Below are 144179 nucleotides of genomic sequence, written 5' to 3'. Positions count from 1 at the left end.
ATATGAACTTAGTGCAATTATGACAGCATGCACAACACCTGTGCAAGCTCAAGCCAGACATAGTCTCAGTATGGAGAGGGAAGGTGGTCAGGAACTCCCACCCTAGCTAAAGAGCTATTGACATTTGGTAGCTACTAGCAGAGAGGGGAGTAAATTTTCTTGAATGATGTGACACTCTGGTACATCAACAATATTCTAGGGCAGTCCCCCAAGAGCAATTGAGGAACAAATTGGACTCAATTGGGGGTTTAAAAAAGAATAAATGAAAAAGATGGATGTATAGAGAGATGAGGGTGGAGAGAGTACATTTAAGGAGGAGTTGGGGAAGATGATCACAACCCATTGTATAAAATTTCTCCAAGAATTAATGAAAATATTATTAAAGCAAACAAAAAACTTAAAATATTTACACTGTACAGAGAACAAAGTGAAATAAGTTCAATCAAAGCCACCTGAAGAATTTCAGTTCTCTTCTTGAGATGATGGCTAGGCAACGCAAACTACAACATCCTTTAATCTCTTTGTATTAAATTATATGATGTATTATGATAAAATGGAAGTCAGAAAGGCGATCCATACTATTTTGCACAGATAGCACAAGGTCTTTTATTTTGCTCTATTTAGGATTTTTATTGTTGTGGCGTTTTGCAATTTCACAGTATTTTTCTAGTTGTGTGAAAAATCTCATTAGATGCAGAGAAAACATTTAACAAACTTTAACACAACAGTGATCATATAGCAATAGGCCACAACCTGTACCATACTCAGTGGTGGACTGTTGAAGGCCTTTGTTATGAAATAAAGGAAAAGAGAAGACTTGGAGATGTGACAATAGGATGAAAATGCAGATAGGAAGAATAAGTCAGTATGTCTGTTGTATAAGATAGGAGTTAAGAACAATGTATTGTAAACTTCAGAACTGCCAAGAGAACAGATTTGCAGCATTCTTAGCACAAAATAACAAAATATAGTAGGCAGTATATTAATTAGATTGATTTAGCCTTTCATAAGCTATACATGTATTAATCCAGCATTCTGTTGATTATAAACATACAAATTTAAATTTTTGATTTAGAAACAAACAAAAATTCTGTTTTATATAATGTAGCATAAAATTAACCAATTAACCATTTCAGTGTATGCAGTTTGGTGGCATTTAATATATTCACATTGTTATCCAAAGATCATTTACATCTAATATTAAATATTTTCTTAATTCCAAAAGGAGACCTTGAACATATTAACTAGACTTCCGGTTTCTCCTTTTGCCCTAATTATTCTCAATTACTAATTTGTTTTTGATTTGTATGAATTTCTCTTCCATGGCTATTTCACACTAAATAGAGGCAAATAATAAGTGACTTTTTGTGTATGGCTTATTTAACTTAGTATAATGCATCTAATAGTCATTTAAATTGTAGTATGTATCACTACCAAATTTCTATTTGTTGAACAATATTCTATTGGATGGATATAGTATACTATATTTAACTGTTCATCAAGGGATGGACAGTTGGGTGGGCATTTTAAATAGTATTGCTATAGCAACAAATCTTTTTATGCTTTACATCTGTTTGAATATTTGTTTTTAATCACCTATAAAAAATTCTACATGTAAAAAGTGAATTTCTACAGTGTATTATAACTTCATATTTAATCTCTATAAGCAAATGCAAAACTGCTTTTTACGAGATGTACACCATTCTATATTTCCACTAAGAAATACATGTTACCAATTTCTCAACATCTTCACTAACACAAAATTTTATGGTTTATAAATTATTATAATCATGCTGGTGAAAGTTAAATGTATTAATTTTGCATTTCCCTACTGACTGGTGATATTGTCTATCTTTTCTTTTTTGTATTTTAAAAGGCTTTATTCTTGCAGATTTAGAAACTTCAGGTTTTTTTTAATAACCACAAAAGAAATTCTTCCACACCTAATGATTATTAACAGAATGTAGTAGTGTATTATCTAAACAGAAATTGTGTTGATGTGCCATAATAAACTATTAGTAAAAAATACACTTTAGGGCCCAGTATTGTATCACAAATTTTACAGAAGGGATACTTTGCAAGAATTTAATCAAACTAGAGTAACAGTATCTTTTAAAGGCAGCACTGAAAAATTTAACAACTCTGTGCATTCTTTTTCTAAAACAATGACCTTGTATGTGTAGAAATGCTGCTTTATTGCTGTAGAGGTCAATTAACATATCACTACAGACATCTAACCAGCAGGAATGCCTTACCCTCACACTACTAAGTTTTTGAGTTTTGTGCATATCTATACACTGTATTATGAAAAGATTGAGTAAATTGTGGATGTGATGGTTTCAGAAATGTGTAATCACCCGGAAAATATAATGGTGTGACTTAAAATCTTTTTTTGTTTTGACAAGGGGGTGAGGTGGTCTTCTGTTCTCTGGGCTGTGCATCTGAAATGTTGATGTTTTCAGGATGCATGCACATAAAGTGTGCATACCACTTTCGTTCTTGATTTGCAAATTAACTTTTATAAATTCTACATTTTTATACATAAACAGAACCAAGTTTCTAAGGCTACCTTTGTAATCTCTCCTGTAGCTCTTGAGTTGGCTATCTTTTCAACTGTTTATCGTGTACATAGTCCATATTCAGGAAAATACATATAAAATGAGTTAAAAGTGTTTTCAACTATTTTTTAAAGAGCTTACAAAGCATGATTGCACCTCTTTTCTTTCTTTCATATAGGATCTGCATATATAACACAATGTGGATTGGAACTTGGTAAGTAGCACTGGTTGGCCTAGAACTTATGGTCCTCCTGCCTCCTTCTCTCAAGTGCTATGATTATAGGGATACACCACTGCTCTATGCTCTTTAAATGTTTAGTGGAATTCATAGTGATCCACACAGTCTTGGTATTTGTTGGGATTTTTGCCTATGAAATTAATATTTTCATTTGTCATAGTTATGTTCCAGATTTTTATTTTTCTTCAGATAGTTGTAGTACATTTGGATTCTAGGAAATTGTGCATGTCATCTAGGTTATCAAACTTCCCAGCTTATTATATTCTACTACAATAACTTTTATAGAAGTAAGACTGACTTATATATTCTCCTTTATTTAGAAACGTCATCCTTCATTCTCAAAAGACAAAATTAAACATAAATTTGTGTAATCTCTAAACAGAAAGATTTCAATGTATTTCTGAAAAAGATGCTAAACCTTAATGATCCTAATAAAATGTAGTCAATCATAATTATCCCAAAATGCTATATGCAATTGAAATAGCTGTATTTTTCTGCCGATTGCTAAATTTTCTGCAAAAATTTTACTTGTATAGAAATATAGAAGTCCTCTGTCATCCACTTTTTATACTTCTCTAAAGAATATGTAAAATTGTGGATGATACTCCTTGGAAGTACTTATTTTCTTTTAAAACAAAGTCAGGTAATTTAATTTGAATGGACTTTTAAAAGACTCAGCAGCATTAAATTTCTCTCTGATCATTACTTTTACTTAACATTTTTATTTTTATACATTTCAGAGTGTTTCATTATTTTCCTATATTTTCTTCTTTCATTACCATCCCCCCTCCAATCTGGCTGATGGAGTGATTTATTTCTCTCTTGGTATTGTTTTATCATTCTAAAAAAATCTCAAATCCTTAATAATTATGCTACCAACATTCAAATATATTTCTCAGATTATAAATATAAACTATCAATTTTCTACAGCAAACATGTATAACTCTAATTAGATAAAAATAATCATTTGATACATAAGAAAAAGCCAAACCAAAATAACATAAGGATTAAATATTGAAGATTTCTTCAAAATTCACGGTGCTTTAAATACTTACTAGGCACTCATTAGGCCTGTTCTTCACATACATTATTTCAACTGAGTTCATTTAGTAATTTAGCAACTTTATATTAGACATCTGTTGCCAATGCTGCAGTCGCAATAAACTGTCCTTTTTACAGGCAAGGAAATAGTAAATAAACTGTCCTTTTTACAGGCAAGGAAATAGTAAATATAAACTTGGAAATCACACAACTAGTAAAAGAAAGCCCACATTGTCAGGGTTCTTTCCATGTACTGCCAATGTAAAGTTTCTGTGGTTGGTCTGACAGTGGTCACCAGTCTGCTTTGACTATTCTATGTTTTATTATCAATATGTTATTTAACTTCCATATATTTGATTTCCTTGGTTTTCATCATGTTATTTAAATTATAAGTTCCGTTTTCATATTTTCAAACTTCCCTGATTTTTTCCTATGATTTCCAAGTTCTTTTCCTTATTGGTTAACCTGGGGATTATAACTATGATCTTAATTTATAAAGAACAAATTTGATTTAATACTAATGAATTGGTAGAATGTACATGCCATGATATCTATATTTTTGTATGTTTCAAAATCACAAATTTATAATTATTGTTTTATCATTTGTCTTTTTAGTAATGTGGGGCTATAAAGGAACTACCAATCAAATTCACAACAGTACTAGTCTTTTTATTTATTTGTATAGCTACATTTATTGTTGCTCTTCATTTATTCATCTGACTTTAAGATATTAATAATTTCATTTCATCCTGTAGGAAGCATTTTAAAACTTCTTGTAAAGCAAGTCTACGTGTCACAAATGCTAACATTTTATATTGACATAATAAATAAGAGGTATCAATCCAAATGAAAGCAGAAACAAGAATTATACCAAAAGGGTAATCCAGTAATTCAATGATATACAAAAATAAAAAATTACTGAACTCCATACTAGACAATAAAGAAATAAAGATATCTCTCTAATCTCTATTCATCATTGGATCATTGGGTAATCACTATGTTGGTATTGGTCAAATTTATTGATATAAATTACAAGAAGTAAATTAAATTCATTAAAGCAATATGTTTGATTAGTTGTTTTTTTTTTTTTTTTTTCTGGAGCTGAGGACCGAACCCAGGGCCTTGCGCTTGCTAGGCAAGCATTCTACCACTGAGCTAAATCCCCAACCCTGATTAGTTCTTACAGATGTATAGACTCATGAAACCAGCAGTCATAATCAAGATAGAGGTCATTTACTTGCTATATATCCTCTTCCCAGGACCTTAACAAACACTGATCTGACAGAACTGCAGAAAAATACATGGGCTCATACAGTATACAGTTTCGCATGCTGATATTTTCTCTTAGTGTAGCTTTTATTCATTCATGTAGTGGTGGTATATTCCCTTTATACTGGTGAGTGGTAGGTAGCTTATCACATGGATATACCAAATGTTGCTTGTTTAAAGTTGCTGAGAGACATTTGGATTTTTTCCAATTTGTTCCAATTGATGATTATTGCAAATATTGCAGTTATAAATAGTTGTACAAATGTCTATGTGAACATATGTTGACAATTTTCTGGGGAGTAAATACTTAAGGGGGAAAAGCTAGACATATGGCAAGAGAATATTTTTGAAGAAATTAATGAAGTAGCTTCCAATGTTGTTGCAATATTTCACCCTTCTAAGAGGAGTTAATGAAATTTCCACTTGATCTAGACTTTTGTCAACATTTAGTATTCTCATCATAATTTCAACCATTCCAGATGAAATTATTTATTACCAGTGTTGCAAAAGACTATAAACTAAATGAGCTTTAAAAAATGGTGTGTTAAAGAGACATTTAACAGAAACTAGTAAAAAGAAATAACATTATCAGGAGATAATCATCTTTAGTTCAAATCTCTACTACATTCTAAAGTTACTAAAGCCTAGTTATATTGCAATTATTGATAGGAGCAAATATCATTTTTGGTCCTTTTACTAATATACCATGTAGCACCCTGAAATTTGCCTGAAAACAATTGATTGGTCACTGCCCTGGTCATTTGTGAGAAAACAATTTCAAAACTAGACTGAAAGGATCAAATTGTTTTCAAGTGACTTAACTATGTCTTTAAACACTGTGAGTAATATTTATCAACTTTCAAAATATCCAGTAATCAACTGGGATAAATAGTGTTTGGCATCTAAAGAAAGGTTATATACCTCTGAAAATAAAATAATTCTAATAATGAGGATGAAAATCAGTTGTTATAAATAAATCCAGAGTTGAAAGACACATGTTTTATTTGTCTTATAATATTAAAATAAGCATTATAAGTATATTCTATAAGTTAATCAAGTTAAGATGTGTAAAATAATTTTAAAGTTCAGATAAGACTTTAAGAAATTAATGTCTGAGGTTTTTTTGTTTTTGTTTTTGTTTTTTTTTTTTTTTTTGAGACAGGGTTTCTCTGTGTAACTTTACGCCTTTCCTGGAACTCACTCTGTAGACCAGGCTGGCCTCGAACTCACAAAGATCCGCCTGCCTCTGCCTCCCGAGTGCTGGGATTAAAGGCGTGCGCCACCAACACCCGGCAAATGTCTGAAATTTAAAAAATATAAATATTTTTATGTTAAATTCTACTAAAGAAAAAAACTAGTGAACTTGTAAATGTAGCAAAATAAACTATTCAAGATGAACATTCTAAGCAATTTCATACTGATAAAAAGAAAAAAGTTCTAAGCAAAAAAATTGAAGGATGTATAAGTGAAAACTTGAAAATACAGGAAAAAAATTAAAGATTTAAAAATGTAAAGACACATTATAATCACGGATTGTAACAGTGAAGTGTAGCTAAAATGCATATGCTCCCCAAAATGACCTATGAATTCAATTACACCGCTATCAAAATTCTACCTGAATTTTTACACGAATAGGAAAATTTATTCTAAAATTCATATGAATTCTCAATGAACCTGAATAATTAAAAATTAAGTTGAAGAAATTATTTCCTGATTTTGAAACTTATTACCGATGTACAGGAATAAAACACTATACTACTGGACTATGAAGAGAATAGACTGCTCCAATAGAAAAGAAAGCTGACATAATTATTAATTAGACACATGGTCAATCAGTAACTGGAAATGGTGCTCAGACCACTAAATAGGGAAAGGACAGTGTTTGAACTCATGGAATTAGGAAAAGTAAATAATCACATGCAAGAGAACGAAACTGGACTCATCTTACATAATCTTAAAATGTCAATTCAAAAAGAATTAAAGACCCAAAAATGACTTGCAAATCTGTCAATTCTCAGAAGACAACTTAGGGCTAATCTACTTGATACTGAACTTCATTGATTTGGGGGTTGGTGGTTATGATGCTAAAGACAACAAATTGACAGATGTGTTCACATCAACGTTAGAAGTTTTTCTTTATCAAATGACATCAAAATTATGTAAAGAAACTTATTGAAATAATATATTTGAAAAACATAAATGTAATATTATATTAATATAATAAACTAACTCAACTGAACAAAAAATCAAATCAGTAAATTAAAACCTGAGTATAGATTTGAACAGGCATTTTTTCCAAAGATGATATAAAAACCATTAATAAACACACACACACACACACACGCACACACACACACACACACACACACACACACACACACACACACAAATTAATAAGGCAACAGAGTTAACGAGGATGTGAATAAACTGGGACCCTACTGCTGTGAATGTAAACTAGTGCTGCTGCTAGGCAAGCAGTATGGAAGTTCTGCAAATAATTAGAAGTAGTCTCCAGTGACTCTAGATTGTGTCAAGTAGACAAAATTAGCCAGCACAATATTTATACATATATATGATGTGTTTGTGTGTATATGTTGACATATATATTATATGTAATTTTTGGAAGATAAATAATGTTGAATGACTCTTTCAGACATCCTTACAGTTAGTTTACTCTGATCCCCATTTCTGTATTTATTTATTTCCCTCTTCCTCCCTAATTAAAGCTCTTCCCCATTTCCCCCTTTAAATCACTTATAACTTGCTATTCTCCTCAAGATTGCTTCCTGCCCACACACCTTGCTCTCCTTGTACTTTCCTGGCTTCTGTAGTCACTCCAGGATATGTTTTCACACCAGAAGACTTGGATATAGAAACCATAGATGAGAGAGAATACGTGATGTTTGTTTCTCTAGTTTTGGATTTACTTCACCCTGTAGAATCTTTTCTATCTCATCCCTTTTAGCTGCTAATTTTACTTTTCTTAACATCTGAATAGTATTCTATAGTGTATAAGCACTGAATTTTCTTTTTTAAATAATTTTTTATTTAAATAATTTTCTTTCCTTTTACATACCAACCTGTTCACCCTCCCTCCTCTTCTCCCTCTTCCTCCTGCATCCTACCCCTTTCCCTCCTCATAGTGGGTAAGGCATCTCTTGGGGAGTCAACATAGGCTGGCATACTAAGGTGGGGCTGGACTTAGCCCCCCCCCCCGCATCAAGGCTGAGTAAGGCCCATAGGAAATGGGCTCTAAAAAACCAGTTGGAAGCACTGCATTTTCATTATCCAAACATCAGCTGAAGGATACTTAGGTTGTTTTTAGTTTCTAGCTTTTATGAATAGAGTGTTGGTGAACATGGCTGAGTGAGTATCTATGGACTAGGATGTTGAGGCCTTTAAACATATGTTGAAGAATAGTATAGCTGGGTTATAGTATATTCATTTTTAGCTTTTCAATGGCTCTTGATAATGGTTTTCAGAGTGTCTGAACCAGTTTGAAGTCCCATCAACAGTGAATGAGGTTTCTCTTTCCCATACCCTTTCCAGCATTTGTTGTGATTATTTTCATCTTTCCTATTCAGACTGGAATAATATGAAACCTCACAGCTGTTTGGATTTGCATTTTCCATAATAGCTAGGAAGTAACCATAAACAATTTTTGATTTATTTCTTAGCCATTGTGGTGGTTTGAATGAGAATGGCTCCCCTAGACCAATATGCTGGAATACTTGTTACCCAGTGTTGGTGGAACTATTTGGGAAGAACGAAGAGGTGTGTCCTTATTGGAGGAGGTATGTCACTATCTCTGTTTCTGCTTGTAGGTTGGATGTAAACTGTCAGATACTACTCCAGCACCATGTCTGTCTGCCTGCTGCCATGCTTCCCACCATGATGATCATGGATTTACCCTCTGGAACTGTAAGCCCAATAAAATCTTTCTTCTGTAAGTTATCCTGGTCATGGTGTCACAGTACAGTAATGGACACATAACCAAGACAGACATCTTTATATTTCTTCTCTGGGGGATGCTCTGGTCAGAGCTCAAATCCATTTTTTGAATGGGTCACTATTTTTATTTTAACCTTCTGTTTTTGAGTTCTTTATATATTCTGGATATTAATCCTCTGTCATATGTATAACTGGAAAAGATTCTCTTCCATTCTGCTGGCTTTCTCTTTACTTGTATGATTGTTTCTTTAGTTGTGTAGAAGCTTTTTAGTTTCATGAGGTCCCATTTGTCAATTATTGTCCTCAATTCCTGGGCAAATGTGATCCTATTCATGAAGTTCCTTCCTATATTGTATCCTATAAGGTACTGCCTATTATTTCCTCTAGCAGTTTCAGTATCTTAGGTTTCACATTTAGGTCTTTGATCCATTTGGAGTTAGTTTATGAACAAGGTGATATATACGAGTCTAATTTCATTCTTCTATATGTGGACATCCAGTTTTCCCACTATCATTTGTTGAAAATGCTGCCTTATCTCCAGTGAAAGTTTTTGGCATCTTTGTCAAATATTAGTTTTAGTTAGGCATACTCATGTTTGGATCTTGGATTTTGTTGCACCTCTCTACTTTTCTGTTTTTGTACCAGCACCACATTGTTTTAATTATTGGCTTAAGACCCCCAAGACCAAGTTCTCAGCACAAAGGAGATTTGCACAGTGGGTACAAAGTGCAGGGAATAAGAGACAAAGACAGGAGATAGAGGATGAGGAAGAAGAGGGAAAGGAACAGGGAAGAGGGAGAAGGGACATTTGTTCTGGGGGAACAAAGGACTGCCTCTGGATAGAAAGAAAACAAACATGGCTTATAGGAAAATGGCCGTTTATAAAGGTAAAAGAGGAAACCCTGTATTAGAATGAGGTGTTTAATTTTAATTGGGCATGTTAATTAGGTAAGCCAAAGGAGGGGATTTTGGTTGCTGAACTTCAATACTTTGATAGGTGTACCTTAGTAGTCAGCCTCAGGAGGAAGAAGTAGCCAAGTAGCCAAATAAGAGAGTGTACCTTGGTGGCTAGCTTTAGAATGTAATCTTTTATTTTTTTTTTTAGTAAAGCAGAGTGAATAGATGAGAAGGATAAGGCCGGCCAGAGCCATGTTTGCCATGCTCAGTCTGGCAAAAGTCCCTTCAATTACTATGGCTCTATAAAATGTTTTGAGGTCCAGAATGGTAATCCTTCTAGCATTGGTGTTTTTGCTCTGGATTGTTTTGGCTATCCAGTGACTTTTCAGATTCTACATGAATTTGAGTACAGTTGTTTCTATTTCTATGAAGAATGAGATGGGAATTTTGATTGGGTTTGCATTGAATGTGTGCATGGCTTTTTGGCAGATATTCATCTTTACAATATTAATCCTACCAATCCAAGAGCATAATATGCCTTTCCATTTTCTAGTATCTTGATCTCTTCAGAGATTTAAAGTTTTCATTGTATTACTCCTTTAACTCCTTGCTAGTTATTGTGTATGGGAGTGTGTTTAAGAACTTGTATGTTTGTTATTGGTTAATAGAAAGGCTACTTGATTTTTGTTGGCACTGTATCCTGCCACATTGCTCAAAATGTTACTCATTTCTACAAGTTTTCTGGTAGGATTTTGGGGGAATAAATGGCCATTTTTCTAATCTTATGAAATGATGGTTTGGAAATTGGAAAGAGGTAATGACTTCCATCCTGTTACACACCCATGAGTCACTATTAGAATTTGATGTTATATAATTCCATGCAAATGAGGGTTAATTCAATGACTAATCACAACAATAATAACTGCCAAAATTATCTTTTCATAGTATCTTACTGATGAATACCACATAACAGAAAAATCAGGCAGTGTCAATTGAATTTGAAGAAAAAATAAAAGTGTAGTGTAAAAGGGGAAAAATTGTGGAGGATGTAAACAAAACATTGTTTTGTTTTATCTCAAGGGATTAAATAAGACAAAACTCCATTATAAATGTAAAGAAGCCACTTGTCAGAAATTCAAATTCATCCAAGGAATGTGAATGAAAGTATGTTCTTAATGTTGTGCTCTCTGCTAAAAATTACACTCTGCTTATCAACTTCATGCCTTTAAACTAGGCAATTGCATAAGAATGCGTGGCTGAATTCTGAGCACTCAGAGTGCAATACAGGGCCTCTTTGCATTAGGAATACAAACTCAGTGGGAGTCCACTGTGTGTGCTTGCCTGCTTTCTTGCTTTGGCATGACTACACACCCTTCTTCAGAAGAAAATCTTTTTACCTTCTTGAAATACTTAGGCCTCTGTGGTCATTTATTTTTGAACTCAGACATATTTCTTACAAACTGTAGCTTAGTGGCAGATTGTTTTGCCTAGCACATGGCAGGCCCTAGGTTAAATACCAAGAAACCGAAAAATAGTCTTCAATTCATTATATTCACAGTATTGTGCAATCATTGCTATATTTTCTGGAAGTCTCATCATTCTAATAATAAATTCTACATATGTTAAACAACATTTTCCCATTTCCCACATCCTAGCACTTGATAAACCTCTAATCTACTTCTCATCTTTATGAATGCATGTACAGTAGGTATTACTTACAAAATAAATCAGATGCAATAATGTCATTTTACATTTAGCTGTGCTTTTCAAGTCTTCCATATTATGGTGTATTCCAGAACTTCATTCCTTTACAGCTGAATAATAGTCTAATTTTGAAGTTGCATAAATTCTGTTTATCCATCCATGTACTGGTACATACTTCTTTTGTTTTGTTTTGTTTTGATCTTTTGGCTATGGTGGATAACAATACTATGAGTACTATAATGCAACTGTCTGTTTTATTTCATGTTTACAATTATTTAGATGCATATGTGTGAGACTTTTTGGTTAATGTGTAACTCTTTTTAACTTTTTTGAGGGACAACCAAACTTACCCATAGCAGCAGCACCATTTTATATTTCTTCCAACAATTAACAGCACTTCAAAGGTACACTCTTATGTACATACTTGCCAATGCTTACTATTTTCCATGTTTCTAAAAAGATACTGGAAGGTATGCTGCATGCTACTAGAGGAAAAAGGTAAACACCAATCCAGCTACAAACCCCATGATCTACAATGGTGACCTGCCTGCATGATATGCTGGTGCAATAGAGGCACAAAAGTTGTGTGAGTAATGAACCATTATATGATTGGAATTAAGGCCCACTCTGTGAAATGGAACCCATGACTAGGGTGGCCAAGAACTTGAGACTAAACAGACCACTAACCTAGGGGGAAACCAAATACAATTGTTCTGCTCAGGAACATAGCAATAAAATGATTCCTACTGTCATTCTGCTACACTCATAGATCAGTGTCTTCCTTAGCCATCAGCAGAGATGCAGAGATGCTTCTTCTTCTTTTTTTTTTTTTTTTTTTCCGAGACAGGGTTTCTCTGTAGCTTCCAGCCTTTCCTGGAACTCGCTTTGAGTGCTGGGAATACAGGTGTGCGCCACCACCTGGCAGCGATGATTCTTCCTGTAGTAGATGGGAACAAATACAGAGACGCCCTAGCTAGAGAATGTGCAGAGAGTGACCTTGGAACACTCAGTCCTAAAAGGGACGTCTCCATTAAATCCCTGCCCTTGGGGCTCAAGGAACTCTGCAGAAGAGGTGGTGGAAAGATTGTAAGAGCCGGTGGGAATGGAAGACACCAAGGAAACAAGGCCTAGACACAACAGGAGTGATACAGCATGAATTCACAGAGACTGTGGCAGCATACACAGGGTCTGCACAGTTCTAAGCCAGATTGGGTCCCCACACTGAAAGGGGAAGTGGACACAAGCCCCCTCCCTAACCCAGAAGCTATTTCCTACTGATAAGTACTCACAAAGAAAAACTGGTTTTCTCCAACATACTCTCACTGGGCATAAAAACAGACATAAGGGTAAGGGTCAAGCCCAGCAGTATATGGCCAACACAAAACAAACCCACTGGAATTTTTGGAGTGTTTTTGTTGTTTTGTTTTGGTCTATTTTTTTGTCTCATAATTCTTTATTTGGGCCTGTCTTCCTTCCTTCCTTCCTTCCTTCCTTCCTTCCTTCCTTCCTTCCTCCCTCCCTTCCTTCCTTCTTATCCTACTGTTCCTTTGCTTATATATTATGGTTTCAGACTTTTTTGTCTTAATGGTATCTTTCTGTGTCTGAATGTATGTATCTATGCATTTATATGTACATCTTGTGCTTCTTATTTGGCTATTGTTTCCTGTTCATTTGTTTATTTCATCCTATTAGGTTTATTTGTTTTTTATTTTATCTTATTTTCATTTTATTTTAGATGCCTGTTTATTTTTCTAATGAGAAATAACAAGAAAGTGTAGATTTGGGTGGGCAAAGAGGTGGGGAGGATCTGGAAGGAGTTAGGGGAAGGGAAAGTCAGAATATGTCGTATGAAAAAAATCTATCTTTTTTCTTTTCTTTCTTTCTTTCTTTCTTTCTTTCTTTCTTTCTTTCTTTCTTTTTGGTTTTTTGAGACAGGGTTTCTCTGTGTAGCTTTGTGCCTTTCCTGGACTAGCTCTGTAGCCTAGGCTGGCCTCGAACTCACAGAGATCCACCTGCCTCTGCCTCCCGAGTGCTGGGATTACAGGTGTGCGCCACCACCGCCCAGCTTTTAAAAAAAAAATCTATTTTCAATTAAAAAAGGCTATTTTAGTAAGTGTGGGATGCTATTTCATTGTAATTTGATTCAAATTTCCATTATTATTATTAGTCTATAATTCACTGACTTTAATTAATTCTGCCCATATATAGATGAGTATGAATCCATCTACTGGAGTATGATCAACCTGCCAGGTATCACATTCCAAAAGAAAATTGATTTCTCTTCCTCCAGAAGCACTCAACTGTCAATAATTTCTCAGTCATGACTGAGAGCTTATGTGCATTTCTCATCATATACACCAGAATCGTGTACACATATTGTGCAGATGACCATGGCTATCAGTTCATAAATGCAAAGGTATTGTTATGCCCAGAAAACGTTGTTTTGCTTTGGTCCTCACAAGCTTCTGGCTCTTAGAACCTTTCTGACATTATTTTCAAAATGTTCTCTGAGCCTTGGGGATGGTAGTTGTGTGGAACAGTTGTTCTATTCATGGCTGAGCATTCCACAGACACTTGATCTCTGCAGTTTGATCAGCTGAATATCTATATGAACTGTCATCCACTGCATGAAGACACTTCTCTGATGAGAGCTGAGAGTTGCACTAATCGATGTGCTTAGAGGTACATATTTAGAAAGCTGTTTGATACTATGCCTATTTAGCAAAAAAACAAAGTAGGTTCACCCCTGTGTCCTATGAGATCTCCAGTCAAGGTTCTGCATCAGATTGACAACAGCCAGCATGATTTGCCTCCTGTGGAGTATGCTTTAAAATCCAATGTAAATAGAATGGTTACCCCCATAACATTTAAAACACTCTTACAGTCATGGTCATATCTTGTCAGTTCAATGATTACTTTAGCTCATAGGGCTCATAGCTGAGTAAGAGTGCCAAGGACTTACTTTCTCCCAGCAGTCTACACAGTACATTCCAGTATTGTGAAAGCTATTATCCAGTTGGGAGGAAGCTTTGATATTAGTACTAGCTTTGTTTCTCCAAGTCATGTGGGCCAATTGTTTTATTTCTTCAACAACAAGTTCTTACCATCAAGTTCTAGTGGATATCCGAGAGCAATGGCAATATCCTCCATGGTTTTGATTGTTTCTGATATTCTCCCGACCAACAACTTATGGTGAGATATGTCACCCCTATGACTGGACTTTTTATTTGGTCACCTATGACTTTTGGGGTAAGCATTATTCCGTGTGTAGGACAACTCTATTTAAATTCCTTTATATGTATATACATATATTATATGTGTGTATACATGTATATATATATAGGAGTTCATAAAATGCATATACATATATACAGAAGTCCATAAAATAACAGATTTCCATAATGATTTTCCAAGAATCCTTAGCATTTTTGAGGCATATCCATACTAATTTTCACAGTACCTCTACAAGTTCACAAGCCCACCATCATTGTATAAATATTATTTTTATACACGTCCTTGATATCCTTTACCTTAAAACATTTTTCTGTCTGTTTTCTTGTTGATACTATTCTAAATGGGGTGGGGTGTAATCACAGTGCTATTTCAATTTTGATTTCCTTAATGAATAAAGAAATGATGTTGGCAGGTGTTTGAAGGATCTGGTCACATTGCACTGGAAATCAGTATGCATGAATATTGATGCTCAGCCCATTTTCTCCTATTATTTAGTCTAGGACACCAGTACATGGGATGTTGGCATCTACATTCCATATGGGTTTTCCCTCTTCAGTTAAACATCACTGGATATTCCTTCACAGACACACCAAAGATGTGTTTCTACAGTGATTATAAATCTAACATATTTGACAATGAAGACTAACAAAAACAGGTTCTTAATGTTTTTGTTACAGAGTTGTTTTTCACTTCCTCAGGTTTATTCACAGTCACTTTAATTTTAGAAGCTATTGTGACTAGGATATTTTTCCTGGTTTCTATTGTACCAAGTTTACTTTCTGTATATAAAAGGGTATTCATTCCTTTTGCATGTTGATTTTTGTATGCTGCTACTTTGCTGAAACTGCTAAGCAGATCGCAGAATTCTGTAGTAGAGTATATAAGCTCTTCTTAGTATAAGGCTAGGATACATCATTTGCAAATAAAAATAACATGACTCTTTTCTTTCTCTCTGCGTCTTGTGTTTGTTTCATTTTCTTGTCTTAGTGATCTAGATAAGACTTGAAGTGTACTGGCTAGTTTTATGTCAACTTGACACAAGCTGGAGTCAACTGAGAGGAGCCTCAGTTGAAGGAATGCCTCCTCGAGACCCAGCTATAAGGAATTTTCTCAATTAGTGCTCAATGGGGGAGGGCCCGGCCCATTGTTGGTGGACCATTCCCGGGCAGTTAGTTGTGGGTTCTATAAGAAAGCAGACTTAGCAAGCCACGAGAAGCAAGCCAGTATGCAGCACTCCTCCATGGCCTCTGCATCAGGTCCTGCCTCCAGGATCCTGCCTTGTTTGAGTTTCTGTCCTGACTTCCTGTAGTGATGAATATAAACGTGGAAGTATAAGCCAAATAAACCCTTTCCTCTTCAAATTGATTTTGGTCATGGTGTTTCGTTGCAGCAACAGAAAACCTAACTAAGATTATCAAGCATTATATTAAATAATAGTTGTGAGTGGGCATCCTTGTCACAGTCTTGATTTTTATCAATAACACTCTCATATTCATTTGATGTCTGAGTCACTGTTCTTTTGCTATGAAGAGACACCATGACCATGGCAACTCTTATAAAAGAAAGCACTTAATCATGGGTTTGCTTACAGTTTTATAAGGTTAGTTCATCATCATCATCATGGTATGTGGTATTGTGCAGGCTAATAAACTTATCTGGGGTCAGAGAACAGGATGGTCACAATATTAAACATGAGGATAGGTAGTGGTAGCACACGCCTTTTATCCTAGCATTCCAAAGACAGAAATCCTTCTGGATCTCTGAGTTCAAGGCCACAATAGAAAGAGCCATGCAGGGTGACACACGCCTTTAATCTCAGAAATCCAGCCTTTAATCCCAGGGAGTGAAGGCAGAAAGTAGAAAGATATATAAGGCGTGAAGACCAGAAACTAGAAGCATTTGGCTGGTTAAGCATTTGGCTGGTTAAGCATTTGGCTGGTTAAGCATTTGGCTGGTTAAGCTTTTAGGCTTTGGAGCAACACAGTTCAGCTGAGATTCATTTGGATGGGGACTGAGAAGCTTGCAGTCTGAGGAAACAAGACCAGCTGAGGAACTGGTGAGGTGAAGAATCTGTGGCTTGTTCTGTTTCTCTGATCTTCCAGTATTCATCCCAATAACTGGCCTCAGGTTTGTTCTTATTAATAAGACCTGTTAAGATTCCTGCTACAATGGTAGAAAGCACACGGGCATGATGCTGAAGTAGTAGCTGAGAGCTTAGCATTTTGATCCACAGGCAGCAAGTAGAAAGAGAGAGAGAGAGAGTGAGAGAGAGAGACAGAGACAGAGACAGAGACAGAGAGAGAAAGGGACTCTGGGCCTGGGCCTGGTATAGGCTTTTAAAACTTATAGCCCACCCACAGTGACACACCTCCTTCATCAAGGCTACATGTATTCCAACAAGGCCACAGTTAGTAATCCTTCCTAAACAATTCACCAACTGGGGACTAAACATGCAAATATATGACCCTATGGTGGCCATTTTCATTGAAACCACCACAGTTGGTTATAGGTTTATTACACACAGCCTTTAGTGTGTTCAAGATCAGGTTCTGTTCCTAGTTTCTATAGGGTTTTAATCATGAAGCAATGTTAAACTTTTTCTTTTACTTATTGAAAATAGTTTTTTTCATATAATATATTCTGATTATGATATCCCCTCACCCAATTTCTGGTAGATCCTTGCCACCCACCCAAATCCACACTCTTTCTTTCTCTCACTCATCAGAATATAAACAAGCATCTAAAAATAATGATAAAATAATATAAGATAATATAAAAACAAACAAACCAAAATAGGACAAAACTAACTAACAGGAAAAAGAAGAACAACAAAAAAAAGCACAAGTAACAAATATAGATGCAAAGACACACACAGAAATCCCATAAAAACACACCAGAAACTATAATATATATGCAAAAGACATGAAGAGAAAAAGAAAAGAGAAGAATCTCCAGATAAAGCATTATGAAACAGGCACCTCCAAAAATGTCATTGAGTTCATTGTGTTGGCCATCTACTGCTGGGCATGGGCTGTGTCTTTAAGAGTGCATTGTTTCACAAAGATCATTACTGTATTTATTGAAGTGATCAGGTTATTTCTGTCCTTAACTCTCTATTTGTGCAGTATAAACAATGACTTGAATATTGTCTTAATTGTTTTCCTTGTTGTTGTGATGAAGTTCCAGGTAAAAGATGATGTGCCCCCCTCCCCAAGGTATCACCAGTCCTGTGCCCTCTTAGTTGCCTTGCCCAGCCTCTATGACAAACCACACAGACTGGGAGAATCCCAAGATACACAGACCAGAAGACCAGAAAGAAAATAGAAACCAAGAAACAAACAACCACCCACCCAACAAAGACAAACTCAGAAATTTGTACCTAGGCCTTTAATTACCCCAAACTCAGATGTCTAGAGGCCTGCATAAGAACACAAGAAACAACAGCCATGGCAATATGTCACTACCAGAACCCAGCTATCCTACTACAGCAAACTGACTATTCCAACACAACAGAAGCACAAAAAGACCTTAACACCAACTTTATGCAGATTATTGAGGTCCTAAAGGAGGAAATGAATAAATCCCTTAAGGAAATTCAGGAAAATACAAAGAAATAATTGGAGGAAACTAATAAGTCTCTTAAAGAAAACCAAGGGAAAAAAAATCAAACAGTTGAAGGAAGTGAATAAAACTGTTTAAGACCTGAAAATAGAAATAGAAGCCATAAAGAAAACACAAAATTGGGCTGGAGAGATGGCTCAGGGGTTAAGAGCACTGGCTGCTCTTCCAGAGGTCCTGAGTTGTATTCCCAGCACCCACATGGTGGCTCACAACCATCTATAATGAGATCTGACACCCTCTTCTGGTGTACAGGCATACTATATACATGGTAAATAAATAAATCTTTAAAAAAAACACAAAGTCAGGGAATTTAGGAAATAAAAAAATCTAGGTATGCGAACAGGAACCATGGGCACAACCATCACTAACAGAATACAAGAGACAGAAGACAGAATCATGGGCACTGAAGAATACAATGGAAGATATAGATACATCAATCAAAGAAAATGTTAAAATCTAAAAAGTTCCACAAAACATCCTAAGAAGAATACAAATGAATAAAGAAGAAGATTCTCAGCTCAAAGGCCCATAGAAGATGCTATAAAAGTACAAGAAGCTCACAGAACACTAAATGGATGGGAGCAGAAAAAGAAGTCCCCTCACCACACAACGTAACAATCAAAAAACTAAATATTCAGAATAAAGAAAGAATACTAAAAGGTGCAAGAGAAAATGAGCAAGTAACATATAAAGACAGACCTATTAGAACTACATTTCACTTCTCAATGGAGACTCTAAAATCCAGAAGAGCCTGGACAGATGTCCTGCAGACTCTAAGAGACACAGATTCCAGCCCAGACAACTGTGCCCAGTACAACTTCCAGCCATCATAGGAGAAAACAAGATGTTCCATGACAAATCCAAATTTAAACAATATCTATCCACAAATTCAGCCCTAGAGAAGTTACTAAAAGGAAAAAAGGAAAACTCCACCAAAGGAGATTAACTATACCCACAAAAACACAGGCAATAAATAATCTCAAACGACCAAAACCAAAAGAAAGGAAGCATACACCACACCACACACACACACACACACACACACACACACACACACACACACACACACATATCCAACCACCACCACCACCACCACCACTAAAACAGCAGGAATTAACAAGCATTGGTCATTGATTGTGGTGATATTTTATTTGTATGTTAATAAATAAAGCTTGCTTGGAGATCAGGGGGAAAAGGCCAGCCATCTTAAGTAGCCAAGAGGTCAGGCAGCACACGCCCTTAATCCCTTAGCAGGTAGGATCTCTGTGTGTTCAAGGCCACACTATGGAACAGAGCTAAGAGTGGTGACACACGCCTTTAATTCCAATACCAACCATAGAGACCTGGAGGTCTGTATAGACAGAAAGTGACAGAGCTGCATTGGAAGAGGAAGTAAGGTAGCTGGGTTAAGAGAACCAATGAGAGGGCAGAAAAGCAAGGCATATAAAACCTAGGTAGACAGGAAGTCGGCACATTTTTGGAAGCTGCAGAGTTGGTGAGGTAAGGTTGGCTGGTGGCTTTGCCTATTTCCCTGATCTAAGGTTTCACCCCTATATTTGGCTCCATGTTTTTAAAATATTTTTATTTTATAATTAATTTAATTTTACATATCAGCCACAGATTCCCCTGTCCTCCCTCCTCCCATCCCCCAACCTTCCCCCCAATTCCATCCTCCATTCCTACTTCCTCCAAGGCAAGGTATCCCCTGGGGAGTCAGCCCAGCCTGGTACATTCAGTTGAGGCAGGTCCAGTCCCCTCCTCCCTACACCAAGGCTGGGCAAAGTGTCTCAGCATAGGCCCTATGTTCCAAAAAGCCAGCTCATGCACCATGAACAGGTCCCGGTTCCACTGCCTGGGGGTCTCCTAAACAGTTCAAGCTAATCAACTATCTCACTTATCCAGAGGGCCTGGTCCATTTCCATAGGGGCTCCTCAGCTATTGGTTCATAGTTCATGTGTTTCCACTAGTTTGGCTATTTGTCCCTGTGCTTTTTCCAATCATGGTCTCAATATCTCTTGCTCATAGAATCCCTCCTCTCTCTGGCCGATTGGACTCCTAGAGCTCCACCTGGGGCTTGGCCATGGATCTCTGCATCTGCTTCTATCAGTCACTGGATGAGAGTTCTATCATGACAGGGTATTTGGCCATCCGATCACCAGAGTAGATCAGCTCAGGCACTCTCTCGACCATTACCAGTAGTCTATAGTGAAGGTATCTTTGTGGATTTCTGGGAACCTCTCTAGCACTCTGCTTCTACCTATTCCCCTGGGGTCTTCATTTATCATGTCATCTCTTTCCTTGTTCCCCCACTCTGTTCCTGATCCAGCTGGGACTTCCCACTGGAGGGATAGCTCAGACATTAAAGGCTAGGCTCATAACCAAAAATATAAGAGTTCAGCTCTGTGTTTTACATTTAATAAGACCATTTAGAAATTTGTCTACAATTGATATCTCTCAATATCAACAGACTCAACTCCCCAGTAAAAAGACAGAGGCTAACATAATGGACATGAAACAGGATCTATCCTCTGTTGCATAAAAGAAACCCACCTTAACATCTAAGATAGATCTTACCTCAGAGTAAAGGGCTGGGAAAAGGTTTTCCAAGCAAATGGACCCAGGAAGCAAGCTGGAGTAGCCATCCTAATATCAAACAAAACAGACTTCAAACCAAAATTAGTCAAAAAAGTTGGGGAAGGACACTTCATAATCATCAAAGGAAGAATTCACCAAGATGATGTCTCAATTCTGAACATCCATGCTTCAAATGCAAGGACACCTACATTGTAAAAGAGACATTAAAGCTTAAATAACACATTGAACCCATATATTAATAGTGGGAGACTTCAATACCACACTCTGACCATTGGACAGGCCATCGAAATAATAACTAAACAGAGAAATAATGGAGCTATCAGATGTTATGACTCAAATGGATCTAACAAATATCTATAGAACATTTCAACCAAACGCAAAAGTTCTTCACAGCACTGTAACATGAATCTTAAAGAGTCTTATTAATAAAACTCAAACCTGAGGCCAGTTATTGGGGTGAATGCTGGAAGATCAGAGAAGCAGAACAAGCCACAGCTTTCTCACCTTGCTAGTTCCTCAGGTAATCTTGTTTCCTCAGGCTGGAAGCTTCTGAGTCCTCCTCCACATGAATCTCAGCTGAACTGTGTTGCTCCAAAGCTTAAACTAACTATATGCTTTTTCCTCTTTAGTTCCTGGTCCTCATGCCTTCCTTATATACCTTTTCCTTTCTGCCCCCACTCCCTGGGATTAAAGGCGTGGGTCACCCTGCTTAGCTGTTTCTAAAGTGGCCTTGAACTCAGAGATCTGGCTAGCTCTGTCTCCCAAGTGCTGGGATTAAAGGTGTGTACCACCACTGCCCAACTTCTGCTATGGCTTGCTCTTCCCATTTTCTAGCCACCATTTCTGGCTCTGTTCTAGTGGCTGTCTGTTCTCTGACCCCAGATATGTTTATTTCGGGGAACACACAATATTTCAGGGAACACAATACCCACCACACAGCACCTCATGGAATTTTCTTCAAAACTGACCACAAGAAGTCTAAACAGATAGAAGAAAATTGAAATAACCCCCTGCATCCTATCAAACCAGAATAGACTAAAGCTGGATTCCAAAAACAACAGAAAGTATGCAAACTCATGGAAACTGAACAACTCTCTACTGAAGGACTACTGGGTCAAGGCAGAAATAAAGAAATGGAAAACTTCCTAGAATTCAGTGAAAATGAAGGCAAAACATACCCAAACTTATGGGGCACAATGAAAGTGGTGTTAAGAGGAAAGTTCATATCACTAAGTGCCTTCATAAAGAAATTAGAGAGGTCTCACACTAGCAACTTAATAGCACACATGAAAGCTCTAGAACAAAAGGAAGCAAATATACACAAGAGAAGTAGACAGCAAGAAATAATAAAATTAAGGTCTGAAATGAACAAAATAGAAACAAAGAGAACAATAGAAAGAATCAAGGAAACAAAGAGTTGGTTCTTTGAAAAAATTAAGATAGACAAACCCTTATCCAAAATAACTAAAAAACAGAATATTCAAATCAACAAAATCAGAAATGAAAAGAAGAATATAACAACAAACACCAAGGAAATCCAAAGATTCATTGGGTCATACTTCAAAAACCTGTACTCTACAAAATTGCAAAACCTAAAAGAAATTGACAATTTTCTTGATAGAATCTACTTACCAAAGTTAAATCAAGTTCAGATAAAAAAATTTAATAGACCTATAACCACCAAGAAAATAGAAACAGTCATTAAATGTCTCCCAACCAAAAAAAGCCCAGGGTCAGATGGCTGTAATACAGAATTCTCCCAACTTTCAAAGAAGAACTAATAACAACACTCCTCAAATTATTCCACAAAATAGAAAAAGAAGGAACATTGCTAAATTGACTTGATGAGGCCACAGTCACCCTGATACCCAAACCACACAAAGACTCAACAAAGAAGGAGATTTACAGACCAATTTCCTTCATGAACATTGATGCAAAAATACACAATAAGACACTGGCAAACTGAATTCAAGAGTATATCCAAAAAAATCATCCACCATGATCAAGTGGGCTTCATCCTAGAGATGCACAGCTTGTTCAATATACAAAAATCTGTCAATGTAATCCACCATATAAAAAACTAAAAAAAGCCACATGATCATTTCATTAGGTGCTGAAAAAGCTTTTGACAAAATCCAGTGCTCCTTCATGACCAAAGTCTTAGAAAGATAAGGTATACAAGGGACATACCTAAATATAATAAAAGCAAGATACAGCAAGACAAAAGTGAACATCAAATTAAATGGAGAGAAATTCAAAGCGATTCCACTAAAATCAGGAACAAGACAAGGCAATAAAAGAACTTCCTGGAGTATCATCATCCCTGATTTCAAGCTCTACTACAGAGCTATAGTAATAAAAATCCACATGATATTGGCATAAAAACAGACAGGTTGATCAATGGAATTGAATTGAGGACCTAAACATAAATCCACATACCTGTGGACACCCGATTTTTTGGTAAAAAAAAAAAAAAAAAGCCAGAATTACACAATGGACAAAAGAGAGCAGCTTCAACAAACAGTGCTGGTCTAACTGGATGCCAGCATGTAGAAGAATGCAAATAGACTCTTATCTATCACCCTGCACAAAACTCGAGTCCAAATAGATCAAAAACCTCAACATAAAACTAGATACACTGAACCTGATAGAAAAAAAAAAAGTAGGGAAGAGCCTTGAGCACATTGACTTAAGGGATAACTTCCCAAACAAACACCAGTAGGCAGGCATTAATATAAACAATTAACAAATAGGAGCTCATGAAACTGAAAATCTGTAAGGCAGAAGACGCTGTCAATAGGACAAAGCAGCAGTCTACAGAATGAGAAAATATTTTCATGAACTCTACATCTGACAGAAGGCTAATTTCCAAAATATATAGAGAACTCTGTATGGGACCAACCTAGGTTCTCTACATATGTGTGACAGTTGTGTAGTTTAGTCTGTTTGTGGGACTCCTAGCAGTGGGATCAGGGCCTGTTTCTAATGATAGAGCTGGCTTTTGGAACCTATTCCTTGTACTGGGTTGCCTAGCTCAGCATTAATACAGAGAGGAACTTAGTCTTAACTTGACATTACATGCTTTGTTGACACCCATGGAAGGCCTACTACTTTCTGGACAGAGTCAAAGCAGGAAGAGGGGACAGGAGAAGAGGAGGGAGGGGAAACTGTGGTTGGGATGTAAAATAAATGAAAAAAAATTTAGTAAAAGGAGATCCCAGCTGGATCAAGAACAGAAAGGGAGAACAAGGAATAACAGACCATGATAAATGAAGACCACATGAGAACAGGAAGAAGCAAAGTGCTAGAGAGGTCCCCAAAAATCCACAATGATACATCCACTGTAGACTACTGGCAATGGTCGAGAGAAAGCCTGATCTGACCTAGTCTGGTGATTGGATGGCCAAACACCCTAACTGTCGTGCTGGAACTCTCATCCAATAACTGATGGAAGTGGATGCAAAGATCTTCAGCCAGGCCCCAGGTGGAGCTCCAGGAGTCCAATTGTCGAGAAAGAGGAGGGACTGTAAGAGTGTGAATTGTTGAGACCAAGATTGGAAAAAGCACAGGGACAAATAGCCAAACTAATGGAAACACATGAATTATGAACCCAAAGCTGTGGAGCCCCCAGCTGGAGCAGGCCCTCTGGATAAGTGAGACAATTGAATAGCTTGAACTGTTTGGGAAGCACCCAGGCAGTGGGACATGGACCTGTCCTTAGTGCATGAGCTGGCTGTTTGGAACCTTGGGCTTACACAGGGACACTTTGCTCAGCCTGGAAGGAGGGGACTGGACCTGCCTGTACTGAATCTACCAGGTTGAATTGAATCCCCCGGGGAGTCTTGGCCCTGGAGGAGATGGGAATAGAGGGGAGGGGAGGGGGGGAAGGTGGGGGCAGAGGCAGGAGGAGGAGGACAGGAGAACCCATGGCTGATGTGTAAAATTAAAACACAAATATAATAAATTTAAAAAAGGAGAAAAAAAAAGAAAATAGAGAATGTTTTGGAAGTTTTTATTCTCCCAAACTGAATGACCTAAAATAAATAAATAAATATCTAAACACATGTCACTTATTGGAAAAAAATCATTCAAGGGGACATAAATAATTTAAACTTATTTTAGCAATTAGTGAGATTGGAGTAGCAATGTAAATTTTTCCCATAGAGAAGCAGAATCCTATTAGTGGCTGTTGATAATGTAAATCTGTCCAGCTACCATGGTAATCAGTATAAATGATTCAAAAAAGAAAAAAATATTAAGGATTAAACTAGTATATATTACTCAGATATACCTCTCTTTGGTAGGACTGAAGGACTTTAAGTTAACTTATCACATAGATACTTAATGTTTTCAATGTATTATTCACAATATACAGGAAATGGAACTAACCCAGATGTCTACTGACAGATGAATGGATAAAGAGAATATGGTACAACCCCCCCCCCCCAAAAAAAAAAACCACTTGATGACAAGTTTGTCTATCCTTCTACTTCTTTGGGATCTAACACAGTCTGATGATCCGTTGAGACATTCTGTCTCCTGAACTGATCAGAGCCTGTGAGCCGTTCTAGCAAGTCCCCTCATAATGCATACATTCACTCATCTTACCAGATCTCTTTCTCTAAAAATTTCCACTAGCACTTTCCATTCATTTTTAATCATGAATTTTTAAATTTCTTATTACCTAATGATTTTGTATTTGATTTCATCCTGCTTTTCTAAGATCTTGTGGGGGGGTGCACCTTGAAGTGCATTTGCTTGAGTTCCCTCTAGCTTCTTTAACATATACACTCACAGATATAAACTTTTCTCAGAAATACCTAAGCAGATTCCCAAAGTTTCTGGTAAATTGTGCTTCAATATTTGTTGGAGTATTGGAATCTTTGAACTTCTTCCTTTATTTCTTCAATGATATTCAACTGTCTTTCAATTGTGTATTGTTTATTTTCCAAGTATTTGTATATTTCCTGTAATCTTGATATCATAGTTTAATTATACTATGATAAGATACAAATATTGTTCTAAATCTGTATTTGTTACTGAGAGAAATGTATATTCTGCATTTGTTGGATGTAATATTCTGCATCCAGCTGTTAAATATGTGAAATCAGTTTGATACATTGTATAATTTAATTCTTAAATTTATTTTCTGGTTTTTAGTTTATACAACCCAATTCAAGCCATCACAGACGGTATTTGATCATTTGAAATCCAGTTAGTGACACTGTCTGTGGAGGTTTAGGCGGTGTGACCTTGCTGGAGGAAGCTTAATACTGGGTTTGTGGGTTTTTAGTTATATAACCTTTACCCAGTTCTAGTTCTCTCTCTCTCTCTCTCTCTCTCTCTCTCTCTCTCTCTCTCTCTCTCTCTCTCTCTCTCTCTCTGTTTTGTGCTTGTGGACATGATTTCTCAGATCCCTGCTCCTGCTGCCATGCTTTGCTTGCTCCTAGGCCTCCCATTTTTCACAGTGGAATGATACGCCCCAAATAACCCTTCCATAAGTTACTTTTGATCATAACATTTTATCACATCAACAGAAAAGTTAACTACTTGTCTCAGTTAGAGTTACTATTGCTGCGATGAAACACCAGGACCAAAAGCAAAAGCAAAACTTTGGCCAGCTCTGGAATACAGCATCTGTGTGCTGACTGAGGAAACACTTCCCAGAAGACTTCACCTCAACGATGCTGGTCTCTTGTTAATCACAGCTGATTCTTCAGCCTCAGCTGACCAACATCCATTGTCCCAACAAAGCAAAGGTTTTACTTTAGTGGTTCTGATTCATTGTTAATCACAGACAATTCTTCAGTTCCAGCTAATGAAATACCACAGATTTTTCACACAAAATGCCCAGCAGAGTCTTCTCTTTCTTCTGACATTTTACAAGCCAGGCCTCCATCATCTGCTCTGCTCTCAACATTCTTATCTTCCAAATTCCTACAAAAGAGCCCACTGAGTTCTCAACACTCAAATGAGTTTTCTAGCCCAAGGTTCCAAAGTTGTTCTACAATCTTCCCCTAAATAACATGGTCAGGTCTGTTACAGCAATGCCCCACTACCCTGGAACCAACTTCCATCTTAGTTAGGGTTTCTATTGCTGCAATGAAACACCATGACCAAAAAGAAAGTGGGGGTAAGGGGGTTTATTTGGCTTAAACGTCTACATTGTAGTCTATCATTGAAGGAATCCAGTATAGGAACTCAAAAAGGGCAGGAACCTGGAAGCAAGAGGTGATGCAGAGGCCATGGAAGAGTGCGGCTTACTGACTTGGCTTGCTTAGCTTGCTTGCTTAGAGAACCTAGGAACATATCAATCACAAATTAAGAAAATGCCCTACAGGTTTTCCTACAGCCTAATCTTATGGAGGCATTTCCCCAATTGAGGCTCCCTCCTCTGATGACTTTAGCTTGTGTCAAATTGATATGAAAGTGGCCATCACACAGGGAAACAATTTCTAGATTAGATACCACATGCTAGCAAGTAAAAACCCAGTACCAGGAATGAATTACTTCTTTTTGAGTTGTTGGCCAATGGGGTTCAAAAGAGGCAGTGCAAATATAATAGCACTCCATAGACTCTTATTCTCTGTACACTGACTAACTGTGGGTCTTTTAAATTGCCATATCCTACTAGAAGAAGCTTCTCTTATGAAAGTTGAGAGATGCACTAGTCTATGGATATAGCAATAAATCATTAATCATTTTAATGCTATACTCAGTTAGCAGGATAATACTAGCTGGTTCTTCCCATAAAAGCTATGAACTATCTACTCACAGGTTCTTGGTTACAATAATGATGCAAGGTAAGGTTTGCACCTTGTGTAGCAGGTCTTAAATCCAAACACAAAGTAGTTGTTTATTTTCACAACATAGTACTATTGCATCAGTGGGCATATATTGCCATTACATTCATTGTAGGTTTTCAAATAGATAAATTTGATGATTCCTTTTCTTCTCCAGTAGCATACATAGCACTTTCTAGCACAATGAAAGATAGCCAGTAGGGATGAAACTTCTCAGTACGAGCTCCATTTCTTCAGATACTATGGCTCAAGTATGTGGGGTATTCAGCAACAGGGCCTGATTGTTAACTTTTAGATGGTAATCAAGAGCAATCGCTGAAAACTCTATCCTGCAAAGAATGTAGCAAGAACTCCAAGATATCTTCCACAACATAAATAAATATTTATCTAAATCATATTTAAATATATTTCACATATCAAAGAGAAATATGTATTTCTGTATAATATACATGCCGACAGAATGGAGACTTCATTGGGACAAAGATTTTGCTCTGCTCATTGCTCTGTTCCTACTTTTTTGTGCTTGCATGGTAAGCACTGAATAAACACCTGGTATAGTAACGTTTTCCTCTGTGCTAACAATCCTACCCATTGACCATCCTTCTTGTCCTTATTTCAGAAGTTACAAAGTAGTATGAAATATTCAAATATTTTAGTTTCAATAATGTTTGTGGAGTTACAATGTTAGAAACAAGCTAGTTGACTGTCATTGAGGAATTTAATAAATAAAATATGTGTCAATACATTATTCTAAAAATATCCATTATATTCTAAGAGACTACAACTTTTGCTGGACAGCCAGAGTCAGTAATAAAACTTGAGGTCACATCAGATTTAACATTGCTCTTCTACTGCCCACTTACCCTGTTTGTTTAACCTTCATTTAAGGGAGCAAGTGGAACAACCAATTTTACTTGCCTTGATTTCTCATTCACTGAACTTTTACAACATAAGCTGTGATCTGAAGATACGTACTTTTCCATGCCCTTGACTCAGAAAGCAATGCAAGTGTCCATATGTGTGTTATGATAAATATAGGTTGAAAGCAATCTTACAAAATGAATATCTGCCATAAACACTGAAGACAACATTCAGTATTGTTTGATAAATAATGATGTTTTCAATTTGATTTGTGAATTGGGTGCATTGGTGTCAGTGGCTTCCTTCCTCGGAAAACAAGATTTCTGTAAAGTATCAGTTTCTTCCTCTAGGTAATGTTTTCTGTGATGCTCAATAAACAAGAGTGCAAAGTCCTTTGCTAGGGATACAAACAAAAAGACATATAGACACAGTGACAGATTCCAAAGACAGCATTCAAACTGACACAGATTCAGACTCATACAACAGGAAAGAGAAGATGAGAATTCAAATCTGGGCTTGCTTTTAGTTAAATTACTCCACGGGAAAGTGCTTTTTTAAACATGTTTTTAACGGAAATAGACTTACACGACTTTCCCTCTTCCCTTTCCTCCAGCCCCTCCCAGCTACCCTCCATGAAACCCTTCCAGTGGACCCCCACTCTTAAGTTTATGGGATGATAGCCTCTTTTTCTTTCATTCTAATTATTGTCTATTGATATTGCCATTGTTCCAGTCTTGTTTATGTGGCCATTTCTAGAAGAGACTGTTTCACAGCAGACATTTGGTACTCAGGCTCTTACAATTTTTCTGCCTCCTCTTCTGTGATGTTCCCTGAGTAACAGATACAGGAGCTGGGGTGTAGATGCATCCATTAGGGCTGGGTTCCACACAGTCTGTTGATCTCTTCCATTTTGTCTAGTTGTGCTTTTCTACAATGGTCTTCATTTGCTGGAAAGAGAGGGTTCATTGATGAGGGGTAGTAGCTACGCTTACTTGTGGATATAAGGATAAGATTTAGAAAGTAGTGACACGTTATGCCGCTCTAGCAATGTGGCAGTAGTAGATTCTTTCCTAAGACCCATGACCTCACTAGTCCTAGGAGGCTGTTGATTGCTACTGACATGATTGCCACTTCCTGCACCTTTATGCCTATCATGCCAGGTTTGTGATTGTCATGGTTCACAGGTGTTGCTGCTGGGTAGGACTGTTTCATTTCTTCTCTGCCTTTACAGATTGCATAATACTTTCTGGAACCATGGAAGCTAGATCTTGGGAAAGAGGCTTTTATGTCAGATCTAGCTCAAGAATCTAAGTCCCGTGTCCTAAGTGTATGGTGTCTTCAGCAATATACCCCTAAACTCCTTACAAACAACAATGGGCTACATCAGGAGTCTCTGTTGTTTTGGGAGTCACTTGGACTATCCTGTCCAACCATTTGAAAAGAGGTTTCTGGTGCCTGATACTAGGGTCTTTGCCAGCTATACAGCTGATAGAGGGTTAATATCCAAAATATGCAAAGAATTCAAAAGCAAAGAATCAAGAAAACAAATGATCCAACTAAAAAGTGGCCTAGGGATTTAAAATGAGAGCTCTCAATAGAAGACATGAAAGTGGTTAAGAATACTTTAAAAAGTGTTCATCACCTTCAGCAATTAAGGAAATGAAAATTAAACAACTTTGTGATTTCATATCAGCCCAGCCAGATTAGCTAAGATTAATAAAACTACCAACAACAAATGCTGGAGAGGTTGTATTTTAAGAGGAATGTTTATTCCTTATTGGTAAGAATGCAAATTAGTGCCGTCACTCTGGAAATCAGTATGGAGAATTCTCAAAAGCTAAAAATAAATCTAACATATGAGCCAGCTATACCACTCCTTGGCATATGCTCAAAACACTTCACATCCTACTCAACAGGTAACTTGCTCAGTAATGTTCACAACTGCTATATTTACAATAGCCAGGAAATTAAAGCAACCTAAATGTCCTTCAACAGAAAATGGATAATGGAAATGTGGTACATATACAAAATGGAGTAGTACTCAGCTGTAAAGAACAATGAAAACATGAAATTCATAGTTAACTGGATAAACTTGAAAAGGATTATATTGAATGAGGGAACCCAGGCCGAGAGAGAGAGAGAGAGAGAGAGAGAGAGAGAGAGAGAGAGAGAGAGAGGGAGGGAGGGAGGGAGGGAGGGAGGGAGGGAGGGAGGGAGGAAGGAAGGAAGGAAGGAAGGAAGGAAGGAAGGAAAAAGAAAGAAAGACTCCAACATGGAACAGAAACCAAGAAAGTATAAAGTATAAAGAAACCATATTAGGAGGTGGGGTGGGAGGAGAATAACAGGATACAGATTATATGAAGTGGGAGATGAGATAGGAAGATTGATATGTAAGGAAAGGATGGGATGAGGGAAAAATAACACCAGAGTTGTTTGATAAAGACTCAAAGAATCATATATTACCTAAAATAATACAATTACACACAAGGTGTGTGTGTGTGTGTGTGTGTGTGTGTGTGTGTGTGTGTGTGTCCAAGCCACTTGGATTGACAATACTCCTAGTAAGAAATACAGAGTAACAAAATCCCCAGTACCAGACTTGGCAAGTTCTCTTAATTTTGTTTTCTTAATGCAATACCAACACACTATTTGGTATTCTGGGTTCATTACTAATGCATTCAAACGGATGCAAAAAGTACAGGAGACATATTTTATGGGCTGCACTAGTGCCCTTTCCCCTTTTATTCATAAAGGACATGTTCCAACCTCTCCAATGGCTTGCTAAAGCTATAGATAATATCTACTTTAAGGACTAAATATGCACAGTGACCATGACTTCTGCTATTTGAGGTTCAACAGCAAAACTAACGTGGATTTACTTTTCCTTCTTTATAATTTCATGAATGGAAGATTTATACTTTGTGAATTCAGGAACTCTTATCTTTTCATTTATAGGAAGCATTTTTAGCACATCTGAATTACAGCATCATTAATCTCGTGTTTTGGAGATAGTAAGACAATTAAGGGCTATTTAAATGCAAGCACTGCAAATCTGTGACAGTCTTTGATTTTATGGTCTATACAGCTACTACGTGGACAACACAAGACCATTGTATTCAGCAAATATACATTACACAAAAGGGTTATTCAGGACTGAGTGGGACAGAATAGAATGTCATAATATTTCACCAGGTTGCTCACAATAGTAATAGTGGCCTGCAATTTAAAGCTTAAAATTGTTTGTTTATGTAATTTCTCATTTAATGTTTTCAGCTGTGGCTGACAGTGGGCGGAAAGTAAAATCAAGTATTAGGGATAACTAATTTACTTAGTATCAAGATAAAAAATGAACTACATATAGTCCAAGAGACATGGATAGATATTATAAGACATAATGAACAAATAAAAAGAATAATTATTCTACTATGTTATTTATTATTAATTAAAATGTACACACAGGAAAAATAAAGTTATAATCATTTATACTTAGGGAGGGAGAGATGGCGCAGCAATTAAGGGCACTCATTACTATTCTATATGACCCTGGTTTAATACCCAGCACTCACATGGCAGCTCACAACCATCTGTAACTCCAGTCTCAGGGGATCCAACGCCTGCTTCTGGCCTCCTTAGGGACTGCATGCACATGGTAGATAGACATACATTCAGGGAAAACACATACACACTTATAAATAATAAATAAATAAATTTTAAAAAGTTATACTTAAATGAGAATTTAAAGATTTCAATCAGGGTTGGGTAAGAAAGAATGGATATAAAGGCAAATAAATAATAAAAAAGTGATGGATCATACAGAGACCAATGATGGAAATGTATCATGAATTAATTATGAATAAGTATGGCTGGACTATGCTGTTATTTATTAAACTATAAAATATTTATAGATTAATATTTTCCAGCCACCATGCTACATGTTAAAGCTATAAAACAGACATAGCCAATATTACCATAGAACTTATAATTTAACTGCGAAAAAGACATTAATGAAATGATGCTAGAAATAATTATACATGTGTAATTACAAGCTTTAATACTAATGGTTTTAAGTTTTTGTACTAATTGGTGTTGGAGATTCAGCTCTGTAATGTATTAGCTATGTGTCTTTGAGCAATTCTCTTAACCTTTATGGCTTAGTTTATCTATCTTTAAGATGGGACTAGTACCACAAGTTCCGGTGGTTTGAGAATTAAATATGGTGGAGTATATAAAACATCTAGCAAAATTCCTGTAACATAGTAACTGCACAATAAAGGGAAACCATTATTATTATTGCTACTAGTATCCATAATGATGTTCTTAAACCTCTCATTTAAACTTACTAACTTTTAATCAACAACTCAACATTTTTTTGGTTTCATCTTTTCCTTGCAAGTAGTAGATGTAATGAGATGAAGTAGAAGCAGGTAGAATGCAAGCACAGCTATGAAAGGAAAGAGACACCTGAAAAGGTGGGTAATGCATGTGAATAATGAAAATCCCATTGAAGAAAAGAATCAAAACATATTCGGTATATTCTGAGTTTAAGAATCTATATGAATTCATCAAAAACTATTAAAACTCCATTTCCTAGAATACATAACTGCATGGAATTTTTCTCCAATAAGGCTAAAAGATAATTATCGGTGTAGTTTTTAAAACTGAAAGATGAATAGTGATGTGTTGTGGAATATTAGTTTAAGATGTGTTGCATTCATTTATGCTGTGCATTATCTGCATAATGATGCAAATATGTATTGCATTCTTTTATGTTTTATTCAGTCACAATGAAGAACAAGATTAAGTCATTTTAAGGAAAATGATGAAACTAGAGACCATGTTAAGCACAAATATATAGTTTCATAAAACCAAATATTACATGTTTTCTCTCATATGTGAAATTTACTGTGGGGGATATGAACATAAAGGAGTATATGAAAGAAGAAAGAGAAGTGGGAGGATAAGAAAAGATAACGGGAATGAAAATAAGCAGGTAGGGAATGTCATAATGAAATCCATTGCTTTATAAAATTAATATATACTAATAACAAAAGAAGAAGTGTCCCTTTATCAATAAGATTAATTACTTCAAATGTGATCTTGATTCTATGCCTTTAAAATTGTTTTTTTACAATAATTTATTCCCTCTATGATCTTTCAGTTTTCTTCCTCAAGTGGCTTTCCCCCACTCACCTTATCATTCCCACTAAAAAATGTATTAAGATTGGATACAGGTGGATCAAGATGGAGAAATAAGAACTGCTTCAGTTGTTTTCCCACAAAAATTTCAAGTTCACCATTCATCCATGCATTAAAATACATTAATAGAGGCCAAGTAAGAGAGAGATCATTGTGGTTTCTTTTAGCATCATAAGTAACAAAGCTCCCAGTGGGTAAGAAGGACATAATCGCACTGCCCATGTGCTACTCCCTGAATTCCACACAGAAGGGTATAGGCACCCCACTCACTTGGGTACAGGAGAGGGAAGTAATTGTAGACCTTTGACTTGAATCTCAGTACCAGGTATATCATGGTTAAACCCATTACTGAGGAAGAAATTCCACAGATTGAACCTCTAGATCTATGATCTAGAAATCTATTTTCATGATGGAAAATAATGTGTTGCAGTTCATAATATGGTGAAATATGGTGTGGCCCTATGATGTAACTTAGTACTATAGTGGTCTCACAGCTTCAGTGTGACCAGGCTTTGCCTTAATCTTGGGATTCTCTCTCCATTCCTCCTCTAACTCTGGGCATGGACACTATCTTCTTGGAGAAAGGAGAAGAAAGTAAGCGTAGGAATTTGCTTTGCAACAATCAGATACAGTCTGAATAAGTTTATCCCAACACATACTGTAATAATGTAGTTATAAAAATGAAAGAAAAAAGGTTGGGAAACCAGCAAGAAAAAAAGGAACGTTTATAGCAACATAGTTGCAACCCAAAGGGGAAATCCTTCCGGCATACTTGAATACTATATTTAATAATCTTTTCCATTCATATCCATGTTTCTTGAAAGACTAATAGTTTCTATTTTCTTAACTTTTATTCATGTTTCAAATGAATGCGTTCTGGCTTTGCTTTCCATAATATATGTAACAACAACCTTGCAAAAATCAATAATGGTCTCCTAATTTCCACATGTGATAATCACTATTAGAGAGCCTCTTACTTGTCTTCTTTCATGGACACCTCTTTATAGCAACACTCTACTTCTGACTCACCTTTAAGGATTCTTCTTTTTCCACCCATGTTTTAAATCTTACTTTTATTTATTTATTTATGTATTTATTTATGTATTTACTTACTTATTTTTTATCTATCTATCTATCTATCTATCTATCTGCATGTGAATGCATACATCTGTATATATTTGTGAGGGTATGTAAAATTATGTATGTATGTATGGGTGCATGTGCCTGTGTGCACATGGATGCCATAAGGAGGCATCATATTCTTTGAAGCTGGATTTTACAAAAACAATAATAATAATATTCACAAATTCATATATATGTATGACTTGCACACTGATAACTCTCATTTCTCACTTCCCTACCACCTCTGTCCAACCTCTTCTGCACTCCTCACAAATCTTTCATGCTCATGTTTATTCATTTTGTTTTTTGTAATCCACAAGATTTCCCAGGGCTAACTGTGAAGCCATGTGTTTGGATCTATCAAGTGGCACCCTGAAGGCTCAGCAGACAGAGGGCTAATATTTTATAGAATTCCTCTCTGAGTTTTGTTCTTCCATGCTAGAACTATCTTGGTCCCTCCAGCTCTAATCTCTATTATCAGAAGCCATAATTCACCCCTATAGCTTCCAATCTTACTTCTAGGCTACCAGGTCTCAATTATATATAACATCTAAGTATTCTATGAAACTTATATTAATATATCAAATTTATGTAAAATACCTAAGAAAGATTGGATGGAAGCTAAGTTTTTATAGTCCAAATCCCCGCAAATCTTGTTAGTAAATATTTGTAACATAACTACAAAACTGATCTTTTTACCAACCTTAATGTATTTTGTTAGACTTATTTCCCTATGTTTCATAATGCTCTTTCTCCCTAGACTACTTTGCCACTTCCTAGATAAGTGCTTCTTAACTTTAATGTGCATTATAATCAAATGGATATTTTGGTAAAATATACCCTTGGTAATTGTAGGGTTGAGTCTAAGAATGTACTTTTCTCCCTTTCTTTTTCTGGTCCTGGGCATTAAATGTAGGTGCTGGTAGCTATTTATTTATATATTTTATTTGACAAAGGGCCTCCAAAAATTGCCCAAGATAGCCTTGGATGTGCTTCCGGTATGGCTTTTTCTCATTGACTTTCTAATGACTACACTTGTGGTTCTCTAGGTTGCTATTTTCTTTCTGTGATTTTTTAGTTCCAAAATAATTGTTAAAGGTTATATCAAGGAAAAATGAGCAAGCGATAAAAGCAATTCAGAAGGGATACTATAAATGTATATTCAGTATTTGAAATACATTCATTTTTTAGAAATCATATATATATATATATCATATATATGAAGGTAAATTCCTGGTACTTTTGAAAAGCAATTAAACAAAAGATATAACAGACATAAGACCATTCCTGTGAAACTACTCTTAAAAGTTCAAAATTCAAAGATTAATGCCAAAACCAAATGTTTGACTGTATATTTTTAAACAGAGTCTGACTATGCAGATCTGGCTGGCCTGAAACTTGCTATGTGGACCAGGCTGGCCTCAAAGTTGCAGAGATCCATAGGCCTCTGTCTTATAGTGCAGAAATTATAGTCATGTGCCACCATGCCCAGCTAATGTCAAAGTTCTGTCAAAGTTTTATTAATAATAGCAAATAAACAATTAGTGACCTGCATGTTTAAAAAATTGAATAGTATAGCCATAATTTCCCATAAAACCCACTAAGCTGGCTATTTTGAAGGCATCAAAAATATTTTAAAATTCAATAAGATGATAAGTTTCAAGCCAAACATTTAATGAAAAACATAATTTTATTAGTATAAGCAATTAATATAGAGCAATTACTGAAAGGAAATTTCACAAAAATGATAATGGCCTTATCAGGCATTAAGAAGCTGGTGCTGATGACTTACTATTTTCTTCTTATTATAATTTTTAAAGTATTTATGCAATGAGTGTTTTACTTTTATAAAATCAGAATAGGTATTTGTTTTAAAAAGTTCATTTTCTCTATATTTTATATGTTTTTTGGCAAATTTTCCTCATATTCTTCCCAAACTAAAATGTATGGAGCCGGGGGAGCTACATATGAAAAATTTTGGTATGGGAGTCTTGCTCCTGATTCCTAGAAATCTGCCTAATCCTGTGATAGAATACTCTTCAAACATACATTTGTCAGACAACTTTCTGTCACTATGAAAAAATCCTGACAGAATTAACTTAAAAGTAGGAAACAGGGGGCTAGGGAAATGGCTTAGTCAGCCTCCTGTGCAAGCATAAGGACTTCAGTTAGGATCCCAAACATCCACATGAAAGCTGGCATGAAAGTTAGTATGTATCTATAATCCTAGCATAAGTGAATCCCAGGAGTCCATTTGGCCAGCCTAGTTGAAATAGTGAGCTTCAGGTTTAGTGAGAGACCAGTCTCCAAAACTAGAGAGTGATTGAGGAAACACCCAAAACCATTTTCTAGATTGCACACATACACACAGGCACAGTCAAGTATATAAGATACTTATGCACAAAGGTGGAAACATTTTTTTTTTTTTGGATCATAGTTTCACCAAGTTTCTCACAGTTAATGGGCATGTAGTAATAAGACAGGCCTGATTTTGGCCTGTATCAATAAGACAGAACTTCATGAAGTTGTCCCTACAACCAGAGCCAGTGAAAGAAATACACCCTGGCCCTAAAACTAGAACCAAAAAGCTAAAAAGGATCAGTGAGAGAAACACAGTTTGGCCCTGAAACCAGAGCCAACTCTGCCCCTGACCAATGAAACCAACCAATCCTTGAGCAAGAACACTAACCAACCCCTGAGCAGAAAATCTTCTCCTTGGAGAAACTCCGCCCCTAAGAAGGCATCTATAAGTCCCTCTGTTCAGTTATCAGCTATACTTTCCCACTCTGGCAGAGGCAGCCGTTCTCATAGACTCGTTCCCAAATAAATCTCCTTCTTAAAAGAGTCTTGGGTGAAGATCTTCATTTGCCAGCACAGAACAGAAGGACCTTGCTAAGACATTCCCTTGGGGGACTGAATAGAAAAAAACCTTGCTGAAATGTTCCCTTGGGGGCGCTGAGCAAGGCTTAGCACAACAGAAGAATCTTGCTGAGAGATGTCCCTTAAGGGACTGAGCAGAAAAAAAAAAAAAACAAAAAAACTTGCTGAGACATTCTCTTAGGAGGGCTGAGCAAGGCTGAGCAGAAAAAGTAACAACTTTTCTCTAGAGCCAGAGGAGGGGTTTCTCCTTTAGCAGACTGAAGCAGAAGAAGCAATATCTTGGGCCAGAGAGAAGAAGAAGCAGAGCTCTGCTGGGAAACCCCCTTAAAGGGCGGGGGTGTTGCAGAGCAAAGCTCAGCTGTAATAGCTCTCTAGGAGAGGAGCATGATTGCTCTATCCTGTGGGGAGACCATCCCACACTGCACCCCAGCTTCAGGTATCGTCTGACTCCCCAACAAATCAGGATACCTTTCCCTCCAGAGCTGAGCTGTCCTATGCAGCTCCAAGTATAGCCTGACTTCCTGACAGGTCAGGATACCTTTCGCTCCAGAGCTGTAACACCAACTGCACCATTCATAAAGTAAAGGAATAATACACCGACTAAATACAAAATGCAGGTATTTTTCAAATGTTGAAGAAATAAAGCATCTCTGTTTTTGTGCACTATCTAAAAATAGCTAATGTAATACTAGGTACAGAGTATCTGAATATTAGTTTTCAAGTTTGGGTGGGAGACTTTAACAAAAAGCTCTGCATGACCTTTTCCACTCAATGGCAACTCTCATTACTAGTATAAAATTTAATTAACTATAAAGGTGAAGAAAAGCGCTTTTAATTTTGACTTAATGATACATATTACTTAGAAGCAAATACTTCAGTTACATGAAATTTTATGTTACTCATCTAAATAACAGCTTCAAGTGCAAGACTTATAAAAGACACACTATTTAAATTATAACTATGTAATTTATGCAGGGTATTAGAAGAATAATCTTCCAAATGGTTATAAAATGACAGTATAGTACATCAGAATTTTAAATCTTTAATAAATATTTTTGATGTTTGGCAGGAAAATCCAGTATGGGGAAACATTTATAATCTAGCAACCATGGGAAAGCCAGAGTCCAACTGACAAAGCCTTCGCCTTAGCACTTTGGAAGTGTGCCTTACAAACTGAGGTAGGTCTAAGGAAAAGACAACTGGAGATTCAGTGAGTCTATGATTAGAAAAAAAAGTTAAAAAAAAAAAAAAGAAACCTGGTCATCATATCAGGCTGCCTATTGACTACACCAGTTTCAGGGATGTGCAGTTGTTGTTTTTTTTCTGTTGATTCAGTACAATTCCTCAATTCTTGGTTTTGTTTTTTGAGCTTTTGGAATCTTTTAAAGAATATTCTTGTCTATGCCTATGTATTCAACAGTTTGCCACTCATACTTTCATCATCTACTTGTGGATGGCCAGTGTCCCAGTGCCATTTGTTCTTTTCATCAGGATGTGTTCAAAGTCATGGAGCTGCAGATAAATGGATTTATATTTGGGTCATCCATCCCGTTCCATGCAGATTTTGTTACTATGGCTCTGTCGTATAGAAAGGAGATCCCTCCAACACTGCTGGTTTTTCTCAGAATTGCTCTGGCTATTGTGGATATTTTATGCTTTCATGTCAATTTTAGAATTATTTTTTCTAGTTGTGTGAGGAATGTCATTGGAAGCTTGAGAGGGAATGTATTCAACCTGTAGATTGATTTTAATAATTCTTACAAACCTTTCCACCTTCTCTTTCATAATGTTCCCTAAGTCATATGGGAAAGGGGTGGGATTAACTTCATAGTCAATCACTCTCCACACTCATGTCATTTTTAAAATGTTCTTTACTTCTGTTTACAAGAATCTACTTGAGAAGTTTTTCAATCCATATATCAATTGAAGAAATCAGTATACACTTTTTTATTTATCAGTGTAATATTGTTTAATATTGTAAATGTCTTGTAGTATATATTTTCTTTCTATTTTATGAAATCATTTTAGGATCTTTTATGTCAATTCTCTATTAAAAATCTAGTAAAAATTGGCAATTGCTTTAAATGTGCCTGAGCTTTTATATATATATATGTGTGTGTATATATATATATATGTATGCATATGTGTGTATGTATATATATATGTATGTATATGTGTGTATGTATATATATATGTGTGTATATATATCCTTTAATATTACTTCTGTTGTTGATCTGTTTGTTTAAATCCTCTTGGTTTAATTGTGGTAGATAATAAGAATTTGTAAATTTACTGTTTTTTAGGCTTTCCAATTTATATGTTTTCAATGTATGTCCTAATGACCCTCTGAATTTCACTGATTTCTGTTGCACTGTCTCTTATTGCTACCTTTATTGACCCTTTCTTTTGATTAGTTTGACTAAGCATTTATCAGTGATATTTATCTTTTCAAAGAATTAACTCATTGCTCACTCAATACACAGGAGTTTGTATATTGTCTGTAGTTTCTCATTTTTTGTAAATTTCTTAAAACAATAGATTTTTAAAATATATTATTTTTAAATGAATTTCATACAATGAATTTTGAACACATTCACCCCCTCAACTCGTCCCCTTACCACCCTCTCAACCCTTCCATCTCTTCTCAACGAACTTTGAGATTACTTTTTCCTCCTCCTTCTCCCCTTATCAACTCAAATTTGTGCTGCTCCATCGTCTTGTGATTGGGGCCTGTTTTCATGTAGAGTCAGCCTACCATGGGCGACTCTCCCTCTTCCAGCACTCAAGAAATGATAATAGCTTCTCAGCTAGTAGTGGGATTACAAAGCCAGCTTCCTGCCCTCTATGCTGGGATTTTGTCTAGCTGGAGTTGGTGCAGGTCTTGTTCATGGTCCTCCAATTATTGTGAGTTCATATATGCATTTGTTTTGTAGTGCCTGGAAAACACTGTTTTCTTTACATTAGCCACTACTTCTGGCTCTAACATTCTTTCCCACCTCTCTTCTACAAAAATCCTTAAGCCTTGGGGTGAGATATGAATGTCTGAATTTGGTCAAGAACCGCACAGCATTTTGTTCTCAGCACATTAACTAGTTGGGAGTCTCTGTGATAACTGTCATCTACTTCAAGGAAAAGGTTCTTTTATGAGACTTGAGAGATGCTCTAATCTCTAGGCATAAGATTTAGGAGTCATTTTAATACATGTTCATTTCTCTTGGTAATACTATTGAGTTCTCTAACTCCTATGACCTATCTGTATGAGCTTCATCTCATGGAATGGGCCTTTGATACAATCAGAAAGTGGTTGATTATTCCTATAATATTAATACCACTATTGCACCAGTGGTCTTATTTTGTCAGGCCAATCATTGTTTACAGCTTGCAGACTTTATGGCTGGGTGAGATTGAGGCTTATTTCTACTGTTTTCTAATGTTATCCCATTGTGAATGGATAGTTTATAAGAAATTATTTTGATCCTTCTGTATTTGCTATAAATTGTGTTTTATCCTGAAATGTACTCTGTTTTATAAATAGTTCCAGCCAGGCAGTGGTAGTGCATGCCTTTAATCCCAGCACTGGGGATGCAGAGGCAGGTGAATCTCTTTCCAGGCCAGCCTAGTCTACAGAGTGAGTTTCAGGACAGACAGGGCTACACAGAGAAACCGTGTTTCAAAAAGCCAAAAAAAAAAAAAAAAAAAAAAGCCCAAATAGTTCTATAGGTTACTGAGAATGACATCTATTCCAGCCTGTAAGATCAATTTTATCTATAATATTGAAGTCTGATGCTTCTTTTTTGATAATTTTGTCTGGATGGCCTGTCTGTTGGTGAGGGTTAGGGGTGTTGAAATCAACTTTTATTCTGAGTTGAAGTCAACACATGCCTTTATATACAGTAGTATTTATTTTGTGAAATTGGGTTTCACCAATGTTCAGTATACATGTTTAGTGGCTATAAATTCCTTTAATTTGTGTTCATCATGGAAAGTTTTCCTTTCTCCAATTGTGAAAGATGGTGTTTCTGGATATAGTAATATGATTTGGCAGTTAATGTCTTTCAGAGAACTTGGAGTACAGTTTTCACACCCTCTCAGCTTTTAGAATTTCTTGTGAGAAACCTGCTGTTATTCAAATGTGTTTAACTATATGTGGCTTGTTGGTTCTCTTTTGCAGCTTTCAATATTTTTTTTATGTTGTATATGCTTAATGTTTAACTATAATCTATTCTAAGGAGGTTTTTTTCTGATCTTGTCTGCTTAATGTTCAAAGGGCCCCCAATGTATCTGGATGGCCATCTCTTTCATTAGATTCAGGAATTTTCTGCTGTGAACCTATTGAATATATTATCCAAGCCTTTAGCTTGAAATCCTTCTGTTCTTCATGCTTAAGGAAGTTGTTGTTTCAATGGTATCTCATACATCTTCTGTTCTGTGTGCAGGTACTTATTGTTTTATCATTGCTGTTGTGTAGATGTTCTCCTTCATCTTCCTTGGCTTCAAGACTCAATATTATTGTACCTTATCCATTCTATTGATGAGGATCTCTACTGAGAATCTTATTTTCTTACTGAGCTTTTCATTTATAAAATTTCAATTTGTTTTACAAGCATCCTCTCTTTGTTGAATTCCTCTTTAAAATATCCAGTTCTGGAAACTGGGGCCAAGTTGGGCAGGTCCTCCCAGGATGGTGCCCAAGGGTGGGACCCAGGGGCGGTTGCCTCTCTGACTATAATCCCAGGCACTCACCTCTGGTCCAGCCTCACTGGAATTGATTCCTGTGAAATTAGCAATTTTCAGGGTATTTGCATTACGTGTGTGTGTGTGTGTGTGTGTGTGTGTGTGTGTGTGTGTGTGTGTTTCCACATAGGTAACTATATACCTGGGATTATTTCTCTGGCCAGAATTTTTTAAATATATGGCTCTATTAATAAACATTACGGGTAATTATTTGCAACATTAAAACTGGACGAGCCTATATTATGATTGAAGCATTGGATCGTCCCTCTAAACTGGGGGGTGTAGCTCAATAGCTAGACCCTCGACCCACCTGTTCATAGTAAGTTATAATATCTATTACCACCCTGAGAACATAATAGTAACTGCAGAAGCAACAATAATTGATAGATAGGTACACTATGTTAGTACAGTAATAATCAATATAGCTATCCTTTCAACTTCAATTGCTAGAGCTTGTTCAACTCCAACTGTTGTTAGAGAATCTTGTTAGAGCAACAGAAAAAAAGTGAGGCAAAATTAAATAAAAAGAAGTTGGGATATTGGTAAGGTAAACACAGTTTAAAGATACCTAAAGGGTAGCAACAAAGAGAAAATGAGGTATAAATTTGAGGGAATTCATATAGTTTGCAGATAATTGCACCAATAAAGGGAATAGGAGAATATGTATAAAAACAGATGGAATAAAATAAAACCTAACAAAGCAAAAGAAAACCTGAACAAAACAAATAAGAAATATTTATGTAGTAGTGAAGAGATGAGGAAATAAAAGCCAAAGTGACATGAGTAAAATGTAATACCAGTCAATTTAGCATCTGTCAGTATCTCTTCCTAGCCAGGATGAGTGCTAGATCCCTCCTGTTCCTTAAATATCACCAAACTATGTTGATGGTAGATTTCAACACTCCATAAAATGCTGGAACAGGAAGAGGAGTTGGCCTAAACACATCTCCAAACCCAAAGCCCACCACCCATCCACTAAGAACACAAGAACCAGAAAATCACAGAACCACAGCACATGTAATGCCAGCTGACCTGGACTGGAACTCAGGGAAGCAAATTTACTTAAAGTAAGACGGCAGACACTGACAAATAGGGAAACAATGTACTGGTAAAATGAACAAATCCTGCTGGGGCCTCATATATTAAAATCCACACAAGGGAAGCATGACCATCAACTCCTTATGGAAAACTGTATAGGAGAGTACTCTGGAGCAGTACTCCATATTGAGGTCAGGAAAACTCCTATAGGAAGCTGACCTTATCAATAATTGGACAGATACCTAACCCAGTTAGACTGTTTGAAGTCTATTGAGATGTCACACATGGAGCAATCTGATCTAAAATGTTAAAATTACAGAAAGGAAGAGCAGAATACCCATCAGCACGGTTTCATCAAACATGCTAAGTATGGCTTAAAGTAAAAAGAGAACAATGGTCATGACTTGACAACATTACTAGATTATACTACTTTTATAACATTATCTACTCTCTAGTAAACAGAAATGTAATGCTCCTTACAATTCTGTGATATATTCAAGAGTTCATCCATCCAAGAGATTACATGGTTTTTGATACATGATAAACATCCAACAAGTGCTTACAGAAATAAATGGAATTATCTATATGTTTTTTTCAATTTTCTATTTTCCAGAATCATTAGAAAAATAAAAGGGGCTTATGGTAATAATGTTAATTAGCTTTTAATCTATCTTCAATGTATACACATATGAAGACATCACATTATTCAGACATGGAGCATACCTATAAGCTCAGCACTTTGGAGGTTGAAGGAGAAGGACAATAAATTTGAGGCCAGCCTAGGCTACAAAGTGAGAGCTTTTTTTCCTCAGAGAAAATTATATTATAAAATATTAACACACAAAATTTTATTTGTCAATTAGAAATATTTTATTTAAAGGGGGATTATATGTTTATCTTTAGAAGAAGCCTAAGAAGTGGGTACAGAAGATTTTGCGTACTCAATATGTAACCATATTTATGGAGAATAAGGAAAGAATAAATATTGACTAGTTACATTACAAGAGGAAAGCAAACAAAATACCATAAACAAAAGAAAGGAAAGTGATACAAATGGCCTTGGGATCTCAAGATTGAAAGGCCTGGATATTTTATTAATTGCTTCTTATCCATATCCATCTAACAAAACTGAACTCCTTAGCCTTTATCTCAGCAAATTTGAAAGATCAAAAGAATATTTATTTGAAAAACTATTTACAGCCCTAAATATGTAACATCTATATGGCTTTGTGAAGAAATCTAGTTAAATTTTTTTTGTCTCTTCTGAGACACTGAGATGATTCAATGGGTAAAGGCATTTGTGCAGTTTGGATTACATAAATTCAACCACTGGCATGGTGGAAGGAGAAAACCAACTCTACAGTCATTCTCTGACTTCCATATGTATGCTGTGTACATGTGCCCAAACACACATCCTGAACTACCTAAACATTATCATCATCACGACAACAATAGTAATAAGGGCAATTTATAAAAAAAAAGATTTCTGTCACCTTTATTTTTAGGAAGAATAGCCTAAGGAAGTAGTAATGGTGGAATATTGTAAAAATGTGGCAATAGGAAGGGAAAGTGAAAACATGGATGAAAGAGAATAATTCAATTTTTCAACAAAATAAAAACATGCTATTGTAGATCAAAATGAAGAATATGCTTACAGATAATTAAGCTTTTGGTGAAAACACTTTTAATAAATTCAAGGTGTTTAAGTAATTAATATATAAATTTCTGATTTTCTCTTAACTTTTACTAGGAAAATGTTTGACAAGTATCTTTCTTCTTAATATCCAAAAGTTATTAAATAGGGGTAGTTACTAAAGATGCCTGTCACAAGGTCTCACATTTTCCAAGTGTGCTTTTATCCAGAAGGAATGTTAAATAAACAACAGCCATGCAGTTTATCATCATTACAAACTGGAGAGCTACACAAATATGACTTATGTTTTGTAATGGACTTTTAAAAAGGCATTATCTCCCATTAAACATTGTGGGATTTTAGATTGTGCAATCAACTGGGAATTCTTTAGGTGACTGAGGGTGTGTCCTCAGAGTCAATGATAAGATCCCGCTCTCCCAGTAGCATTCTGCTTCTTCGTTTCTGATGGAGTGGGATGTTCATATTCATCCCACCATTGTTACCTGTTGCCCTTAGAAGTCTCATAAAGCTATATATCTGCCAGTCTTGGACTGGAGCATCCTGAACTGTGAGATAAATTAAACCTCTATCTTTATAAGTAAATTATTACAAGCATTTTGTTAGTTAGGCAAAGGTAATTCATATGAACAGAACAGTCAAGCAACTCGAGTTAACAAATTCTTCAAAGACAAAAGCCAGGTAACCATGCATCAAAGCTGTTATTCAGTGTACTTTTTGATGGGTGATGGTGCTCTGCATGCTGTGAATGTGTTGCTTCCACAGGTTGATAAATAAAATGCTGATTGGTCAGTAGCCAGGCAGGAAGTATAGGCAGGATAAACAGACAAGGAGAATTCTGGGAAGAGGATGGCTGAGTCAGGAGTCGCCAGCCAGACACAGAGGAAGCAAGATGTGAAGGCAGAACTGAGAAAAGGTACCATGCCACATTGCTAAACATAAATAAGAATTATGGGTTAATTTAAGTGTAAGAGCTAGTCAATAATAAGCCTAAGCTAATGGCCGAGCAGTTTTAATTAATATAAGCTTCTGAGTGATTATTTTATAAGCAGCTGCAGGGTCTGTGGGGCTGGACAGGACCAGAGAAAACTTAAACTACAACTTTTTTCTCTCACAAGTTTGTAGGTCATATGGGATTAGCAGATTGCATGTAAATGCCTCATTGTGAACAGATGGATGAATTTCTCAAGATTTAGGCTATGGAGACTTTGGAAACATGTAGGATCTGAGACAAACATGAATGATGGGAAACAAGAGAGCAATAAGAGTGGGAAAACTGTCAAATTCATGAAAGTTAGACAATATGGTTCTAAATAACCACTGAGTCAAAAAAGAAATTAAAATGGGAATAAACACTATCCTAATACAAATGAAAATGGAAAAAGAAAGCATATGGGATACAGCAAAAGACAGTGCCAGAAACACAACATAAAAAAACAAACAAAACAAATGAAAAAATAAGAAAACAAAATGTGGATTGGGACCTTGGAATGATAAAGCATATACCATCATGTAGGAATCCTGTGGTTTAATCCCCAGAACCAGAAAAGAAAAAAAATCACATCCAGAATTATACCTCAAGGAGCTAGAAAAAGAATATCAAAAAGACACCAAAGACAGTACAAACAATTAATAAAGATCAGAGTAGAAATAAATGGAGAAGACACTAGAAAACAACTGAAAAGATCAATACATGAATTCTTTTGGATGATTTTGAAAGAATAAAAAAGTAGGTAAACCTTTAAGTAGACTAAGAATAATAAAGAGAAAGTTTCCTCTGAATAGTTGTGCATACGGATAATCTCAATACTTCAGAGGCTAAGGCAAGACAATTGTAAGTTCCAGCCCAGCCTGAGCTGTATAGTAAGTTCTAGGTTAGCCTAGGCTACATAATGAGACCCTCTCTGAAATTTTTTTAAAGATACAAAACAAAAGAATAAAGCCTCAAGCAAAATCAGAAATAAAAAAGAGGCATTAAAATTGATCATTCCTTTTTGAAAATTGAGGGGACAAGAAGTGTTTTTGACATTATTGTCTTCATATTTTGGGATATTTCTAGATGCATGATGAAATGCTTTTACAGCTAGGACTCAAATCTAGACATGAGTTTCATTTGTTTTACATATACTTTGTACACATAACCTAAACATAATTCTATACACTACTTTTAGTTCACCCACATTTTAACTGTAACCCATCATATGAGGTCAAGAGTGAAGTTTTTCACTTGTAGCATCATGCTGGCACTCAAAGAGATCTGTATTTGGAAGTTTCAAATTTCAGATTTGCAAGTTAAGGATGCTCAACCTGTAATAAGGAAAAAAGATTATAAGACACTACTAAAAATAATTATATGCCAACAAATTGGAATCACTAGAAGAATCAAATACATACCCAGGCATGTATAAATTAATCATCAATTTAAAATGTTGAACTAGTGGCTTTACATCTCAATTATACCAATCCCTTTTTAAAAATGCAGCAAAGCAGGGCGGTGGTGGCACACGCCTTTAATCCCAGCACTTTGGAGGCAGAGCCAGGCGGATCTCTGTGAGTTCGAGGCCAGCCTGGTCTACAGAGTGAGATCCAGGAAAAAGGCGCAAAGCTACAAAGAAACTCTGTCATGAAACACCCCCCCCAAAAAAAGAAGCAGCATCTACACCTTTCTAACTCTTTTGAAAAAAAAAATCAGAAGAATGAGGCTTTCAAATCCACTACTGCTCAAAAACCCAAACCAGACCGGGACACTGAAAGAACAAAAACCTGAAGGTTAATATTCATGACATACACACACATGTAAAAATCCTCAACAAAATAGTAGCAAACATAATTCAATAGCAAATTAAAAGGGTCATTTATCATGAACAAGAGGGATTAATTCTAGGAATAAGTGTTTAGTTCAACATATAAAAATCTGTAATTGTGAAATATCACACTAGTAGAACAAAAGACAGAGCTCAATGGTTATATCATCACACACAGGTAAAGCAGTTAGTCATTAGACAGGATAGTGTCATTAGTATCCTCTCATGACAAAAAACAAGTATGAAAAATAGATGTAGAAGAATGCATTTAAACACAACAAACCTATAGCTCATATACTCACCACTGAAAAGCTAAAGGATTTCTCTTTAAGAATAAAAATAAGACAAGGGTACCCACTCTTCCTGCTTCTCATCAACAGTCCCAGTCAGGACAATTAAGCAAGGAAATGAAATAAAAGGAAGAAGTCAAAATATCCTAACATATATATATAACAGATGTGTATGTGTGTGTATCTGCTGTGGGATAATGCTTTTGTACACTGGTTCAACAAAACGCTGATTGGTCAGTAGCCAGACAGAAAGTATAGGTGGGATAAGAGACAAGGAGAATTCAGGGAAGAGGAAAGCTGAGTCAGGAGATGCCAGCCCATCATCCAGGGAACAGCATGTAATGGCACACAGGTAAATCCACGGAACACGTTGCAACATATAGATTAACAGAAATTGGCTGAGTTTAAATGTAAGAGCTATTCAGTAGTAAGCCTTAACTAATATTAGCTTCTGTTTGTTTACTTGGGTCTGAGTAGCTGTGGGACCTGTGGGTGAGAGAGACTTGTCCTGACTGAAGGACAGGCAGCACACAGGAAAACTTTCAGCTACATACATCTGACACAGGACTTGTGTCTACAATATATAAAGAACTCAAAAACTAAATATCATGAAAACAAAGAGCCTAATGATAAAATGGGTTGTGGAATGTAAGAAAAAGTTCACAAAACAGGAAATACAGGTCGCTAGTTGGGGATGAATCTGGAAAGAGTTAGGGGAAAAGGATGAATGAGTTCAAAACACATTACATGAAACTCTCAAAGAAGTATTAAAAAAATACCGTTCAACATTCTTAGCCATCAGGCAAATTGAGATTAAAGCTACTTTAAAATTCAGAGGCCAGGAGTTTGGGAGGATGGGCAGGGTCATAGGATGAGTTGGAGGAAGGAAAGGAAGTAGAGGGAAATTACATAATTATATTTTAATTAAAATGTTAATTTAAAATAAGATGCTTATGCTTTAAAATGTTTAGCAAAGAACAAATCAGAAGTGTGGTAAGTTATGGCCAAGAATATTGATAGAAAAATTCTATAGCCTGAGGAGGATAGATGCAAAGAATGGGAAGCCACTGAAGCTCTATGAAGAGATGAGAAAGCCAAAAACATATTCATTCTTCAACAAAACTTTCTTGAATGTCTTTGATACGGTAGATAACTAATAGAGCTACTACATGTAACATGTTCTTGATAGATGGCTTTGAATGAATTCAATAATGTAACATGATATTAATCATTTGACTCAGGGTGAATGTTCCAAACTAGGATTTAAATAATGAAAAATCTCCCATAATAGCTTCAGGTAGGATTATATAATAAAAAAGAAGTGTATTTAGATTCATACAGATTTGATTTCTTGGATCTATTTTCTGATATATGTATGATGTAGCACAGTCATTGGCATCATTATATTAGCATTCAATGACTGATGGGTTGCATCTTTCAGTTTAAAAATCAGTAATGCCTTAAAAGTAAAAAGAAGATAGTATTTCTTTTTGTTTTTATTGAGTTTCTTTCTTAGCATAATCCAACAACACAAAAGGGTGTGTCTGTAAATTGTTTTCTATGTACAGTAATAATGACAAATTAGGCAACGTTTTCATGTTGTAAAACATGAATGTAAAACAGAAACACTTAATATTCACTATTTGTGCCAAGAACCCTTTTTAAAAAGCCTGTGTCTTTCAGACCTAGAAATGTGAGTCCTTCATCCTCATTCAAATATCCTTCAGTCAATTAGTTCACAGTCCTCTGTCCCTTGATATAATGAAGGCTTCTTGAGAGTAGGAAATGATTTCTTTCAAATTATGTTCATAACATAATGAAGAAATACCCTCTGCTGGGGTCTCATCTGTACCTTCTCCTATTTCAGTTTGATAGGAGCATAAATGGAGGGAAGGAAAGTTAAAATAGATCGAAAGTTCTGGTAAGTTAAGATAGATGTTTAAAGGCCTTAAATAACATGTTAAATAACTGATACTGTGTTAGGAATGTAAAGAGAAATATGATGTGTTTAATACATGAAAAGCCTCAGTCTTTACAATAAACAGATTTGTTTGTGCTAGTTAATTATGTGTCAATTTGACTAGGCTAAGTGAGTCCCAGGTAGCTGGGAAATCCTTGTTTCTGAATGTGTTGGTAATGACATTTCTGAAGGAAATTAGCAGTGAAGATCTGTTCTCACTAATGTGGGTAGGCATCCAATCCGTGGAGGGAACAAATAGAACAAAAAATAAGAGCCCTGGTAAATTCTCTAGTGTAAGATTCTCCTGCCTATCTTCATCCCTCAGCCTCAGAGCACCCAGTTCACAGACCTTGGGACTCCAGAACACATGCCAAGGATACAGAGGTTCTCAGGCCTTAGATATGGATAGAATGATTCCAGCATTCCTAGTCCTGCAGTTGGTGTATATTGTGTGACTTCTTCAATTTTATAATTTATGTAAGCTAATTCCCATGTTAACATCCTTGTTAATGTGAAAAAAAAAAATCTGATCTCACCCAGTCAGTATGGCAAGCACTAGTAATAGAAATAAAAACATATGGTGGTGTGGATATGGGAATATACTATTGGTGAGAGTGTAAACTAGTACAGCTGCTATGGCAATCAATCTGGAGGTTTAAAAAAGCCTAGAAATAGACTTAACATATTACTAATTTATGTTGCTCCTGGGCATATACCTGATAGAAAATTACATGTCCACAAGGTTGGGCTTGCCCGGCAGACCACCTAACTATTTCCAGTTCAGAATAGCCATCTCCGGGTCAGACATCTCACAGGACCGGGACTCTGTGGCTTTATGTGGTTGCATAAAGCGCCCGCACAGCCATGTAATCTACACGCATGCGTGGAGTACCCACATGAGTTCCTGTACGCATGCGCGGCCCAACCTTTATAAAGCCAGTGCCATCTTGCATGAGCCCCCCCCTTATCTCCTCACCCACGTGTGTTTCATACAGGCCTGTCACCTCTATCACCTTTTTTTTATTAAACTCTTCTGTGGTCCTGTCGTATTTGGGACGTGTTCCTCGTAGGGTAAAGCACCGCAATAACTAACAATACCCAAAAGGACTTTATATTCAACTGTAGAGACATTTGTATTTCCATGCTTACTGTGGCTCTATTTATATTTTTATTTTAATTATTTATATTTTATGTGTGAGTACTCTGCTTATATACCTGCATGCTAGAAGAATGCATCAGATCTGATTATAGATGGTTGTGAGCCAACAGGTGGTTGCTGGGAATTTAACCTGAGACCTCCAGAAGAGCAGCCAGTGTTCTTAACCATTGAGCCATCTCTCCACCCCAGTGTAGTTCTATTTATAATAGCTAAGAAATGAAATCAACCAAGATGTCCACCAACTGATTAATGGATAACAAAAATATGGTACATAATTACTTTGAAATATTGCTCACCTGAAAAGAAAAATGAAAAAATGAAATTTGCAGTTAAATGGATACAACTGAGAAAAAAATCATACCAAGTATGTAACTACCCCATCCAAATAAACATCATGTTCTCTTTTATATATGAATCAGGCTTTCAATATTTTGTTTTGTAAGTTTTGCCTATAATACATGTGGAAGCCAGGAAAACTGAAATAGGTTACTAGGGAAGATGCATTAATGGTGGAGAGATAGCAAGATATGGATAAAATAGATGTATAAAGGGAGAATGGGGGGGTCAAGTATGAAAGGGTTAGAATATGGGGATATGAAAGGGGTGGCATCTGAGTATAAATGAAGGGTACACATAAAATCTGAATGGAGTTCTAAGCTCTTCAAAACCAAGAAAAATATTTAATTACAAGAGACAATAGAACATGGATAGCATGAAAAGAGAAAGGAAAAATAATTGAGGTTAATGTTTTAATTGGTGATGATTGATTGGGGAGAGGAGAAGGTAGACTGTAGGTTAACAGAAGGACATGAAGAATAGTTGTTGTATTCTTGAGCCTAAACTCTTTTTTTTTTTTTTTTTGGTTTTTGAGACAGGGTTTCTCTGTGTAGCTTTGTGCCTTTCCTGGAATTCACTTGGTAGACCAGGCTGGCCTCGAACTCACAGAGATCCGCCTGGCTCTGCCTCCCAAGAGCTGGGATTAAAGGCGTGCGCCACCACCGCCCAAAATCCACTAGTTGTAAGCTGATTAAAAATCATATATATTATATATTATATCTAAAATGTCTAATTATATATTAGATAGAGAGATTCAAAGGTAGATAGGCAGACAGCGAGAGAAATAGAATGTATCTCAGCACATCAAAGGGTATATACAACAAATCCATAACTCCTCATGATTGGTGAGGGCTTCCATTGAAAATTTTATCTAATTTATTTTTTTTCATTTCAAGCATCATCTTGGTTTTTCTTCATAAAAAGATGTAAAAATGTCTATATTTTTTTGGACATAGTACTCCGAATGTGCCTGATCTTGTCTGGTGTTGGAAGTAAAGCAGGGTCAGGCATGCTTAGTACACTGATGCAAAAATACTCAATAAAATACTGGCAAACAGCCTCCAAGAACACATCAAAACATTTACCCACCATGATCAAGTAGGCTTCATCCCAGGGATGCAAAGGTGGTTCAACATACAAAAGTCCGTCAATGTAATACAGCATATAAACAAACTCAAAGAAAAAAACCACATGATCATCTCACTAGATGCAGAAAAGGCATTTGACAAAATCCAACACCCCTTCATGAGAAAGGTCTTGGAATGATCAGGAATACAGGGAACATACCTAAACATAATAAAGGCAATCTACAGCAAGCAAACAGCCAACATCAAATTAAATGGAGAGAAACTCAAAGCAATACCACTAAAATCAGGAAGAAGGCAAGGCTGTCCCCTCTCCCAATACTTATTCAATATAGTACTTGAAGTTCTAGCTAGAGCTATAAGACAACATAAGGAGATTAAGGGGATACAAATTGGAAAGGAAGAAGTCAAGCTTTCCCTATTTGCAGATGACATGATAGTATTCATGAGTGACCCCAAAAATTCAACCAAGGAACTGATACAGCTAATAAAAACCTTCAGCAACATAGCAGGATACAAGATCAACTCAAAAAAATCAGTAGCCCTCCTATATACAATAGACAAAAAGGCTGAGAAGGAAATCAGTGATACATCACCCTTTACAATAGCCACAAATGATATAAAATACCTTGGGGTCACTCTAACTAAGCATGTGAAGGACCTATATGACAAGAACTTTAAGTCCCTGAAAAAAGAAATTGAAGAAGATGTCAGAAAATGGAAAGACCTCCCATGCTCATGGATAGGCAGGATTAACATAGTAAAAATGGCAATCTTACCAAAAGCAATCTACAGATTCAACGCAATCCCCATCAAATTACCGACACAATTCTTCACAGATCTGGAAAGAATAATACTCAACTTCATAAGGAAAAACAAAAAACCCAGGATAGCCAAAAGAATCCTCTACAATAAAACAACCTCTGGAGGCATCACAATCCCCTACCTCAAGCTCTACTATAGAGCTACCATAGTAAAAACAGCTTGGTACTGGCATAAAAACTGACATGTGGACCAATGGAATGGAACTGAAGACCCTGACATTAACTCGCACACCTATGAACATATAATTTTTGACAAAGAAGCCAAAACTGTACACTGGAAAAAAGAAAGCATCTTCAACAAATGGTGCTGGTATAACTGGATGTCAGTGTGTAGAAGGCTGCAAATAGATCCATATCTGTCACCGTGTACAAAACTTAAGTCCAAGTGGATCAAAGACCTCAACATAAATCCAGTTACTCTGAACCTGATAGAAGAGAAAGTAGGAAGTACTCTTGAACGCATTGGCACTGGAGATCACTTCCTAAATATAAGACCAGTAGCACGGACACTGAGAGAAACAATCAATCAATGGGACCTGTTGAAACTGAGAAGCTTTTGTAGAGCAAAGGACACAGTCAACAAGACAAAGCGACAGCCTACAGAATGGGAAAAGGTCTTCACCAACCTCACATCTGACAGAGGGCTGATATCCAGAATATATAAAGAACTCAAGAAATTAGACATCAAAACGCCCAACAGTCCAATTAAGAAATGGGCTATAGAACTAAACAGATAATTCTCAACAGAGGAAGTTCAAATGGCTGAAAGACATTTAAGGAATTGCTCAACATCCCTAATTATCCAGGAAATGGAAATCAAAACAATTCTGAGATACCACCTTACACCTGTCAGAGTGGCTAAGATCAAAAACACAGAAGACAGCTTATGCTGGAGAGGATGTGGAGCAAGGGGAACTCTCCTCCACTGCTGGTGGGAATGCAAGCTTGTACAGCCACTTTGGAAATCAATATGGCACTTCCTTAGAAAATTGGGAATCCATCTCCCCCAAGACCCAGCTGTAGCACTCTTGGGCATATAACCAAGGAATGCTCAATCATACCACAAGGACATTTGCTCAGATATGTTCATATCAGCATTGTTTGTAATAGCCAGAACCTGGAAACAACCTAGATGCCCTTCAACTGAAGAATGGATAAAGAAAATATGGTACATATACACAATGGAGTACTACTCAGCAGAGAAAAACAATGACATCATGAGGTTTGCAGACAAACAGATGGATCTAGAAAAAAATCATCCTGAGTGAGGTAACCCAGACTCAGAAGGACAAACATGGTATGGACTCACTCATAGGAGGATACTAGATGTAAAACAAAGATGACTAGACTGCTACACAACTCCAGGGAGGCTACCTAGAAAATGGGACTCTAGGAAAGACCCAAGGATCACCCAATGACAGAGAAATGGATGAGATCTACACGAACAACCTGGATGACAGTGGGAGTAATAAAGGGCAAGCTTCGAGGGAAAGAAAGCTTAGGGGAGCAGGAGATCCCAGCTGGATCAAGAACAGAAAGGGAGAACAAGGAATAACAGACCACGATAAATGAAGACCAGATGAGAACAGGAAGAAGCAAAGTGCTGGAGGGGTCCCCAGAAATCCACAATGATACATCCTCTGTAGACTGCTGGCAATGGTCAAGAGAAAGCCTGATCTGACCTAGTCTGGTGATCAGATGTCCAAACACCCTAGCAGTCATGCTGGAACTCTCATCCAATAACTGATGAAAGTGGATGCAGAGATCCTCAGCCAGGCCCCAGGTGGAGCTCCAAATTCTGGTCTTAGGAATGCTTTACACTCTTGAAAATTTTAGAAGACCCTAAATAACATTCATTTATATTGATTTTGTTATTATTAGCTGTGTAGAAACTGATAAAAATTTGCACTTGTTAATGTATTTTTCTACATTGATAGCTGCCATTTTAGCAATTATTGGGTTAAAAAGTTTCTGACAGTATATTTTTTATCATATTCTTTCACCTCCCCAATTATTCCCAAACACTCCCCATCTCACCACCTATTCTACTTCATGTTCTCTAAACAGTATTAAAAAGTCAAAACAAAACCCAAAGGAGAAACATACAAAAGCAACACAAAACAAAACAACAACAACAACAACAACAAAACAACCAAACTTGGGGTCTCTTTTGTGTTGGACAAGTACTCCTGAGCAAGAGACTACTTTGGAGTATGGTTGAAATATACAGTGTTACTGAATTGAGGAAAACTGATTTTCCCTCTCCCAGAAGTTATCAATAGCAAACAGTTTCTTGGTTAGGGATGGGATTTTTGCCCACCTCCCTTTCTTAGACTGGGATTTTGTCTTATTTGTACCTATACAGGTCTTACACATGGTGTCATGGTATTTGTCAGTCCTGTTGTGTCTGGAAGACACTGTTTCCTGGGAATCATCCACCACTTCTGGCTCTTACAATTTTTCTGTCTCCTTTTCCTCCTAGATCCCTGAGCCTTGAGAGGAGGAGTTTTATAAATACATTCCATTGACAACAAGTTCTCCAACGTCTCTCACTCTTAGCATATTATCCAGTTGTCAGTCTTTGTATTAATTACTATTTATTGCAAAAAAAAAAAAGCTTATCTAGAATGAAGTTTGATGCTGCACTTACCTATGACTATAGCAATATGTCATTAGGAATCATTTTATTGCTATGTCCCTTTAACAGAATAACAGTAGTAGGTTTTTTTCCCAGTCTCCTAGTCTCAGGTTCTTGGCTACTTTACTAGTATCAGGTATGGGTTCTATCTCATGGAGCAGGCCTTAAATCCAATTTTTACAAAGTAGTTGGTGACTCCCATAACATTTGTGTCACTGTTGCATTAGTACATCTTATAGGCAGGTCACTGATATAGATCACAGGGTTTGTAGCTGGGAGATATTGATGATTAATGTTCTCTCTGGTAGCATGCATAATACCTTCCAGCACTATGAACTCTAGTCAGTAGGGGTGAAGCTTTTAGTTAGGCACCAGATGAGCTTCTCTATGTTCAATGATGTAAGTAAGTGTTAGCATCAGCAACAGAGTTTTACCATCAAATAATAGCCTATAAGGTTTGGGAGGTTCTCTAGGAACCCTTCAGCCAGAGACTCAACAAGATGTAACTCATTCCTAGAACTGGGGGTTTTACTTGGTAGAATAAAATGAATATTTGAAGTACAGTCTCCCCTCATTATATGGTAACTACATTTAAACTGCGTTCATATATGTGTGTATTTAGAAGCTTCTAAAGTAGATTTCCATATGGTTTTCAAAAGGCCTTTAGTATTAGCTGTCCCTCTCTATATTCCTCCTTTACCCTGTTCTCCCATCCCCCTCTTCACTTAATCCTCCTATTCTAGTTTCCCCTTTATCTCTTTATAACACTGTATTCTATTTCCACTTCCTTGAAAGAGTCCCTTATTTCTCCCCCTGGTCCCTTACAAGCTACCTAACCTGTGTGGTGATTCTAAATTAAATCTTAAGCTTAAATACTAAGATGTTTTTCTTCCATTTTGAGGAAACACAATGATTTGCATAGTAGCTGTATAAGTTTGCGCTCTCATCAGCAATGAAAAAGTGTTTCCCTTTCTCCTGATCCTTAGCAGCATGTACTGTCATTTTTTGTTTTGTTTTTGTTTTTTGTTTGTTTGTTTGTTTGTTTTTTCTGAGACAGGGTTTCTCTGTGTAGCTTTGTGCCTTTCCTGGAACTCACTTGGTAGCCCAGGCTGGCCTCGAACTCACAGAGATCCACCTGCCTCTGCCTCCTGAGTGCTGGGATTAAAGGTGTGTGCCACCAATGCCCGGCCTGTCATTTGTTTATTGATCTTGTCCATTCTGAATGTTGTAAGATAAAATACCAAAGTAGTTTTAATTTTAATTTCCCTGATGGCTAATGATGTTGAACATTTCTTTAAGTATTTCTTAGTCATTTGTGCTTCATCTTTTAAGAACTCTCTGTTTAATTCTGTACCCATTTTAATTGGGTTATTTGTTTTCTTACTGTTCAGTTCTAATATTATACAGTTCTAATGTTCATTTTGAATGTTCAGTTTAATATATTCAGACACAAACTCTCTATCAGATGTATAATTGATAAAGATCTTTTTCCATTCTGTAGGCTGATGTTTTGCTTAAATGATGGTGTCCTTTGCTGCCCAGAGGCTTTTCAGGTTCGTGAGCTCCCACTTTAAATTGTTAGTCATAACTATGCTATGGGTATCCTGCTCAGAAAGTCTTTTCCTGTGCCAATGAGTTTAAGACTATTCATCACCTTCTCTTCTATAAGATTTAGGTATCTGACCTTATGTTGAGAGCATTGTCCATTTGGAATTGAGTTTTGTACAGGGTGATAAAAATAGATCTTTTTGTATTCTTCTACGCACAATCACAATCATCCAGTTTGACCAGCCCCATTTGTTGAAGATGCTGACTTTTCTACAGTGAGTATTTTTGGCTACTTTGTTAAATGTCAGGTGTCCATGTGTGGAATTATTTCAGAGTCTATTATCTATTCCATTGATAGATGTTTGCCTATCAGCACTTGCTTTTTTATTTTTCAAGTTCTGTAATGCAATTTGAAATCAAGGATGGTGATACCCTGACCAGTTCTTTTATTATTCTGGATTGTTTCAGCTAGCCATATCGAGTTTAACATTATATTTCCAATTTCTGTGGAGAAGTATGTTGGATTTTTGCTGGAGATTATACTGAGTCTGTAAGACTGCTTTTGGTAGGATGGTCATTTTCACACTCTCAGTCCCACTGGGGCACAAACATAGGACAGTTTTCATCCAATGGTGTCTTCTTCAATTTCTTAAAATTTTTATCATACAAGTCTTTTACTTGCTTGGTTAAAGTTATTCCAAGAAGGTTTAATGTTATTCTTGAAGGTACTGTTTCTGATTTTTCTTCCTCAGTATATTTGTCATTTACATACATAAATGCTATATATTTGTATGTATTAATTTTGTATCCTCCTACTTTGCTGAAAGTGTGAGTGACTCTAGAAGTTTCCAGGTGGAAATTTTGGGGTCATTTATGTATACTATCATATCATCTGCTCATAAAGATACTCTGATTTCTTCCCTTTCCTGTGATATCCTTTAGTTGTCTTATTGCTCTAGCAAGAACTTCAAGTACTGTATTGAATAGATATGGACAGTCTTGTCTTGTTCTTGACTTTAGAGGAACTGCTTCGAGTTTCTCTCCATTTAAGTTGATGTTAGCTATAGATTTGCTGTAAGTTGTCTTTATTATGTTTAGGTATGCCTCCTTGTATCCCTAGTTTCTCCAGGATTTTTAGCATGACTGTTAGATTTTTGTCAAAGACCTTTTCTGCATCTAATGAGATGTTATTTGGTTTTTGTCTTTCAATCTGGTTACATAGTGGATTACATTTATTAATTTACATATGTTGAACCATCCCTGCATCTTTAAGATGAAGCCTACTTGATGATTGTGGATGATCTTTTAATGTAGTCTTCTATTCAGTATTTTCTTGAGCATTTGTGTATCCGTGTTAACAAGGGATATACAATTTTGTTGTTGTTGTTGTTGTTGAGTCCTAGTGTGGTTTTAAAATTAGGGTAATAGTTGCTCCAGAAAAAGAGTTTTTAAGTGTTCCCTCAGTTCCTACTTTACAGAATAATGTGAGGATTACTGGCATTAGTTTTGTGGTCGTCTGGTTTAATTCTATACTGAGCCAATCATGCCCTGAGCTTTTTTGTTGTTGTTAGGAAATTTTAAATTCTTGCTTCTATTTCTATTGGAGTTATAGGTCTGTTTAAATTGTTTATTTTGTATTGATTTAACTTAGGTATGGTAAGTCAAGAAATCCATCAGTTATTTTTGCGGGGGTGGGGGGTGTTCCAGTTTGGTGGAATATAGATTTTAAAGTATGTCCTTAAGATTTTATGAATTTCCTTCATGTCTGTTTTAAGAACTCCATTTTCATACCTAGTATTACTAGTTTAGAACCTCTCTTTCTTTTGGTTAATTTTGCTAAAGGTCTGTTGATCTTGTTGATTTTTCTCAAAGAAGTAACTCTTTGTTTCACTGATTCTTTGTACTGTTTTTTGATTGTTTGTTATTGTTTCTATTTTAGTGATTTCAGCCGTGGGTTTGATAATTTCTTCACATCTACTCTATTTGGGTATTATTTCTTCTTGTTTTTTCTAGAGCTTTCAAATGTATCATTAAGTAATCAATATGAAATATCTCCAGTGTTTTTATGTGAGTACTAAGTGCCCTAAACTTGTCTCAAACAACTGTCATCATTGATTGTCATAGGTTTGAACATGTTTTCATTTTTCTGAAGTTTTTAACTTTCTCAACACATTTTTTTACTCAGTCGGGAGTTGTTCTGTTTCCATGAGTTTGTAGGCTTTCTGTTGTTGTTTCTGATGTCCAGCTTTAATCTGCTGTAGAAAGTAGGGTATTATTTCAATTTTCTTGTACCTGTTGAGACTTGCTTTGTGTACAAGTATGTGGTCAATTTTGTTCCATGAGCTGCTGAGAAGAAGGTATGTTCTTTTGTGTTTGGGTGAAATGTTCTATAAATATCTGTTAGGTCCATTTGATTCATGATGATATTTAAACCCAGAATTTCTCTGTTTAATTTTTGTCTGGATGACCTGTGTAAGGATAGAGTGGGGTATTGAAGTCATGCACTATCACCTTGTTGGGTTCAACAGGTGCTTTTAGATATAGTAGTGTTTGTTGTTGTTTTAGTGAAATTTGATTCCTTTCTATTTGGTGCATAAATATTTAGCATTGTATTACTCTTGGTAGATTTTTCCTTTGATGAGTATATAGTATCCATCCCTATCTCTTTTGATCAGCTTTAGTTTAAAGTCTATTTTGTCAGATATTAAAATAGCTGTGCCTGTCTGCTTCTTGGTTCCATTTGCTTAGAATGCCTTTTTCCACATTTTTACACCAAGGTGATATCTCTCCATGATGGTGAGGTATGTTTCTTGGGTTCAGCAGGAAGATGGATACTGTTTTCTAATCCAGTCTATTAATCCATATCTTTTTAATTGGGAAATTGAGACCATTTATTAAGAGTTATTATTCAGCAGTTTTTTTTTTTTTTTTTTTACTAATTCCTGTTATTTTACTTTGGTGTTCTTCCCCCCTCTTTTGATGAACTGAAATTTTCCTTTCAGTGTCTTCTGTAGTCCTGGATTGGTGGACAGAAATTGCTTAAATCTGTTCTTGTCATAAAATGTTTTCCTCCTCAGTTAATTGTCATTGACAGTTTTTTTCTGGGTATAGTAGTTTGGTCTGTGGTCTTTCAGGGTCTCTATAACACCTGTCTGGCCCTTCTATTTTTCTGAGACTTCTTTGAAAAGTAAGGTGCTGTTCTAATGGGCCTGCCTTTATATTTGATTTAGTCTTCTTCCTTGGTATCTTTTAATATCCTTTCCTAGTCTTTTCCCATTGTATCTTTTAATGTCCTTTTTGTTATTTACATTTAATGTTTGATTGTTATGTGCAGTATAGAGTCTTGCTCATCTGGTGTTCTGTTTCCTTCTTGCAACTTGATAGACATCTCTTTCTTTATATTGGAGAGATATTCTTAATTAGAGAAAAAAGAGGCCATAAATTTGAAGGGAGGAGGAGGGCATTGCATTGGATGGTTTGGAGGGAGGAAAAGGAAGGAAAATTTTGTAATTTTATTATAATCTCAAAAATGAAACTAAAAATAATAATATTTTTCCATGCCTTTGACTTTGATTTATTCTATACCTGCAATTTGTAGGGTTTTTGTTGTCTATTCCTAGTATCCTAGATTTCATGGATATTTTGTGCCTAAATATTTTTTTAGTTTTAACATTTTCTTTGACTGAGCTGTCCATTTCATCTACTTTATGTTCAAGACTTGAAATTAACTCTTCTATGTCTTTTAATTTGTTAGTGAGGCTTACTTAAGAGTTTTTTTATTGATTTCCTGAATTTTTAATTTTGAGTTTATTTCAGCTTGGCTTTTCTTAGGAATTCTATTTCTTTATTGAATTCTACTTTTATATCTCAAATTATTTTCCTTATTTCATTCAACTGTGTGTTCATGGTCTTAATTGAGACATTTATTCATATCTTCTCTAAGGTCCTTGAGCATATTCATAATTGCTGTTCTGAAGTCCTTGTCTTACGCTTCAGCAAAATTGCTTTTCTCAGGGCATTTTTCAACTGGGTCGGTGGTGGGGGAGGCACATTGTCTTGGTTGTTCATGTTTTTTGCACTTAGGTCTAGGTATCTAGAGTTACATTTGTGGTGTTTCTTGGTATAGTGATCTGGTCTTCCCTTTTATTTAGTTAAGTGTTGAGTTATCTAAAAAAAAAAAATGTCTATGATTTCTTGCAAGCCAGGGCTACCAGTAACAAACTCCTTTAATTTCTGCTTGTCTGAGAAGTATTTCCCTTTCACTTTTAAAGAATAATTTGGGGGGCATAGAATTCTAGTTTTATGTGGTTTAGGTCTCTCAAATTTTCAACTATATTATATTTTCTTCTTGCATTCATGGTTTCTAAGAAGTCAAATATAAGTTTTATATTTTAAGTAAGATCTATTTTTTCCTCTAATTTATTTCAATACTGTTTCCTTACCTTTGGTTTTCTGTGGTTTTGGTACGATACACCTAGCGTTAATTTCATTTGGTTTGATGTGGTTTCATCTGGTGTTCTACCATCTATTTCAGCATTCAGTTGCGCTTACATCTATGATTTGGTATCTGATAATAACTTGAAGAAATTCTCAGTAATTTTTGCTTCAAATATCCTTATTTTTACCTTTTAACGCTTGCACTAGGCATACAGTAGACAGTTTTAGTTGCTTGACAGTTCTTGGATTTTCTTTCTATATTACAAAGTATCCAGGTTTGAGGATTTTTGGTTGTTATTATTTTTGTTTTATTTTGCTGTCCTTTTGATGTCTGCTTCTGTAAGTTTCTACTGATATACACTCAAGCTTAATTTCTTTTCTCTCCCAATTTTTTTTCTGACATTATCATTACAGACACTTGATTTAGGTTTTCTTCACAAGTACTGGTTCCTACAAAAGCTCTGCTCGAAGGTCTCTTACCTGCTAAGGTGTGAATCTCTATATTTGTCCAATTAATTCAACTCATAGCTCAATACATTTCAATAGCATGTCAGTTCTCTCCTACATGTAAGAAAGATTGCCGTTTTTCAGTTTGCTTAATTATTTAGAATGCTTTTATATGACTCCTAAGCTATTTTCATGCCAAGACAAAAACCAGAAGTGCCTGTCTTCCAATTTGAATACCAGTTTTGCACATGCGTAATTCCACAACACCATGTTTTAAGCATTTATATTAACCAACTGAATTGTGCAGACCTTAAGTTGTTCATAACACAACTTAAAAATAAAACCATCATTAAATATTATGAATGATATCATCAAGAAGCTATGTAGTTTATTGTAATAAGAACACACTTTCCACAATTCTAATTTTAATCTTAAAGCTTAAATTTCATCATTGGTCACATATATTTGCAACTGTTTGCCATGAAGTAAGAGGTTCATTACTTCATTTTTAGAAAGAAGTCTGTAAAATGTTGATGTTTTGAATAACCACAGTTGCTCTATTCACGCTCCTTTTTATAAAAATTACATTCCATGAAAAAGTGACCAGTTTGGCTCACAATGAAAACCTATACAATAACCATCATACTTCTTTATGCAGCAAAAAGTATCAATATGGATTCATAGTTGAGATTTAATCAAGTTATAATTTTAATCAAGAATTTTAAAGTAAAACTGACTTTTTAATGTGATGCCCAGTCAATTGCTGTGCTGAAAAAAACCTATAAAATATAGCATATACAATTCTGTACAGTATATACTACTTAAAATGAAAACAAACAGTGACATTACTGGATCATGTATTATTACTTGTTATTTTAGAGGGCACTCTTTCTATTTATATAAAACAGTGTAAAACAGTATGCTCTGTTGTATTCAGGCAGCTGCTCCATACATTTATGTTTGCTATGTCTCTTAACTGCGCTGATACATATTATCTTGGTTTGTATAAGCATGCTATATGACATTCAAGTGAAAATGAAATTGACGAAAGACACATTTCTCAGAATGTACATCTTCCACACTTCCATCTCCACTCCATTTTTAAAGCAACAAACACTATATTTAGAGATCACTCAGATGTTGATTACACAACCTTGGATAGATAATTCATTTACTTTGATCCTCAGTTTCTCAACTATAAAATGGGATTATTTTAAAGTATTATAAAGGGGGAAGATACTCTAAATAACATCACCTGGTACATACATATTCAGATGGTAATTCTCAATATCTAAAAATGAAAAACAAAACAAAACAATGCTGGTGACCTAGAATCCAATCAGTCTAGTGAAGGTGAAAGAAAAAAATCGCACTTATTTGAAGCCACATAGGATTTCAAGGTTGGCAAATACAGTCAAAAGGATTGTTGCTATTAGGTAATATAAAATGGAAACTGTACTTATAGCTTTAAATGGCAAGTGTGCTGGTAATGCATCTTTTGTTATTCAGAAACCATGGTTAGGGCTGACAAAAATTAAACTACTGTGTAAAATCATATATTTAAAAAAATCAGGTTCAGAGAAAGACTAGAAACCCTTCATCATCTGGGCTACATATAACAAACAACATTCATATGACTGTAATGCTAGCACTCAGAGTCAAGTTTAAGGTCACCTTTAGCTAGGTTATAAATTTAAGTTTATTCTGGAAAGGAAGGAAGGAATAAAGGAAGGACAGAAGGAGGGAGGGAGGGAGGGAGGGAGGGAAGAAGAGAGGGAGGGAGGGAGGGAAGGGGTATTGGGGATACGTATTAGTTACTTTTCTCATTTTTGTGACAAAATACCTTCTAAGAGAGCATTTATTTTGGCTTACAGTTTGAATGGATACAGTCCATCATGGCAGTGAAGATATGGCAGCAGGACTGTGAAATGTTTGGTCATGTTGCATCTGAAGTCAAGAAACAGAAAGCAGGTAAGAAATGTGATCATGCCATAAAACCTCAAGTCCCATCCCCAGGAACCCATTTCTAGCAAGTTTCTGCCTCCTAAAGGTTCTTCAACCTTCCAAAAACAGTACAAACATCTGGAAATCAAACTGTTAAATGTGAGTGTCTGGGAGACACTTCATAGTCAAGGTGTAACTTCAATCTTCAGGTAGTTTCTGGGAAGAAGTCTATTGTACTTCATAAATCTATTTTTGGTTCTGAGCTTAGCCTTTTTTTAAGTACATGCACATATATTTTTACATAAAGATATTTTGACGGGTGGTGTTGGCGCATGCCTTTAATCCCAGCACTCGGGATGCAGAGGCAGGGAGATCTCTGTGAGTTTGAGGCCAGCCTGGTCTACAAAGCAACTTCCAGGAAAGGCGCAAACCTACACAGAGAAACCCTGTCTCAAACCCCCCCCCCCAAAAAAAGATATTTTGAATTGACAAATTAACATATAAACCAGTTGAGAAAAACAAACGAAACATTATAAACTTTAATCCACATACAACTAAGCAAATTAGCATCAAATGTTGAACTGAGGGTCATAAGAAGTGATACAGAAAGTTCTCATAGCATTTGAGGTTCTGACTCTATTTGTTAATGAGCTGATGGGTTTGAAGAAATGCCTCAATATCTTTTTTATTTTATAATTAATTTAATTTTACATGTCAGCCACGGATTCCCATGTCCTCCCACTCTCCCTCCCCCCAGCACACCCCCCATTCCCATCTCCTCCAGGGCAAGGACTCCCCTGGGGATTCACCTCAGCCTGGTAGATTCAGTTGAGGTAGGTCCAGTCCCCTCCTCCCTTCACCCAGGCTGAACAAAGTGTCCCAGCATAGGCCCCAGGTTCCAAAAGGCCAGCTCATGCACTAAGGACAGGTCCTGGCTCCACTGCCTGGGTGCCTCCCAAACAGTTCAAGTTAATCGACTGTCTCACTTATCCAGAGGGCCTGGTCAGTTCCATGGGGGCTCCTCGGCCATTGGTTCATAGTTCATGTGTTTCCATTGGTTTGGCTATTTGTCCCTGTGCTTTTTCCAATCATGGTCTCAATAATTCTCACTCATACAATCCCTTCTCTTTCTCGCCAATTGGACTCCCAGGGCTCCACCTGGGGCCTGGGCATGGATCCCTGCATCTGCTTCCATCAGTCACTGGATGAGCATCCTCTCATGACAGGGTTTTTGGCCATCCGATCACCAAAGTAGGTCAGTTCTGGCTTTCTCTCGACCATTGCCAGTAGTCTACAGTGGAGGTATCTTTGTGGATTTCTGGGGATCTCTCTAGCACTTTGCTTCTTCCTATTCCCATGGGTTCTTCATTTATCATGGTCTCTTTTTCCTTGTTCTCCCTCTCTGTTCTTGATCCAGCTGGGAATGTCCTGCTCCCCTAAGCTCTCTTTCCCTTGATCCTTGCCCTTCATTACCCCCCCCCCCCGACTTACATCCAGGTTGTTTATATAGATCTCATCCATTTTTCTGTTGTTGGGTGATCCAGGGTCTTTCTTAGGGTCCTCTTTTCTAGGTAGCCTCCCTGGAGTTATATGAGTCTAGTCATCTTTGTTTTACATCTAGTATCCTCCTATGAGTGAGTACAAACCATGTTTGTCTTTCTGAGTCTGGGATACCTCACTCAGGATGATTTTTTTCTAGATCCATCCATTTGCCTGCAAACCTCATGATGTCATTGTTTTTCTCTGCTGAGTAGTACTCCATTGTGGATATGTACCACATTTTATTTATCCATTCTTCAGTTGAAGTGCATCTAGGTTGTTTCCAGGTTCTGGCTATGCTATTACAAATAATGCTGCTATGAACATAGCTGAGCATGTGCCCCTGAGGTATGATTGAGCATTCCTTGGGTATCTGCCCAAGAGTGCTACAGGTGGGTCTTGGGGGAGATGGATTCCCAATTTTCTAAGAAAGCGCTATATTGATTTCCAAAGTGGCTGTACAAGCTTGCATTCCCACAAGCAGTGGAGGAGAGTTCCTGTTGCCCCACATCCTCTCCAGCTCAAGCTGTCTTCAGTGTTTTTGATCTTAGCCATTCTGACAGGTATAAGGTGGTATCTTAGAGTCATTTTGATTTGCATTTCCCTGATGATTAGGGATGCTGAGCAATTCCTTAAATGTCTTTCAGCCATTTGAACTTCCTCTGTGGAGAATTCTCTGTTTAGCTCTATAGCTCATTTCTTAATTGGACTGTTGGGCATTTTGATGTCTAATTTCTTGAGTTCTTTATATATTCTGGATATCAGCCCTCTGTCAGATGTGGGGTTGCTTAAGATCTTTTCTCATTCTGTAGGCTGTTGCTTTTTCTTGTTGACCATGTCCTTTGTTCTATAAAAGCTTCTCAGTTTCAAGAGATTCCATTTATTAATTGTTGTTCTCAGTGTCTGTGCTACTGGTGTTACTTTTAGGAAGTGATCTCCTGTGCCAAATGCATTCAAGACTACTTCCTACTTTCTCTTCTATCAGGTTCAGAGTAACTGGATTTATGTTGAGGTCTTTGATCCACTTGGACTTAAGTTTTGTGCACGGTGACAGATATGGATCTATTTGTAGCCTTCTACACATTGACATCCAGTTATGTCAGCACCATTTGTTGAAGATGCTTTCTTTTTTCCAGTGTACATTTTTGGCTTCTTTATCAAAAATCACATGTTCGTAGGTGTGCGGATTCATGTCAGGGTCTTCAATTTGATTCCATTGATCCACATGTCGGTTTTTATGCCAGTACCAAGCTGTTTTTATTACTGTAGCTCTATAGTAGAGCTTGAGGTCAGGGATTGGGATGCCTCCAGAGGTTTTTTAATTTGTACGGGATTTTTTGGCTATCCTGGGTTTTTTGTTTTTTTATATGAAGTTGGGTATTGTTCTTTCCAGGTCTGTGAAGAATTGTGTTGGTATTTTGATGGGGATTGCATTGAATCTGTAGATTGCTTTTGGTAAGATTGTCATTTTACTATGTTAATCCTGCCTATCCATGAGCATGGAATATTTTCCCATTTCTGACATCTAGACTTTAATGACTGAGCCATCTCTCTAGCCTTCATAAATCAATAGTACAGCACAAATGAACAATGTTTCCAAAGTTAATCCACACCTGGAATGATTATACCTGCATTCCTTTGTTTAGGTTATACCTGCTGAAATCTGATTTACATGACCTCTCGACTTTTTTAAATAAAATTTTGGTTGCCTTGATATATACCAAGGTCCTCTGGGAAGAGGAAATTTTGACTGAGAAAATGCCTCCACTATATTGGTCCATAGGCAAAACTCAGGGAGAACTTTTTTATTAATGACTGATGTGGGCAATCCCAGCCCATTGTAAGTGATGCTACCTCTGCTTGTATAAGAAAATAGGCTGAGCAAGCCATGAGGAGCAAGCCCAGCAAGAAGTATCACTCCATTGCCTCTGCTTGAGTTCCTGTATCCAAGTTCCTGCTCTAACTTTTCCAAATGATGAAATGTAAACTATAAGGCAAAATAAATCCCTTTCTCCCCAATTTACTTTTAGTCATGGTCTTTATCAATAGAAAGTAAACTAAGACACAACTGCATTCTCAGTGTCCTAAACCAATGTTATTCCATTTTTCCTCTTCAATTTTGACAGGCTATGATAATGGTTTGTGTTAACAAGATGAAAGATAATTGTTACTGGCCTGCGTGGCAGATGAGCATATTCTAAAGAAAGACTTGTGGCTCTCCCTTTGACCATCAAATTATTGAAACAATGGACCCAAGAAATTACAGTTTTCTTAGGATCTTCATGCCAAGAAGAGAAAAGGGCTAAAGCCCTATCAAGGACAGATGGTTGAACTTGGTTTTGTTAGGTCTATCAGCATATAGACTCTGATCCTAACTCCAGTAACAATCTAATACATACAATTTTCCCGTAACTTCTAAAATAAGTTACCACAGAGATGCTGGCTTAAAATAATGAATATTCTCTTACTTTTGTGGAAGATAGAAGCAAAAAAATCAATGTCATTTAGGAAAAAAAAATCAATATATCAGCAGGGTCACATTTGTTCCACAGTGTCAAGTTTTAAAGCTGCACTCTTATCTTGTGGCCCTTTCTTCACTTTCAAAGCCATCAGTGTACTGTTTAAGTCATCATTTGATCAGTTTAATCATGTAACTATCATTTAACTAGCAGGAGAGGAGATACTCTAAAGAGAGACACCTTTGCTTCTCATTTTGGGTATCAGACTATCGAAACAATAAACTCCAACAAATTAAAATTTTCCCACTAATTTCATGCTAGCAAAAATGAAGCCCTGGCAACAAGAGAAGTCACTTGCCTCCCTGGAAGAGATTACACAAATCTCTGATAATTTATCAAGCCACTTTGCAAGACATAGGAGACCAAACAAAAGTCAGTAATGGGTAAGGCCACACTTTGACCAGGACTGTCTAATTATGCATACTTCTTAACACCCTGTGTGAAGCAAAATCTCATTCCAGTACTCTGATGATTGACTTGGGGGATCACTGGATGATCCTTTATTTGTTCCTCTTCCCAACACAGCCTATTATTTGTCTTGTTTTAATGGAGGAATGGAAGACTGAACCTTGCTTGTTGGGACTGTTAGGGCCAGGCTTTTACTCTAAAAGCTCTAGTAACAGTTACAGTGTCATCTTTTCTAGCCCAGCTTCCTCTATCTCCCCCATATAATGGCATCTGTGATGACAATTAAGGCCCACCAAAATAACCCAGGGTTATTATCATATCTCACAATCCTTAACTGAACATCTTCATAGCCCCTTTTACAATAGCTAATAATATTCTGTATTCCAGGAATGAAAACTTGATAAATTTGAAAGCTTTCAATCAGTCTATAGTGACCACAGTAGGGAAAAGTATTCCAAAACTTAACTTAATTTTTAAACATTTTGAACAATGTAACTTCAACAGCCATCAAAATCATATATATAGGTACTTGTTAAGACACTTAAACGGAATTCTCTTTCTTGCTTGCTCTATTGCTGTTCTTTTACATGTCTCTTTCCCTTTCTTAATGTTCGTATCTAAGTCTAGATTAAAAGCTTTACTTTGTCAACTCCAATTTTGCGTCATATCGACTCCTCCAAAGTACTTTTAAAATTTGTATATCTCATATTTTTTCATATTTTTGAAATTAAAATATAATTATATAATTTCTGCTTTACTTTAGCTTTTCCCTCCAAACCCTTCCATAACTCCCCACTTGTTCTCTATCTCAAATACATGGTCTCTGTTTTTTCTTTAATTGTTGTTACACACACACACACACACACACACACACACCAGGAATGTATGTGTGTATATTGCTACACATATAAATACAATCTCTTCAGTCCATAACGTTACTTGGAACAGGGTGCCTGCTGTGAGATTGTATCTCCTAGAAATATGAAGGAAGCTACACCTATAATATTGCAAGAGTACCTGAATAAGAGCAACATCAACTGGCATGTTAATATGGAAGAAGGAAATCACACTGGACAAAGAACTACAAGCAAATCAGGAATGCTGAGAACCAGAGAAATAGTATTCCTCAGGGAAGAGTCCTGTAATTGGTTATCCAATACCAAGTGGTCAGTCCTGAAATCATATACATACAAGTTATATTCCAGGATTTCTTTTCTGTAGTGTATATCAAGAATTTCGGCTGAATAAAGGTTTCTAAAAAGAACTCCTCAGGCTGCTACAGCTGGCATTGTGTGGCTGCATGTCTCACTGATGCTGACAGTAGATGTGCCAGACACTGTTGGAAATAGATTACATACATTAGCTCTTTTAATTCTTATAAGTCTATGAGGAGAGATTATTATTAACTATCACCATTTTCCAGGAGAAGAAGGTACAAATTAAATAACCCATTCATAATCACAGATTCCAATAAACTGGTAAGTCAAATTCAGACATAGGCAATCTGGCTCTGGAGCACCTAACAGCCACTATAGTGTCTTTTTAAGATACCAGGAAATAAACAACAGATTCAGGAGGTAAAAAAAAATAGAATATCCTTAAGCTACTAAATTTTTACTAAGTAGAAGAGGTATTTTATCTATTCTGTATCATTATTTAAAACTAGACTAAGAATAAGGGCTGCAAATGATACCATTTCAAGACTTTACCAGGTCATTCCGAATCTCCTCTGTGAGTGTGAATCTCCCATCAATGGAGCAAAAGGAAAGCAGGTAACAGTTTTAAAATGTTCTAAAATCTAGATGGAGAGCTATGGACTACATGTCACTCTTGGGGTATCCATTTGCATAGTTGTAAAAGGCTGCTGCTAGAACTGTACTTTACATGACCATTCAAAACTGGCTAGGTACAACATGACTTACAAAGATGCTTGATAAACTGTCCTTTTCTTCATTATAAAGGCATTTCAATATAATTTGCTTTGTGAAACTGCATGTTACTAACATGCATCTGATGCCATAACTAATGCTAAAAATCCAAATAAAAACAGATAGAGGGAGCAAACCTGGCCTAGTTTCATTTGGTTGCTATTTAAAAAGTACCCCAAGAAAAACCAACTTGGGAGGAAAAGTTTACTTTAGCCCACAATTCCAAGATTTAGTCTATTATAATAGAGAGTCAAGGTGGCAGGAACTTAAAACAGTCACATCACATTCAAAAGTAGAGAGAAAGGAATATGTTGTATGCCTACTTGTGTTCACCCTCTCCAATATTCTTACACAGTTCAGAAACACTTACATGTGGAATGGTACCACCTACAGGAGACTAAATCTTCCCACATGAATTTGTGTAATCAAGACAATTCCCCCAAGACATGTCTACAGGCCAACCAGATGTACACAATCCCCCTATGAAACTCTCTTTCCAGGTGATTCTAAGTTATATCAAATGGACAATTAAAAGTAACCATCACATATAACCCTCAAATTGCTCTTAGTTTTAGCTGTCCCTCCTTGTAGTCTCTCCTTTGACCCAGTCTCCCCTCCCTTCCATTTAAGCTTCTTAAATTACGTACACAAAAGAAATATAAATGCAATCATCAAACAAAGTGGGAGACAAAGCCACAACTTGGCATCTCTCAGCACCAAATGAAACCTCTCATGCCAGAAACGAGTTATATCTAATTGTGTTGTTGGCCAAAGGAGCTCCATGGAAAATCCCCCAAACAACCCAGGATATTGTCAAGGCTATTGACTGATCTCCACAAAATGATGGCAAGGCCCTATTGTTAAAGACACCACCAACATAACTCACTGAACATGCAGAAGTCAAGCTAGTGCTTACCTAGAGCCTTCACTCCTGCTGACTAGTGTTCATAGTACTAGATTCTGGTAACCAGAAAGTAATCCAGCTACAAACCCTTTGATCTACAATGGTAACCTGCCTGCATGATATACTGATACAACAGTGGCTCAAGTTTGTGGGAGTAAGCAACTACTATCTGACTGGATTTAAAGCCCATTCCATGAGATGGAACCTATGCTTGACACTGCTCTGGTGGCCAAGAACCCATTACATAGTTCATGGACCTAGAGCAAAGCCAATTACTACTGTCCTGATAAATGAACATAGCAATAAAATGATTCCTAATGACATTCTGCTATACTCATAGATCAGTGCCTTGCTCAGCCACCATCAGAGAAGGTGCCTCCTGCAGTAGATGGGAATAAATACAGAGGCTCACAACTAAGCACTGTGCAGAGAGTGAGATGCCTTGGAACACTCAGTCCTTTCTCCTCGGGATTCAGGGAACTTTGCAAATAGAAGGCAGAAGATTGTAAGAGTCAGTGGGGATAGAAGGCACCAAGGAAACAAGGCCTTCTAGACACAGCAGGAGTGATGCACATATGAACTCACAGAGACTGTGGCAGCACACACAGGGCCTGAATGGGTCTGCGCCAGATGGGGTCTAGGTGCTGAGAGGAAAAGTGGACACTGCCCCTCTTCCAACCCAGAACCTATCTCTAATTGATAACCGCTTACAAGGAAAAATTCGTTTTCTGCAATGGAGTCTCGCTGAAGATAACAAACCATTCTTAACAGCAGGTCTACACTCAGCAGCAGGTGGACAACATGAAACAAACTCAATGGTATTTTTAAAGTTTCTTTTTTTTTGTCTCACAGTGTTTTTTTTTCAGAGAATATTTGTTTACTATTTGTTACCTTACAGATCTTTTGCTTATATATTATGGTTCCTGATTTTGTGTTTTTATGGTATCTCAGTTTGTGTAAATGTTGTCTGCACCTGTATGCCTTTCTTGTGTTCTTTCTTTTCTGCTTGAGGTTTTTTTGGTTTGTTGGTTTTTTATTTTTGTCCTATTGTTTGTTTTTATTTTATTTTTTTTTTAGGTGCCTGTTTTCTAATGAGAGAAAAAGAAAGGTATAGATTTGGGTGGTTGGGGAGGTGTGGGGAGGGGAGGTCTGGAAGGAGTTAGGGGAGGGGAAACCATGATCAGAACTTTGTGTGGAAAAAAATTATTTTAATCAAACAAACAAACAAACAAACAAACAAACAAAAAGTAACTTAGTAACCATCACAAAACCCTATTCTGAAAACATTCTGACCTATCACTTTTCCCTTACATTAATGCATGAGGAATCATCTCCATTAAAGTTTGCTCATAAACAATCTATCCAAAAGCTAAACAAAGTGTCTTCCTTGAGAAGTCTGTACTTACTGCATGAGTGTGTACATTCACCTTGCAGTAAAGTTCCTCATAATTGTAATCTCTCTTAATTCATTTTACTTATGTTAGCAGGATATTTGAAACATTGTAAATGTCTCAATGTGGCCTATATCTGAGATTTCCTGGGCCTTCACCTACTGGTAACTCCTGGCACTGAAGGGCTCTTGATTATAATCATGATTTGCAAAAGTTCCCCAGAGAATTCTCCCATTACTATACAAAAACCTTTTTCCTTTATGAGACTATCTTAGATTAATTTTAAAGGGAGTTTATAATATTCAGCATTAATTTTAAAGACTTTATGACTGTTAATTTAACTGAGCAGCCAGGGACCTTTCCCACAGATTAATTCAAATCTTAGCAACTTCAATAACCCAACAGTATATGTAAAAACAACAAATTATATAAAAATAATATACTAGCTGGGCAGTGGTGGCACATGCCTTTAACCACAGCACTCAGGAGGCAGAGGCATGCAGAGCTCTGTGGGTTCTGGGCCAGCCTGCTCTACAAAGAGTGTTCCAGGACAGCCAGGGATGTTACATAGAGAAACCCTGTCTCAAAAAACAAAAACAAAAACATAAAATACCAAAACAAAAACAATACAAAAAACAAATCAAATAAAATCAAAATAAATTACTAATCACTTGTTACAATGAACCACAATAGTATATACATTTTACATCATTGCTAAGTGTAAAAATGTTTCTTGAGCCGGGTGGTGGTGGCGCACGCCTTTAATCCCAGCACTCGGGAGGCAGAGCCAGGCGGATCTCTGTGAGTTCAAGGCCAGCCTGGTCTACAAAGCGAGTTCTAGGAAAGGCACAAAGCTACACAGAGAAACCCTGTCTTGAAAAACCAAAAAAAAGGTTTCTTGAAAACTTATCTTCACTGTGTCCAATGCACTCTGGGATTTTTAATGTCTCATTTACTTTTGAAATACTGTTGATCAGAACTCATGAAATGGACTTCATAATTCTATCACTGAGTTTCAATTTACATTATAAAATGCTTGGGATAAGACAAATTTTTGCCTATTGTTTCCAAAGCATTTCTGGTCTTACATTGACATAATAGAACTTTTCTGTCATTGTAGTTCCCTGACTGACTTCTTGACTCACTGTGATCTTTCCTTTCACATTTTGTCAGCTACCCTGTCCCATAGTTAGATACTTTTGTTTATATTACAGTCAAAAACTTCATTTAAAACTTTTATTTTACATGTATTTGTTTTAACTACACGTGTATGTATGTACATGGACACGAATGCCATGTTGCCCATGTGGAGGTCAGAGGATAACTTGTGGGAGTTGGTTCTCTTCTTTCTTTTACTATGTGAGTTCCACAGATCAAAATCAGGTCATTGGGGGTGCCATTACTGACTGAGCCAACTCACGGGCCCCCAAATCTCATTTTAATGTATTCTATTCTCACCTTTAGTAATTCTCTATATTATGAACACTCCTAAAAGTCATCATTTTATATCCTTTCATATGGATCCTATCCATATCCTTTGAGAGAGAGAGAGAGAGAGAGAGAGAGAGAGAGAGAGAGAGCACGCTTACATTCCATAGTCAATATCCTTTTCATATATCTTCAGCTCCCCCTGGAAGTATTTTTCTTGGTAATCATTCAAAACTAGTTAAATTAAACTAACCCATTTAACTTCTCAAACAATTTAGTACCAAAGCCATCAGGAGGCATCAAGCATCAGTATAGAAGGTGTCCAGAGTAGAAGGGATAGCTATGGTAGCTTTTCATGGAGTATCAGTGGCCTATAAAGTGAAAAGTGAATTTATAGTGCATCACTCGTGTGTCAGAGTCCAAAGGGTATAGGTGAGAAGGATAGCTATAATGATGGAAAAATAGCTATTATGGGGTTTCAAAAGTGAATGTAAAATTTAATACATCTCTCAGAAGGCCACACTGCTGAATACTCAACTTACTTATGTTGTCTAACATGAAAAAAAAAATCAAGCTAGTCTCCAACTAGAAGCTTCCTCTCTACTTACTAGTATTTATGGTGCTGGAAGGTACTTTGCATATTACCAGAGGGAAAAAGTAATGGTCGATTTCACCCAGCTACAAACACTGTGATCTACAACAGAGACCTGCCTGTAAGATGTACTGATGCAATAGTGGCATAAATCTCATGGAGTAACCAACTACTTTTTTTTGGATTTAAGGCCCACCTCATGAGAAGGAACCCATAAGCTTTGTGGGAAAATCTACTACTATTATTCTGCTAAAGGGACATAGCAATAAAATGACTCCTAAAGACATATTGCTATAACCATAGATTGGTTCCTCACTCAGCCCTAATCAGAGAAGCTTCTTCTTGCAATAGGTTTTAATTAATACAGAGACCTACAACTGAGCAATACGTAGAGAGTAAGAGACTTTGGAGAACTTAGTCCTAAATGGAATGTCTTTATCAAACCCCTCCCCTCAAGGCTTAGGGATCTAAGTGGAAGAAGAGGTGTAAAGACTGTGTCAGAGGTAGAACACTCCAAGATAACAGCATTACCCAGACACAAAAGGCCTTATTTGCATAATAACTCTCAGAGACTACATAGCATGCACAAGACCTGAACAAATTCAAACCAATCAAAAGTATAGCATTGAGAAGGGGGAGTGGGACAAAATCCCAGCTCTAACCAAGAAGCTATTTGCAATTGATATCTGCTGGAAATGAGTTTTCTTGAGTGGAGTGTCAACACAAAACAGACTCCATATTTTCCGTATGCTTTTTCTTTTGTGTTGTTATTTTTATCTTGTTGGGGTTTTTGTTTGTTTTTATTTCATTTTGGAGTTTATTTTTGTTTTGTTGTTGTTATTGTTTTGAAAAAGGAAGGGGGACATGAAGTTTGGTGGGAAGGGAAGTCAGGGAAATCTGGAAAGAATTGGAGGAGGGGAAAGAATATAATTCAAGCATATCATATACAAATTCAAATAGAAAAAAAGTAGTCCATGGCCTATAGGCTTAACTAAAAGGATGACTGACTGATAAAAGCAATGACTTAAATAGGAGTAAGGGTTTCCTGAATAGTAGCCAAAATGTTTAAGATGCAATGACGAACTTACTCCTCCTCTCAAGAGCTGTGGAAACCATAAGCTGAATGAGAAAAAATAATTAACTGAACATAAATCCCAAGATGACTTCAAGGATTTAAAGAGAGAAGACATGAGAGGGGTTGGAGTCTAAAGAAAACATTTTAATTCAAATAAAAATCTGTTTATTAAAAAAGCCACATAAAATTCAACGAGCACTTGAAGCAAATTCTTGAAGCAAATATAAAAAATGGAAAATCTCAGCAAAGAAATAGGAGTCAGTTTTAATTTCATCACCTAAATGCAAATTATATAACTGATAAAACATAATAGCTATTGTCTTTAAATCGCTATATGCACTCAATGTAGAGTCGAAATAAATAACAGTTACAAAGTTGAAGACAGAATTTAGGTATATCTGGTCTTTACAAGAAAAATGGGGGTGGGTAGACTCTCAGGCATCTGTGGAGTATAAGAAATGGTCTAAAATTCGTATCATCACAGATCTAGATCTCTAGGAAAAAAGAATTAAAAGAAAACAATACAATGGAGATTCCTTATGTGAACAAGATGGAAAGAAAGCCTGAAACCTTCCTTTCTACAATTCAATAATACATAGACTAATTTCCTCAAAGAGAAATCCAGAAACCAACTAATAGGCTCCTGCATCTCAGGCAAGCATGAAACCAGCTATCCTGAAGTCAAGATGAAAGGCTGTGGTACTTACTCGCCATGATCTCTTTGTCCAGCTCAGCATAGTACAACCAGGAGAAAATTCAATTGTTGGCTTCTTCCTGGAGAGGGGAAAAATAAAAGACTAAACATAAGTCAAATATATGGACTTGTGGGGGGGGGCTGTGTATGTGGAATTAAGTTACATCTTCCCTGAGTCTGAACACTGGTATTAAAGGGTGCCAGGTGGAGGGGCCATTGAAAATGAGACAAATATTTACATTACCCCCCACTAAGTATAGAACAAGAGAGAAAACAATTCCAATTCTCAGATTCTCATTGGGAAGGGAAAAAAGTTGGAACATATGTCTACCATGCTGTTTTTTTTTTTTTTTCAGAGAGCTACTCGAGGTAGTGGCTCAAATATCCTCACTCTCAGGACCCGGCATACTCAACATGTCTGAAGGCAACTGACACTAAACCAGATTTCTATGCCTTGCTGCTGCTCCACTTAGAATGTAGTAGAACAGAGTTTCATACAACTTAATGACTTCTATTTTAGGAAAGGGATGAACAGAATAGGGTGAGTATTTGACAATTTATTTTTTAAGGCTACTTCCCATAGAAATTATTTCTGTTTTGCCAGTAAAAGCAGTAGTGAAACGTACATTTTTCAACACATTTTTAAATTAAAACTATATCATTTTCCTCCTTCCTGTTCATCCCATAAGCTCCTCTTGTACTCTCCCTCCAACCCCTCTCTCCCCCACTCTCAAATTGACAGCCTCTTTTTCTTTGGTTATTATTGTTACATATATCAATATGAATGTGTGTTATGTATACACAAATATATAAATAAAACCTGCCAAGTCTGTTTTTGTTGTTTGTGTGCATATGGTTACAGGCTGACCATTTTTTATTGGAAAATAAATAAGGGACCACATCCCTGGGAGAAGCCAATTCTCCATCTCTAACCAGTTATTAGTTGGCTATAGTTCTTTGTCTAGTGGTAGAACCCTGTGAAACTTTCCCCCTTCCACGTTACCATGTCTATTGATACAGCCATTGTTCTGGTCTTCTTTAAGCAGCTGTTTCTAGAAGAGACTGTTTCACAGCCGATTTTGTGATATTCTGGCTCTTACAGTTTTTCTCTCCCTCTTCATTTATGTTCCCTGAGCCATAGATGCAGGAACAGAAATGTAGGTAGATCTATTGGGGCTGGGCTCCCCACAATCCCATGATATCCTCATTGTGACCAGTTATCTTCTGTGATGCTTTCCATTTGCTGTAAAGAAAAGTTTCTTTGATGGGGGTAGTAGCTACACTTATCTTTGAGTATAAGGATGTATAATATACTAAGGAATACTGGTCTAGCAAGGTGGTGGTAGTAGATTCTTTTCTAAGGTCCATGACCTTAGTAGCCCTGGGAAGATGGATAGATTTCCAGTACAAGGTATGATTTCCCTCCTGATGAGCCTCGAGTCCAACTAGACAGCTGTTGACACCTACCTGTGTACCACTTATTGTACTGTTATGGATATCTTGGCATGCTGGTCATTTTGTGATTCATAAGTATTGCAGCAGGATAAGACTATTAATTGCTCCCCTCTGCTGGCAGTTTGTATAGTATTTCCTGGTAGCATGTAAACTATACTACAAGAAGACAGCTTTTAAGTTAGAGACAGCTCAAATCATCCAAGTCCTGTGTCCTGTGTGCAGTGTCTTCAGCAACAGTGATTTACCTTAAACCGCCAAAAAGCAATCAAAGGCAATATCAATGGTTTATATTGTTTTAGGGGTCAGTTGGACTACCCTGACCACCTATACAAAGGGAGGTTTCTCATGCCTAGAACTAGAGGTATTTTTGTTGTTGTTGTTGTTGTTGTTAGTCTATGGTTCTTGTGGGGAACACTGACAACACAGGTGGCATAACTTCCTCTTCTTCCCTCCCTCCCTCCCTCCCTCCTTCCATCCCTCCCTCCCCTTTCTCTCTCTATATATAGTATATATTTTTATTTTTATTTATAGCTGAATAGTATTACATTGTGTATATATGTACAATATTTTCATTATCCATTTTTCTGTTGAAGGACTTTAGGTTGTTTCCATTTCCAGGACTATAAACACACACACACACACACACACACACACACACACACACGTATATATGATAGAGAATATAATTTGAGGTAAAAATACAGCTGCTCATGCTATTCATAATATCTAGAACCTGGAAACAACCTAGATATACCTCAACTGAGGAATGGATAAAGAAAATGTGGTACAGTTAAACAATGGAGTACTACTCAGCTGTTAAAAAGAATGACATCAGGAAATTCAAAGTCAAATGGATGTAATTAGAAAAAACCATCCTGAGTGAGGTAACCCAGACCCAGAAAGACAAACATGGCATGTACTCACTCATAAGTGGATATTAGCTAGAAAGTAAAGGATAACTATGAGGCTGTGGTAACAAGAAGGGCCCAAAGAGTGACACATAGATTTCCCTGGAAAGGGGAAATAGAAGAGACCTCCTGGGTAAACTGGGGAAAGGTGGGGATGGGAACATGAAAGATCAGATTGGGGGTAGGGTGGATGAGGAAAGTAATGACAGAAATGTCTTGACTGGGCAGGGCCTTTTGGGGTCATGTAGAAACCTGGTGCAAGGGAAACCCCCACAAATCTACAAGGATGACCCCAGCTGAGACTCCTATCAACAGTGCACAGGTAGTAACTATCCCAATTGTCATCAGAGAGCTTTCAGTCAATGGCTAATGGAAACAGATGTAGAGATCCACAGCCAAGCACTGGGTTGAGCTCAGGGAATCCTGTTGAAGAGAGGGAGGAGGGATTGTATGAGCCAAGGGGGTCAAGATCATCACAAAGAAACCCACAGAGACAACTCACCTGGGCTCATAGACCAACAGCTAAGGAGCCCGCTGGGGACCAACCTAGGGCCTCTACATACATATGACAGTTGTGGAGCTCTACTTGTGGGACTCCTAGTAGTAGTAGCGGAGCCTGTCCCTGATGCTTTTGGAAACCTATTCCTCATACTGGGCTGCCTCAACTTGATGTGCCATGCTTTGTTGACACCCATGGGAGTCCTGCCCCTTTCTGAACAGAAACAGAGGAGTGAATTAGGGGTGACAGAGGGGAGGTGGGGGATAAGAAATAGGAGGCGAGGAGGGGGGAATTGCAGTCCAGATGTCAAATAAACAAATAAATTTAGTAAAAACCCAGCTGCAATATCAAAGACAGACACCAGAGGGAGCAAAATATTGTAAAAATATTTTTTGTTTGTTTTTCGAGACAGGGTTTCTCTGTGTGGCTTTGGAGCCTTTCCTGGAACTCACTTGGTAGCCCAGGCTGACCTCAAACTCACAGAGATCCGCCTGGCTCTGCCTCCCCAGTGCTGGGATTAAAGGCGTGCGCCACTACTGCCCAGCATTCTTTATGAGTAATCTACACATTCAATCCAGAAGTCTGAGAAGCCCACAGAATCTCTAACCTCAGGATAACTGATGAAAGCCTTCTTCTGTATAAAGCTATTTAACCAACAGAAATGTAGAGAAGCGAACATTTTCTCAAACAGGAAGGTTATGAGATAGAACTAAGAAATGTGGCCCACACAAAACATGAAATGCATTCCCCAAACTTGACGCTATAGAAAGCATATAAATTATCTGACAAATAATTCGAAATAACTGGCACAAAGGTATCAAAATAAAAAAAATTACGTATGAACAAAATGAAGATATTAAACAAAGCAATAGGTAATGTAAAATCCAAGTTGAATAAAATATGTAAACTGAAAAACCCCCTGGAGAGCTCCAATAGCAGCCTTGATAAACCAGAAAATTGGGTTATAAAACCTGAAGACAGGCAGCTTGAAATTATAATGCAGAGGAACATCAAAGGATGCAGAAACTGTAAAGGATGTGTAGGACACTATCAGGTTGCTATTTATACACACTAAGAGATAAAACAAGGAAAGAGAAACACAACTTATTTGATAAAATACTGTGTCAAACATCCCAAATATAGAAAAGTAAATGGGCCTCCAGACTGAGAAATTCAACAAAACAAAACTACAAAGAATCTATAGAACTTGACACTGGCATACATTACATGTGAAATACCTAAATGAGGTACAAATCTAAACAGAGAATTACAGGGTTTCTCTGTATAGTTTTGGTGCCTGTCCTGGATCTCACTCTGTAGACCAGGCTGGCCTTGAACTCACAGAGATCTACCTGCTTCTGTCTCCTGAGTTCTGGGATTAAAGGCATGCACCACTGCTGCCTGGCTTAAACAGAGAATTCTTAATAGAGGAAATTTAAATGGCTGCTGTGGGATGTTCCGTATGCTGTGAATGTGTTGCTCTGATTTGTTGATAAATAAAACGCTGACTAGCCAGTAGCCAGGCAGGAAATACAGGTGGAATAAGCAAACAAGGAGAATTAGGGGAAGGAAAAACAGAACTGAAGAAGAGATTCCAGCCCTCTGTCCAGGGAGCAGTATGTAATGGCACGCAAGTAAAGCCACAGAACATGTGGCAACATATAATTTAACAGAAATGGGTGGAGTTTAAATATAAGAGCTAGTCAGTAGTAAGCCTGAGCTAATGGATGAGCAGTTTTAATTAATATAAGCCTCTGGGTGTGTTTACTTCAGTCTGAGTGGCTGCAGACCGAGTGGGACACAGGAAAAGTTTCTGGCTACAAATTGCTGAGAAACACTTAACATGTTCAACATCCTTATCTATCAGGAAAATACAAAACAATTTTGAAATTTCACCTTAATCCTGTCAGAATGGCTAAGATGTGTAAAACAAATATCAGCTCATGCTGACAAGGATGGGAGCAAGAGGAACACACCTCAATTGTTGGCAGGAGTGCAAACTTGTACAGGCACTTTGAAAGTCAGTGTTGCGGTGTCTCTGAAAACTGGGAATCAACTGCAAGACCCAGCTATACCACTCTTGGGCATATACCCAAAGGGTGCTCAATCAGACCACAAGGACACTTGCTCAACTATGTTCATAGTAGATTAATTTTAATAACTAGAAACTTAAAACAATCTAGATGTCACTCAACAGAAGAATGGATAAAGAAAATGGGATACATTTACACAATGGAGTATGATTCAGCTATTAAAAATTTGCAGGCCCATGGATGGAACTAGAAAAAAATCATCCTGAGTAAGGTAACCCAGACACAGAATGAAAAATATATTATGTGGGTATAGGATGTTAATTAAATATTAACCAAGCTACAGTCCCTAGACCCAGAGAGGTTAGGTGTAGCAGAAGGTACTAGTGGAACATAAGGCTCTTCTGAGCAGAAAGAATAGAATAGGTTTTATGGGTATACTGGGGCTGGGGTCAGGCACCAGGATCAAGTGGGGAGGGGAAATGAGGTTGAGAGAGGGAATGTAGGGGAGACAGCAAGAAGTGAGAGGCATTTTGAGGGGTTGTATGGAAACCTAGTGCAGTAGAAAATTCCTAAAATATATAAAGGCAATCCTAATGAAGTCTCCAAACAATGAGGGAGAAAGAGTCCCAACTGGTCTTCTCTTGTCACCAAATGAAGCTTCCTGTACTAGGACTGGGTGGCATCTAATTGAGTTGTTGGCCAAAGGGGTCCCAGGGAAATTCTTAAAACAGTCCAGGCTTTTGCCAAGATGGTAGGTTGCTCTCCACAAATGGATTAAGAACATCAATCAAATGATGGATAACTGAATGGATAACCAAATGACAAAATAATATTTAATAATAAGTTAATTACAAGAGACTCACAAAATGGTTATCAAATATTAATTAATAGGAGAGACTACATTTATTTCATATAAAATAGTCTTTAAGGCTAAAAATGTCAGAAGAGAAGAGAACATTCTATACTAATAAAAACTGGGTCAATTCTGAAGTAATAAATAACAATTATAAATATATATGCACCCAAGAGTGGAGTTTAAAATATATAAAAACAACTGAAAGCAGAAAAAACCACAATGTAGTACCAGAAAGGAAAACTTCACAACTACTCTTCAAATGTGTTATATAAACTAAATAGGAAATTAAAAAGAGAACAGAGAAATTTGAGCAGCACTCTAAACTAACTGGAACTAAAAGATATATACATATGCCCCCAGTAGTAAGATACTTTTTCTCCCTGAGGACAAACACAAAGTCATTGAATAATAGCATAAACTAACTGACCTAATAAATATGTATACAATATTCCACTCAACATCCAAATAGATATTCTTCTCAAATATACTTAGAACAACATCTAGATAAATCTCATTGAATCATAAAGGTCTTAACAAGCAAGAAGAAAATGTAAAGACAATGAAATCATATCAAGTTATCTTTCTAATCATAATACTTCAGAGTTTTTTGTTGTTCATTTGTTTGTTTTGTTTTTTTGAGACAAAATCTTGCTATGTATCCAATGCTGGCTTAAAATTCATGGCCTAGTTTAGGCTAGCCTCGAGTTCTTGTGCAATTCTCCAGAATGCAGAGATTTATAGGTATGTGTCACCACACCTAGCTTCCCACCACAACACAATAACATTAGAAATCAGTAGCTGAAGAAAATTTAGTGAATTCAAAATATGTGAATTATATAACTTTTTTTTTTTTTTTTTTTTTTTTTTGGTTTTTCGAGACAGAGTTTCTCTGTAGCTTTGGAGACTGTCCTGGAACTCACTTTGGAGACCAGGCTGGCCTCGAACTCACAGAGATCCACCTGTCTCTGCCTCCCAAGTGCTGGGATTAAAGGTGTGCGCCACCACTGCCTGGCACATATTTTTGTCTTGTTTTGAAAAAGAGTCTAACTGTACAGCCCAAGCTAGCGTCAAACTCACAGCAATCCTCCTTCCAGCTTCCTGAGTGCTAGGAGTACAGAGCTGGACAACATGCTTTTGAACAAACCAAAGGTCAAAGAATAAATCAAGGGAAAAAAAATCAAGATATCTTGGGGGGAGCAAAATACAACATACCAAAATTATGGTATGAGGAAAATTAGAATCAAGCAGGAAGTTTGTAGTGATAAATAGCTAATTTTTTAAACTTTTATTCTTTCACATACACTACATCCTGACTACAGTTTCTCCTTCCTCCTAGTCCTTCCCCCTACCTCTTCTCTCCCCCAGATCAACTCTTCCTCCATTTTCCTTCAAAAGTAAAAGAGCAGACCTCCCAGGGATATTCACTGAACATGGCATAACGAATTACAACGAGACTGTGCACAATCCCTCATATCAAGGCTAGAAGAGGCAACCCAGTAGGAAGAAAAGGGTCCCAAGAACAGGCAAAAGTGTCAGAGACACCCTGTACCATAACTCCCATTTTTGGGAGTCCCATCCCATAAGAACAGCAATTTTACAGAATCATAAGGTATATGCAGTGGACCTAGCTCAAACCCATGCAGGCTCCATGTTTGTTGCTTCAATCTCTATGAGCCCCTATGAACCCTGCTTAGATTCTGTGGGTCATGTTCTCCTGGTGTCCTTGATACCTCTGGATCCTACAGTCCTCCCCAACATCTTCTGTGGGATACCCTTGGCTCTACTTAGTTTTGGCTGTGAGTCTCTGCATCTGTTTCCATCAGTTTCTAGATGATGCTCCTCTGATAACAATTGGGCTAGGCACTGATCTATGAGCAAACAGAGTATCATTAGGAATCATTTCATCAACTATTTTTTGCTAGTTATATTTGATCCTGTCCTGGGTCTCTGGGCTGTCCTGCCTCTGGTTCCTGGTCATCCAGACAAGACAAAAGAATAATCTCCACAACCTAACTTTAAAACCTCTAGGAACTAGATAAAAGAAGAATTAAGTTGAAATGAGTAAGAGAGAAATAAAAAAGACTAGACAACATTAACAAAGCAGAGTTTGTTTCTGGAAAAATTAACAACAAATGCTAAAAAAGATCTGGAGTAAAGGGAACCATCAGTCACTGACAGTTGAATTGCAAACTGGTGCAGGCACTCTGAAAATCAGTGTGGAGAATCCTCAAAAAGCTCCAAATAAATGGACCATATGACCCAGCCATGCCATTCTTCAGCATATATCCAAAAGAACTGACACCCTACTCCACAGATACTTGCTCAGTCATGTTCACAGGTACTCTAGCCACAATAGCTAAAAAATGGAAATAACTTAAATGTCTTTCAACTGAATAATGGATAATGAAAATGCAGTTCGTATACACTATATTCAGCTGTAAAGAAAAACAAAATCATAAAAATTCCTGGTAAAGGGACGGAACTAAAAAAAGAGTATACTGAGGGAGGTAACCCAGAATTAGAAAGACAAATGTCAGATGTTCTCTCTCATCTGCAGCTACTAGATCCAAGTCTTCAGATGTGCATATATAAGCTGGAGTAATTGCAGAAAGCAAGAAATTAAAAAGAGGATACTTCAGGGCGGGAAGCAATAGAGAGGAAAATAGCAGGGTATATGTGATCTAAAGGGAGAAGTGGGGGAAGTGGGAGGGCTTTAACTGGAGGGGAAGAGATAGATACTGAAGAATGGAGTAAAATAATAGTAAGAAACTACCTAAATAAACCTGTAATACATGGATGTCAGTGTATAAATAGACATATATAGTTTAAGTGAAAAAATTTCCATTTAATTGACAATGTTCCCTCTAAGAGCCAAAGACTAACAAAAATCCCCACCTCTGAGCATGAGAATTACTTTTTTGAATTGCTGGTCAGCATTGTCCAAGATACTCCCAAAATATTATAGGCTATTGCTATTGCCCCCAACACACACACACACACACACACACACACACACACACACACACGAGGTGGAAAGTAAATCCTTAGTGCTGAAGATACCATATACTTCAGACTTAGGACTCAGAGTCCCCATGAATAAGAATTGAACTGAAATCCTCCTCCCTGAGGACTAGCTGAATTTCATGGTATATGAGAGTCCATGCAAGTTTCCAAAGCAGGAAAGTACTTACCTATGATGTCTATTAATCACAACAATGATAAGTATGGCATTACCCTAAGGATGCAATTGTGATAGTGATACACATACATTGGTGGTAACCAATGTCTCTAATTGGGCTTAAGGCTCATTCAACAAGAGGGAAATCATGCCTGGTACTGGAAGCATAGCCAACTACCATGGATCTTGGAAGAAAAAACACAAGTGCCACTCTACTAAAACAGTGTAGTCTCTAGCTACATTCTAAATATTTGTCCTTATACCCACAGATAAGTGTCATTCTCACCTATCATCAAGGACACTTCTCTTTGCAACAGGTGGAGATGGTTACAGAAAACCACAACCAATCAAAATGTAGACTTGTGGAGCTCAGTCCCAACTGATACATCTACCACACAACTTCTACACCTAACACTCAGGATAGCAGAGATATTTAAAGAGACAGAAGTGAAGATTCCTGTGAGACTCTGTCTTACAGGAATGTCAGAAGGAACAACATGGCTTCATAAACATGACCTAAACAAGGATGACACCAGTAGACAGGCAACTACAGCGATGCTGAGTATGGGAAAAATAGCTCTCCCCAAGAACATATCAACTGGTTATCCAGTACCTGAAAACATGTACATACAAGTAATATTATATGGACCAAGTAGGTTGTATTCATATATTTATGAATATGCACACATATGTAACAACTATAAAAAGAATACATCATGAATTTGAGAGAGAGCAAAAAGTTGCAAATGAGAGAGCAGGAGGAAGGAAAGTGAAGGTAGAATAGCACAATTATATTATTATCTCAAAACCTAATATGTATTATGTAACTTTTAAACATATAAAATTGCCAAACATTCCTAGACTGTGAATAAGAGCTAACATTAACAAATCAATAAGAGACACTAAAACTGGAGCTGAGAAGATGGTTCAGTGATTAAAGTGCTTTCTATGCATAAAAATGCCAGGTGCACATGATAACCCAAGTATGATTCGAGAACTCAGAAGGCAAAGACGGGATCTCTGGGACAAGCTACATATCCAGACTAGCCATGCAGGCAAGCTTTGTATTCAAATGAAAGGCCTTGCCTCGATATATATGGTGGAAAGTGATTGGGTAAGACAATGGGTATCAATATGCCTTCATATCCATGCACACACATGAGCACATGCACCTGCATGAAATCATGGATATATTCATACACACATACCACACACACACATAAACTATTACAACTGATGCCACAGAAATAGCAGGATTATAAGAAAGTTAAACAATTAAATGTCAACAAATTGGATGGCACAAAAATATGATAAATTTCCAGAAATCCTCAACATAGCAACACAGAACAACACAAAAATTAAAAATTCTGTACAAATTTATGACTGGTTAAAAGACTCAATTAGTAAACCAAATCCTAGAGCCAGAGGCCTAAGTAAAGACAAAAGGCCGATACTGTTGCTGACCTCAGATGCAACAATACTTAACAAAAACTAGTAGGCCAAGATGACCAGCTTATGGCAGTGTTTATAACATTATGAGGTGAGATTTGTCCCTATCATATGTGAATATGTGAAAATACTTAATATGATATGCCACATCAAAAACAAACAGAATAAAGTCGACATGATCATCTCAATATTACTGAAAAATCATTTCAAAAAAATTAACACCACTCACAGGCTAATTACCTTAATTTTCCCTCCCACCATCAGTAATTCTTCTGGCTTTTGCCTTTTCTTATAATTATCTGCAATTTTATTCCCTTTTGTTTTTAAAAGCTAGATTGGGTCATCATGCCCAGCCTTAATACATGAGGAGGTACTTAGTTTTACTGCAACTTGATATGCCATCTTTCCTTGATGCTCATGGGAGACCTGCCCTTTCTCAAACAGAAATGGAAGAGGAGTGGATAGGGAAGTAGAAACAGAGAGGATTGTGGGGGAGGGACTGAGAGGAGAGGAAGAAGGGGAAACTGTGGTCAGGATGTAAAATAAACAAATACATTTATTTTTAAAAAAAACTAGAAAAAATAAATAAAAGCATTCAACAAAGTAGGAACAGGAAGTAATTACATCAAGACACAGACAATGCATGCATCAATTGGATGAAGTGGCACAGACACACACATTGGAGGAATAGCCACTCTTGGGTAAATGCTAGTACAAGAATACACTCAACAACATGAAGAGCAATATGGCACCACCAGAACCTAGGGGCTCTACAACAGCAAGACCTGAACAGCCTAATGCAGAAGCAGCAGAAGAAAATGACCTTAAAAACAACTTTATGAAGATGATAGAGGCCCTTAAAGAGGAAATGAAAAAATCCCTTAAAGAAATCAAGGAAAATATAAACAAAAAATTGGAAGAAATTAATAAATCCCTTAAAGAAAACCAAGAGAGCCAAGAAGAAACAACCAAATAGATAAAGGAAGCAGTTCAAGACTTGAAAATTGAAGTAGAGGAAATAAAGAAAACACAAACCTAGGGAATTACAGAAATGGAAAATCTGGGTAAACAAAGACAAAAATACAGGTGGAAGTATAACCAACAGAATAAAAAAGATGTAAGAAAGAATCTCTGACATAGAAGATAAAATACAGGAAATAGATTCATCAGTCAAAGGAAATATTAAAGCCAAGGAAGTCATAACACAAAATGTCCATGAAATTTGGACCATGAAAACACCAAACTTAAGAATAATATGGATAGAAGAAGGAGAAGAATACCACCTTAAGGGCACAGAAAATATATTCAACAAAATCACAGAAGAAAACTTTCCAAACCTAAAGAAAGAAATGACTATGAAGATACAAGAAACTTACAGAACACCAAATAGACTGGACCCCCAAAAATGAAGTCCTCTCATCACATAATAATCAAAACACTAAACATACTGAATAAAGAAAATTAAGAACTGCAAAAAAAAAAGGTCAAGTACCACACAAAGGCAGACCCGTCAGAATAACACCTGACTTCTTAACGAAGACTCTGAAAGCCAGAAGGTCCTAGACAGACATTCTACAGTCACTAAGAGACCATGGATGCCAATCTAGACTATTATACCCAGCAATACTTTCCATCACCATAGATGGAGAAAACAAGGTTTTTCAAGACAAAACCAGATTTAACCAATACCCATCCATAAACCCAGCCCCACAGGAAGTACTAGAAGGAAAATTCCAACCCAAAAAACTTAGCTGCACCCAATGAAAACACAGGCAATAGATATTCCCACACCAGCAAATCCAACATCACAAAAAACCTTTGGGTAGCCAGATTTCTCTGTCATTTCTAGGATTTTGGAAATTGCTTGCAGTGCACTTCTGCTTACTTAGGTAATATTATATCCTTCTGAGTTCTTTAATGAAATTAAAGACTAGCTAATTATAATTTTCCTTAGTTATGATGAAAGGTAAAATAGATATAAAACTTTAGACTCACAAAGTTAGAAGAGAGAATATTTTCTTTAATTTTGCCAAATACAAATAGACATTATAACTGTAATTTTCACTTGATAACTATTTAGTTATATGTAATTTTATTATGTTAAAATGAAAAATTTCCTTTTTGATTAGCTAGGAAAGAGGGAAAAACTGTGGTATGGTCTTTCTGTATGCTGTGAATATATGTTGCTACCATTGGTTAATAAAGAAGCTGGTGAGAACTTGGCTGGCTTCTTTCTGCTTTTATGATCTCTTGGTTTTAACCCAGTATCTGACTCTGGGTTTTATTAATAAGACCATTTAGCAATTGGTCTTACACTAGAAATCAATGAAAATGAATGTTCAACGTACCCAAACTTATGGGACATTATGGAAGAAGTACTTAGAGGAAAGCTCATAGCACTAAATGCCTACATAAATTAGATGGAGAAATCTCACACTAGCAACTTAACAGAACACCTGAAAACTCTAGAAGAAAAAGAAGCAAAGTCACCCAGGAGGAGTAGATGCCAGGAAATAATCAAATTGAGGGCTGAAATCAATACAGTAGAAACAAAGAGAATAGTACAAAGAAACAATGAAACAAAGAGTTAGTTCTTTAAGAAAATCAACAAGATAGACAAACTCTTATCCAAACTAACTAAAAGGCAGAAAGACAATATCCAAATTAAAAAAATCAGAAACAAAAAGAGAGACATAACAACTGAAGATGATGAAATCAAGAGAATCATCAAGTCAAACTTCAAAAATCTGTACTCCACCAAATTAGAAAATGTAAGAGAAATGGATAATTTTCTGGACAAGTACCATATATGCAAATTAAATCAAAACCAGATAAACAATTTAAATAGACCTATAGCTCCTATGGAAATAGAAGCAGTCATTAAAAGTCTCCCAACTAAAAGAAGCCCAGGGCCTGATGGCTTCAGTGCAGAATTCTACCATAATTTCAAAGAAGAGCTAATATTAATACTCCTCAAATTGTTCCACACAATAGAAGAAGAAGGAACATTGCCAAACTCTTTCTATGAGGCTACAGTTATCCTGATATGCAAACAACACAAAGATGTAACAAAGAAAGAGAATTACAGACCAACCTCCCTCATGAATATTGATGCAAAAATACTCAATAAGAACACATTAAAAAAAAATCATCCATCATGATCAAGTAGGCTTCACCCCAGAGATGCAAGGATGGTTTAACATACAAAAATCAGTCAATGTAATCTATCATTTAAACAAACTGAGCAATAAACCACATGATCATCTCATTAGATGCTGAAAAAGCCTTTGACAAAATCCAACACCCCTGCATGATAAAGGTCTTGGAGAGATCAGAAATACAAGGAACATACCTAAACATAATAAAGGCAATTTATAGAAAACCAACAGCCAACATCAAAGTAAATGGAAAGAAACTCAAAGTGATTTTACTAAAATCAGGAACAAGAGATAAGGTTGTCTACTCTCCCCATACCTATTTAATATAGTACTCCAAGTTCTAGCTAGAGCAATAAGACAACAAAAGAAGATCAGGGGGATACAAATTGGAAAGGAAGAAGTCAAACTTTTATTATTTGCAGATGATATGATAGTCTACATATTGACCCCAAAAATTGTACCAGGGAACACTTACAGCTGATAAACACCTTCAGTAATGGACCAGGATACAAGATTAACTAAAAAAAAAAAAAGTAGCAGCCTTCCTATATGCAAATGATAAATGGGCTGAGAAAGAAATCAGAGAAACATCACCCTTCACAATAGCCACAAACAATATAAAGTATTTTTGAGTAACTCTAACCAAACAAGTGAAAGACCTGTATGACAAGAACTTTAAGCCTTGAAGGAAGAAATTGAATAACATACCAGAAAATGGAAAGATCTCCCATGCTCATGGATAGGTAGGATCAATATAATAAAATGGCAATCTTACCAAAAGTAATCTACAGATTCAACGCAATCCCCATAAAAATCCCAGCACAATTCTTCACATACCAGGAAAGGACAATACTCAACTTCATATGGAAAAACAGAAAACCTAGGATATCTAAAACAATCCTTTACAACAAAGCAACTTCTGGAGGCATCACCATCCCTGACTTCAAGTTGTACTATAGAGCTATAGTAATAAAAACAACTTGGTATACACATAAAAACTGACATGTGGACCAATAGAATTGAATTGAAGATCTTGACATTAACCCACACGCCTATGAACACCTGATTTTTGACAAAGAACCCAAAACTGTACAATTGGGGAAAAAGTATCTTCAAAAATGGTGCTGGCATAACTGGATGTCAACATATAGAAGATTGCAAATATCTATCACCATGCACAAAACTCACATCCAAGTGAATCAAAGACCTCAACATAAATCCACCTACATTGAACCTGATAGAGAAGGTTGGAAGTAGCCTAGAAAGCATTGGCACAGGAGACCATTTCCTAAACATGACACCAGTAACACAGGCACTGAGAGCAACAATTAATAAATGGAACCTCCTGAAAATGAGAAGCTTCAGTAAGGAAAAGGACATGGTAAATAAGGTAAAATGACACCCTACAGAATGGGAAAAAAATCTTCACCAACCCCACATCTGGCAGAAGGCTGATCTCCAAAATATATAAAAAACTTAAGAAACTAGAGAGCAAAATACCAAACAATCCAATTAAAAAATGAACTACAGATCTAAACAGAGAATTTTCACCAGAAGAATCCCAAATGCCCAAAAGACATTTAAGGAATTGCTCAACATCCTTAGTCATCAGGGAAATGCAAATCAAAATGACTCTGAGATACCATCTAACACCTGTCAAAATGGCTAAGATCAAAAACATTGATGACAGCTTACGTTGGAGAGGATATTGAACAAGGGGAACACTCCTCCACTGTTGGTGGGAATGCAAACTTGTACAGCCACTTTGCAAATCAGTATGGCAACTTCTCAGAAAATTGAGAATCAATCTACCTCAAGACCCAGCTATACCACTCTTGGGCATATACCCAAGGGATGCTCAAGCATACCACAAGGACACTTGCTTATCTCTGTTCATAGCAACATTATTTGTAATAGCCACAACCTGGAAGCAACCTAGATGCCCCTCAACCAAAGGATGGATAAAGAAAATATGGTACATAGACACAATGGAGTACTACTCAGTTATAAAAAAACACTGACATTTTGAAATTTGCAGGCAAATGGATGGAACTAGCACAGGAAAGAAAATTAAATAAACAAGTGGAACTAGATTCAGTTAAAAAGCTTCTATATAGAAAATTTATCAACAAGCCCAGCATGGTGGTACATGCCTTTAATCCAAGCACTTGGGAGGCAGAGACAGGATTTGAGTTCAAGGTCAGCCTGGTCTACAGAGCAAGTTTCAGTACAGCCATGGCTAAATAGAGAGCCTGTCTCAAAAACAAAACAAAAGGCAAATCTATCAAGATAGTCAAGAGGTAACCTACAGAATGGAAGAAAAATTTAAAACCTGTATTTCAGGTAAGAGAGTGGTATGCAAAATAAAGAACTCACACAAGTGAGTAGAAAAAACAAGCCCACTATAGTACAGACAGATGATTTGAACAATTATTCCAAGAACAAATGGCTAATAAATATCTAAAAAGATTTTCAACATTATTAATCACCAGAGAAACTCTAGTGTTATCATTTCATATTTTTAATATGATCATTTTAAAAAAGACAAAACAATAAACAGAAAATAATAATAATAAATATTGCTTCTAACTCTTACAATGTGAAAAATATAATTAATAATAGTGTGCTATACTTAGGATTTTTGCTAACTAGATTTATAGCTGTTCTTGCCACAGGGATGGGTATGATATGATATGATAGATATGTCTATTCATTTCCCCATAGTTACTACCAACTTATACATACCTCGACACATTTTATATACTCTATACAAAATCAGGTTTACTTTCTTTTTAGATTAATGTACAAAGTAATGGATTTCATTATACATTTAATATTCAACGTTAAAATCTTAGTCACTATTGCATGAACTATCAAATTGTATATCCACAAAAAAGTATTGAATTTTCTTACTAAGTTAAAAATAGATCTATAAGATTCAGCAATCTCACTAGATTTAAAAAAAAACAGAGCTAAATATATGCTATCTACAGGACATTTATTTCAAACGTAACATGGCTATACTGAAAGTAACTGGGTGGAAAAGTTATGCCATTGAAATAGCAATGGTTTTGTCAAATAGCCTGGGATAGCCAGAAATCCTCTGTCCTGCTGCCTTTGACTCTCAAGTGCAAGGATTTCAAGCATATACTCCCACAGTGAGCTGAAATGTAGGATTTTTTTAAAGCACAGTATGTATATTGACATCAGATAAAATAAACATCAGAGAAAAGTAAATTACCCCAGAGAATGAAGATCATTGTATAATATTCATGATGTAAAAAAATATTGCTGAGAAAGAGAAAAGATTAGAAGTTAGAGGTCTTGGAATGGCATAGAGGAAGTAAGTGTGGACTAAAATGAGAAACATTCTGGTGATGGTACCATCAAATATCTTCATGCTATGTTGGATTACAAGAAGCTACACATGTGGAAAACAACTGTTTATAAAAACGGTAAATCTAAATAAGATCAACATTCTAGTTGTTGATATTGTGTGTTTGTACAAAATACCACTGTAGACTTCTCTACTTTTTTTCCTGAAATTAAAATATAATTATGTTGTTTCTGGAGCTGGAGAGATGGCTCAGTGGTTGAGAGCACCAGCTGTTCTTCCAGAGGACCTGAGTTCAATTCCTAGCACCCACATGGCAGCTGACAATTGTCTGTAGCTCCAGCTCCAGGGTATCCAACACCCTTACACAGACATACTTGCAGGCAAAACTCCAATGCACATGAAGTAAAAATAAATAATTTTAAAAATTACATCATTTCTCCCTTCCCTTTTCTCCCTCCAACCTTTCCCACACACCACACCATTGCTCTTTAAATCATGGTTTCTTTATTTAATTGTTGAGGTGTATGTATGTATGTATGTATGTATGTATGTATGTATGTATGTATGTATATGTATAACTTAGGGTTCAGGGATCATAGCAATAGAAAAGGTGGAAAGTTTCTAAGAAATAGAGGAACAGGAAGTTGGCTGTGAAGTATTATCTCTTAGAAATGTCAGGAAAGCTACACTCATGAATTTATAAACATGGCTGCCTCTCTATATTGTTTTCAACTTCCTGTATTTTTTCATTTAAAATATAGCACATACACTATTCACTGTGCATATATTTATGTACATGTTATTGAACTTAAGGGGTCACAATATGTACCCCAAATCAGTCAGGCCACCTTTCCTCAATAAGCTAATAAAAAGAGCCGAATTAATAGTGGCAAGCAGAATAAGGAGATGTAGTCAATATGGCCACATTGGGAAGAGGGATGAAGAGATCAAACAAGCCCTCCCAGTCAGTCTTCAAAGTTCTGAAGTGGAATTAAAGTTTCAACAGAATGCCAAGGATATAAATATCTCAGTAGTCCTGGTCAAGGTGTGATTCCCTACCCACTACTGACTCATTATTATCTGGATACAGTTTCTTCCTGTTCTGACCAGTTTTTAGAATTTTGTGAAATCTCTTTCCAGGAGACAAATTTCCCCTCTGTCTGAAGTCTTTTCCTTCTCCCATCATGCTATTCCTTAGAAAATTCTCATTTGTTTTGGGTCCATTGTATCAATAGTCTAGTAGTCAGATTGAAAGACTCAAGTGTCTTTTTGTGTATAATAATATATTTTTTTTATTTTTGAAATTATAAACACATCAGTTTCCCTGTTCCCTTTCTTCTCTCCAATTCCTCCCATTAAACTCTTTTGCACTCCCTCAAATTTATGGCCTCTTTTTCTTTGTTATTTCCTATGTGCATAGTTATAAATATAACCTGGTAGGCACATATAATGTAACCTGTGTGTATTTGATCTCAAACACATTTTCTTAGAGACTGATCACTTTTCTTCCCAGTTGAAGTTCCTCATATGCCTAGACAAAACTTTCTTCTCTTGGCTTCCATAAGAATCTTCTATATTCTTAATAAAAATACATACATACATACATATGCATCATTTGCTTTAAGCTGGTTTAAATACATCTTTATTATTTATTACAAAAACGGGTTTTTTTAAAAAACATGGAGACTACCTGTTCTACCCAGGCTGGTCTCAAACTCATAGACTCAAGCAGTCTTTCCTTGCTCAGTCCTTTGAGTATCTGGGACTACAAACATACTTCTATACCTGACTTACCAAAATGGTTTAATTAAGAGACAGTGAAAAACAAGGTATTCACAACTTACAGCTCCAACATTTTATATAAAGTATCCTGGCCACAGCTTCATCATCTGTTTGGATTACTCCTTAATGAGAAAATTCACTATTAATTCCTTATTCTTTAGCTAACCAATTCTCTAGATTTACCTAAATAAGATACTCTTTTCCTCAATTTTTAAAAAATTATTTTATTTTATTTTATGTGGATTGGTGTTTATATTTGTCTGTGTACTACCTGTGTGCCTGGTACCTGAGGAGACCAGAAGGAGGCATCAAATCCCCTAGAACTAGATACATGGTTGAGAGCTACCATGAGTTGAACCTGGGTCCTTTGAAAGGGCAGCCAATGCATTTAGTCACTGAGCCATCTCTGCAGCCCTCAGACTCAAATTACACAAAGTTATCTTCCAAATATTTTTTCTAATCTTCTGCTCACCTCGGTTGATATAGACTACTAAGAATTAAATAGATTTCCTACTATGCATTGGATGGCTAGCTTTATACAACCTTTTCAGCCTCTCTCATCCAGAAATAAACATACAGCAGAGTTTCATGTACATGATACAGGAATGGCAAAGCTGGAGTGAAATGGAAAGACTGCTAATTATTTAAAAACAAACAAACAAAAGATAAAGCAGCCAGTGGTGGCACATACCTTTAATCCTAGCACTTAGGAGGCAGAGGCAGGCAGATCTCTGAGCTCAAGGCCAGCCAGGAAAACCAAGAAAAAAACAACAACACACAAATGACCTGAATTTCTATTCTGATTAGCAGCTCATTTTGTCATTCAGGCTAGCCTATAATTTATTATGTATGTCACGTTGGCCTTAAACTCAGAGCAATATTCCTGCCTCAGCTTTTTTAGTATAGCAAATACAAGTTCATGCCACCAAACTTGATTCATTCATTTTGTTACTTTAGAACTGAGGAAAATAAAAATGTAATACATTTACACAATGAAGTATTACTTAGCTGTAAAAAAAAAGACACCATGAAATTTGCAGGCAAATGGATAGAACTAGAAAAATACCATCCTGAGTGAGATAACCCAGACCCAGAAAAAGAAACATATTATGTACTCACTTAAAGTGGATATTAGTGGATATTAGCTATAAAGTAAAGGATAACTATCTCCCCGAGAAGGGGAAATAAAACAGATTTTGTGGGTGAACTGGGGGCGGGTGGGGATAGGAACAGGAGGGATCAGGTGAGGGTGGATGGGGAGGAAGTACAGGAAAAGACGACTAGAATTGGGGGCATGGCCTCAAGGGGAGGGATTGGGACACCAACCCAGCCACAAAACCTTCGACCTACACAGCCTGTCCTGCCTGCAGGGTGTTCTGGGACTGGAGCCTAGCACAATCCTCATCAAAGAGATCAGAGAGACTTCATCCAGCAACTGATGAAAGCAGATGCAGAGTCCTATAGTCAAACATTAGGCAGAGCTCTGGGAATTCTGTAGAAGAGGGAGAGGAAGGATAGGAGGAACCAGAGGGTTCAGGGACACCCCAGAAACACAGGCCACAGAATCAACTGACCAGAACTCATGGGGGTCTGACCTAGGTCCTCTACATATATGTTATGGTTGAGTAGCTTGGTCTTCTTGTGGGGCTCCCAACAGCAGGAGTGGGGCTGTCTCTGACTCTTTTGCCTGCCTGTGGGACACTTTCCCTCCTACTGGGTTGCCTTGTTCAGCCTTGATGTGATATGTGCCTGGTCTTATTGTGGCTTGTGCTGGGTTTAGTTGATATCCCTGGGAGGCCTGCTCTTCTGTGTGTGAGGAAGTAGGGTGGGGGGGTAGAGAGTGGGGGTGGACCTGGGGAAGAGGGGAGGTTGGGGAAAAGACTGGGGGGAAGGGAAGAAGGAAAAAAAACAAATGAGTTGAATTCCTATTCCAATTCCAATTAATCCAAATAGTGTGTGCTGTTAACTTCCCCTGCTGTTATACATAAGATCTAAAACCTGTAAATTAAAAGCACTGAGTTACACAGTAAAAACAAAATATTACCATAGAAGCCAGAAAACCTAAGCCTCCAGCAACTATTATCATGTTTCCCTGACTGTGCTGTGTTAACATTAACTTGTCCAAGCTCACTAGAGAAGTTACCTTTTTTGTCAGAGGACTTTAATCCAAGAACATCAGAAATTTTAAGTTTTAGGTCTTACTGCATCATAATACAAGTCTATCAGTATTAAAATTTTTTATTTTTTGAGATAGGGGCTCACTTTGTAGCCCAGGCTAGCTTACAATTTATTATGTATGTCAAGCTTGCCTTAAACTCAGAGCAGTCTTTCTGCTTCAGCTTTTTGAGTATAGAGATTACAAGTGTAAGCCACCACACTTGATTCATTCAACTTGTGACTTTAGAACTGAGAAAGAAAGTCCTAGAGTTTTATTATTTTCAGATCCTTGGCATCATTATAAGTATATTAAGATGATGGGGTGCAACATTTAATGTGCATTTTACTTTCTCCCTCTGATGAATCAATAAAAATGTATGTGTTTACAAATGTTTAAGAATTTACATTTAGATTATATTTCCACTGCACTTTCTTTTTTTTGGGGGGGGTATTCAAGATAGGGTTTCTCTGTGTAGTTTTTGGTGTCTGCCTGTCCTGGATCTTGCTCCGTAGGCCAAACTGGCCTTGAACTCCCAGAGATCCACACGCCTCTGCCTCTCTAGTGCTGGGATTAAAGGCGAGTACCACCGCCACCGGGCTTCCACTGCACTTTCTACATCTGAAAAGAGTTTGCAATGAATATTGTCTTAAATTTTCTTTCATCACATTTTAACACTAATATGAAAGTCCAAAACCTGAAATGCTCCAAAATGCAAATAGTTCCTTACAATAACAGTAATGCTTGGTCTTAGATATATGGTAATAGATTTCTGATTTTTAAATCAACCCAGAAATGTATGCAAATATTCTAATTTCTGAAAAGTTTCAAAGTCTGAAACACTTCTGCCCTTTTCTGAACTACTGTTCGAATCTCTTTCACAGCACTATGCATCCAGCATCCTAGTTAGGAAAGCTACTCAGACAATTGAAAGTACATTAAACCTAAAGTGCACTGTCCCTACTGTAATTCTGCTTAGCACTTACTTGAATCCAATATCAGTTTCTGATACCAAAAAGAAACTCCAATTCTCCAACCTCCGATAGGACTATGATTATTTTTCCTGTATAGCATCATCCATAACTAACATAGAATTGACAATCTAGAAAAAAAATAGTGTGACTGCTACATCTATCCAGACTATAACCAATTCTTGATTAGTAGAATGCAAATTAATGAAATTTTGTCATGCAATTTGGAACACACTGATGTTAAAATTTATAAAAATTTCAAAAGTGGCTGAAATTAAATTAACTTTGTGAATTTTCTACATTAAGATTTGTTAAATAAATCAATAAATAAAATTGGAGAGTAGACATTTAAACTACTTAAAGAAATCTTTAAGTGCTTTAGAAATATCTTTTTATATTATCCATTGATGTATTAACTACAAATCATTCTCATCTATTTACTAATATCCATAAAGACTAACCAAATTCTGATTGCTACAAGAATAAGTAAATCATAAGACATACCAGTTCATAAAAATTCACATTTTCAACAATTTGAGACTTAATCTCCCCCAAATTATAGCAAATTAAGAACTAAAGTATAAAATCTAATACTTATTTTTGTACCTCAATTTTTCCAATGATTTATTTATTTTTATTTTATGTGCATCAGTGTTTTGCCTTTATGTATGATGGTGTCAGTTCCCTGAAACTGGAATTACAGACAGTTGTGAGCTGCCATATGAGTGCTAGGATTTGAACCTGGGTCCTCTAGAAGAGCAGCCAGTGCTGTTAACCACTCAGCCATCTCTCCAGCTCCTATACCTCAGTTTTTATGTTTCTATGAAATCATAGGTATTCAGACTAATTAGCGGCAATAATGACACAATACATTAAAATTAAGTAAACTGGAGACTGGAGAGATGTCTTAGCTGTTAAAAGCATGGGCTGCTCTTCCAAAGGACCTGGCTTCAATTCTCAGCACCCACATGGCAGTTCACATCTGTCTGTAACTCCAATTCCAGGGGATCTGACACTCACACAGGCATACATGTAGGCAAAAACAACAATGCAAATAAAATAAAAGTTTTTAAATGTATATATATTTGTAAATTATAAAAAATTAAGTAAAACTGACAATAAATAAAAACAAATAATTATTAGCCTTCAATGTATATAGAGGAGAAAGATTGAATATATATGTGCAGATGTCTGTTAATTTAAGCAGTAATCATTAAATATATTAGTATATGATACATTCCAGCCAGATATAATCTCTACCCTTCGAAAGTGGAAGCCAAATTCATCCTCAGCTATTAACTTAGGCTACACAAGACTCTGTCTCAAACCAAAAGAAATAAAAAAGATATAAATAGAAAGCCAAATATGCAATTATATATGGCCTCTGTAATTAAAATCTTATGTCACAGTTCATACGTGAACTAGTTTCCAGTTTGAGAAAGTGCAATAATGTGGGGTTTAAAGTGAGAAGGGAGATTAGAAGATAGGACCGAAGAGGGGTGGGCAAAGGGATAAATAACACTAAGTATGCTTGAAAAAAAATATGGAGACAACTAATATTTATTTATTTGTTTGTTATTTATTTTATATCCCAGCTGCAGTTTCCACTCTATTTTTAAAGCTTCTCTGTGTGTATAATATTATATTATACTATATTATTGTATATTAAATTACAGATATTTAATATCTAATAAAGCAGTTTCAGGTAGATGTCAAGAAATACCATAAAATGGGAATTTTCACTCTGAATTCATCGTCGAAGTTACTATATAAATGCAAAATACTGACAATAAGACAAAATCGAAAAACATAAAAGAGTGTCCTTTTATTATAAAATTTCTTTAAATCCTAAGTGTAACAAAATGACAATATGAAGTTTACATTGTGAATATAAAATAATGAACTTTGAATGTATGGATGAAAGAAGATATATGTCATCCCAGAAACTCCGAACTATTTACTTTTTTCAACAAAGAAAATTATTTGTTTTAAAAATAAATTCCTAGTTATCCAGGTGTGGTGGCACATGCCTTCAATCCCAGCACTCAGGAGGCAGAGGCAGGTGGAACTCTGTGAGTCCGAGCCCAGCCTGATCTACAAAAAGTCCAGGACAGCTAGGGCTGTTTACATGCAGAGAAATCCTGTCTCAAAAAACAAATAAATAAATAACCTAGCGATTCATTGCCCTCTTAAAAAGCATGAATAATAATGTTCCTCCAAACAATTTTCAGTCAAATTACTCAGCTATATAATTTACCTTTTCAGACTATCAGGGGGTCTTTCTAAATAACTAATATAATCTATATGTAGATATGTGCATGTATGTGCATCTTTTATAAAACTTGCTTAATTCAGAAGTGAGAGTGAATACAAATAATATGCCCAGCAATTAAGTGAGTTTAATAGAGAGTTCAATAATTCAGGGCTATAAAAGGATATAGACACAACACTTGCTATATAATAGTGTTTAGCAACAATTAGTATAAAATGTACATTCTTCTCATTATTAATCTGTGAAAATTCAATTTCAGGTTTCAATTAATATTTATGGCATTTTACAAAGTGTTACAAAATTCTATCACAGAATAAAAAAGTGACAAAATTAACTTCAGCAATGCTTGTAACTAGGAAACTAGTATGAATTGGTATCTTTTGGATGATGATAATAGTTCAAAGAACACTAACAAGTCATAAAAAGATAATACGAACTCTGTGTTCCTTATAAATATTAATTTACAATTTACATGTGAAATTATTTGTTTAGTTTGTGGTTAAAGTACTTGAAGAATGAATTCCACTCTTTGCTCTTCTTTGCATATTGAAATGGCTATCTGTATCTTTTGCTTAGTGTGGAAGTTTATGTTCTAGGACAATTTAATCCAAAGAGAATTGTTGGATAAAGGCTATGATTCCAATAAGCTCTCATCACACAATTTTAGACATGTTCTCAAGTAAAAAATCTTCAGTCCACTGACAACATAAAGAGCATACTTTAGAATAGGCTCGTTTTAAAACGGCAAACAAAAGGAAGCATCAAACTCTAATCAGAAGTCTATTGAGTGCTCTTTCCCTCCCGGAGCCCGCTATCACTCTCGACTTGGCTTTAAATAAAGATCCTCTGCTACTTTGCAATCAATGTATTTCAAATCTTTGAATAAGAGGCCAAGAAACTAGAAACAATCCATCCAACAATCAACCATCAGTAACAATAAAATGACAATTTTATGAAACAACAATATTTGCTGAACCTAGAAACAGTGAATTATTGTTTATTAGTAACAGACGTATCAAGTAAGACTACTGTGTTAAAAAAAAGATAACAAATGAAAAATACTGAGGCCTCAAATTTGAAGTTTAGGTCTATTTTCTCTTGAAGCAAATATGCATATTCTTTGTATCTCTAATTCTAAAATGTGAACTTATGTTAGGGGACATACAACTTTTTTGATATAATGCAGATGACCTTCAACTTGTGATATGGTTACATCTCAATAACTCAATCAAAAGTTCAAAACTTTGTGAATAAAAACTGGACTTAATGCACATAACATAATGAACAACATTATATAGCAACACAGTACACTGCAGAGTACTGTTTTTTTTTCTCTCATGGCTGACTGGTAGGTACAGATTATTGCAACTGTCCAGCATTGAATCATATATTATCAACATATTGAACCATACATTAAGGACAAAGTTAAAGTTAACACTGGCAACTTTGAACATGTCTGTGAAACTAACTATTTCCCTTGGGGACTTTGAAATTATACCACCTGTGATCTTCAGGTTGCAGTATGGGTCAGGACCGGTGCATACTAGTAGACAGCACCTAGCAGCTGTGGAAGAGGATACAGAGCAAGATGAAGATTAAGAGCATGCAAAATTCTTAAGTTTAACTGGAAAGTGATCTGCCTCCTGGCAGTGGTAGAACGATTCCACAGAAAGAAAGGAAAAGTTGTTGATAAACAAGATGCATGAAGAGAAGGAGTGTCATAATGCTGTGGCAAAACACCATGACCAAAACCACATGTTTTGGGAAGGAGTATATTTAATCTAATAGCTTGAAGTCTATCATCCAGGGAAGCTGGAGAAGGAACTCAGGCAGAACCTGGAGGTAGGAGCCGATGCAGTAGCCATGGAGGGGTACTGCTTACTGCCTTACTCCGCACGGCTTGCTCAGCCTACTTTCTTATAGAACCAAAGACCACCAGCTCAGAGGTGGCACCACCCACAATGGCTGGGCCTTCCCCCATCAATCACTAAGTAAGAAAATTCCCTAAAGGCATTTTCTTAATTGAGGTTCCTTCCCTCTTCTCAAATGACTATAGCTTATGTCAAGTGGACAAAAGCCAACCAGTACAAAGAGGAAAGTAAAGCTCCAGTGAAGAAATCTGTACAAGATACAACTTCAGAAAATTACAGGATACAAATGCAGAAAATTCAAACCACCATGGAAAAGACTAAAATACTATGAAAACCAAGACCCTTAAAACAAAAAAGAAGGAAAAATCTTCCTAAAAAAACCAAAAGCAATTAAAGCAATATTGCAAGCAAGTATAGGAAAGGGTGGTTCTCTTTCCAAAGTGGAAGCCAAGTTAATCAATTATGTGAAGAATTGCTTCCAGATGACTGACCAGGAGGCTATCCAAGATCCCTGACAGTGGAGGAAATCTCTTTCAGAAAATGATTTAAACAGCTTGAAATATTCCTTCTTACATCATTTCTGTAAGCAAATGCTATTTGGCCTCTCCTTTTATAATACAAAGTGAAAACTTCCCCTAAAATGTTTGATAAATGATGTTCTGATTCCATCACCAAATATGTATTGTCTAAAATGGTTGTTTAATGTTTAAGGGTACAATTCTACCCTTTACGTGGTTTTAATTACGCATGGTCTGTTATTATATGATGGAGAAATAGTGATGGTAAGACAAAGAAATACTAGAAAGACAAAAGGGGGAATAAATAATATTTTAATAAAAATAGTTTTTACTGAATTCATATTGCGTTTATACATATATATATGTGAAAGAAATTAGAGTGAATCAGCAGTCATCTCTAATTGCGTATGGTTTGTTACTTTTCTACATGAGAACATTAGTTTACAATGGCTGACCAAAACCTAGGAACTAAGCTGGGCGGTGGTGGCACACGCCTTTAATCCCAGCACTCGGGAGGCAGAGGCAGGCGGATCTCTGTGAGTTCGAGGCCAGTCTGGTCTACAGAGTGAGTTCCAGGAAAGGCGCAAAGCTACACAGAGAAACCCTGTCTGGGAAAAAAAAAAAAAAAACCAAAACAAAACAACAAAAAAAAAAAACCTAGGAACTATTAGCATGTAACACACAGCAAAGAAGTTTAGAAATGCACTAAAATAAGGTTTTGGTTTTTTTTTTTTTGAGCTGAGGATTGAATCCAGTGCCTTGCGCTTGCTAGGCAAGCACTCTACCACTGAGCTAAATCTCCAACCCTAAAATAATTTTATAAAGGTTTATAATTGAAGTTTAAACATATGCTACTTGTCAAATATTAAAATATACATTAACATATTAGAACTTTGACAGATACCAATTTCAAGACCCTAATATAGCCCTTCCCTCTATTATACACAGCAGTATATGATAAATGATTTTATATAATTTCATGAATCAAAATTCATGTTGCTCATAGAATTTATCTAGAAATAGACTTTGGAGAATATTAATAATATAAGGTTCTATTTATTATACTAGTCTTGTATAAAACAGTTGGATGATAGCCATGTTTTACTATGCAATGAAAATATACAATTATAAAATATGTCAATTATTTGTATCTTCTTACAAAACATTCTCACATGCCCCAGGATAGGAAGATTGTAAACTAACTTCTATAACATGTACATTGCAAAGTTATTAGTATCTAATTTATTAAATTATAATATAGCAGAAGAAGTTTGCTCACTTCAAGAAAGTTAGCTGTTTTGGCAATATTTTTCCCTTTTAGTTAATCTAATAGTAATGTGATGAACTTTTCCTCCTTCTAACGAAGCCTACAATTTCAATTCAAATATGACTTTCATATGAAGCTTTCTCAGACAATCCTTAGCTTTTGGTGATTCCCCTATAGTCTTAATTATTTTTTAGCTCTTATCTGTACTTTTCTATGTTCTGATTCATATATCTTATCTGCAGTTGAGTTCCTCAGAACTGTTTCTATTGGTGTCCTTTTTTAAATTTCAGTTACTGGTTACTGGCAATTGGACCCAGAGCCTTATGCTTCTAGTGTATGCTAGATAAGTGCTCTGTCCCAAGCAACACCAACAGACCCTGAGACCTGTTTCTAATCTACTCTCTTCAGTTTCCACCACAGTGATGGATACTGAGTAGAATCTAGAAAATAAAAGCTTAATAAAGGTCTCTGAAAATAAAATGTTAAAAAACAAGTAAAAACAAGCTTCATTCCAGAGTTTAGTGATCAAATTCCTTAACAACACTTGCAAAACAAAATATTATTTTATCACATGATTATGACAGTCTGTGTGAATGCTCTGGGATATGTGGTTACTATCTGGCCACATTCATTTCCATAGAAGTCTTTTCCTTTAGATTTAATAGTATTTCAAACAATTAAGAATAGAATTCAAGACCTTTCCCAAACAGAAGCCACCTCTAAGTTTGAAATCAAGTGCACAGCAGACAATTCACACTAAGGTAGAAAACTATTTTTCCCTGGTATTGTACATTAAACACAAGAGCATCTCAGACACAAAAGGAATCAATACAAAGCATTTACCTAAAACTATCAGAAAATCGGCAGTGTTAAATTGCTAGATTTAAAATTGGCAGATTCACTAGCCAAAGTTACCTAATCACAAATGGCATCTATATCCTTGTTAAAGTTCTTTAGCTTAAAGGAGTTACTGAAAACTAAATTTAGCTTTCCCATCTTTGTGCTCTTTCTCACTACTTCTTTTTAGATAAGAGACCTGAAATGGCTTAAAACTGTCAGGATGAAAGAGAGTGAAATAAAAGAACCATCTTTTGTTGTCAGCCCACAGAAGTGCCTCACAATTAAAATTATACATTAATTCAAATTGAGTTCACTTTTGAAAAGGGTCAACTGGGAATTTTCTCACTCATCTACTTTTTAAAAAGCAGTCTCACACCTCAAAATAACTCTATTGTCAAAACACTTTATAACTTTAGAACCTTATCTAATCATGGTTATCATGGTATCCAAACTCTTGTTTCAGGTCTCATGCCAAAGTTTGGGGAAGTGACAATTTGCAACTGTAGCCTACTTTAAGAAGAACAAATAGATTACAGCTATCCATATTTTTATTAGGTTCATCTTAAGTTTCATGAACACATTTTCAAATGCAGAAGTGAGTCATTCTGGATGAAGAATACTTTGTAAAACGTGTTCCCTCTATTGTCAATCATCGACTTTGTCTACTTCTCAAGTGTGATGGTACTTCGGTTGTCAAATATAATATGTTACTAGTTTTGTCTTATTATCGTTATTATTACTATTATTTAACACAACAAGTATCTGCCTAGTTTTACATGTTAAGAATCAGGAGCGAGGCATATGGTTTGCAGAAGCTGATGACACACGAGTATAAAGAATACTGAAAATTAAGGCACCACTCAAGCTATCTGGTCAATTCTTCAGTCATGAAGCAACAGTAATGTGGAGGATGGGCTCTTGACTAGCCTTAGGTCAGGTCAGACTGTCCTCTGAGACCAAGAGTCAGAGGCACAGTTAGAGCAAGGAGAAATGGGTGAACCGGGCACTAGGGGAATCTGTCTTGAAATCAGAGAGCAAGGTGCATGACTGTACTCAGATTCATCAGCATCTAAGAAGCAATGCCAGGCCTTAATCACCGACACTGTGTTTCTGGAAGCTAGGGTTGCGATCAGAAAGTGGTGCCTTTGAGAAGCAAAACTATCTGGAAGAAATTACTCGCGAGCAGATGCAGGAAGGGTGTCGGAAGCTTCTGAATGAGAAAGCAGAGCTTCACTGGACCTGCTGGGGCCCCAGAGACCCTGAAACCAGAAAACAGCTCCAGCACCAGGCGAGTGCGGTGCCACTACTCACCCCTACTCTCCTAAGGTCTTGTTGTCTCCCTGCACCACACAGCCCCTGCGGAGGGGAAAACTTTCCCCCTCCCCCGCCGCTGAGGGTGGGATCCACCGGCGAGAGGAGGCGGCGTCGCAGCTGTCCAAGCAGGGCCAGAAAGCATGAGAAGCAGCCTGGTGCTTGTGCCTCTGGCGGCCACCAACTTCACCACCATCGACTTGGAGGGCCAGGAGGAAGCAAAGGCGGCAGGCCTTCGCCCAGCGGACCGAACTCTTCCCGGATACTAGGCCTGAGCTTGGGGCACGATCGCCTGCCCTGGTCCCCTCAACAACAGGACCCTCAGGCTTAATTCCAATTTCTTGGCCCCCACGACCACAGAACAGTGGCTGCTCCCTCTTGGGGCCACGGTCGCAGCTGCATCCTCGTGCTCCTCTTCCTCTGGCGCTGCTGCCTACACACAGCCCCGGCGCAGTTACCACCGCGGCGCCTGGATCGCCGTTTCTTAGCAACCGCGCGCATGCGCCCCACCCCGCCGGAGACCACTGGTGCGGCTGTCTGATCTCAAACCAGTTGGTCCGCGACCTAAAAAAAGTGAACAAAACTCCACTTCTTAGGTAGGCCCTAATGTCAAGGTCAGAGAATGGTGAGGAGAGGTCCAGGATGTTCCGAAATGGAGAGGCCTGGAGACTTAGGATGAAATCTACTAGCGTATAGACATCTGAGCTATGGAGAATGTTTTTTGATTTGTTTTCATGCAGTCTTTTCTCATACTTCTACCAGAGTAATCTTTATAAAAGTCCCATCTCTCACTTGCCTCTGGTTACGAGAATGGGTATGGGAAATAAAACCAAATTTGTATTTCTGTTCTTTTCCTTGGGTTAGATAACTAATCTCTCTAAATCTGTTTCTTCATCTGTAAATGAGAAATATGGTGCCCACTGAATACTTACAAGGATGAAGAAAGAAAGTGTATAAAGCACTTAACATACATAACCTACTGTGACCCAGAGCTATTTGTCAATGGCTCATCACTATGTGCAATACCAGACAAAGTACATATTCTGATAGTCCAACTTAACACAGTTCATGTAGTGTCATTTAATTCTAACACCAGCCCTTAGTCAGCCAGCTGTAGACCAGTTTTGCAGTTTCTCAGATTGAAATGTATAAAATTACAGGCTGCTGGAACACTGAGGGCCTTTGATGAGGTACAAGAACATCTGGCCAGCATACCTGCAGTTGAGTGCCTCGGGCTTGCTGGTTAACAACACACAGAAGAAACCCATGCCATCTTCCTTCACGATGGAACAGGGAGCAGGCTGGGTATCCAGAAGCCCTGATCCACTTGTCTGCAGTTGGGCTCTATACTTGACCTTGAACAGAGTGTCTGAAACACCTTAGTCTGTCCTAGTATGCTAGGGCCATCAGTGTGGTGGAAGAAAAGCCAGGAGGCCAACTTTTGTAGGAAAACAGTTCCATGAAAGGTGTGATGCTGTTGTTTTAGACAAATGGAAAGAAATATGGAAGAATTAGGATTGTTGGGGGAAAACTTGCTGATGGATGAGTAGTTAACAGGTGATCCCTGCAGAATCAGAACTGCAGTAATACTATCACCAGCAAATCTGAATGCATAGTTTTAATTTAATTAGGGTTGACAATTCAAATAGTTACCCCCCTGGAAACTGACTGAATTGTTATGCATGTGTCAATCAATGGGAGGTGCATTCTCTAGAAGTAGTGTTGGGCTGTTTGGCTTTCTTAGACGCAGCCTATTTAGGCACTGGATGTAGTGTGGTAGACTGCAGTGCAGCAGCGCTGAAGAACAACAGTTCGGGGCTGGGGAGTACAGGACACTAAGAGTCGGAAGACCCGAATGTTGAACGAATTACATTCTGTTGTTGTTGCATCCTGAGCTGTTTATAAAGTGAACCAGCTGGCTTGCTGCAGCCAGCGTTCTGGGCAGGAGAACCACATTCATTCTTACTGTAAATTCTATATTCTGCTTCCAAAGGTGATGATTTACAAGCAAGCATGTCCTATATGGACTGTATTTTAGAATCCGGTGCCCAACCTATATCCTATAGCAGAGTTTACCCACCTGGCTCAGCTGCCTATTCCTTCCCATGGGAAAAGGTAATCCACTGTTTTAACAAGGCTAACCCTCTCTACCCTAGTCACCCTCTGTGGATATACTTACTATAAGATTCGCTTGCTCAGTAGCAAGGTGGCAGCTCAGCTTTCATTTTAAGAAAGTGGGGAGTTGGGGATTTAGCTCAGTGCTAGAGTGCTTGCCTAGCAAGCGCAAGGCCCTGGGTTCAGTCCTCAGCTCCAGATTAAAAAAGAAAGAAAGAAAGAAAGAAAGAAAGAAAGAAAGAAAGAAAGAAAGAAAGAAAGAAAGAAAATGGAGCTTAAGAGCATTGTATTAATATTGCTTCAGAATTTTTTTCTTGTCAAATTAAAGGAAAGATCTTCATTGACCAACCATTGTCTTTTCCCTTGCTATTGACATATTCGTATTCTTTTTGTGTCCACTGGCTGAAAATGTTTGTTTGTTCATCTGACTGATGGTATGGTTTTTGTTTCCCTATGGTTAGACTTTTAATGTTTTAAAATGTATTTTATTAATTTGGACTGGATGTCTATCTCTAACAATACAAGGTACTTTCTAAGCTACTAAGGAAGGGTTTGCATCCCTGTGTGAGTTAAGGTGATGGTTGTTTTAAAAAAATTTCTTTTGGTCTGCAAGGATATTTTATGTTCATGTGTCGAAAAAGATGGATGGGTGAGATAAATTGGCATTCTTGTGCTAAAAGTTGTTTTTCTTGTCAGTTGTGTAATAAATATGAAATATACTGTGATGGCAAAAAATAAATGTATAAAATGACTATGTATATTTTCTGTGTTCATCTAGAAAATAAATCAGTGTGAACCCATGAACATTTAGTGATCTTTCCCAAGCCATATGTTAGTGTTAAAATACTAAGAACTGACATGTAAGCAGTGGCTATACAAAAAACATTTTTGTGTCATTTTCTGATGGCTATTGATCTTATTAAAATCAGGCATAAAATTTCTGAAGTATGTAATTATAAGACAAACCATGTAAATAAATCTGAACATAATACAATGTATAAACAATATGTGCATATTTATAAAATGTAGTCTGCTGAATGACAATGTAATGAAAGATTTATACATTTTAGAAAGTATAAATATAACTATGCCATGTTAAAAGAACTTTGCAAAGTCCTAACGTGTTAATGAAATACAAGTTTCAAATGGACTATAAATTTAAAATGAAGCTTTTGTGGTAACCAGATAGCCAGGGAATATTAAGGAAAGGTGAGTATTTTCATTGGTGTTTAGACACTGAATTCTATTCATTTGGTCACATGATACATTGGTAAAGAAATAACTCCTATCAGCAAACAGACATGCCTACACAAATATTATTTAAGAAAGAAGGCTGATTTACTGAGTAAACACAAAAAGTACATGCAGATAGGTAACATTCAAGGCACTGCAAATTTAAGATGTAAGTTCACTTGGGATTTGAGGCAGATGTTTGCTCAACTAATTGACTTACTCTAAAAAAATAGTAAAAACATCTTCAGAGTGATACTACACATGTTCTTGAATGGTTGCACCTTGAGATGGAGTCCTATTGTAACTTTAAAGATATATGTCTACATTTCAAGGGTAAATATGCTAGAGACTGGGAGTTTGCAATCCTTGGAAACATTTATCCACATTTTAAAAGGTAAAGAAAGTGTAAAGGTCCATTATGTCCACTAATGAGACACTTTGCAAAGCTAAGAGGTAATAGTCATCTTTCTTTTTTATTCACCTTTACAGTTACAAAGCAATGACTTTTTTTATAGGCAAACCCTGTGTTGACACAGTAGATATACATAGTAGACCAAGAAGAAATTATTCATAAACATATAAATTCATGGTAGAGTTAACAATTGTTCTGTATGTTGACAGATGAGTGTGAGACTGTCAAAACAGATAAGAATTCTATGCAAAGGAAAAAGTATGTGAAAGTAAACAATATAGTCAGTGAAAAGTAGGAGAGTTTCTTAATTACTTTTATATTACTGTGATAATATACCATAACCAAGACAATTTATGGGAGAAGATGTGTTTATTTTGAGTATTCAGTTCCAGGGGTTTAAAGTCTATGACGGTGGAGAAGCATGGCAGCAAGCTGCACACATGGCTACTGGAAGAACCAACTGAGAGTTCGTATTTTGTACCACAATCATGAAGTAGAGAAAAAGTAACTGGAAATGGCATAGAATCTTTAAATTTTCAAAGCTTGCCTCTAGTGACATACTTCCTCCCAAAAGACTACACCTCCTAAGTTTCCCCAAACAACAGCACCATACATGAACATACAGGAACATTCTCACTCAAATATATTCTGTCCATATTATGATCAGAACAGAATAATTGTGTAATAGAATTGAGTACAGACAAGCTAGATTTGAAACAGATTGTGTAATGTCTGTGTGCCATATTAAAGACTTTGGAAATTGTTCTCTATCTGAGGGATAATTATAGTTTTAAAGAAAAATCATGCTACTCATTTAAAAATGGTAAAAAGCAACAACAAAAGAGAATTTATTCAAGAAGGACTACTTCAGTGGAAGATTACAGTAGGGCAGAGAAATTGGGCTCAATTATGACATGGAAAAATGAGCACATATAACTAAGATGCAAGATGGAGGTGAGTGGATGGAAAATGACAAAGAGAATTCGTGTTATTCAATGGGGCATTTGAGGAAGATCAGAATGATGAGATATCAAATGTATAATATAATCAGATATTCATGGTCATCCTGGCTTACATGATTTTGTTCTGACCTGTAAAGTAAAGGGTCTCCAAAATTGGGGTAATTCTTGGAATCCCAAACATTTAAGCCCTGTGTTTGCAATAGTTCATTTCTGTTCACTGTTTTCATTCCAGCTCTTCTGAGGAAGCTCACTCTGACCATTGGATACAAATATATGCCCTCAAATACTTAGGGTCCTTTCTTAGTGTTACTTTTTAATTCTTTTACTTTTTCCTTGGAGGCCCTTCCCCAAGAAATTTTCCTTAGCTATCATTCTAAACTTTAACCATTCTTCACTGTAGCTTTAAAAAAATTGAAACTAGAAGGAATTTTCTAACCTATAATTCATATATGCTCCTATGTTACATCTTTATTTTGTCCAGTTTCACATTGGCTGAATACAGCTAAATCTCCCAACTGAGTTCCTGATCACTGTCTCACTCAGCCCCTCAAAAGTCTTACCTTATTCATTCCCTTTCTGTAGTAATGTGATATTACAAAAATATCTCTTACATTATAAAAGACTGAAACTTTTGCTGGACCTCACAGCCAAAGATAATATTACACCTTAACTGTTACTTAAGACTGACCATTAGTCTACTATGTACTCAAACTGTTTAACTTGCCTTTAAAAGAACAACTGGGGTTGGGAATTTAGCTCAGTGGTAGAGAACTTGCCTAGCAAACACAAGGCCCTGGGTTTGATCCTCAGCTCAAAAAAAAAAAAGAATAACCAACCTTAATTGCCTTACACTTCTATGTAATCTAGACTTACAACCTAAAATAATGCATAACTGCAATCTTAAGTTATGTACTCTTCCATGCCCCTGGCCCAAAGTAATGCATGTATATCATTTGCTGAAAGCAACAAATACAGAAGTTGAAAGCAATTTCATAAATCTACCATAAAGGTTGAAAGCATCCGTTTCTGGATACTGGTTAGTAAACAATGATGTTTGTTGTCTGTGTTATTTGGGATGGGTCAGGTACAGTGATTTAATCCCTTGTAAAACTCTGTATAGGAGTTCTGTAATATATCCCATTCTTTCCCCATGTGATACTTTTCATGCTGTTCAATAAAGATGTAGTGAAGTCCTTTGTTAGGGACTGATACCACTCATACAAACAGATGCATACAGCTCATACAACAGACACAGAGATACCCTGTGTAGACACAAACAGGGACAGAAACATACGGATAAACACATTCACAAGATAGCTTTCAGACAAATATAGATTCATGATTGTACAACAGACAGTGGATCATAAAGCAGAGAATTCAACTCTGAACTTATTCTTGGTTGAATGACCCCAAGAGAGGTGCTTTTATTTCTTTCCTTAATGTGACAACAATGCATTATTGGTGACTTGGAGTTAATCACTCATGCATATAGTATAATCCACAATATTTTACATCTCTGCATCTCAACCCAATCATTTTCCTAGCTTATAAACATGCTCAGTGCAAGTATAATCTTGAAAGAAATACTCTCCTTTTATCCTGGATATTGCTCTCATCTCCTAAACTGCCTTATGTTACCTTACCAACTTTTCTCTTTAACTAGAGATCAGAGTAGTTCTATGTATATCCATCTGCCTGTTAGATATTCTCAACTTTTTGTACACAGACTTTCAAATTCAATTAGATCAAGTTCAACATGAACTTTTCATCTTTTCATAGTAATGTGCTCTTTTTCTTTCTTATGGTAAGTTCCCAAAACAACCCCCCAAAGGAAATTCCAGTATCATCATATAGTTATTTCATCTTTACACAAAAGCAATAAGATTATGATCATTTTAGGCGGGGTGATGGTGGCGCATGCCTTTAATTCCAGCACTTGGGAGACATAGGCAGGAGGATCTCTGTGAGTTTGAGGCCAGCCTGGCCTACAGAGCTAGTTCCAGGACAGCTAGGGCTGTTACACAGAGAAGCCCTGTCTTTAAATAAAAAAAAAAAAAAGATTATGACCATTTTATATAAATGAAGCCAACATGTCTATACTTTTCCTGAAAAGTAGACTGAAAATATATCCAAACATCATTAATTCAGCTACAACCAGGGATAGGTAGTGAGTTTAATCCAGTCCAAGCAATATTATAGCAAGACACTGTCTCAAACCAAGAAAAAGATTAAGGCCTATACTTGTCCAGATATCCTGAGAGAGTATGAGTGAACAACGTAGAAGAAAGGGACATAATATTTCAAAGATAAAGTGTTTCCTTTTAATTTTTATTTTTTCCTTTCTAATGATCATAAAATTGAACATGACAAAAGTGCTATATAATGTGCTATGAGGTTTAAAATCACTTAGGGTCTAGAATAGTAAATAAGATCATGAAGGGAGAGAAGGAAAGGGAAATGATAGAGGCTAGACCCAATTAAACAAAATAAGAGAAAGAGTAGAGAAGAATGCTGTAGAGAGGAGAAGAAAACAGTGAGATATTAGGGGGGAATATAAAATGGAAAAAAGGGTTTGCAAACAGTGCAAAATGGCTAAAACACAATCAGGTAAATGTAAGAAAAGGAAAAAGAGAAGGGTGTGAAACTACTCAAAGTAAAGTCAAAATAGCAAATGCATATAAGTTGGAAAGGAAGAAAACTGGAAGGGGGAAACAATGAAAGGATTGTGTAGCAAAGTTAGATTAATACATATGAAGGAATATATGAGTGTATGAAACAAACTTAAGAGAAAAAATTGAAATACAATAAAATAAAAATCCTGTTAAACTTGTAAAGGAGTGAGGAATTACAAGAAACTTAAAAAAGGTAATATACTGGAGCAGCTTCTTTGTGGGGCCTCAAAAATTGAAGATGGAGCCTGGAGAGATGACTAGCAGTTAAGAGAACAGGCCGTACTTCCTGAGGACTTAGGTTCAATTCCCAGCCCCATATGCCACTTCACAACCATTGTAACTCTAGGATCCCATGGTGAGCAAACATACATGCAGGCAAAACATCCATACACGTAAAGACTATAAAAATAATGAATATGGCCCATTCTACTCATGAGAACAGGATCAACTGAATTCATAAATTCTTGAGTTCTCATTGTTGAGTTTACATTGGATCAGTATCTCACATCTGCCAATTGCTTTCACTATAGTTGTTTTCCTTTGTGTACCAGGGGCCTCTATTGGCCACACTTAATATTTGCATTGTACGTAGTGGAGAGATTCTTCCCCCAACCCCCATGACTTTCCAGATGGTACTCCCATTTTAGCTCGAGATGTATTTAATGTGTAAGAAGTAGCCAGAGCAATCAAATGGGTACAGGCAAGACACCCTGAGTATTAATTATCTTGTTGGAAGGATGAAGCTGTGGGTACCATGTTCATTTCTGGAAATTCTGAATCCTTGGGCTCTGTGGTAGTGAAAAACAGATAGATAGCTCTAGATTTGATCCACCATTGGCTTCAGGCTCAGAGCTATCAAACTCCAGTTAACAGGTTGATAAGATCTGTTTATATATATGGAAAGCAGGGCTCTGTCCCTCACATTTCTTAGCTGAATTCAACCTGTCACCTACACCCTTTGGCTAATCTACTTAGTTGCTCTTGTTATGAAGAGTGTGACATGCCAAATTGAGGCTTCCTCTCTGGGCCTTTGCTCACCCACAGGCTGTGGCATACCAAGTTGAGGCTTCTTCATCTGTGGATGTTTCCTGACTTCAGGCTTCTGAGGTACTTCAGTTTTTAACAATAGTTTCTCTCTCAAGACAGTGCTCAGCTGCTTCCCTCTAAGTCACATAATGTGACAAAATGGTGCATCTCGCCAGTGGTACCCTGTCCTCTGGAGGAATCTCTGTTTCATCAAAACCACAGCTGACTTTACCGGCCAATAGGGTTGTGGGCTTATTCTAATGGTAGAACTACACAACTTTTTTCTGGCTTATCTCTTGGAAATGGCTTCTGGTTTCCATTCCAATATCAGCGAACCCTTCATGTAAGCCTGTGTTCAGTTTATTTCTTTACTAGCTCACACAGAGGTACCTTCTAGTCTGCCATCTTACCCAGATATTCAGAAGTTCAAGATCTCTGAGACATAAGACTAGTTTTGCTAATGCCTTCATTATGCTTTGCTTATTCTTACCACATGACAACAGAATCACTTTATATGAGGCTGGCATCTTATTCATTATTGTGCTCCAACATTTTTGGATGTCTTGAATTTAGTAGATATTATATAATATCTTGATATTATAGGGTAACTTGTTAAAATGGGTCAAAGTGACCCGACCTGTTGTGTAATCTTCACTATACATATATTAAATCCCTTTGTAAATTGCACTTTCCATTAAGCATGCATGTGATTCATCTTCTTCTTAAATAATGCCTTTAAAACACAGGATTATCTTTTAAGCCCTGTCTTCATGAAAAGGGATAAACCCCTAGATAATCTGAGTCCTATTTCTAGTGTTTTCTAGAACTGAAATCTTGGCATTTTTTTTTCCCTTTGGGACAATATGAAAATGAATTTTCATTCCCACTAAAACATTAATTGATAGCACGGGAAGGCAGCACAGACACATGTGACAGAGAGAAACCATATGGAGATTTTAATTTGCTGACAATTATCCACAAAGTAGATACCCAAGCATGTAATAAAGTTGGCAATGTATAGCCGTTATTCACAATTAGAAGCTGTTTAAGTCATTCATTTATTCTAGCAAGTATAAAAACAGACTAAAATAATAAACAGCATAATACATTGAAAATGATAATCTTTATTAAATGAAATTATAACATTTATTCCATAATTGTATGCAACTTGCAAGCTGTAATTCCTTTATTATAAATTAACTTCACTTTTATTTGTAAGAATAGAACTAACAGTAATTGAATGCCTACTATGTGTTATGTACATGAGGATCATGTCAATATCTCATTACACCCTGGAGAACTCTTATAAGTTACTTTTATAGATTATGGAGCTGAGCTCTGGAGACACAAAATTATTTTCCCTACATTCTAACCACAAAATACATATGTGAATGTTTAGGCTCAATGTTGTTTGGTGGAACAAATATTTCTAGACTCTACCAGAGTTTCTGATGTAATACATATAGAATGAAGTTGAGATTTTGTGTTCTACCAGTGTTCCTTTATGCTGATGTTCCTGTTCTGGCAATCATATTACCAAAACCATTGCTTCCAGGAATCTAAGTATGAAAGACTTTAAGCCACTTCATGTGGGGCATTCTAACCAGGGGAACAAGGCTCACTGTTGTGTGACAGATGAATTACAGCTGCTCAGTGTCCTAAGAATGGTCGGGTAGAACCTCTATAAACTGTATAAATTTTGGTTCATAATAGTCTTGTTATGTATTTATATAGTGTACTATATAAATGTTATTTCATATGACTGACAAGCACTGATCTAGTTCATCTGGTCATTTGATGTCTGAAGCTTTACCACAAAAACTAACAGATGTTTACATGGTTTCTGCTTTAATGCCTCCAAAGATGGGGAGCTCATTCAACTGTGAAGGATTCAGTCTTATTTTTAGACTGCTTTAACCTGAATATTAGAAAACTCTTCCTCTAGAGTTGGAGGAAGGGAGCGTAGAAAAGAAAATACCTAAATTATAGCTTGTCAGTTCAAATTGCAGAAAGTTTACACAATTTTTTTTAGCATGTCCATCATTTACTTCAGGAACGTTATTTTTAGTGCTTACCAAATTGTCCCTGAAATCTAACAACTAGAAACAGATCGCATGTTATCTCACAATTTATCTGGGTCAGAAGTCTAGATACAACTTAGGCCCTCTGTTTCTGTAACTCTCTGAGGCACTTGCATGTCTTTTTGTCTTGGTTGGGCTATACACGTTTTGAGGCTTAATTTTTCAAAATTTGGCTTCCAAATCCATGTTGTTGTTAGCATGATTCAAGCGCTTATAACCTGCTTGACTGTGGCTGCCTCAGGTCCTTACGTATTATCGAGCACAGGCTGCCCCCTGTTCTTTGCCAAATGAACCCAATCTGAAATTAATTTTATCTAAGCTGGAGAACTAGAAAGTGATTAGAGAAACTCTAGTAGCAAAAGGAAATCATGATCTTTAGTAACCTCATCTTATTCATGATTTCCCATGATTTTCACCACATTCTTAGAAGCAACCTAATAAGTCTAACCCACATTCAACTGGAGGTGATTACACAAAGAAATGAATACTAACAAGCAGGTTAGTCTATTTACTAACCTACATCCCTTGATACTTCTTGGAGTTACAGCTGGAACATCCTCACAGAAGTAGGCTGCCAAAACTTTGAATTAAACTGTACAAAAGACTAACTTACAGGTTATAGCCTAAGATGACAGGTAGCAGACACTTTAGCTTCTTAACATAGCATCTATTTTTCTGTTTTTCCTTGCCAGTAGATATTTGATTTTATTCAAGGCAGCGATACATCCAGCTCAGTGTCTTTGCTCCCTTTACAGCTAGGGATGGCCATATGGCCAGTTCTGATCATTAAATGTGAGAAATTTTTATAGGCATTTCTGAAATGCTTTATTGTTCTGCCACAAATGTGAATATTATGGCTAGAGTCAAAACAGCCATATTGTAATCATGTGAGTAAGGTCATTGCATCTGACCCTGGTATGATTGAGTTAGTTAAGCAACAGCAAAATGAGAAGACTCCTTATTTGAGCCAGTCTAGTTGTATTTATTGTTTTTTACTGCTGAAACACAGGCAGACTATAACTTCCATTTTATTTTTTATTAATATCTTTATTTGGCATATGAAACAATGGGTTTCATTATGACATTTTCATATATATACATATATAGAGATAGATAATCATATTTAGATCATATTTATTTCCCTACTCTGCCCTATTGCTCCTTCTCCTCTCACTGGTACCCTTTCAATACCTAAATAGTCCTTCTACTTTCATGTCACGTATAAACATACATACATTATTAAATATAGGTTCATATGTAAGAGAAAACCTTCAATGAGTTTGTCTTTCTTGTCCATAGGCATTATTCTCTGTGTTCCTTTCTCCTGTTAAACTTCTTTCTACCCTTACATAGTCTTCCTTCTACTTTAATATCAGACACATACACACTCATATGAAAGAAAATATGGAAGACATGATATTTATCTTAGATTCTGGACTGTTTCACTTAATATGATAATGTATCTTCTGGCAAATGACATAATTTCATTCTTGCTTATGGCTAAATGAAACTCTATTGAATGTATATAACACAGTTTTCAATCTACTGTATTAATGAACATATAGGTTGATTCCATATACATATATGATCAAGCATCTCAGTGGTATTCTGACTTAGATTCCTTCAAATATATACCCAGGAAGGAGCCTCCTACAGCAGATTTGGGCAGATGCCTGTTTCAGCCCCATTCACTCGGAGTTGGAACATTTATTGGACCCCCCCACTTCTTTCACTGGCCGAGCACCCCAGTAGGCCTACAGATTCGTAGAAGAGGAATTGCATTCCCTGCTCAAACCTTATAGAATGTAATGGAGGTGAAATCAGAGCTATGTCTGTAGAGTAAAAAAAAAAAAGGAAGAATCATTGAGACTTTACTAATTATATTGTTGAGAAAAAAATTAAAGGAAAGAAAGAAAGACTAGAATTGTGTAGCAGATAATTCAAGTGTAAGAAAGTCAGCTAAAGAAATCAAAATGTTTTACAGTCCATTAGTACATGATTCACTTCTTAAAACTGGCAAACATGGGACTCTATCATTACAACAGCTATCCTTTTATTTGAATCAATAGCTTCCTTTTTAAAATAATGCAAAATTTTATCAATTCTTTGAGAATTGCATGCAATATCTCCTGATCATATTCACCCCTACTCCTCCCCACAGCTCTTCCTAGTTCCATCCCTCTTCTATTTCCCTCCATCTAATTTGTGTCTTTTTTTTTAAATTTCAGAAGACAGTATCTCACAGCTGATGTCCTCTTCCTCTGGTCCTTACAATCTTTCAGCATCATCTTCTCCAATGTCCCACAAGCCTTACGTGTAGAGATTGTACTGTAGATGTATCAGTTGGGGCTGGACACCCCACGGTCGGTTGTTCCCCGCATTTGACCAACTGTGGAGTTTTGTGATGTTCCCAATCCACTGCAAGAAAGAAGCTTCTTTGATAATGTGAGAGTATCACTTATCTGTGGATATGAGGACAAAAATTTAGAATACACTTAAGAATTATGCTGGTTTAGGAAAATGGAAGTAGTAGGTTCTCGAGGTTCCATGGATCTCATCAACCACAAGCATACAATGCCAGGCATGCATTCCCTACTATTAAGCAGGCTTTAAGTTCATATAGGTGGCTGTTGGTAACCTCTAGGGAATAAGTGCCACTATATTACAATTCAGAATCTCTCTCTCTCTCTCTCTCTCTCTCTCTCTCTCTCTCTCTCTCTCTTTGTTTTTCGAGACAGGGTTTCCCTGTGTAGCGTTGTGCCTTGTGCCTTTCCTAGAACTCACTTGGTAGTCCAGCCTCAAAATTTATTTATTTTTGGTTTTTCAAGACAAAGTTTCTCTGTGTAGCTTTGTGCCTTTTCTGGAAATTGCTTTGTAGACCAGGTTGGCCTTGAACTCACAGAGATCCGCCTGCCTCTGCCTCCCAAGTGCTGGGATTAAAGGCATGTGCCACCACTGCTTGACCAGAATCTCTTGACTTGTTGGTCCTTGCTGTGGTTCAAAAGCTTACAGCTGGATAGGCCTATTTATTGCTGCCTCTCTCTTGGCAGCTTGCAAGGCTCCTTTGGATACTATGAAAGCTAGTCCTCAGAGAGGAGGCTTCCAGACCAAAACCAGATCAATTCCTCTAAGTCCTGTGTCTGCAGTATGTGGTGCCCACCCTGAGGACTAGCTCTCCTACTATAGGAAAGGACTATGAAAGCTTCCATGAGAGAAAAACAATTAATAGTCCTACCCAGCTGCAAAGCCTAAGATCCACAACTATGACCGGAACAGCCAGTTATACTCAAGGGTACAATAGTAGCACTTATATATTAGGAGTAGCCAACAGACACATAAGTGGACTTAAGGAATGCTCAATAACTCAATAGGAGGGAATTCATGCCTGGTACTGTAAACCTAACTAGCTGGCTGTGGTTGGTGAGGTCATGGACCCTAAAGGAGACTACATTTGCCATGTTTCTAAACCAGTATAATTCCTAACTGTATTCTGAACAAATACCAGTACACTCAGAAATAAGTGGAGCTCACACCTCTCATCAGAAATGCTTCTTTTTGCAGCCATTTAATACTACCACAGAAATCCACAATGGGTCAAAATGCAGAGAATAAAGACTGTGGTGTACCAAGCCCCAACTGATCCAACTACAACACAGCTCCTACACCTAATTCTCAGCGAATATTTCAGAACAGGAGGCAGAAAGATTGCAAGAACCAGGGGACCAGGTCCAGGATGTTTGCTATGAGATAGTGTGTTCTGTATAAGACAAGGAGCTGCACTCGTGAAATCTTAACAATGCAGTCACCTAAAGAAGACCTACCCAATGACAACACCAGCTGACATGGCTATGTGGATGGGGGAAATCTCAAAAGGCCTCACCCCTAGAAGATCTACAGACAATTAATGGGTGATAAGAGAAAGAGAATCAATCTCTTCTTGAGACAAACTCCCTAATGGATTCTCCAATCCCACAGAGGGCTGTTGGGGGCACAAAGGTCTCTTTACCCACAGATCACTAGGGAACCAGTAATGTTAAACACACAGGGACCTCTCCTCAATAGAGAAGATAAAAATATCTGCTTTTCTTCCCAGAATGTTGGGAATGAATATTGTGAATGGCCTGGTGACCTTTTTGCTATCTGTGGAGGCAGACTTCACCTACCTTTTGCTGGAGAGGCAGACCTCACTGAAATTTCCCAGAATGATTATCCCAGACACTTCCTTCCAAGACCTTTAAGTTTAACAGACTCCATTATTAGGGGAGATGTCACATGTATTTTATAGCCTTCCAACATCTATGTTACCTGGGTCAGAGGCCACACTAGATTCTAGGCCTTTTAGCTACAGAACCCACCATCATGATCACATGTACTTTGCAAAGGAGTTTCTATGTAGTCACACCTTAAGCTTTATTGTGGGCCTGGAATTGGAATGACTGTTGACTGGAAATGGAAACCTGAAATGGGAATTATTGCTACCTGGAAACTTTTTCCCAAATATTACTGTGTTTTAATTATGCTTGAAATGAACTGCCTGGCATTAGACACCCCAAAGTGTAATCCAGGTTGACAAAGTCAATCTGCGCCAAGTTTTCATTCTTATCTCTTCACAGATTCACCTCTCTGCCTCAGTGGTCATCCCAAACATATATTCATATGGCTAAATTGATTCAGCAGGTTGTATTTATTTACATGTGTGTGTGTAAAACAATAATAATTAAAGAAGAAAAGGTCATGATATTGAGAGAGAGAGAGAGAGAGAGAGAGAGAGGGAGGGAGGGAGAGAGAGAGAGAGAGAGAGAGAGAGAGAGAGAGAGAGAGAGAGAGAGAGTTGTAGGAGGAGAAATGTAGGTTGGAAATGATGTAAATACAGTACCCATATAAAAGTTAATGTGCTCTAATAAAGCCTCCCTGGAGATCAGAGTGTGGAGCTAGCCATTAGTTAATCATAGAGGCCAGGCAGTGGTGGCACACATCTTTAATCTCAGCACTTGAGAGGAGGAAGATCAAGAGTTCAAGACTACCCTGGGCAACACGAGATTGATCCAGTCTAAAAGAGAAACAGAGCCTCCCAGAAATTATGATCTCATGCCTTTGTTCCCAGCACTAGGGAGATTGAGACAGGAAGTGATATGGCTGGGAAGAGAGAGGAATATAAGACAGGAGGAGACAGGAGCTTGGCCTCCCTTTTTCTGTCTGAGAAGTTGTGGAGGTAAGAGGTGACTTTGGCTGCTCCTTTACTTCTCTGATATTTTATCATTTACCCCTATATCTGACTCCAGGTTTTTATTATTAAGACCAATTAGAATTCATGCTACAGGTTAAAATGTAAAACCAAAAATGAAAGCTTTGTGGGGGGTTGGGAAGAATTTTACTTACTGTTTTTATTTTTGAGATTATAATATGATTACATCATTTCCCCTTTCCCTTTCCTCCCTCCAGAACATCCCATATATGGTGAAATGTGATCATATCCACCTGCATTTCACCCCTCCAATCTCTCCACTCTCCCCAACACATCACCCTTCAACTTCATGTCCTCTTTTTAACAGACTCTTAATTCAAACTAGTATTGCCATAGGTTCATGTGTGTTTCCACTGGTTTGTGTGCCAGTGGCCACATCTCCTTTTCCCAGCTGCTAAAAACTGCTCAAGATTGGGGAAAGGAACATCATGAGCTCCTCATACACCCATGTTGGGATTTTGTCTTCTGAATTTTGTGTAGGTACTGTGTAGATAACCACAGTTGCTGTGCGTTAATGAGTACATTAGTCATGCTATGGCCCCAAACCAGCATTCCAGAGCACTCCTCCCCATCATCTGGCTCTTGCATTCTTTCTGCCTCCTCTTTCATGATATTCACTGGAAATGGGGATGTATATCTGGTATAATCTCAGTATTGGATTTTGTAGCTTCTATGCTGTGCAGATAGTACATTTCTGTTGTTTAATTCACACACTTGGCTGTAGTATATGTACTTTTTTTTAAAAAAAAATGTCTTTGCAGGCAGCGAGAGAGATGGCTCAGCAGTGAAGAGAACCAGCTTCTTTCCCAGAGGACCCTGGTTCAAGGTCCATTCCATGCCTGGTGGCTTGCAACCATTGCTAACTTGACTTTCAGGGTGTCTGACACTCTTCTGGTCTCTGAGGGCATCAGGCATGTTTGTGGTACATAGATATACATGTATCCCCAAACACCCATAGATATAAAATAATGTTATTGTAAAGACATCCTATTGCAGAACAATAGCATAATCAGAGAAGGCAATGGCTTTGATATAACCAAGATACAGAAAACTATACGAGAGGGATCTTTAAAGTTGGTAAGAACAATCTGTACTCTACTTAAGAATGTTACAGAAATATAATCATGTATTATACAACATTTCTGGATTGGTTTTGTTCAGTCAGCATAAGTGTTTACAGAATCACCCAGAGATTTACCAATTGTTTTTATTTCTGACAGTATTCTATGGTATGGGCCTACCATAGTTTCTTTAAATATTCACCACTAATGAATACCAAGTTTGTTCTCAGTTTATGACTATTATAAAAATATATCATAAATATGTACAAATTTGGTATGAATACCCGTTTTTATTTTCTGAGGCAAATGCACAGGAGTGTAATTACTGGATAATATGGGAGTCCCACCTTTCTGTTAAAAAAAAAAATAAAGAAGAAATTGCATGGGTAATTCCATTTTTCTGTATTCTAGGAAGCATTTGGTAATATCCCCAATTTTTATTTTAGGTTCTCTGATAGATATGTAGCAACATCTCATTGTGGTATTAATTTTCATTTCTGAGGTGGCTAAGAATATTGTTTTTTTCTTATGTGTTTAGTTACTATGTATATATCCCCACCAGTGAAATGTCCTTCTATGATGTTTCCCCATTTTTTACTTGATATTTTGTTTGTTTGTTTTTCTAGACAGGATGCTGTCCTGGAACTCGCTCTGTAGACTAAACTGGCCTCAAACTCACAGAGATCCACCTGCAAGTGCTAGAATTAAAAGCATGCGCCGCCATCACCATCACCACCACCACTGGGCGGGCACTTGCTTGCTATTTTTTTTTTCACATGAAGTTCAAGGGTTCTTTTGTACATTCTAGATTTTCTTATTGAATATATGATTATCAAATGCTTTTTGCCATTCTGTAGGTTATCTTTTCATCTCTCCTGAAGAAAAAATAATCAATTTCAAAAGGTTCATTTTTATCAATGTTTCCTTTTCTGGATTACGCTTTGGGAATCAAACTGAAAGTATCATATATATTTCTTCTTTAATATAAAAGTTTTGTAATTTTACATTTAAGTCCAATATCCGTTTTGAAAAGAATTTTGCATAGATTTAGGTAAAAAAATTTTTCATAAATGAACATGTATATTATTGGCTAGGTATGAGTCACGTGGGAAGAGTTCCTACCAGCCATTAAATTCTTTTTCTTTCCTGATGAATACACTTAATTATATTTGCAGAAGTGACTCTAAAGGTTCACACAAGAATCACAGTGTTAGATCTTCATTACACACACAAAAGAAGAAGAACTATCATCGTCATGCTGACTCATTTTAATTTTCTTCACCATTTCTCAGAGGAAGGCATGATAGCAGACCCCTCATTTGTTCATAATTTCAACCTTCAGAGTGTAATTTAGCTATTAGCTATAACCTAAATTTCAGCCCAGAGAAATGAAATTCTAAGTTTACCATTGAACATCTTCTGGCTTCAGCATTATTTCTTGAAAAGATCATCCTTCTTTCATTTAATCATTTTGTTGTACTTTTGCCAAAATCTACTCAAGCCTATTTCTGTGAGTCTGTCTGCTCTTTCAATTCTGTTTCATTGATCCATATGTTTAGTCTTACAATGCCATATAGTCTTGCTTATTGTAGCAACCTAATAAATATTTAAATCAGCGTCATTGTTCTCCTTTATTCTCGATTGAAATTATTTTTAGATATTTTCACATTTCTTCTGAATAAATTTTAGAATTATCATGTTTTTATCTATCAAAAATATTTCTGAGGTTTTATATAATTCTCACCCAGCCTGTATATCAATTTTGAAGGGATTAACAATGCCTTGATTTGTTACTCAGGTTACCAGAATCTCTAAAACAGAGACCTGCTTTTCTCACACTGAGTGTCTCAAACCCCAGGCAAATGGCTAACTGAAGTGCCTATTAACATATCAAAGCAAACACTGGCCAGCTCTTCCAGCATCACTCAGTTTTTTCAAGACAGGGTTTCATCCTAGAACTCACTCTGTAAACCAGGCTGGCCTGGAACAGAAAGATCCACCTGCCTCTACCTCCCAAATCCTATATAATTTCAGCCATTTTAGACACATGGTCTATATTGCCCTCTTGGTTTCTTGGCCTTCAGCTCCTCTCTTGCCCCCTCTCTCTTCTCTTCCTCCTTTGCTTCACCCTTTCCTCCTCTTTCATGACCTGGTTCAGTCTGGACCCTTCTAGATGTCTTAGTTTTCTCCCTCGTATCTACAATAAACCTTCTTCACCATACCTAGGAGCAATCATGTCCTCATTTTTTCATTCACACAGGACAGTATGTATTGGGTAGCCATTCCAGCCTTGGCCTGGAAGTTCCAACTCCCATTGAGGCTTCGGTAATGGTCACACCTTCAAGGCAGGGCTGAGAGAGGATGCTGAAGTCCCAGGATCAAAATGAGAGGCTTGTCTTGGTTCCAGGACCCTGGACGCAGGAGGTAGCCTGAGCAGAGTTCTCCAGAGAACACCGCCGGACTGCGCCATACCTTTCCCAGACCCTGCAACCTATCCCTTCATTTGTAAGTTACCCCACAAAATAACCCTCCCTCTTAACTACGTGGAGTGGCCTGAATAATTTCACCAAAAACATTATGTTTCCCTTTCTCCATTGCTTTCATCTTTAAAAAAAGAACTATTTAAATCTGGTGAAGGGAGGCCTTATCTCCATGCAACTTGTTGCAACTTGCTGAACACAAACTCCCCTAAAACCTCCATCCTACCTGTTAAAATACCCACATGCATTTATATTCTAACTCCCTCTGTGAACTATAACTTGTATGTACATTAATGTAGCCTTATTCCTGGGCTCCTAGCCTTGCCTCAACATTCCCCTAACTCCAGTGTGAGTGTCTGGTGGAAGAAAGAAAGATTGAAGAGTCCCTGTGTTGGCTAATTTTATGTCAACTTGATACAATCTAGAGTTATCAGAGCAGAGGGAGCCTCAATTGAGAAAATGCCTCTATAAGATCAGGTTGTAGGCAAACCTGCAGGATAGTGAGTTCTCAACCTTCCTAATTCTGTGACCCTTTAACACAGTTCCTCATGTTGTGGTGAACCCAACCATAAAATTGTTTCTACTTCATAACACGGATTTTGTTACTATTATGAATTGTAATGTAAATATCTGATAAATGGCCCCCAAAGGGTTCCTGACTCACAGGTTGAGAACCACTGCTGTAGGGTATTTTCTTAATTGGTTATTGATGTGGGGGGTCCAGCCCATTGTGGGTGGTAATCCTGGGTTCTATAAGAAAGCAGGCACAGCAAGCCAGTAAGCAGTACTCCCCTCCATGGCCTCTGCATCAGCTCCTGCCTCCAGATTCCTGCCATGTTTGAGTTCCTGTCCTGACTTCCTTCAATAGATCATATTGTAGAAATGTAAACCAAATAAACCCCTTTCCCCCTAGTTGTTTTGGTCATGGGTTTCAACACAGCAATAGAAATCCTCATGTAGATAGTACAGTGAGAAACAAAGTTAAATGCTAGAGGCTATTGTTTATGTTTTCACCCCCCTAAACAAGTTTGTTTGACCTATCTGCACCAGATGTATGCTTGCCCCTGATTGGACCTGATGGGGAATGTGATGAATTGTGGGTTTTGCCTTTTTAAGCCTCTGCAAAATTTGACTTGTGGCCATTTCCTAGGGACCCAGGAGTGGACCTGGCTTCAAATGGCTCAAAGATTCTGGTAGTGGTCTTATTGTATACCAGTGGGATTAAGAGTACCTGTCTCCAGTTTCTGGATCCTTTCTATCTGACTTGGCTTTCCAGAGACCATTTTAGGCTGTGTCTTGCAATATGGAAGGTAGAATTTCCAGCTTGGAACTGGAGAACTTTTACCATAGACAGACACACTGGTAAAGCTGATTTTAATAAGTAAAAATATAGCTTGCTTATCTTAATAGAACTTTCTTTTGTGTTGTAGCTCTTTGCTCTTTGACCAACATCTACTCACTCTGACCCTCAGTTTCTCTATCTTTAACATAAAGACAGATAGGACAAAAATCACTGCTTTTGTATATTTTGAAGCAGCAGAGAACCATGTTGTAGAGAACTCTTCCAAGGCACCCCCAACCATGGAAATAATTATCAGCTGAGTTCTAGTTGAAGGAGAAATAAGAGTTACTTCCCTTTACTCTGAAATCTTAGGGCTCTGCTAAACCCAGTTTGAGAACTATTGAAATAGATAGCTTATTTTTGAGAATTCTCACTTTTAATAATAAGATTTATAGGATTAAATAAGCTCGAGAAGTAAGGATGCTAAGATTTATGCATAAGAAACTGGAAGTTGATGATATAAATGATTTTCTAATAAACTTGCTTAGGAGATGCTAAGTTACATAAAGTAGAATTTAACTAAAAGAGCATTTATGGCTGGAAGATAAGTAGTGTACTAACCAGGCCTGTTAGAAAGTTTAGGTGAGAATTTTTTATACCATAATTGAAAAAGAAAATCTTTTAGTAAATGTTTCTTCTTGTTTCACCCAATTTGGCTCCATTCTCAGAACAAAAAGAGACAACTCTGACTTATAACCACCATTAGGTACATTCCCAGATCAAAGAACATGCCCCAAAGGGGCAGCACACAGTAAAGGCCCTCATTAAGTGCTGGTCTGCCAATAAGTCCAGATTCTCCTATCCGAAAAATCGTAATTTTTACAGGTTAGCAAGAGGACCCCGGGTAACAACTATCAGAAAAAAATTCAGCATTGATGTACTTAAGAAGTAGTTCTGACGAGGTCGGGCGCATTCAGGGTGATATGGCCGTCATTGTATGTTCCACTTCTTCACTTTCTTAGCATTAAAGGCATATTGTTTTGGTTTTAAAGACTACATAATTGTAGATGAGTATAGCTTAAGCAAAAGTGGAGATAGTTAGTGATATATTTAGATACTTGGCAAACCAGGCTTTGTTTCACCCTCAATGTCAACTCTGTCCTCTGGTTTCTAGTCTTAAGAACACAAATCTGGAATCATTCATCTTTTGTCTCAAGGGAGTAATGCATGTCAAATTTGCAATTTTTGTGACTAATTCTGAGGTATAATTATTTTTTGGCTGTATATGTTTTTATGCTTTTGCATGTATATAGGTTATTCAAAATACTATGTTAATGGAGGTGAGCAGACCTTCCATTCAGATGTCCTTCTGGAAACTTCTTCCTCATTACTGAATAACTGAAAGTTATTTGAAGCTAATTCACTGTATCTGAAGTGGAGTTCTAGCATTTGCATACTAAATTTGTTCTTTTTTTTCTCTTTTCCTATTAAGCTCTCATGCAAATTACCAAGCCTGCAATATACTGTTAATGTTTGCAACAAATTTTTATTTTGTTTTAGATTTTAATTTTTTTTTTATTTATCTGTCTGTCTATTTATTTATTTATTAATTTTTGACTTGTATGTGTTTGTACCACATCCTCACCTGTGGCCTGTGGAGGCCAGAAAATGGCATTAGCCCTCCCAAACTGGTATTGTGGATTACTATGAGATTTCATGAGGTTGCTTTGTGTCAATCCCAAGTTCATTGTAAAGAGCATCAATTTATTACAACGGACCCATCTCTCCGGTCCCTGTTTTCATAGCCATGCTTTTGAGTTTGTGCTATGATAAGTACCTCCAATGGTTGATCTCTCTTCCTCTACACTTCCCTCCCTATTTTCACCACTCATACCCTTCAAATCATCATAGGAAATTAATTTAAACTATGAGAACTTCAAAAGCATCACCAGATTCTTAATACACTTACTTTGAGGAAGTTATTCCAATTAAGAATGTCTGCCTTAGAAATGACTTAATCTGTTCTAATTTGCTGCACAATAATCCTTTTGTACACTGTGTTTGTCCCTTGGATTGTTTTAATAAAAAGCTGATTGGCAGGTTAAAAAAAAAGAAAGAAAGAAATAGTTCTGGCAATATCTTTTCTGTGTAAATCTCCCATCTACCCAAGTGGCCAGACTTTCAGTCTCCTGTTGTTAACCCCACAAGAAAAGAGTAAAAGATCACCAACCAAAATCATGGCCAAATTAATTACAGCAAGCTTTATTCATGTACTTGGGCTGTCTCTCTCGAAGGAGGGGTTCAAGAGATCAGCCACTGGATGTGGGTAAGATAAAGACTTTTATAGCTCAAGAGTGGGGTTTTCCAAATGGGTGATGTGGTGGGCAAATAGGTGGGCTTACAGAGGCCCAACATACACATAGCAAGGCATAACAACCTCTTGAAACAAAGACATGGTTGGTGTTTCCTGGAACAGGCAGTAAAAGAAATTTGTAGTTAAGGTTACAAGTGTGGCATAGCTCAATCCTTGAGAAACAGAGATTTAATCAAAAACAGGAATGGACCTACTTTGTCTTTCCTATAAAATGGCTTTAAGCCCTAGATAGTGGCAGGCCAGCTTATCGCAATCTCTGGTTAAATTGTTTCAAGTGTAACTTGGGACTGGGACCTGAAGGGGATTCAAGGATGACAGTGTACATGGAATGTATAAGCCTAAGCCTATATAAACTGGTAAATTTTTCTGTTCAAGGAAGGTTCTTTTTTGTGGGGATTTGGCAGAACCAGTCATACACTATGATTAAAAAGCTTTTTCCTTTATTCATCTCTAAGTGCATAAAGTGATTTCTCACTGGAAGGCATATTAATTCTGTAACAGGAAAAAATGTTGAGTCAGACTTTATTCAAAACGTGTCACCTTGGAAAAGCATGGACTCTACAAAGCTGCATGTTTCTGCCTGCCCTCAAGAAATTATTTGAAGCATTCTAATGATATGAGTAACAGACTCAGCTCTGATAATACCCATCTAGAAAAAATTTCTTCATTCTCTGGAAAGCAGAGCCTTAGTCCCCCGAGAAGAGTAAGGCCTAGACACAACGTGACATTACTTTCTTTCTTTCTTTCTTTTTTTTTTTTTTTTGAGACAGGGTTTCTCTACATAGCTTTGGAGCCTGTCCTGGATCTCAGGCTGTAGCCCAGGTTGGCCTCAAACTCACAGAGATCCACCTGGCTCTGCCTCCAGAGTGCTGGGATTAAAGGTGTGCACCGCCATCACCGGGCCTGACATTACTTTCTTAAATTGCCTTCCAGGATAAGCCACAAGATCTTTCACTAATGATTCTTACCATATGAAATTCTTTTTTTTCCATTTCTTTCTTTGTCATTCTCTCTCTCTCTCTCTCTCTCTCTCTCTCTCTCTCTCTCTCTCTCTCTCTCTGTGTGTGTGTGTGTGTGTGTGTGTGTGTACATGTGCATAGAGATGTCAGAAGTCAACCTGAAGTGATAGGTCTCAGGAAACTTTCACTTTATTTTTGAAGACAGCATCTTTCACTGGCCTGCGTCTCACCAAGTAGGCTAGGCTAGCTGGCTAGCAAGCCCCATGAATCCTCCTGTCTTCCCTTTCCCCCACTCTGGGATTATAATTACATAGTATCATACTTGAGATTTTGCTTAGGTACTAGTTATTGGAAGCAGGTCCTCATGATTGTATGGTAAGCCCTTTACCAATTGAGCTATCTCCCCAGAATGGAGCTGGCTTTTCAAGAATGAATATAAGCAGAACAAGCCAGAGTTTCTTATCATGTATGTCCTCTGCACAGAGTATAATTCATCTTGAAAATAAACATACAATTTCTTGTTCTCTAACTAACAAGTAGATTTCCCTTTCTGTAAATTCATCTAAAATCAACTGATCTAGGAGGCAACTTTGACCCATTAATTTCTAGTCTCCTTGCATGTTAACAACATTCAACAAAATTTTAATTTTGTAAATGCCTGTTGCCATGGTTTTGGCTTTTGGAGCACAGAACAAACCCCTTGAAAAGTAACACTACTGTATAATGACAGCATGCTATTCATGTCCCCATTGTAACACAGTTCACATTGTATTTTCATTGTTTATTTACTGGCCCATCTCCAATCAGGCCATGAATATCATGAAAGCAGCAACTGTTCTTATTTCTCCAGGTCTCTAGCCCCTAAAATCATATTCAAAACAAGGAGCACACTTATGTTAAATATTAGGTAAAGTAACATCATTTCTTATATTCTTTATACATGCAAGAAAGCCATATAACTAAAATTATTTCCAGAAAACAACTTTAAATTTTAAAAAGGCAAAGCTGTTTTAACAAATATTTATATAGTATTCAGTAGAGCTAGTATAGTAATTTTATCTAGCTTGTGATACAATTCAACTGTATAATTATTTTGTATAACTCAAAAACGGTTTTATGTGACTTGAAATAACATGATGCCTGAGCTTAGCTGTGATAAGAGCTAGGCCTCAGAAGCAAGGCACTGGCAAGTCAGCAGGCAGCTCATATAGAAGCCTGACCCAGGACAGGCCTTGGTATGCTAGTGAACTAGCCTTAAGCTGTGAGCCCTGATAACAAAGGCTACTACACAATGAAACAATGCAAAAATTGGAACATTAAGAATGGTCTCCAGATTGTAGTACTGTGCTTCCAAGACACTGGCTTCTCCAGCCTCTGTGTTGATAACCTATTGGCAAGAGGACTTAAGACTTTGTGCATGACCTTGGCTTCCATGACCACTGAACTTCCAGCACTTTTGCTGGGTCCACACAGGCTCAACTGTCAGTGCTAGCCATTGACCTACACCCTCAAGGATCTCCTGGACCTCCTTCAGTGCCATCTTCCCAGATTACTGCAGTTGAAGGACTTCATGGTGGACATGGGTCAAGCCTGCAGGCTCCTGAAGCATCCTCACTTGAGAAGATTCCCCAGATAAACCCCACAGTAGCATTTCTGCCCAAACAGTGTTCCCTGCTTGGTGAGATGTCAATGTTTCTGTGAGTAAATTGAATATATTTAAAAAGATAAATCTTGCAAGGACATCCTAATTGCCAAGCATCTTTACAGCCCCTAGGCTGTGTTCTCTGCATATTTCTTATGCGGTAACACATCATATATATATATAATTTATCACTGCTTTATTAATGTGAATTGTAGCTTAAATAACTTATACATAATAAATGTGTGAGCCTTTTGTATGACTGTGAACTTAGTATTGTATTTTTAGATGATATCGGATGTTTACATTTGTATTCTCAATTTTATGATTGATACAACAATGCAAAGAAATCATGACAACGCTAATTAAAGAAAATCTACTTTGAGCCAGCACTTGGGAGGATGAAGCAGGGAGAAGGAAGATCATGTATTCAAGGCCAGCCTGGGACATAGGGACAGGCATTATCTTAAAACAATAAACAGAGAGAGAGGCAGAGAGAGAGAGAGAGAGAGAGAGAGAGAGAGAGAGAGAGAGAGAGAGAGAGAATGAGGGAGGGAAGAACCTCCAGCATGCCCCTGCTAGTCCAGAAAGCTAGCCCCACTTATGTCTCTCTTTCCAAACCTCACCTGCCTGGAGAGTCTCAGAGCCAAGGAAAGTCACCAAAAAGCCCATTTCGGCATTCTTTGCGGCTATTGCAACTTCCTCCCCCTAGGTTGCCAACAGCTCAAGTCCCCACCTAAAGTTTTCAGCTTTTGAGCATACTTGGGCACAAACCCAGCTTGTGGAAGACACATCATCACCCCTATAAAGGCTCCCTGCTTTAGTTCAGGGGTGCTGCTTCTCCAGCCTCGATCTCTGGGACTTGAGAATTTGCCGGGGGAATTAATTGCTTTGCTCAAATAAACCTGTTGTTTTACTTTTTCAGTTTGGCTTGATCTGACTTACTGCATCAGTGGAGAAATTTATTTCAGGTTGTGGAGGGCAGAAACCTATTAATTTCTTGCCTTTCTGTCTCTAAATACAAGTGCTCTAAAACAGTCATTAGGAGAAGTCTCAATTAAATGAGAAATAACTTCATTTTGAAACATAGGATAAATAGAAAAGAACAAGGGCAAATTACAAAATAGCTCACATTTACTAGGCATAAGAGGATACATGACAAGGACCCATTCAGATCTTGTTGGCATAAAATGGAAGCTTTCAGACAAGTGTCCTGTTTTTAGATAATTCAAATTCCAGGGGATGTAAGAATCCTTTGTTATTTTACGGATAAAAAGACTGAAGTTTAGTAGGAAAAAAGAATTGCTCAAGGACTTAGAGGGAAGCAGTGTCAGAGCATGGATTTGAATTCAAATTCCTTGACTCAAAAATTAAGGTCTATTCTCCCTGATTTTTGGTGTAACATGGTGAAAGTTATTAAGAAAATTCTGCAAATATATACCTACTTTTAAGGTAGGATTTCTTCACACTAAAATTTATAGACTCAGAGAAAAGAAAATTGAGACTTCCCTACCCACACTGTCAGTTCTTTGTCCCTTGCACTTAGCACTTAGGGGCTCTAGATCACTAACATAGTGTAGGTGAGAAAGAAGAGTGGCATAAAACCATCAAAAACAGCTAGACTCTCAGCAGAAGTGTTGCAAGGAAAATACCTACTATAATCTACATAGGCAGATGCAAGTTATATTGATCACCTATAACTCTCATCTACTTGGTGTGTATTAGGTAAGGTTCCAAACACCTCTTCCTCAGCTGGCTGGAGAACACAAAAGTTTTCTGGCAGATTACCTATTAGTTGTTTAATTTCTTAATGTTAGCAGGTCAATTACCTTTTCTGATCTTTTGTTTGTATGTGTTGCATAAGAGATTTCAGCTCTGACATTCTATTTCTCTTCTAGACTTTTTTCTGCTGCCCTATTTTTCAGAACTCAATTCCATGAATCATTAGATTATGAGAATTGTCTATTCATTTATTGATTGGGTCATTCGATTCTTGTCTAGTGTTTTGAATTCTTTGTACAGTCTAGATAAATGAATTTTTCTTCCATTCCTTAGTTAACAGACATCTTTGCTGTTGTGAAGGCCCTTAATAGTAATTTCCAATTCATTGCTTGTTGACATCATGTCCTGAATGACTGACATCCTATTCAGAACATCCTTGCTTATGCTGGTATCTTCAAAACTTTTTCAACTCCTTTTCCTTAAGAATTTCAAGTTTTAAATTAAGTATTTTGCTGCAGACCACCCAGAGGGAGACCACCACTGCGGGAGAACCAGGGAGAAGGCTCAAGGAGAAGTCAGGAATCGGCGAGGAGAATGACAGACAGACACATGATATGTTGATGTGCTGCTGCAATTTTACTTCTGTATAGGCAATGCTTATATACTTTTACAATCAAGGAACTTGGCAGGGGGTTACATCAGACCATTATTTTTTACAATTACTCAGAATCAGCAAGAAACAATAACAAGAGACATCCATATCTATTTTTGTGTATCACTTCTGCAGCGGGAGTTCATTGTGGTTATTGCCTGAGGGCATGATCTCAGAATTTTGTGAAATCTGTCTCGCGCCAGCGACCACATCTGTGGGAGCCAAATTCTTACCAGTCTGGGTTATACACTTTCGGGGGTCCACCTAGGGGCTGTCCACCAGCTCCCTCCTAAAAAGTACTGTGTATACCCCCCGGGAAGTGTGTGCTGGGGAATTTTCTCTAACTCTTTTTCTCTAGAAGGGTCTGGCACGCTATGTTTATTCCCTCGTAACATTTTTATTTTTTACTTTCAGTTTTGGGCTCTCTGGCTCTGTTTCTGACAAGAGCTCGCGCTGCTCTACTCTAAACAGGAACGACCCCAGAGATGTATTTGAGGAAGTCTTTTGAGCTTCCTTATACACTGGTCTGATAAATGGAGGTGCTCCGGGTACAGGGTCATCTGGGTCAGTCATGTTGGTACCGACCTGTACTGGTTGTGCTATTAACTGGAGAACACACAGATAAGACATACAGAGAAAGATCATGATTATTGCCAATGAGGACTGTCGTCAAGGCCATTTCGTTCTCCAGGGCTTCCTGGGATCCTCAGGCTGCATGACGATCGCTGATTGTGGGGGAACCCCTTGAGGCCACGCTCCAGGAAGCTCCAACCCTTCAGCTGCTGGGCCCCAGCGCAGCGGCATACTTGCTACAGCTACACAGGTGTCACAGCTGTGGGCGTAGCAGTATTTGGTCTATTTTGAGTTAATTTTGTGCAAGGTAAGAGATGGGGATCTAGTTTTACTGCCTATACATGTATATAAAAATTTCCAAGGATTCTACCTTTTGTACAGGAGGCTATCTTTTCTCTTCTATATGTTTTTATTCAGTCTTTTTACCCTAAAGTTGCATCTGTCTTTTATGGTTAGGTGCATTTCTTGAAAGCAACAAATAGATGAATCCTTTGTACTGACCTGTGTTTTTTAGTTAAGAAATTGAAACCATTAATATTCATAATTATTATTGACAGCCATATATTAAATTCTGTGAATTTTAATTTTATAGTGTTTGATGTTTCCTCATTTGCTTAACTACTGCTCTAGCATGGTTTCTTAAGCACCATTGATATGTTTATCTTTCTCTTCAGCCTGAAGAATTCCTTCAAGTATCTTCTGTAGGGATAGCCTACTCATTGTGAATTCCTTTAACCTGCTTTCATTATGGAAAGTTTTCTTTCTCTTTCAATTATACAGATAACTTTATTAGGTACAGTAGTTTGGGTTGGCACTCATTTTTCAGAATGTGAAATAAATCATTCAATGTTTTTCTGGATTTTTAAAGTTTCTGTTAAAAAATCTGTTATACTGATGGGACCATAATTCTCTCTTGAAAATTTCAGCATACTTTCTTTGTTTCATATATTCAGTATTTAACTATACTAGTGTATATGAATTTCTAAATGGTCTTATTAAATTAAAAAAAAAGATGGAGCCAGATATAGGGGTTAAAGCCTGAGAGAGATCAGAGAATAGGGAAAGCCACAGCTCAGCTTCCAAATGCAAGATACTTCCTGTCTACCCACACCTATGTGCCTTGCTGTTCTGCCATCTGATTTGCTCTCTTTGTCCAGCTCCATCACTTCCTCTTCCTGCCCAGCTCTGTCACTTCCTATCTGTCTATACAGACCTCCACACCTCCATGGTTAACTAGTGTTGGAATTTAAGGCATATGACACCACACTTGGCTCTGTTTCCAGTGTGGCCTTGAACTCACAGACATCCAGATAGATCTCTGCCTACCAAGTGATAGGATTAAAGGTGTGTGCTACCATTGCCTGACTTCTTTATTTGCTTATAATGGCTGGCCTTTTCCTCTGATCTCCAGGCAAGCTTTATTTATTAAAGCACAAATAAAATACCACATTTTCCCTTTTTGTCTAATAAAAATAAAAAAGAAAAGTTGTAACTAATATAAGAAAAACTATGTACAATAAGAAAAATGACTATATACAATATATACAAGCAATAAATACATCAACCATGTCTAGTCCATTTGCATTTGACAAATTCAGAGAAAATATTCCATTATCTATCCTATCTTGGTGAGTCCAAAACGTACCTAATTCACTTTCTATCCTATTTTTTTATTATTATTATGTGTTTTAATTTTATACATCAGCCGTGGGTTCCCCTGTTCTTCCCCCTCCCGCCGCCCCAGCCCCTCCCCTCCATTCCCATGTCCTCCAGGACCAAGACACCCCTGGGGATTCATTTAAACCTGGTGGATTCAGTACAGGCAGGTCCTGTCCCCTCCTTCCAGACTGAGCATGTGTCCCTGTGTAAGCCCAAGGTTCCAAACAGCCAGCTCATGCACTAAGGACAGGTCCTGGTCCCACAGACTGGGTGCCTCCCAAACAGATCAAGCTATTCAATTGTCTCACTTATCAGAGGGTCTGATCTAGCTGGGGGCTCCTCAGCCGTTTGTTCATAATTCATGTGCTTCCATTTGATTGGCTATTTGTCCCTGTGCTTTTTGCAATCTTGGATTCAACAGTTCACATTCTTGCAGTCCCTCCTCTTTCTTGACAATTGGACACCTGGAGCTCCACCTGGGGCCTGGTTGAGGATCTCTGCATCTACTTCCATCAGTTATTGGATGAGAGTTCCAAGACGACTGTTAGGGTGTTTAGTCATCTGATCACCAGACTAGGTCAGATCAGGCTTTCTCTCGACCATTGCCAGCAGTCTATAGAGGATATATCATTATGGATTTCTGGGGACCTCTCGAGCACTCTGCCTATTCCTATTCTCATGTGGTCTTCATTTATTATGGTCTGTTATTCCTCGTTCTCCCTTTCTGTTCTTGATCCAGCTGGGATCTCCTTCTCCCCTAAACATGGTATGTACTCACTTATAGGAGGATACTAGATGTAAAACAAAGATGACTAGACTGCTACACAACTCCAGGGAGGCTACCTAGAAAACGGGACCCTAGGAAAGACACAGGGATCACCCAGTGACAGAGAAATGGATGACATCTACATGAACAACCTGGACGACAGTGGGAGTAATGAAGGGCAAGATTTGAGGGAAAGAAAGCTTAGGGGAGCAGGAGATCCCAGCTGGATCTATCCTATTTTGTATTACCAACAGAAAACTATCTTATGATGTCTTTCAAACTTACACACTTAACACCTCTTATTGACTTTATTTTTGGAAATTCTTAATAAGAAAGACTATAACTACAACTATTTAATCTCTAACTCCCTCAGAGACCCAAGAAGAAAATACTATTACCTAGTAAAATAGGAAGTACAAACAAGTGACTTCCAAAAAATGTGAGTTATGACAGAAACAGCCAGCTGCCTGGACAGTCACCTGAGGTTTCTCTGCAATATTGGGGCATCATCTTTAGCCTACAGGTTTAGCACATCTGACAGACTCAGTTATGAAGCAGGATGTATGCAAGGCCTACAGCTCGATCCCACATTTGGTGTAAGTATTTCATGTACCAGATAAACCAGTGTCCTGTCATGATTCAGGATTTTAAATTCTGGAAATTGCTGGTGTTTTTGGAATTCAGCTTCCCATTCTACTCAGCTTATGGGTGGCTTCATCACCTTTATTAAATTCCAGTCTACAATTGAGAGGCCAGACTCCATCAGCCTAGTTTACTCCTCCAAGAATAACTGTTCCAGATACTGTTCCACTGTACATCAGGAGCCACTGGTCCACTACCTATTCAGCTGCCTTCAAAGAAAGGGGCACTGTACCTTTTCCAATTTCAAAGCCACTTCAGCAATGGTGCCATATTGTCCTGACCTCAGAGGATGCTTGTTGCCAAAGCTGCAATAGTGCCAAAGCTGCAACCACACTTGTCTTGGCAAGGATCGGCAGTACCCCCCCTTTGTGAGTGTGTGTGTGTGTGTGTGTGTGTGTGTGTGTGTGTGTGTGTGTGTGTTTGTGTGTGTGTGTGTCTTGCTTGTCCATTTTGGATAGCATACTGTCAGCAGTCAAGGTGAAGGCACTTTCTTGCCCAGTGGTTAACTTTTGCCATAATGAAAGTTAATTCCATGTGGAGGTTCTTCAATGAACATACCTTCTCTGAAGTAGATTGGTGCTGCCAGGAGCAGACATGTCTCATAGTCATAAAAAAAAAGACCAATGTTATTAAAACATATTAAATGTTGTATTCTGTAGATCTTTGAAGGGTTTGAAGATGACCTGTCTATCTAAAATATATCTCTGTTTGACCTTGAAAACATACCTAACATGACTACAAGTTTGATTGTAATATCTAACTACTAACTTTCATTTACTTATATCCTAATTAGTTGGTAATAATAACTTTCAAGGAATAGCAAATTGCATTACATGGTTAAAGGAACTGCATAGGTACAATATTTTGAACAAGATTAGAAATATTTGTTTAATATATCAATCTCAAATTGGTATCAATATACATAATTTGCATACAAAATACAAAAATCTAATCCAATGTAAAATGCTTAAAACTAGTAGTTGCTTTCTAAAAGTAGACTCAATAACCTACCTTTTTGTCTTATATCTATATGAATCAGTCTCAATTTTTAGCAATATACATGATTTATATACAATATACAAAAATCCAATCCAATGTAAAATATTTAAAGCTAGTGGTTTCCCTTAAAGTAGATTCAAAATCTATCTTTTTATCTATATCATTTCTATATTCTCTATTTTTTCAAAATGCAATCAAGCTTTGGATCCACTTGATCCACATATCCTTCCTATACTTTATTTTCCACCAAGGCCAATTCTCTCTCAGCTTCAGCTGATAATTCTCTTGGACTATTTAAGTCCTTGTCACTTTCTAAGGTTTTGAACAAATTACTCAGTTCATCATTTTTTTTTTACCCCAACAACAGTTTGTAGATGGGAAATATTTCTGAATAATGTTTGAAAGTCATTAAGAGTCTGTAATTGAGATCTCATAATTTGCACCTTTTGGGGGTCTAATTTTTTATAGACCTATTTTATATCCTAAATAATTAATAGAATATCCTCTTTGTATCTTTTCAGGAGCAATTTGTAATCCCCAACAAGGCAAAATTTTCTTTACTTCTTCAAGCATTCTTTCTAAAGTATCTGCATTTTAATCAGTTAGTAAAATATTGTCCATGTAGTGATAAACTACCTATTTAGGAAATTGTTTACATATTACTTCCAATGGCTGTCATACAAAATATTGGCACAGGGTTGGGCTAGTCAACATTCCCTGTTGGAGAGCCCTCCATTGATATCTCTTAACTGGTTGAGAATTATTAGAAGTAGGCACTGTGAAGGCAAATCTTTCTCTGTCCTTTTCTTGTTAGGGTATTGAAAAGAAAGAGTATATTTAAAATGATAAATATAAGAGGCCATCCTTTAGGTAACAAAGTAGGCAAAGAAATTCCAGAGCCCATTGGCTGAATTAACTTGTTAATAGCTCTTAGGTCTCTTACCATTCTCCATTTACCAGATTTCTTTTTAATGACAAATACAGGAGAATTCCAAGAGCTGTTTGATTCTTCCATGTGCTGAGCATTTAACTGCTCTTGTACCAACTCTTCTAAAGCCTGGAGTTTCTGTTGTTAAAGGCCATTGCTGAACCTGTACAGGCTTGTCTGTTAAACATTTTAAAGGTAGAGCTGTTGGTGTCTTTGAAAGATTAGTAGTTGTTGTGCCTTATTCTTGTACAATCTGGATGGCCAGTGACTGTTCTTTATAATAATACCTCCTAATATTTCTCTCAGAAACATGTGTTAGTTTATGGTTTGTTTCTGAGGTTGCAGGAATATTAATCTGGGTATTCCATTGTTGTTCCATGTAATAGATCATGGCCCCTTAAATTCAGTTATATTAACCACATATGGCTTTAATTTTCCTCTCTGTGCTTCGGATCCTATACATTTGACCCATCTTGTGCTCTGTTACACTTGAAATAATGTTCCAATCCTTAACAGCTGAACATTTACCTCCTGAAGAGGCCAATTTGGATGCCAAAATTCTGGTGCAATTATTGTAACATCTGCATCTGTGTCTACAAAACCTTCCAAGAGAACATCATTTATTCATATTTTTAATTTTAGTCTTTGTTTGTTTATAGAAGTTTGCCAAAAACTTCACTTTATGGTTTCTCCTGAATTTTCTGTTCTCTGTTTCAGCTGTTCTATCACCTCAAGCAGCCTGGTTTATTCCAATAAGCTCTTGGTTATTTGATTGCTTTGAGAAGGGGTTTCTTCTATGATGGAAGGAAAGGACTGAACTGAATTTGCCATGGGGGCCTGCATAAGGCCCCTCAGGGAGTTTCCAGATGTTTGAGGCAAAGGGTTACCGTGCCTGTCCCTTGTTGATCTACCTTTATTAGTCCAATGTATACCTTTATCTCACCTTCCTCATAATCCAGAAAGGAGGGGCATTCTGTTGCCATTGTTCCTTGAATAAATATTGATTCTAGAAATGCCCTGTTTACAATCCCTTCTTAGATGATCTTATTTACCTCAATTAAAACATCTGACATTATTATTTTTCCTCTAAGCTCTTGATATAAACTGCCCTATCTACATATCATCATGATCAAGAGACTCAATATTAATTGTGTCCCTGATCCAAGCCTCCAAGGGTGCTGATTTTGCCTTTAACAGCCTGATTATCTTCTAGCACGCTGCATTTGCATTCTCAAAAGCCAAAGATTCAATTATTATCTGTTTAGCTTCTGAATTTAATATCATTCTATTTACTGGTGAAGACAACCTTGGTAAGAAATCTGTGAAGGATTCTTTGGGGGCCCAGTATAACTTTTGTAAATGATTCAATTTTCTTCCCTGCTTCCTCAGTTATATCCCACACATTCATGGCTGCTTGCTGTGGATATCGCTCTGTGTAAATAAAATGCTGATTGGCCAGTAGCCAGGCAGGAAGTATAGGCGGGACAAACAGAGAAGAGAATTCTGGCAACAGGAAGGCTGAGTCAGAGAGACTCTGTCAGCTGCCGCTACCATGACAAGTGAGATGTAAGGTACTGGTAAGCCATGAGCCACATGACAACTTATAGATTAATAGAAATGGGTTAATTTAAGATGTAAGAACTAGATAACAAGAAGCCTGCCACGGCCATACAGTTTATAAGTAATATAAGTCTCTGTGTGTTTACTTGGTTGGGTCTGAGTGTCCATGGGCCTGGCAGGTGAGAGAGATTTGTCCTGACTGTGGGCCAGGCAGGAAAACTCTAACTACAGCTGCCATGCAGCATAGAATTAGGGTTTGGTTATCACATAAGCATTGTCTTTATATATCAGTGTAATTGCCTTCTCCAAGAAGCTAATCCTGGGAAATTTTCACACCTCCAGTTCTACATCATTGTTCTATAGTTTTAACCTCCTCTTTTCAGCATGTTCTCCGCTGATTGTGGTCTGGCTTCTAGCTCCACTGTTATTAATTCTTTCCAATCCTGGGGAATAATTCTATTACAAGTTGACCATGAGTTTAACATCTGCTTTACAAATGGATAATGCATGCCATATGATACTATAGCTTCTTTAAATCTCCTTAAATCTAACATTTCCACTGGACCCCAGTTAGCTCATACACACCCTTGAGCATTTGGCAGTTCCTGTAAGGTTACTGTGTAGGTTAAAGTTTGCTGTCTGGTAACCTGAGGCTGTTTCTCTGTAACCATATAATTCAATCCTGAGATAGTTCACCTTTAAATTCTTCTATCTGGGTCTGAATTTCTCTATAATTCATTTTAACAGGTTTTTCTAAAGCTTTTATCTTGGCACTCAAATTGACCAATCTTTTTAATGTTATAATAAAAATGGTCAAACAAATAATATTCATAATTGATGTTATGTACATCCCATCAACATTAATTATCCTCTCATTTAATTGTTCCACTTTCATACTGCCTAATGTGTTATCAGAGACCAAATTTCTTCAATTATAAAAATGTTTCCCATTTTTTAATGTAGGAAAAAAATTTCTTTTAACTAATTTATCTCTTTAAGTTGTCTTAGTTGATTTACCAAATCTGTTGACTGCATAGAACAGTAGAACTCTGAGGGAATTTCAAAGCAGCTACCTAGTGTGGTGGCAGTCTGAGATGGGAATCCAGAAAGAGTCCACAACCCATCAGGAGAAAAACAGCCAAAGAGACTCCAGTGGCATGCAGCTCCAGCCTGAGCCAGGGGGCCTGTAAGGCCACAAGCAGCTTTTTAATGAATTCTTACCACAATTGTTGGAGTGCTAATTGTAGACAAATTGATAAATGGTCTTATTAATAAAAAAAAACGTGGAGCCAGAAATTGGGGTTAAAGCCTGAGGGAGATCAGAGGAATAGGAAAAGCCACAGATAACCTCACTTCACCAACTCCACAGCTTCAAAGGGTGACCTACTTCCTGTCTACCCACACCTATATGTCTTTCTGTTCTGTTCTCTCATTTGCTCTCTCAACCCAGCTATATCACTTCCTTTTCCTGCCCAGCTCTGTCACTTCCTGTCTTATCTTTACAGACGTCCAGACCTCCATGGTTAACTAGTGTTGGATTTAAGGCATGTACCACCACACATGGCTGTGTTTCCAGTGTGGCCTTGAACTCACAGAGCTCCAGACAGATCCCTGCCTCCTAAATGATATGAATAAAGGCATGTGCTACCATTGCCTGACTTCTATATAGTGCCTGGCTTTTTTCTCTGATCTCCAGGCAAGTTTTATTTTATTGGGAGACATAGTATATTTAAGGACACAATATATTACCATATACTTGCCTTGTATTTCTCATGTAATCAGCTTTTACAACTTAAGCTAATGCATAGATACAGTCCACTTATGTACTCATCTATTCCTATGACCCACAATTAATACATGTGTGTATGCATGTCAAGGTAATGCTTGAAACAAAAGAAAATAGTTTGAGGATAACCTTATAAAACTTATCACAG

The 144179-nt window shown here is 37.0% G+C and overlaps 1 long non-coding RNA gene across 1 annotated transcript; it reads right to left on the bottom strand.

Annotated features, from left to right (window-relative positions):
• Window positions 1–29577: 29577 nt before the first annotated feature.
• On the bottom strand, window positions 29578–107670 carry LOC118574400. Its single transcript, XR_004943727.1, has 4 exons — window positions 107204–107670; window positions 77357–77423; window positions 64794–64868; window positions 29578–29719 (listed from the first exon to the last, which is right to left on the bottom strand). It is a non-coding gene; the product is annotated as an uncharacterized LOC118574400 (long non-coding RNA).
• Window positions 107671–144179: the final 36509 nt, after the last annotated feature.

Source organism: Onychomys torridus, chromosome X (genome assembly GCF_903995425.1).
Source record: "Onychomys torridus chromosome X, mOncTor1.1, whole genome shotgun sequence".
Lineage (NCBI taxonomy): Eukaryota > Metazoa > Chordata > Mammalia > Rodentia > Cricetidae > Onychomys > Onychomys torridus.
Note: the sequence above shows the minus strand (reverse complement) of the source record. Positions and strands in the feature narration are given on the sequence as shown.